This window comes from Leptopilina heterotoma, unplaced genomic scaffold, assembly GCF_015476425.1.
Source record: "Leptopilina heterotoma isolate Lh14 unplaced genomic scaffold, ASM1547642v1 Lhet_61, whole genome shotgun sequence".
Classification (NCBI taxonomy): Eukaryota; Metazoa; Arthropoda; class Insecta; order Hymenoptera; family Figitidae; genus Leptopilina; species Leptopilina heterotoma.
The window spans coordinates 1-121,038 of record NW_025111142.1 but is presented as its reverse complement, the minus strand read 5'-3'; the positions used below and the strand labels follow the sequence as shown (position 1 = coordinate 121,038).

Below are 121,038 nucleotides of genomic sequence, written 5' to 3'. Positions count from 1 at the left end.
AGCCGCTTTTTTTTTGCAGGAACGACTAAAGTGGGTGGCTTGGTGACAGGGGTGGAGTGAAAAGGGAAGTAACGGAGGCACGTGACTGCTCGTGCCACTGCGGGAGGCAACCCTCTATAAAGGAACTTACGGACGACTGAACCTACATGAACATACACGAAGAGACAGACGGTTTGACGAACGATCGGCAACACGAAACACATTATCATTCTTCACTTGGGCCCAGAGAGTTAAACTTGATAGTCAGTTTCCGCATCTTATGAACGATGAAAAGGGGATGTTTAGAATATTTTGTTCCAGTTGCGTTTTTTTAGTTTTAGTTCAATATAATTCGATTTGATATTGTGTTTAGGCCTTAAGTGACGATTTTCGAATGCATAGCATGAGTTAGTTAGTTAGTCCTTTTCTATTTCATACACCTCAAGTAGTCTTTGATTCACGTTCTACTATTTTGATTTTCCGTTGGAGTGGATCTATTGTAAATAGACCTTAACTAATATACATACAAAGAGCATTAGCAGCCCAACCCTGACATTGGATATTTTTCTAACTGAAATTGCAAAGAAAGTTTTAGCATCCCATCCCTGATATTATAGTTCTGACGTTCTGTCATTGCCAGAGGAGTAGTTTTATATTAAAAAATTAATTGTTCAATAATTCCATTCTTTTCTCGACAGCGAAAATAAAAACAATCAAAGTGTAAGTGTTAAAGAAGTAAGTATTTAAATATTTTGTCATTAAATATCGTCAAATAATGCGAAATATTTGTTTTCGTATAAATCTAACCTTACTTTCTTAATGCACATATGTAAACGCATTTTCTCAAAAGTAGATTAACAAATTGATACGTAATACCAAAAGATTGTGTAATTTTACTTTGAAATGGTTATAGTTATTAAATTTTTATTTAAAAGTAATTATTTTTGGTTTTAAAAAAAGTAGAATTAAATACAAAATAACGGCGACCAACATTGTGATTGTAATTTGCTGATAACAATTCAGCACACCAAAACAAACATCGAGTGAAAATTTACTATTGTCCGTGAATTCTATTAAAATTTCTATAAATCCGATCAAACCTTTCGACCGAAAAGTGTATCGAATCAAATCAAAGTTTTAATGAACTATAAAAACTGATAATCAAAAATCGTTAAAACCAAAACTCTAGCAACAAAAGCTATTACTTTTATAATAGAGTTTGTAACACGGTTACCTTTATTCTTAAATAATAAAATTTTTTAATTTGTTGAATTTTTATACCGAAATTTACAAATTTACGGAAAAATTTAAAAATTAGTAAGGTATTTTAAAATATTTAAATTTTAATAAATTGTACGTTAATCGTTCATTCATTATTTTACAGAAAAAATGAAAATGGGACAACCTAATTTCACTATCCAATATTGAGGAATAATTGAGAGAGACAGAAAAAAATTGAAAAATCCGAGTGACGGAATTAATTAATAAACATTGGTGTTTTCTGTGAAGCAGAAATTTCATGCAGGAGCATCTGTCATTTATTTTGGCGTTTGGAGAATGACAGTTTCGGAGCATTTTGGTAGCATGAACGGTTCACCGATACGCCTGGAATCACTCGGCCGTTTTCAATGTTGTCACTACAACGCACAGGTCATTACTAGATGCAAATTCGGATCTGGAGGATCGATTGGTTTGCATGGTGTCCCACGCACACACACACATGCAAAATGAAAGCCATGGTTGGTGGTATAGTGCGTAACGTCGAGCCGTTTAACAGCTAGCATTGAAAGGGTGTCGAGAGGCTGAGAATCGAGTACAATATGCACTCTGGCACGCGCCTCATTATTAAACCATCAATTTTTTTTTCTTTCCTTTCCACGAATCTTAATGACCTAGTTAAGAGTTCAATTATAATATGCAAGTCATATTATGACCATATACGGAGTTGACGAAAACTATCATTAATATCTGATGGAAATCATTTTATCTACATTTCGATTCACTCGAAACTCATTTCCTTTTGGGCGGAACGTAACATTTATTCTGGTCTGCAATGAGAGAGAAATATTCAATAAAAGGGATATGGACAATTTATTTTCAAATGGTGAGTTAATGACTGTTTTACGAATTATCAAGGTGAATTGAGTAAAAAGACTTTAGTCTTTTTACTCAATTCACCTTGATAATTCGTAAAACAATTTTTCAAAGGGTAAATTTTTTTTATTATAATTAGTTTCATTTTTTCCAGATGTAAGCTGCACTGTCCGAATCTTGGGTTTGTGATTGCTGTCCGACTTTCACTTTTCTTCGTCTAGAGAAATGGTATAAAAATGTAAAATGGTTTCATTATTATTGACTAAAAGTCATCAACTCCACGTTTCCTGCGTTTTGCTGCTTTCATGGTTGACCCGTGGGTAAGTTTTTTTTCTTTTTATAGTGTAATTGTATTAAAATGCAAATTGGTTTCATTATTAACAAGAATATTGAGGATATTCGCGACGTTCAATATTTTTAAAATTCAAATTGAAAACTAAATTTCCATTCGGTTAATTTTTAAACTTTAAACTAACATAGTTGCCAAAGGAATATTTTTAAGTCTCCTTTGAAAATTTAAGGGAAGTTTCCACTGAAATTCCAAAGCCGATCGAAAAAACTCAATATATATATATATATATAGTTTTTAAATTAATCATTCAAACCGTACGTACACAATAAAATGAAAACAATATATTAATCAAAATAAAGTAATGAAATAATTAATAACATTAAAATAAATATTAAATAACAAAAGGTAAATAAAGTAGAAATAAAATATTTATTTCATATATGTATATCTCTATCGATTACAAATATACATAAATTAAAACAAATACACCAAATAAATTGAACAGTTGGCACATGATGACCATATAATTCGATTTGATATCAAGAGGCAATCGGGAGAGTTTTTGAGGGGTTATGATTTCTAGTAATAATAAACGAGCAGGTCTTACTGACGATGGACGCCCGCCACGTGGCCTTAGTTTCACCAATTATAATGCGCGATTTAATATGAGACCGGCTATAATCGTACGACGTCGATGACTTAATTCAACAATGTCATTTTCTTTTGTCATAAAAAGTCAATCGAGATAAAGGGAGGTTAAAAAAGGCTACAGTTTAGCTCCAATGGAAATCATCCCCATACAAAACATACCCTCTTTTATTTCGTCAAATCAAAATTTTTTAAAATTAAAAACAAAATATTTTTTATGTTTACAAAAGGAGAAAAATATTTGTATTATTTGGTTGTAAGAAACATCAGTGTCACTAAGTGGAAAGCGTTAAAATATTTGTGTATGCAGGTAAAAAAAAGGAGACAATCGCCATGAACTGTAATATTAAAAAAATTGTAATCTGTGAAGCGTGATACGTGAAGCGTTAACTGGCACCCAATTTATAAAAATAACGACGGAATTATTGTTGCGTGAAGAGTTGTAGCGTCACATACACATGCGACGATCGATGTTGTCAATTCATATATCTCACACTCTCTCTCTCCCTCCCGCCCCCCCCCCCCTTCATATCTCTTTTTCAAGCTATTTCTGTGAAAACGGACTGAAAAAGGGACAGTTGTGATGCGAGTTTCGTCCATCATCGGCCAGCGGACCATTTCTCCTCGTTGACATTTTTTTTTCTACTCCCGAATTTAACACGTTTGAAAAAATATGTGCATCGGCACGTAAGATAATCGACGTTAATAACGACCGAAATAACGCACATCCGATTAATTAAAACGCGGGGCAAAACACGCCTTGATACATTCTATTCCGGCATTTCTTCATTGTCACCCAATAATGATTCTATAACTGTAAAAGCTTATTCTCGTCTCTGAACATCAGTTTTGCTCTTATGGATTATACAAACAATGCGCGATATTTCAAGTTATTTTTAGAACAACAAATAAAATCTGGTAGATTACATTCGTGTTTTTCAACCATTTAGGATAGGAAATAAGCATTTTTTTTGTTTATAGGAGAAACCGAAATTTTGATAGTTGGAAGTCTGTTACGAAAGTGATGGACGTTCGTCACACTTTTAAGATGTGTAGAATGACCAACCTTGTCCTGGTGAATTTTATAAAAACTGTATTCTTGTTTTAATCAATTTTTTTTCCTTAGGAGCCTGCTATCAAGTTTTGAACTTCTTAACTTAGAGAATGACCTAAGGACTGATAAAAAATGGTATTAATATTTAATGATGAATAAAAAAAATTGAAAGGTTTCTCTTAAACCTGAGGTAACCATAACAGGTTTTGTTATAAGTAAATCATGAATAAATTATCTTTTTTTCCTTAGGAGCCTGCTATCAGTTTTTTAACTTCTTAACTTAGAGAATGACCTAAGGACTGACCAAAAATGGTATTAATATTTAATGATGAATAAAAAAATGAAAGGCTTCTCTTAAAAAATTCTTAATTTTATACAAGAATTGCTAAGAAATTGAAATTCTTGGCAATATTGTAATTGAAGAAAATTGAGGAAGAGAGTTTGTCTGAAATCAGTGATTGTCAAAAAGGACAATTTCGATTTTCGTCGAAGAACACGAATGCGGTTTATTGAATCTCGGATATGAATCAGAGGACTCAAGCGAGACCGCGTTGCCGAGTCCATTCCACGTCGACCCCCTTTCCTCGGCAATTCTCATCGAGCCGATGCTAACAATGTTTGCAGATATATTGTATCTCACGCATCACTTACTCCACAAATTGTTTTATAAACAGATTATAGCGACAGCCGCTTGCTCGCGCGTGTTCCAGTTGCTGGGTCGTGTAGCGTAGTTGGTAATATACCCGATGCGATGTCGACGATGCCATCAAATCACGAAAGTAATAAAAACGAAATGCATCCTGTGATCTTACCTAATTTCTTTTAATGTCCAGACGAGAAATTATGGATACAACTTTCGAAATATAGAATTTGTTTATTACAATTGATTTAAACGAAATTGAAATTCAAGATCAAAATTGTATAACTGAAAACTTTGATCTTGGATCAATTAGGGGTTATTTCAAATTTTGTTAGTTTTTGGGGACCGATTTGCGGATGATTAGAGTTTGAGAAGTTTTCGTAAAGTAGATGGTGGGGAAAGGCGCTAGTATTAGCATTTCCAGTGCATCTTGCAAGTAATGTTTTCCGGTATGGTATCTGCAAAAGCGGGAATCGTATGAATTAGTATAGTGAGTGCGCGGCTCATTGGCCTCGGTAATAGCGGTTACCCGCTGATCGGAGGCCGATGTGCCCTTATTGCGGTGGGCCCCGAGACTTAATGGTCTGTGACCTTAGAGTGTGCATGCTGTTAACCCATAACAGAAAAAGGATGCATACAACGATCCTGGAAACTTAGTTATTCGTAGGAAAACGGAAGAACCTAACGTCCCGACGTTGCGACGCGTCTGCCAGGCGTCTCCGGTCGCGTGGCTTTATGGACCCGCATTACCACCCTTAAAGTCACAATACCAAGCGACCCCCTTGGTTTCACTTCCGTTCCGCTGTTTCTCCAAAGCTTCTCAAGAGTTCTCCACCACTGAAAACTTTCGTCAAGATTCTCCAGTTCTGGCAAAATTTCAATAGCGCACTTTTGCCAGATTTTCTTTAAAGAGACCATAAAGCGACGTTCTCCTCAAGTAACACTTTTTAATTTATTACTTTCTCTCTTTCTTCTCTATTGCCATTAAAAATTCCCATCGCGGTTTTCTTCACTCTCCTATATGAGAGAGAAAAAAAAATATATTTCCTCAAAGGTTGGTCTTTTATATTCAGAATAATTGGGAAGACGGGAAAGAGTGGAAAACAAAAGGGGTTCGACTTTCCAACACCTTTGTGTTGTATATAAGTGGTGGAGGAGGTGGTAGGAGAAGAAAGCGCAGCACGACTCGTGGGACATTGCAGACGCACACAGAATCGCATTAAACATAAGCCGCAAAATAAAGTGAGAAAGGGCGGCAGTCGGTTAATTCGATTCCACCCTTTCCAACGTTGAACGAACCTTTTTCCCAAGTCTTCGGTCGCTTTTCTACCCCGCCTGAAATTCTTAACGGGGGACTGCTTTCATCGTCGCTTGGTTAAACTCCATGTCGCCTGTATTGGTAAAACCCGCACTGATTGGATTTTACAGCTAACAAGAAAATTATATTCGAGATTGGGTAGGTAATCGCGCGGGACGTCATAGGTCACGGATCTAATACTCATTCTCGATTTTCATCCTATCATCATTTTCTCTCATATTTCTTCATTAGTTCTAGATATTCAGAAGTGTCACACTTTCTATACTTTTTTTTCGAGCAAAAATTTGTTATCAGTCCCTAACCTCAAAATAAGTCAAGTATGGGTCATATAACACCTAGAAGATAATATTTCTTAAAAAATTATACAATAGTTTGAATACTATAAAGTATAATAAGCAAAAAAATAAACTTCAAGCATACCGAAGAATTGAAAAAGCAAATGTAAAAAGTTGATATTTTAGCTTCGGAAAAGAGCGTGGAATGGAATAAGCGAGCGAATGGGCAAGACTCTTCGTCACGCCTCGCTGACTTCAGGCCACGGAGTTGAATCAATTAAACTTTAATCCGGAACTAGAATCGAGGGAAGAGCGAGAACAACCCCCTTCTTTTTCATCATTTTGTTCGCATAGTATGACCCAAGTCCTCAAGGGATGTAAATATATATATATGTATATAGCCATTTGAACAAAGGAGCTGAGATTGGTTGAAGGCCGACAATAAAAAGTGCACTCAACTTTTTTCTTCTTAATTTAAACGACTTTTGCAAAAATTCTTTTTCCGTCATCGTAAAAATTGCAAATTACAATATGGCAATATTTTTTAATCAAATTTCCATTAGTTGTCGTTTGTATAAAAATAAGTTTCACCCTTAGACGATTGGTTTATAAATTTTTTCAATATTTTAAAATTATTTACTTTCGGTTGAGATAATTTACCTATATCCTGTAAGGGTCCTGTTGGCTTGTGGACTAACTAGAGTTCATTGGTAAGAAAAGGATATAGGCATACCTTCGTCCTTCTCTTACTAATCTGATTTTTAATCTAGTCCACATGCCATAACCTCTTTTCTGTAGTGACAAAAAATTTTTTCATTTTTTTTTATTTTGAGCGATTATTTAGAGTTAGGGTTATTATAGGTTAGAGTTACGGCAATAATAGAAAAATATCAAGTAAATGGTATAATTTGGAAATAAAGTACTTATAATAATAATGTTTATGAAAAGATATTAAATGAGAAGTGGAATTAAAGAGGAAGCTAGGAACAAGTGTACCATAAATAATGGAGATACAATTTGAAAAAAAAACCTTTGATAAAGTGAAGGGTCATTATTTAAAAAGGAATATAAGGGGATTGAAATTGGAAATATAAGCATAAAGGGACGTCGTTGAGTATCGCTTTCAGAACCGGGATTTTCGACAATAGAGATTCGCTACAAGCGGAAAGTATAGTTATTCCTAATGCGGGGCGACGCGTGTTGATGAGCCAAACCGGAAGTTGACGATCGTTCGCCTCCCTCTACACAGCCTCTTTTTTACCCACACCCCAATGGTGATTCCACGCTCGGTTAATGTCCAAAATACTCGTGGTTGCTTCTTCTTTTAATCCATCATTGAATACTTTAATCATCATTAATCTTCAATTTTTTGATTTTCATGAATTTTTCTATAGAAAAAGAAGTTTATTTAAATATACTATTAATTACAGTATTATTAATAGTAATGGTTATTATAATTAGGCTATGTCAACAATAGGTACTTTTTGTGTCCGTAAGGACACAAAAGGAGCCTATTATTGACATAGCCTTATAAAAATAGTAAATGTCCACAATAGGTTCTTATGGAAATAAAAAGAGCCTATTGTGGACATAGCCTAATAAAGCAGTAATAATAATAATGAAACAAAAATTAAAAAAGGAGTTTATCTCTTTTAGAAAAGCATAAATTTTTCTAAAATGTAAAAATAAACATTACTTTGTATACAATAATTGATTTTGAGGGAAAAAAAATGCGAGAACGCAACCGAATTAAAAAGCACTTCTCAAAGGATTTCGGTCCGGTAAACCAAGAATCGCGTCATTTCACGAGAAATGTTCTTTGAAGTCGTTGACCCGTTTGATAATTTCTCATTTTTGCTCGAGACAAAAGAGCGCTAAATCTTACTGTTCTTTTGCCGGTAATTAAGCGACCTGAATTAGTTCGCGATTGTTCTTCGTTCGTGAGATAATAAATAAGATTCCTGAGAAAATTCCATCGTGTCCCTACTCCTTTTAGAATTTTCCGAGACTTCCACCACTCTCTCTCTCTCACTCTTCTACCCTCTTTTTCACAAACCGTCTTTTCGAACTAACCCCTTGCCTTGTAGTCGCGGCATTTCCACAATCCAGTTCCACTTAACTGCTCGCGGAGAATTAACAAGCGCTCTCTGCCTTTCGCCCGCAAGCGCCTTTTTTTTGCCCTCCTCCTCTCCCATTATGCGATTTCCCTCTCCCCGCCTTCTTTTCTTTTCCACTATTCCTCTTTTAGTTATTATTGTAATTATGTATTATGTGAGGGGGATTTTATTTTTCGAGAATTTCTTTGCATTTATTTTAATGGGAATTATTTTCCCAAACTGTGTTCAAAGTAGAATTTTTAGGTTATGTCGACGTTGTGGCTTTAAGGCTACGTCTACAATAGGATCTTTTTATGTCTATTGTGAACATATATTTTGACTAGTGGGGTATTCCCCTTCTTTAATTAAGGTCCTTCTGCACTTCCCAACCCTGTTATAGACGAAATTGACGAATGTATATCAAGGTTGGGTAGTTACGAAAAAATTGTAAATTCAACCAGTGGAAAAAAACAAAAATTGTGACTTTAGAAAGAAATGATAAAAAAGTTTTCGAAAAAGAATATTGTTTACGTAAGTCAATGTTTGAGAAGAAAACTAAGGGCATTTTGCAGTGGCAGGAGGAGAAAAAAAAACTTCCAACTCCACATAATCCCTCCAAATTCAGTGTATTCATCCATCGAACTGCTTATCGCATTGGTATATAGTACGATAAAATGAAAAGCGAACGATAAATCGACGCCCTAGAATTTTTCGCCGCTCCACGCTCGGATATTCTCCATGATTCATGCCGTTTTTCTCTCTCTCTCTCTCTCTCTCTCTCTCTCTCTCCTTCTTTCTCTTTCTCTCACTCAGCTATCTGCATAATGCAAAAAACCCATCTGCGATTCCTGTAATGGAACTCGGAAAAACATTTCCTCCCAGTATATTGAATTTAGTAAAAAGGACAAGAAATGGATATATTCTATGAATTTCTATCCCTTCATAATACGATAAACGAAATAGGAAAATCATTCTTGAATTATTTAAAATACCTTTTTATTGTAAAATCTTTATATATACCGGGATGGAAAAATGCATATTTTTAGATTGTAAGTATTCTTCTTTTTTATTTCTGTATTGAGTCGAAAAGCTTATTTTCCAAGAAATTAAAATTTTAGAAGGTTAAGCACACTGTTGAATATTAATTTAATAAACTTTTTGAATTATTCGTAAAGAAAAAATTTTTTTTAATTAGCTTGAAAGAAGTACTTATTTTAATAAAATTTCCTTTTTTGAGGTTATGTAACTTACCATAACTTACCATACTATTAGTAAATATAGAATTTTCATAAATTTATATTGTATTTATTGTTATAATAACAACGGAAACCCCATTGTGACTACAATCTTAAATTTTTTAAAAATTAAAAAAAAATTTTTCAATAAATTTATTCAGTTAAAATAGGTAACTTTTTCCACCAGATTATAAAATAATTATCTTACTTATTAATTAATGTATTTAAGAAATGGATTTTTTTAATATGTTAACTAGGCAAATGTGCTTCTGGTTAAGTTTTCAATTTTCCGGGAACTCCCCAAACTTGATAGATGGGATTTTCAACTTTTTTGTCAACTACCCAACCTTGCAAATAAAAAAAAATATCTAGCAAGGTTGGGCAGTTGCCGAAAACATTAGAAAATTGACCAGTGGCGCATTTTACCGATTTTACCAGAAGATCCTGAAATTATTGTATGACTTGCAGTAGAAGATATCAATAAGTAGTGAAAATCAGTTTTAGTCAGACGCGATACTGAGTGTTCCCCTCAGTAGGCACTATAAAACTCTCATACCTGCAGCAAATTCTTTACTTCTTAGCCTAAAAAATTTATATAATTGTTTTATTGTAATTTTTTTAATGATAAAAATTAATGAATTGAGGTTAGTAATAATTATTTTGTTAATTTCATTTACTTGAGTTTATAGTGACTATTCATATGCGCCACAGGTCAGACTTAAAATTTTTTCGTGACTACCCATCCTTGTAGCATGCGCCATTTTTTTATTTTTATTTTTTTGTCAATTCCCCAACCCTACTGAATGAAATTATTGATTTTTTGGTCGACTATCCAAACTTGGATGAAATTTTAGAAACTTTTCGACTAATTTCAATTCGCAAGGTTAGAAAGTTGACAGAAAAATGACGCTTTTCTGAGAATTTCTTCGCGAAAGGTTGGGTAGTTGACAAAACAAATAATTTTAACCAGCAAGGTTGGGTAGTTACCAAAAAAGTTGAATACTTTATATAGCAAGGTTGGGGAGTTAAAAATTACGAATTATACAAGTAAAGGTGCTTCTACAATAGTTGACAGATTAGTAAATAAATTTTTTTGTCTGATTCATAGCAAATTCATATTTTGTATGAAAATTTACGATAATTTATATTTAATTTACCTATTTCACGTACATTTATAAGAATATGAAGTAATTTTTAATCTGTTGATCTCAACATCTTGAAATATTTTTTCGAAACTAAATTTGTTATTTATTAGTCAAACATGGATCTACTAATTAGCTATATGTAAAAATGCTACCAAATTAAAATTTAAAGCAGGTGGGATCATTAACAAAAAGTGATTAATATTCCAATAAAATAAGTTGAGTAACTTTCCTGACACATTGAAAAGTGATTTTCGTCAGCACTTATTATAAACATGCAATATGAAACACAACGTATGGAAAAATTGTTCCTCCTGCAAAAGACCGTTTGTCAAATAGTTGCAGTTAATCCTGTTATAGGCAATCCGAACGAATGCACGGGGTAGAGTTGCGAGCTAGGTGGAGTGTAAGAATACAGACAAGGTGGTGAAGGGACGTGTAAGTACGCGCGTGTAGAATATAGTCGGCGCTGATTGCAGCGGGTAATGACAGCAGGGGTGAGCAGTAGCCTGGAAGTAAGTAAAAATTTTAAATTTAGTTATAGCTTAGCCGCGTGGCTACGACACCAATGAATTCCCTCTCTCTCTCTCTTTCTCTCTCATTTTTTTTTCTTCTCTTCTATGAGAGTTACATGCGCGTGAGTTCTTATCCATGGGTGTTTGCAGTTGTGGCTAGGGCACACTAAAGGATGAGTCAGCAATGGGGCCCGACAGAAACAGCTCGAAATAAGGGTGTAAGCTTTAATAAGGGCTACCGAATTTCACACTGACTTGGTCCACATCGACACGCCAGATTCAACTGATCCCACGTGTAAGGCGTGCTCGAAATCGATACAAAACATTTCTCATTTTAGTCAAAGAGAGAGAGAGAGCCCCTCTTTTTCTATATAGAAGGAATTTTTTTTCCTACTTTCTTTAGAGTTGAAAGAAAATTTCTTTGAATCAAAATATTTCTACTTATCCTTTGAGGTTAGTTTAGGGTACTTTTACAATAATTTACGCTTTTTCTACTATTAGCGGTCGTTCGAATAAAAAAACGCTTTTTTAAAAATTGTATCCCCCCTCCAACCCTTTGAGGTTAGTTTAAGGTACTTTTACAATAATTTACGCTTTTTCTACTATTAGCGGTCGTTTTGAATACAAAAGACGCTTTTTTAAAATTTATCCCCCCTCCAATCCTATGTAACGCGGTATTTTTTCTACTGACTGTAACAAATAGTGTGACGCTCCCCCTGTCACAAAATTTCATACAATTTCACATGTAAAAATACATTGTGTCACGTTTAGTAGAGACCCCCTCCCAAAATGTGACATCATTTGTGAACGCTCCCTAATAAATAAAATTACAATAAAATTTATAAAAACTTTACGATAAACAAAAGAATGCACAGAATACTTACTTCAAATGTGGACAGAAAGAAAGAATATCACAATTATTATAGTTAATTAATAATAATTTTTCGATTTAATTAATTAATATTCTTAATTAAAAGTAAATAATTCGTAATCGGAAAGGCAAACGGCATTGCAATCGAAAGCATGAGTAAGAGAAGGATAAAGATGTAATTCTATTCCTTTTTAGTTTATTCTTACGATTTTGATTGCGTTTCCAAATTATTGTGGAAGCACCTTTTTTAAATGAGTGTGAAAGACACGATTTCGACTGATTTCGACACTATTTATTATTTTCTATCGATAGAGGTGTAAAATCACCTTTACTTGTGTAATTACAAAAAAAAGAAGAACTTCCCAACCTTGCTAGAGGGAATTTTCAACTGACCAACCTTGCTGGTTAGAATTATTTGTTTCGTCAACTACCCAACCTTGCACAAAGAAATTCTGAAAGACGCGTCTTCTTGGCGTTATTATTGTGTCGAAAATCGCTAGAATTACTAGCAAAGTTGAAAAGTATGGAAATAAAGTGACATTCTGTAATAATAATTGAAGAAGAGAGTAAAGTAGGTAGTTATAATTGTAAAAGAAATGAACGCACATGTTTTACGCTGAACTGTGAGTCGGAGAGAAGCATGAAAAAAGTGCAACTTTTTTTCAGCTGTTGCTGTAAAAAAGACATACTTTAGAAAAGTATTGAGTATATCGAGGTATAAATTTAAAAAAAACTTTGTTACATTCATGGTAGGTAGTAGTTTGTAAAAAGTATTTTCGCCCAAGATGTTTTGTGTGAAAGCGGAATGTCAAGATTGTTAACGAAAAGGTTATGTCGTTTACAAGTAAACTGTTAAAAAAAATTTCTGTAGATTTACAGTTTTCATACAGTTTTTTACTGAATTTTATAGAAACTTGTAAGGTATTATCTTTAAAAGTAAAGAATTTAAGATTCCTTTTGTAAAATTAACGCCTTTAATGTGTCAATTTACAGAAAATTATAAAATTGTAAAATTGACACATTGAAAGTTTTAATTTTACAAAAGGGATATTTTTTTAAAAAAAGGGAATTTCTATAAAATTCAGTAAACGCAACTATAAATCTACAGAAAATTTTTTTAGTGTCTATACTAAAAATCAGTTCTATAATTTTATTCCATTTATTTATACATTTTTTTCCATTTTGTTTTTCGTTCGCATATTTAAATATATTCTAAATAACTTTGTAATGAAAAATAAAACATTTTCATATTTATTTTTATTATTCGTGTTTAAATAAATTTTTTATTTATTAGTAACGAAACTTGAGAAATAAATTGTCATTAAAAACAAAATATTTTGGCATTAGAGACAATAATACTTGCAAATTTTTATTGTATCTTAAAAAAATATTTGACATTTCTCTCGTGTTTTCTTTTTCGATTAATTTTTACGATTAAATATAAAATATACTAAATTTTTTTATATTTTCTTGTGTATTGAAATGGAATTTTTTTTATAGAATCACGTGGATTAAAAAAGGAACGTCAAATTCAAAGGTCGAATACTGTTCTGCTTTTGGATAGTAATTAAAATTCAGAGGACGAACAATCGAAATAAAATACTGAGCCAACAAAATTTCAAATGAAGATGAATTCGGTGAGTAGATTTTAATATTCTATGAAGTGAAAATCTTTCTATTTACAGGTAATAATTTTTTTGTGAAAAAAAATTAATTAATATACGTTTCCCTTTTTGGTAAAACAGGCTTTAGGTGGCAAAAAATTGTAGGTTATGTTTAGTGAAGTTTTTGCTTGAATTAAAATTCAATTTTAATTATTCAAAGTCGAAGACAATTTTTATTGACTATTTTATATACTGTGTAATTAATAAACATTGTTTTAACTTTAGGTAATTAAAAATTAATCTTAAATCAAGGAAAAGCTTTCCTTAAACATAACCCACTTTTTTTTGTTATTTTCATCAGAAATAGTGTCACACATTTAAAAATTATTTTCAAATCTGTTTCAAACTTTTGAAAAATTGAATAATTAATCTTTACAGAGTTATTTAATGAATAATTTTACTTAAATATTTCAAAATTAATTTAATTATTTTCAAAAATTTTAATAATAGGTATACTTGGCAAAATTTCAATTATTTTTCAAAATTTTTCTCAAGTCAATAACTTTCAGTATCTGCTATTTTAATAAAAATGTCCAAAAGAATTTAAGTATTTAAAAAAATTTTTTAATAAAATTCTACGCAAATATTTAATTACTTTCATCATAAATAATAAAACTCATCACAGAATTTCAACTTTTTTTAATGCAATTTTAATCAAATTCCTGGAAAAATGTAATTATTAACAAAAATTTTTGAAAAAATAAAATTCTTTCATGGGATTTTATTAAAATTTTATTAAAAATAATTAAATTTTGGCAAAGAATTTTACTAATTATAGAAATAATTGAATTCTTTTGCAGGATTTATTAAAATCTTAGAAAATAATTCCATTTTTTTGAAGAATTTATTAAAATTTTTTAAATAATTGAATTCCTAGAAAGAATTTATTATTTATTAAAAATTAATTGAATTTATTATTTATTAAAAAATAATTGAATTCATGCAAAGAATTTTATTAAAACTTTTGAAATTAATTGCGAATTGCTTCGATGAATTTTATTAAAATTTCTGAAAATAATTTAATTATTTTGAAAAATTTTATAATGAAATTAAGAAAAAATTTGAATTCTTTCGTAAAATTTTTTTTTTGAAAATAATTGAATTTTTGCAAAGATTTTACTATTTTATAATAAAATAATTGAATTATTTTCAAGGATTTATTAAAATTTTAGAAAAAAATTGAATTGTTTTGAAGAGTTCATTAAAACTTTTGAAAATAATTGAATTTCTTGAAAGAATTTATTATTTATTAAAAAATAATTTAATTCATGCAAAGAATTTTATTCAAACTTTTGAAATTAATTGCGAATTGCTTTAATGAATTTTATTAAAATTTTTGAAAATAATTCAATTCTTTTGAAAATTTTTTAAAAAATTAAGAAAAAATTAAATTTTTTTGGAAAAATTTTTTTGAAAATAGTTACATTTTTGCAAAGATTTGAGTACTCAAAGATTTTACAATTTAAAAAAATAATTGAATTATTTTCAAGGATTTATTAAATTTTTAGAAAATAATTATATTCGTACGTGAAATTTTACTAAAATTTTGTTTAAAAATAATTGAATTTTTGCAAAAAATGTTACTACATATTTATAAAAATAATTGAAATCTTCCGAAGAATGTTTATTATTCATGAAGATGTTTTAATTTTTGCGAAGAATTTTATTTTAAAAAATAAAAAATAAAATAAAATAAAATAAAAAAAAATAACATTTAAAAAAAAATTTTTTTTTTTAATTTTTGAAATTAATGAACAAGAATAATTAATTAGTGAATTAGTTTATAATTAAATTTTTCTAAAGTTTGAATATGAAATTGTTCAAAAATTCATATTTTAAATTAAAAAATTTTGTTTATTTGCATATTAATAATAAATTATTATTATAAACCTTGAAGATAGTGATTACTCAGAGTCGAAGACTCGGAGTGATCGATTTCTTCATGGTTTATAATAATAGTTTAAAAGTTATTAAATTTTAAAAGGTTTAAATTTGAAATTTTTTCACTAAAAGACTATAAGTAATTTTTGTAAACATTAAAAATACTGCATAATGTTTATAAATATTAAATTTACCTCGTAATATTTATTTCTTATTATTATTATTATTATAATTAATTTATATTTTATTTTCTTGTTTACATTTTCCTTTTATATTTTAATTTAACGAACAAATATTATTACATCATTATAATAATAACTCGTAATTAAATTAGTTTATAAATTATAATTAAAAGGTAGAAAATAAATTGTATCGTTGAAATGTTGGGTTCATAAAGTTCACGAGAGTGAGCAAACATAAATGTGTAACGCACAATGGCCGCATGTTTCTTCTGAAACTCATTTCTTTGCTTTATGTCCACGATATTTTCTCTCTCTCTCTCTCTCTCTCTCTCTCTCTCTCTCTCTCTCTCTCTCTCGCAACGTGTGCATGTAATTTCGTTGAAAACGTTGCGAAAATGAGAAAAAGAAATATAAGAAAAAGAAAAATATGGTTTGTAAAACAACCACCAATGATTAGAGTAAAAATATTTTACAGAACAAAAAAATAATGCTTACAATTTATTCTTTATATACTATCCACAGTTTATTTGTTACCATTATTATTTTTTCTCGACATTCTTTTATACAATTAGGATTGAATTTATTTTTGTATTTATAGAAAAATTCCCCTTTTTTGATGTAAAGTAAATTATTTTTTTTTGCTTTTAAATAAGTAAATTTTACTAATAAATAGTAATTTCTACTAATTTATTAGTAAATTGGTAAATTTTACTAATAAATAGTAATTTCTACTAATTTATTAGTAAATTAGTAAATTGTACTAATAAATTAGTAGAAATTACTATTTATGAGTAAAATTTAATAATTTGAAAGCAAAAAGTCAGTTACTAATTCAAATTAGTAAAAATTTTTACTAATTCAATTTTAGAGCGAATAAATTTAAATTGAAAAAAGTTAAATTTAATAAGAGTTAAAAAAAAATTTTTTTTTATATTTTTAATTTTGTAGTAATTTGTCAAAAAGAATTAGATTCTCGACCTATTTTGACCTAAAATTAAAAATTTGTTTGCTTTGAACAAATATTTGAAGTTTAGCAAAATAAAAATGTTAACTTTGGATTATGTTGAAAATTTTCTGGACTTTGAGTGGTTGTTGCAAAATTATAGTTATGATGCATATTATTATTATTATTATTATTATTATTATTATTATTATTATTATTATTATTAGTATAATTGATAATATTTAGTGATATCGCAGACTAAACAGAAATGCAAAACTCATATTCTCATTAATTCAAGTCCATTTATATTATAAAGTTACGCGAGCAATATGAGAATTGCATCACGTGAAATTTTACTTCAATGGAAATTGTACTTTATATATTATTAATTAGGTCAAATGAAAATTCAGTTAAATGGGAACATTAACGAGTGATTATAATCTATCAAATATTGATTTAGTCGAAGAATAATTAAATTTAATAATTATTATCATAGTTGAAGTGTAATTTTCTTCTATTAAAATTTACAACAAACAAGTTTGAATTTTATTAAATCATTTGGATAAATTAATTTTTTTATTATATGTAAATGCACTTTGAATAATAATTCGGTTCTTTTTAACAAAAATTATTTACTTTGTAAACTGAAAAAACGTTTTTTCACTTTTTGTTCCAACGAAATTATGTCCAAGTATCAAATGTTGAGGTTTATGTCACTTTGTTTAAAAAAATGTGATTTTGTCAAAAAAGTGCCATTTTTGGAAGAAAAAAAAAGTTATTTCAAATCGATTTAGGCTTCAAGACCATCTTCTTTTTTCAAAGCAAATGGATTTTACAATTCAGAGATAAATTTTAATTAATTTACGACTATCGCGCCTTTGTTTCTAAAAAGTGCCATTTTTGGAACAAAAAAAAAATTATTTTAATTCGAATTAGGCTTCAAGACCATTTTCTTTTTAAAGAAAAATTTATTTTATAATTGGAAGGTATTATAAACACTTTTTGAGTATTTTACCTTTTAGGAAACAGCCCCTTCTTTCAAATGATTCCATTTTTTCAAAAAAGTGCCATTTTTGGAACAAAAAAAATTATTTCAAATCGTTTTAGGCGTCAAGACCATTTTCTTTTCTCAAGGAAAATTGATTTTATAGTTCAGAGATGAATTTTAAATAGTTTATGAATATAGCGCCTTTTTCGAAATAGACTTGTTTTCAAAAATGTTGTTTTTTCAAAAAAGTGCCATTTTTTGAACAAAAAAAAATTCCTTCAAATCGATTTAGGCTGCAAGACCATTTTATTTTTTCAAGGAAAATTTATTTTATAATTCAGAGATAAATTACAAATACTTTTTGAGTATTTTACTTTTTCGGATAGAGCCCTTCGTCTAAAAATGTGATATTTTTAAAAAAGTGACATTTTTGGAACAAAAAAAATTACTTCAAATCGATTTAGGTTGCAAGACCATTTTCTTTTTCAAAGAAAATTTATTTTATAATTAAAAAATAAATTACAAACACTTTTTAAGTATTTTGCTTTTTCGAAAGCAGCCCTTTGTTTAATAAGATTCCATTTTTTTAAGAAAGTGACATTTTTGGAACAAAAAAAATTATTTCAAATCGTTTTAAGCTTCAAGACCATTTTCGTTTTTTAAGAAAAATTTATTTCATAATTCCGAGATGAATTTTAAATAGTTTATGATTGTCGCGCCTTTTCGGAAATAGTTTTGTTTTCAAAAATGTTATTTTTTCAAAAAAGTGCCATTTTTGCCAAACTGATTTTTTTTCAAGACCAATTTCTTTCTTCAAGAAAATTTATTTTATAATTCAGAGATAAATTATCAAACACTTTTTGAGTATTTTACTTTTTCGGAAAGAGACCTTTGTCTAAAAAATGTTATTTTTTCAAAAAAAGTGCCATTTTTGTAACATAAAAAATTATTTGAAATCGATTTAGGTTTCAAGACCATTTTCTTTTTGTAAAGAAAATTTATTTCATAATTGAGAGATAAATTATAAATACTTTCGGAGTATCGTGCCTTGTTGAAAAGGCCCTTTGTTTAAAAAAATGGCATTTTTTTTAAAAAAGTACCTTTTTTGAGAAAAAAAAAATGATTTTAACTCGATTAGGCTTCAATATTATTTTTTTTAAGGAAAAATTTTTTTATATAAATCGGAGATTAATTACAAAGTGAATTTCTATCAAAAAGTCCAAAACTATGATATTTAAGTATTAATACATTGTTAATATAACTTTTAACAGATTTTAATTTGTTGTTTGGTATCATTTTCGTTCTCTTAGAAAAAAAATTACCCTTTTTACCTTTTTTCATGATAAAAGCCATACTGTGATGCATGAAAAATTCATGATTTTTAAAAGCTCGCTGTAATTAACATAATGAATATTGCCAGTTTTTTATTTTCTAAGTTAGTAAAATAAATTTAGAATTAGGTGCGTAAAAAACTGTTATTGAAATTTTTTCAAAAAAAATTTTAACCTCCATTGACGATAAAAAGAAGATAGACATTAAAATACTATTAGGGGAATTTGTATTTTACAACCAGGGCTAAACAAAAAACAGAAGGAACTAAAAGGCGACCAAAAGGTCTCCAAGAAAGAAAGTATTAGAAACTTGACTGAATAAATCAAAACAAATATATATTCAACGAAAATTACTTTAAAAACCGACTTGTGTCTGAGCATCATCAGCGTAGAGTACTTTTCAGTAATTAAAAAAAGGCAGTAGTAAAAAAAAATTGTTCACCAAAGAGCAAAAGCATTCTCTCATGAAAAAAACTTTCAAGAACGCGGATATTGTAAAAAGCTTGCTCTCAAAATGTAACGTTCTGTCCCTCCTCTCACCACCCTGCTGATCCTGGCTTTTGCCTCCTTTTTTTTGGGAAGGGGGAGAAGGGAGGAGAAACGTTAGCGACGGGAACTTACGTGATTTTGAGTTTGATGGTATGAGAAAGTATGAAATAGAAGAGAGAGAGAGGGAGGACCACAAAGAGAGGGGGGGGGGGATTTTTTTATATAAAAAAAGAAGGGAAGCCAAAAGGAAGGGGAATGTAGATTGGGAAAGGCGCGCGGATGGACGAAGGGTTGAATCGACGGCTGAAAAAAGGATGCCTCCACGCACGTCAATTGTACATGCAGACGATGGGGTGATATTGTATCAGTGTGAGTGTGTGTGTATGTTTGTGCGCGCATATCTAGAACGCGGACAAGTTCCAACAGTTCCGCGGGATGAATGAGAGTGGTGGAATGGGGCGGAGCATTACAGATAGGAGGGTTGAAACGGACGCTTGGGGGTGTTTGTCAGGGGGTGGGTCGACGCACCATTTCATGCGCACTGGCAACCATCCATATAACTTTCTTGCTTATTACACATCACGAATTTTAGATGCATGACATCTGCCTGCCCCTGGTCTATGCCTTTTTAGTTAGGGAAATAAACACCTATGAAATGTATTTTTTAGTGAAGATTGAATATAAGCATGCGGGAAGATCATTGGTAATAATTTTTAACCCGAATTAATAAATTGCTTGTTTATTAGTTACCGTTGCAACTGTATTTCACTTTTTGGTCATTTGCTCTAATGAATAAGGTTGTAATAATCATATAGGAACAAGAAAGTACTTTACTTTGTAAATTTAGTTAACTTCCAGATGTAATTAATATTATAAATTTGTTCCTTTTAAGAAATTAAGTTTTTGAAAGGTTCATATCACTAATTTCTATTGTAGCTTCCAAAGTATTTCTTTATTTAATCTAATCTAATTAACCGAATTCGAATTGGATTTCCCATACAGAAAGTAGGCACTTAGGTTAATACCCTCATTGTACCAAACTCCAGTTCGCCAATAGGTATATTTATTTAAACCAAAAGTTATTTTCCAATGTCATGACATTCCCTGGAAGAAGCTTTTGGGAAAATTACTAAGTAATGAAGTTCTTTCAGTCACAATTTTTATCCTTAAGGGGTATCAAGAGCAAATCGTAAGTTTATTGAATATCCTTAGGAGCCATGTTCATATAGTAATGTAGTTTATATCGTGTAACGATTCAAATCGCTTTCTTACTTTTCTTTAAATATGCCATTTTCTGATTGTTTCCCCAATTCACAATTCATCGTGCTAGGTGTTAGCCTAATAGCTACTGTGACCACTGGTTGTTAAAAGAATTATAAATTCGGGTGTCATCGGACCAAAGACGAATGGCCTTATGGTTACGATGACGATTACGTGAAAATTCTTATCAGAGTGAAGCGTACCTTCGTACACCGAAGAGATCTGCGAGATCTCTTTCTGTAAATGTAAAATAACGCGTGTATGTGTGTGTGCCTATTGCGCTTCGATGCATCCTTTTGCATCGTTGTAACGCGCTTTACAGTTAATTAAATATTTACTTTTTAATTATTTTTGTTTTATTGTGTTTGTTCCCATCATTAGTAATATCATTTATAGGAGAACATTTGCGCTGCTATTCAATGATCATCATTTGGTAAGTTCGCTCAATCTTCTCCATCTCATCTATTGGTCTCGTCTATCAATAATATTGTAATTACTCATTTAATTAATACTATAGGGAAAATCAACTTTTGATATGTGGAGATTTCGTTCATTAACCCTTGTGTCCACTGTCGTGAGCCGAACGCTTATCCTCATTCATTTAATTTTCAAAAATATTCAAGTCTCGCGAAATTCGCCACAATCGACATAACAGAAAGATTCAATAAAAACTGCTCGTAATATTTCCTTAAAATTATTTTATTAGGAGGTAATCTTGAATTAATTATTTAGTTAATTTTTCAGAAAAAAAAATTGGAATTGTAGTTAAACAGATGAATTTTCTATCTGAGGATTCATTTATTAAACAAACACTAATTGTTCGAAGTTGAGCCCTGGAGAAATTTTTTGGGGTACTCACTAAGAAATTTAGTTCTTTACCTCAGATTTTTTAACCATAAGAGGTATCAGAAGCAAATGGTAAGTTTATTGAATATTCTTATGAGCCATGTTCATATAATTGTTTATATCAACATAAAAGAAAGGTTTAACAAATATTGTACCTTCCATTCCCTAATTATGAATCGTGATTTTTGTTAAATAAATTAATTTTCAATCCTCTCCATGAAGATTGAATTATTTAACAAAAACCAGTGCCTCAAAGTTAGGCCCTTAGTGCATTCAAATTAGTCGAAAAACAAGGCAAATTTCATTTTAACTCAGGACCGCAATTTTTTTATACCTTAAACCCTTTATTTTGGGGTAAAAATAAAGAATATCTAAGTTTGGTACTTCGAAGTCCTAACGAAACCTAAACATTTTTTATAAAAAAGGTGCAAGTTTTTTAAAAGTTTTTTAAAAACTGATACCTTCCATAATATTTTAGAGTAAAAATTTGTTACTATCATAAAGAAAGTGTTTAAAATTACGAGTAATTAAAAAAAATGAACCCTGTAGCTATTAAGCTTATTAAGTGAATTACCATTAAGAAAAGGGGTACTTCAATTCCAGATTTTAGCGAAACTTTTCAGTTTTTGAGATTAAAAAAATTTCATCTTTAATCTGAACAGCTTTATAACTAATATTTCTGAAAATATGGAAAAAATTAACGGTGAGCCAAAATTAATGCATTTTGTGCGGGGTCCTTTCAGAGGCATAAATTTGAGAATGAAGAACTTTAAAAATAAAAAATATCGCTGTTAAGATACGTCTTTTTGAAATTGAGCGAAAGGCAAAACGTTCACATAAGCAATTATACCTAATAATCGGAACCTTGAGGGGATAGCAACCATCTTTTTTAAAAGTTAAGTATTTTAGAAATGTCGTTTGAATTCTCTTCAGATAGGTTCAGTGGATTCTAAGATAGTCTTTCAAATTTAACCCTATGGACGTTGAATTACAAATGTCTCGTTGTTTTGCAATTAATTTTAAGTTGTCAAACAAGCATTGCTAATTTGTATATTAAATAGAGAAAGATAGAGAAATTACCAATCACGGTTACCCATTTATGATGTCGATGGACAGTGGGGAAATTGTAATAAACAAATAAATCAAGTGTTCAAAATTATCTAATTCTTGAAGTACCAAATATAGTTTCAAGGGTTTCATTAGGTGTCCTGAAGATCCGCAACTGCATTAATGAAATTTTTGTATATTTGAAAGAAGAAGACAGGGAACAGCTGCGATTCGGTTTATTACTATGAAGAAGAAGAAGTATCTTGACAATGTTGGTAGCCTGCGTTAGAAGCATTATTTGGAACAGGATTGTTTTAATGCCATTTACACTAATCGAATTAGAGAATGAACTGATGTGACGATACGGAGAATGGTGTGGAGGGTGTCATGTAGGGTGGGTGGTGGGGCACGCAAAAGGGGTGCGTGGATAGAAACAATCCACAACTCACCCCCCTCCTAGCAAACCCCTCTTTGTACCAACTCCCGCACGCCTCATGCCCCTGCCTCTTTTCCAGCAAACTCCGCAGCTGCCAAGCGCAGCGATCACTCGACCGGAAGTAACACGACTACTGCCTACTACATGTCTCCCTCTCTCTATAGTTCCCCCTCACTTCATCCCTCGCCGAGCATTATCTATACTTCTTTCTCTTCCGTTAAACCACCCTCCTCCCCCCTAACTCTTCTTCATCGTCCCAATCCTTCTGTCTCTCATCCTATAAACTGCACCCACCTATATCGTTTTTTCCTTTGCCAATTTGCACGTTAGATTCTTTGTTGCATTTTCTTCTCTAGGAACTAACTGAAGGGGAAAATTACCAATAGTCTAAATACATATATATATATATATATATATATATATTTTGAAACGTCAATGACAAAAATATTTTTCCGAAGAGTTAGACAAACTAAAATTTTTTATATTATCTATAACCTTAGGACTCTAGGGTTATAAATTCTAGGAAGACGTGTTCAAATTCAGAATTCTTGGGTGCTTCAATTTCATTGTTTCGCGAAAACAGCTTTTGGAATCTCGGTTGGAGATTTCCTTGCGTAGCATGATGCGATTACCGAAAATCATGAGGGTGGAAAGTCTTTCCATTTGAGAAGGCAAGTCGCGCGCGGGGTCGCTGGGGCAGTTGTACCAACATACATTTTGCCCCTTGCGTCAAACGCAATACAGAGTTGTTCACCGACTACGTCCACTTAGACCATTAAGCTTCTGAGTTATGAGACAAGTTCTAATACTCTAATAATCTAACTGTTGATCGCTCCCCCCAAGCAATACACGTATATATACATTCGAGAAAAAGACGAAAACTTCATAGGTTTCGATCAGTGGCACGCCTTCCTTCGTTTGCCACCATCTCTCATTTTTATTTTTTTTTGGTTACGTGGATATTTGTACTGTTCTGAGCAATGAGACAGAACTAGTTTCGTAATGTTTTCACATCATCGTTTTCGCCCTCATGATTTTTTTGTTATATCAACAATAGTCGTTTGTTTTTGATAATAGTTACCGTTTGTTGGTTACATAAATGAAATCGAACATTGGAATGACTTTTGTGGTAATGTTTTAACGATTATTAAAATTCAAAGTGGTGGTAAATTTAAAAATAATTATAATTGGTAATCAATTTTTGAAATTGGTGGGAAAGAAAGATATAGATACAGGTTATTTAACCGCAAACTGTCAAAAAAAATACACAAGAAATGAAGAGAGTTTTTCATTTCTAAAACGGACTATAAAGAAGAATATAATGGTTATTTAATATCAAACTGTCAAAAAATTATGCAAGAAATAAAATAGTTATGATTTAAAAATATATCATTTAACCTCATTGTCAAATTTTAATGAAGAGGATTAAAATATTCTAAAATAAAAAATAAACCGAAGGGATGGAAAATCGATAGAGTTAATTACACATTACAAAACACATTACAATTCATTATCTAATTATAGATAATTAATATAAAAATGTATCATATAACTTCATTGTCAAATTTTAATGAACGGGATGAAAATATTCTAAAATAAAAAATAAACTGAACAGATGAAAAATCGATATAGTTAATTACACATTAAAAAACATATTACAATTACGAAAAGAAATTCGTTTCCAAATTCTAGTTTTCAAAAATATCTTGCACTGAATTTGTTAGTTTTTTTGTGAGATTTTGCAATTTCCTTTTATTTTTTATTTTTTGGGTGAAATAAGAAAAGGTTCTTTAAATCATCTCGCAAATTTTGTATCACAAAGCTTGTCTCATTCCGGCTTAGCTCTTCATTAAATTTTTTAAATTGGTGACAGAAAAAATAACAGCTTATTTAATATCAAACTGTCAAAAAATTACACAAAAAAATTAAATAGTTTTTCATTTCTAAAACTAATAATAAACAAGAATATAGCAGTTATTTAATATCAAACTGTCAAAAAATTAAAAATGTATTTAAAAAAGTATTTAAATTTTAACGTTATTAATAAGAAAAGAAAGTAGTTGGTAAGAAAATTATAGATCGTCAAGAACATAAATAAATTATCTACATTGGCAAAGAATAAAGAAAAATAAAGTCTAATTTCTAATAATGATAAAAAGAAGGAAACCAACTACTGATTACGAAACCTTTTTTGTGAAAAAATTATTTAAAATATTAAAGGAAAGAGAATTATGTAAAATATTTAAGGTTTTAAAATGTTTTATTAATAGTATGTAATTTATTTGAATTTTTTCTTTTACATTAAAAAGTTATAATTTTTTTGAATTGAAACCATCTTTTTTATTATTTTTTGACTGTTTGGGGTTTAATAACAAATTATTTTTTCTTTCTGTTGTAAAAACTTATAATGCATTGGAATTATTTTATTTTTTGATTAATCAGATCTTTCATTAACTTATTTCCCTAGGGTCTTAAAAGTAAAACCTCAATTTTAAGTAAGGTGTACATTAAATTTTTTAACTATCATCTTTATTAGCGTGAAAAAATTGCAAGAAGTACAATGCACATTTACAATTATCTCAGTGCACACCCTTTTTTTTGATAATTCAAAGTATTATTTCCATTTCCATTCACATGAATGCTGATGAACCAAAAAAAAGAGAACAAACAGAGAATGTTTGCTGGTTTGTAAAAAAAAATATCAATATTTATAAGTTTGAAGAAGCTTAACAAACATAACTTTGTCTTTTGAAAATCCACTTGTACCCGCAACTACAGTGAAACGACATATTGGATCCTAATACAATAAAGATGGTGGTTGTTCGGGGAAACAAAGCACTCCAGCCTCGCGAGAAGTGGCTTCGCAATTGAAAACGTTGCACGCGCGATGAAACGAACCGTGGGGGCGAGAGAATCGTCAAGGGAAGGAGCAACAAAACGAAATCCGGATAAGTCGTTAACAGTTGACTCATTCTCAATTTCCCCAGCTATTTTCGAATATAGCGCCACTTTCAATGTGTGGATTTAATTCGTTTACGATTTATTTTGCAAAAAATTATACTTTTCAAGGAGTAGAAAATTAATTTGACAATTTACAATGAATTTAAAACAATTTTTAAGGATCATTTAGATAAAAAATTTGTTCCTAATACCCGTTAAGGATTAACCCTTAACGGGTGTTCCTAACATCCGTTAAGGATTAATCCTTAACGGGTATTAGAAAAACAAATTTTTGAAGATCATGAGGTAGATGATATAAACTGTTACTGTATGAACATGGCTCCTAAGAATATTTAATAAACTTACGATTTCCACTTGGTATCCCTTAAGGAAAAAGATTTTAGGGCCAGGAATTTTTACTGATCCCTCCTCAGATCTAAAGACGTCATATAATTTGTTAACTACCCCTCAGGACTTTTGTACCTCTATCAATTTTTTGAAGGTAATTTTTGAAATTTTCTAGAAGTAATTAAATTGGTGGACTTTTTCCTGATGTAACTGAATTAGAAGCTTTGGGTTTATGACACTCACCCTCTGTATAATTTTTTTTCAACATAGATTATAGACCCGGGAAAATCCGGCACGGCTGGCGCAACGGAATAAAGGGGTAGGGAACTCGTTGATTTCCTGTTTTCATATTCAATATGATCTGCTCCTCTCGCCATTGTATTCATTGAAAACGAGTGAACCGCACGCAAGATGAGGAGCCGCGCGCCAGAACGAGAGTGGAAAGAGAGAGAGAGAGAAAGAGATGGGTTGGCTCGCAATGGAGATGGGTGGTTAGCTATGGTAGGTCGGATGACTGGTTCGTTGGTTGGTTCTGCCCTGGTTCCTACCTACTTCAACTAATGAAAGGAAACTCAGACTGAGGTTGCCTGCCTGGTTTAAAGTCGATGCTTTCCTTCTCTTTAAAACTCATCTCCCTTATATACCTCATCATCATCATTCCCCCTACCTCTAGTTTTTTAGGGTGCACTTTCCAGTCGCAAATCTTTCCAAGACCTCATCCTTCAATGGGGGCTCTATCTACATCTCAGAATCTCACAAACTGCAAAATGCCCTTTGCCGAGGAAAGTTGTTTTCATTTTCTCTTTGATCGCGAGGACCGATGCGTCCTTATGGTACCATGTCAAAAGTCCCCGCAAGAGATCGCCTTTTCAACTGGCACGCGGCGCATTTCGAAGGACTTTCTAATTGTAAGTCGGCATGTCATTTAATTAACAGATGAAAACTTTATTATTGAATTGCCGCATTTCAAAAGCTCGAAAGGACATTCAGTTTCTTTGCATACGCCTGTGATAAAGTCATTGCTTCCTTTTGGTGTGCGTTTATTCATTAACAACCCATCAACGTCGGGATTTACATGCTATCGAAAGTTCATCTCCAAACGGTAATTACTGGGTCACCTAATCACAATTTACCAACATTTTTTAGATTAATTCAAAATTCTAAAAATTTTAAATAGAAACAATAACAAGTTATGTAAGCTCAAACTGTCAAAAAGTAAAATATTAAATAAAACTAGAATTTATAACTGTAAGGAGAAAGTCTGCTTATAAAAAGAAGTTGCTTTTGAAGCCAAAATAGTTAAGAACTTTAAAAAATGAATAAAATTCTAAGTGTCAACAATTTAAACAGTTTTTGAAATGCAAGAATATGAAAATAGAGACATGACATTTATGAAGATAAATATTGTATCATAGTAGCAAGTTTATTGCAATCTTTTAAACGGACTGAATCAACTAAAAGATTCTTTTGATTCAATTTCAAAGCGAGGAATTGAAACAATTTCAATACTAATAGAACTCAAAAAAAAGAACGGATTTGAAAAGGAATTCATTAAAACACGAAAGGTATTCACTTCTAACCTTTAAAGTTCGTTCATCTCACACTTAAAAAAGAAATGTCGCGCCTAACTCTAGAGAGGGCTTTTTTCAATTTCTTGTCAAAGAGACCAACCGTTTCATAGGAAAAGTACGAGGTAATCATTCTACGAGAGCGGAAGACACTAGAGGTCTCTCTCTCTTCCTCTCTCTTGTTCTCTCTTTCTCTTGAATCTCGTTCTTTTTTTCCTCTCACTCCTTGTTTTTTCTTTCATTTCTTTCTCCTTTTTTTGCGAAGAAAAAAAAATGGGGAGCATACTTTTTGCCAGGGGCCGTCAAGCAGGAGCGTACCATCGTTGATGTGAAAGGGTTTTTTGCTCAAAGCAAATCCGCAAACTCGACAAAATAAGATTTAAAAGATGTGCCTTCGCGCAAAGATTCAAGGACTTTACGTAATTAGCTTCTGATTTACTTGAAAACTAAAGAAAAAAATGGCTATTGTACGTGACTAACGAAAAGTTGTTTGTTTTATACAATTACAAAATATAGTTTGCTTACGGGTACTTGGTGGAATGAGAATTTTATTTTTTTTTATGTTTTCTTACGAGTCATGTAATTATTTTGACAAAAGGTAAAAGGAATTGTTATACACTATCAAGGGGATTAAAATTTTCTTTTTTGAAATTCATGGAGAAACCTGGTGACGTATAAGTTGATTCGGGAAAACAATTATCGGCGAGAGATAAAAAGTTTTGGTGTCATGAAATATTCAGTGGACTCCAAAGCCGTATAAAAAAGTACGAGAACGGAAATGATAAATTATTGCGATTCTCGCGCTCGCAGTGGTAGCCTGTAGCAAGATTAACGCCGCGTAGTCATCGGACTGATTTTAATGTCCCCGGTGTCGGGAGGTTTTTTTTCCTCCTCTCTGCGTGGTCGTTTCGCCCACGATATATCAGCCTTCTGGAATTTAAATTAGTCCAGGAATTTTCTTTTGGATTCAGTCGCGAAAAGTTATATTGAATTTTATAGTAGCGTTTCCATTTAAAGAGGGCTATCGAATTATTTCTTTCGTTTCCAAACTTCTCAATTCTAATGCGAATCAACAATGGAAGTTTTGAACATCCTAACGATATTGTCAAATTCGGAGTTTGATTTCATTATCAATTAGATAATTAATATAAAAATTTATCATTTAACCTCATTGTCAAATTTTAATGAAGAGGATGAAAATATTCTAAAATAAAAAGAAGCAGAAGAGATGGGAAATCAATATAGTTAATTACACATTACAATTTATTGTCTAATTATAGATAATTAATATAAAAATTTATCATTTAACCTCATTGTCAAATTTTAATGAAGAAGATGAAAATATTTTAAAATAAAAAATAAACAGAAGAGATGGGAAATCAATATAGTTAATTACACATTATAAAAGATTATAATTATAAAAACAAATTGGTTTCCAAGTTATAGTTTTCAAAAATATCTTGCACTGAATTTGTAAGTTCTTTTTGTGAGATTTTGCAGTTTCCTTTTATTTTTTGGGTGAAAAAAAATGAGAAAAGGTTCTTTAAATCATCTCGCAAAATCTTGTATCACAAAGCTCGGCTCATTCCGGCTTGGCTCTTCACTCGATTTGTACCCAAGTTCCGCTCTTGCTCCGCGGAACATGTTAAGTCGATGATACTCAACGAACATCCTTCCTACCCGTGTCCTCGAAAGAGAGGTCGCATCTTCCTTCCTGCCTTTCCACTATTCTTGCTTCCTTCCTCTTCGTGGTTCATTCTACCGAGTCATCCTTCAAACTTGAACCTCCATCCACCTGATTCTAAAGTACTTGGCATGGTACGAAGGCCGCTTCATGCCTACAAGAAGATCGTGTATTCCATTTTCAACAAGTCCTTCTTTACGTCTGCCTTGCAATTTGAAATTCGGCAACAGATAACAAGCCCTTAAACAATTCAAATTTTTTTTATTCTCTTCTCACAACTCGAAATCTTTACCAAACTTATTTTCTCTGTATTTCTTTAACAAATACTCATACACGATTTTTATAATTATATTGTAATGTGTATTTACTTATAAAGTATGTTCAGAAACATTTCATTTATTTTTGATATTTACAATTTTTCCGCTTACGTTTCGACTACTAGATCGTAGCAACAAAGCGAGTCAAGTTAGGGAACATCAAGTTCAATTAAACTGACTAAAGTATTCTTCAATCTAAATTAGAATTTCTGCCTCTCGGGTACTTTTCATAGTTCAACTAAGTAATAGTTTTACAAATCAATAATTCATGACTATGTATGCCAAACACGATGGATGGACTTAGGAACACAAATATTTTTGTATACATGTTAGTGCTTTTTGTATGTGTTCGGCTTTCGGGAATTTTGTGAGTCTTGCTTCAAGTAAATTGACGTCATGAATTTCATAAGGAACTTTGGTAGTAATATCAACTAATTAAACTCTCGATGTGAATTTGGCATCGATGAGTGTGGATTTTCATTAAATTGCAGCAGAATAACATCGTTTCATAAGATCAGCTCAAATGAATATCAAGCTACGCGAGTATTTACATTTGGAAACGTATTTCCCTTCAAAATAGATTGCTGGCTTTACAGTGATATCGAAATGGCTTGTAAAATGGCAATCATTTCACCTTTGACTTTCGTCGCTAGAGGATGCTGAGAGTTGAATTTAATTTGTGTTTATATACCAAGGATCAAATAACCAATCTCGTTGACGCTAAATTCTATTCTCGACTTAAATCAAAATAACATTGTTGACATTTTTGGAAAGATGACTTGTAATTCCAATTGGTGTGAAGTAAAGGAGAATTTAGTACCCTAACAAACTATTTTTGAAAAAACAAGTTATGTAACCACAAACTGTCAAATAAATTTTTACAAATAAAATTGTTTTTGAAATAAAAAAAACAGTTATAAAACCACAAACTGTCAACATCCTTTTCAAATATTGAAAAGTACATTTTTTTTAAAAACAAAAGAAACTTTTCTTTAAATGATAATTATCAGAAACATGAATAGTTGTTTATGAAAAAAAATAAAACAGACTTGACAGCTAGAATTATATATAAATATGACGAGAGTATAAAATGCTTGCGCTGAAACTTTAGTCATGGAATGGGAGATTTTCGTTTCGCAGTTTTGAAAACAAAAGGAGAACGAGAAAAGCAGTAAGAGCAATAAGGCGGATGAGAAAACGGGAAACAGAAACAGATGCCAGTATTCGCTCTACTTCATCCCCTGGCATCAACCCTCGCGCTTCCTCTTACACGAGATTGCAATTTTTGGTTAGTCGTCGACTGCCTTTTCTCCTCTTTAAATAACAAAAAAAGAAGACAAAAAAATGACGCTCCAGGTTTTTTCAATAATTGCACTTTCAAATACGTATTCTCTAATCGCAAAATGCCATTCACATACTTGGAAATTCATAGTCGTTTGGGGTCTTCAATTTTCTCTATATAACCGTGTGACCTGATTGTGAAAAATATTTTTTAAATGCAGGTAGAAGTGGTTCAAACATTTAGAATGTCGATTTCAAGATTCAAAGTTGAGAATTACGAACTAGATTTGATTTTCCAGAAGAAAATTTGATTTGATTAAAGAAAATTTTTGTAAATTATAGAGCGGCGAGTTCGAATTTTCCGCAATCCCCCTTTTTGGTTATTAATGGCAATAGAAATTTCGAGAGTCATCGAGCGCTCTTCAATCTGAATGCCTTCTGCTCGTGACGTCACATTGCAAGCTTGTATACAGGACTCATATATGCACTTGAAGGCGGTTTGTTGTGTTTTTATTCCAGTGAATGACTCAATCGTTTCGTCTCCAGCAATTCCAATGGGAACACTTGAGACTCACACGCTGGGGTGAATTTACTTGCCTTGGGGACCTTCAATTAACTTCGCAGATTACATTGAGGCCGCTCACTGTCGTTGTCAAATGTCCCTTTTACCTCTTGGAAACCTCGTTATCCAACCAGCGCTAAAGTATTTAATCGACGCATTATTTTCCTACACTTTGACTTTTTGTGCGTCAACAATCAACATTCGCCCCCGCACGTAAACAAAGACATTGGGCGTTCGAGTGGTTTATTTCTTTTTTTCGAATTCAACATTCATACATCGACCAATATGATACACCTCTTGACAGGTGCATTATTCGTTACACGATAAAAAAAACCACCAATTGCTTAGAATTTCTTTTTTCTTTGTTTGGGGGGTTTTTGACTCTTGCTTAATGTTCTGGTTGAATGTTGCGCTGAACTTTGGCTTCTGTCGTCATTTGAAGGGTACAAACTGTAAAATATTTTATAAATTAAAAAGAAAAATAACGGTTACTGTACCACAATCTGTCCAAAAGGAATTTGTTTTTGACAAAAAAAATAAGTTATAAAACCACAAACTGTCAAGAAATAAATTTTTTTAAATGAAAAGAGAAATGTAACGGTCATTGTACCACAAATTAATTGTAAAATTAGAAACACAACGGTTTGGTATGGTGTCATAAATGTCGTAACTACTGCCATATAGGAAAAGTTGCTCCATGCTTTAGGTGCTAATTACAATCCGACAAAAAGTCCTCTTTGACCTTAGAAAATCGATAGAAAGTCAATTTGAGAATCGATATGTTTTCTAAACGGTAATCTACAAAAAGACTAGCTTCTAAATTCTGTATTGTAGTATTTGATATTTTACGATCGCAAATTGTCAGGTATGATACGTGAGGAACAAATTAGACGGGGAAATTGATTTTTGAAACTAAGTGTAAAACTAAAAGTAGGACAGATAGAATTTAACCACCATCTCAGCAAGACAACATAATGTCCCCAATTGTGAAATTTGTTTGCTACTTTTGGTTATTACGACTTATTGTTAATGGTTGTCCAAAAGAAGAGGATTCGAAAAAGGACAAGTTTGGAGGAATCCTGGAAAGTCTTGTTGGATACATTGGTAAAGAGGCAGCTAAGCATCAGGTCCTGATACTCCTAGACCTAGAAAACAGTAATAATTCCTACAAACCAAATGAGCTTGTTCGGAAAATTAACTGCAATTTCCCCACTCTCTTGATGAATGTCGAAGCTGAGAATTCTAATCTTCTGAAACACGTCACCAAAAATCCTAGGGATACGACACTGTTCGTGATTATAACTTCCATGAACGTGGACAATCTGACCGATGATTCTAAATTGAAAACTGCCATAAATTTACTAACAAAACTGTCCCATCAGTACACGCGACCAAAAACTCTCATTGTCAACCTCCTCCATAAAGAACATGCAAATTACAAACCAGTTTTAATAAAGCTTTGGCAAAACCAATTCCTAGATGTCAGTGTTTTGGAAATTGTCGACCATTTCCCTAGTGATGAACATACAAATAGTTGTGTCTACAGTCTTCATCTTTACAATCCTTACAGTCGAGTTTACAAAACATTTGCTAAAAAGACCCGAAGGCAGATTACGTGTCTGGACTGGTTTCCAGATAAGGGTCAAAATCTCTTTGGGTATAAAATGAGAATCCCGAATGTGCCTTTCAGAAAAAGGGTATTTGACAAATTCCACAAAACTATGTCAATGGGACTAAATTACACCATAGAGTTCGTAGAATACAGGAACCAAAGTCTGCTGAATTTTCAAAAAGAAAATATACAAATATTTTCAAATCAACTTCAGTATAATCACGATCCAAGGGATCAAGCATTTTGGCACATTAGCAAAATGCTAGCAATTCGTGAAGTTAATATAGCCGTGCCTAAAATACCATTTCCTAATTTAATGACTATGACGATTTGGAAGCTGCTCGGTGTGATAATAAGCAACATTATTCTGGTTTGTGTCCTACGGGAAATTTTTATATTTCTGAAATTTGACCCACACGTTTGGATACGTCTAAGCATTGGTAGAATTCTAATGGGAATGGGATTTTTAAGATGTCCGACTAGTTTTAAAGAGAGGATAATTTTATGTTGCTTATTGATATCCTGCATGGTTTATTCAGGTTTGTTTCATTCAGTTTTAACTGATGTGGAAATGCAGACCGTTGGATACCGAGAAATAAATACGCTTAAAGAACTAGCTGATACTAATTTAACTCTTTGGTGGAATGTTAATAATTTCCTGACCACTGATCAAATGTTGAAGATCAAATTTGGTGGATTTAGGAAATTTCTCAAGAAGTATAATGCACAGTTTACGCAAAGGCAGTGTATGAATCATCTTTTGCTGCACAAGAATGTCTCCTGTGCCGGCTATTTGATTACATTTATTAAAATGTATAATGACATTGGTCGAATGCGTCCTATTGTGGAATTTAAATTACTGAAGCAAAATCTGTTTCAAGTGGGAACGGTTTTTACCCTTGAGCCTGGAAGCTGTATTATGGATAATTTCAATAAGAAATTGACTCAGTTTGTAGAAGTTGGTCTGACTTCAAAGTGGGAAATTTACGATTCTGTTCGTCCTGTAGTTTCCAAAAAGCTGATGGAGACAGTTCCTTCTAACGAATTACTGGAGAGAGTTCTAACATTCTTGGTTTTTGGTTACGTACTGGGATTAGTGATATTCGTTGGTGAAGTTTATCGCGAATACCTAAATTATAGACTGAATGTAAGAAAGAACTGCAGAAAGATTTTATTAAGATGTGGGGCTAAATTTCTAAAAGGATGGCAGGTTTTTTGGAAGTCGCAATTCATGACAGTTCTTGGAGGAATTTTCAAAAGACGCAATTGAGGTTTCATCAAAAACTCTACCAAGAGAATGCCTACATTACTTTTAAATTACTTTATTTATTAGATAATAAAGTAACCAAACATTTCGATTATCTTGCGATAAAGGAACTTGACGATAATGACTTTGGGCCTTTCGTCCTCAATAACCCCATGGATTCTTTGTCTGATTCAAACTCTCACAAACCATCTCCACGCTTTTTCACCCTCATACTTCATTGAACCATCCACCCAACACTCACCCGCAAATATAATTACTGCCGTTTAAGCCGCTTCCATTGTATGACGAACGCTTGACTTGTTCGACATCGCGTGTATAGTACCTCTCGCGTATATATCCAGAATGGCGGCGACCAGACTTGTTCCGTATTGTTCCCGTTTGAAATCGATGCCCACCGTCGAGTCGAGTGCTCCAGTGAATGAGAGTGAGAGAGAGGGAGAAAGAGCGAGAGCCCCATTCGCACGTCGAAATTCCCGCTTTATCATTCACCACAAAAACCACTGATGCGACATATTTCAGTCAGGAAAATCCAATTCACAAATTTCTAAAAACCACTTTTTCATCATGCAAAGAGCAAATATTTTTATAATTATGATAGATACTGAAAACTATAATAGGGCACGTAGCGGAGCTTATATTATATTATTTCTCTATTACTGCTCTGTTATTATATGTCAAACGCAATTTTTCTAATCTCGCGATTCTTTGTACGCGGTTTCTTCAATTATTCATCGCTAATGTCTTGTATTTCAAAGAGAGAATTTTGTTATTGGGGTGTAACACTAAATTTAAAGTAAAGTGAATGTTTCTATATGACATAATAAATTTGCATAAATTATCAAATGTTTCTTTTATTATCTCTACCGGTGTACTCGAATTGCGTGCAAAAATCCAGGTATGATCCCTTCTTGGATTAAAAAAAATAATAAATCACGCAACTGACAAAATCTCAGAACAGAGTCGTAGAAAAAAATGTCCCCCCATATTTTCCTTTTTCCGAAGTGTAAGCATCGAAAGAAATTATTCGTTTCAAAATCAGTTGGCAATTAACAGCAGATTCTAGGATTTATATAAAATCCCGGTTTAGATTGAAACCCATTTTCTAAACTTTCTAGATATCGATAATTTAATAACGTCATCTTTTTATTTGAATATTAATGTATTAGACAATTTTCCGCGCATATATAATGGAAGAGAAAGGGAGGAAAATACATAAAATATCTTTAGCAAAAGTTGACTATCTTGTAAAGAATGTAAAACAAGATCACAAAAGACTTAATTTTAGCATAACTGTCATCATGATATACGTAAGCTGTGCTACCCTTTGGCGTTGCTTTGAGCGAGGCTCTCTATTAACTTGAATCAAATGATAATGAGGTTGTTCAACGTAGCATCCACATTGTCGATGGATGTCCAGAAGACCGTATACACACTATGCGCTACATCATGTGCGAATATGTACTGGGTGTTTCTGAAACAAAAGAATCAATAATGAGATTTTTCAAAAAAAAAGATTGAATAAAATTCATATTCCAACTAAATTGATTATTTATGCTTGAAATATTCCGGTTCTTTTTTGTAAAATTTTTAAATTAATGATGAATTTAACTTCTGGTTTGGTAGTATGATGATTTGTATTGTTTCTATTGGGACGTTTTATCTTGTTTGATAATCTGGATAATTTCGATGTTTCCGAAAGCTTTGCGATTGAAGATTTTAGTTAAAAATTAAGAACTTATGTTAATTTTATAGAAACTGGATAGACTCTACCCGTTGATGAAATTATAGGCAACTGTTTAAAAAGATTTAAAGATATTATTTATTTGAACCGGGATTCATCCGATTGATACAGAATTCTTAGATGTTACCTAAGGGACCAAGCTTATTTGCTTAGAATAGTAAAGCGTAATAAGTAAAGTTAGATAGTAAAGCGTTACTTCAACCAAGTTAGTCATGTAGTGAATTTAAAATTCGAATGTACGGATATAAAGAGAAGATTTTGGAATTCGATGACAATTTTGGATTAATAGCAAACAAATTGTTCGATTTGAATTAAAAATTGTTCGGTTCCCAAGGGGAGAGAAATTTCCTTGGTAAGAAAGTCACCCTATAGATCCGAGACGAAAGGAATACCTGACAATGTGGTGAAGGTAACGATAGTCACTTCCATAGTGGTAGAGAGAGAGAGAGAGCTAGGCAAAGCAGTGCAGTGCACAGGGCGTCGGTAACGAGATGCAGGAAGTGCGGGTGGATGCTAAAGGGAGCAAATGTTGAGTTGAGCAGAGGAATGATGCGAAGCTAGAATGGGAGTGAGGCGAAGGGGAGTTGCTAAGGCCGAGGGTGCTGATATCCGCTTCAATGACTACTATGTAATCGTCGGCTAATTATCCGATAGATACCCCGGAGCCTTCAGTGCAATGGCTAGCGTCAGCTAGCCTCATACCTTCCTGCATCCCGTCAAATGAAGAACCACAAGCAGAAGACAAACAAAATCATAATGGAACATCGAATTCAATTGTCCACTTCTAATCTACTTCATCTCCTTCATAAACTTATTTCCATCCATCTGCAACTTTAGCCAAAGTTGAAGGAAATGCTACAAAAAAATATTGAACAAAGTAAAATTTTTTAATGGTGTTACGTCGAACTAACCCAAATATTATATTCTCTAGTGTTTTCCAGATTTAATTTTAATTACTAACAATCAAAATTGGGTTTGGTAAATAAGGAAATAGTTCTATATGAACGCAATTTTGAAAAGATGGAAAGGATGCACGAACTTTCTAATATCTGAGTCTAGTGGTCTCTTATTACCTTTTTTCGGCTGTCTAAATGTAACCCCTTAAGGAAAGCCATTTGAATCTAAAAAAAAGTAATGAACAAGTGTCCAATGGACAAAACCAATGAAAACATAATTATCCTTATACCCTCTCCTATGGAATGCCGCGGGGTTTATTTACAAAGTTCGACAATGTCGCTTTGGAGCGTGACAAATGCGCATACAAACGGCGTGTAAACTCACTGCGGCTCTATTACGATGGCCGATGATTCTTTGCTTTGTTGAAAAGAGAATCGTGGCCACGTGGCACACGAGACGGAGAATATCGTCGTTTCTTGTCTGCTATATAGTCGACCCCAAGGGGGCGACGATCCAAAAATCGTCGAGGCGTAAGTATTCGCTATACATATAGGCTAAGGGTAGAGGGAAGAGGGGGGAGGGTGTCTCGACAACAAAACGCCCCCTTCGCCTCTATACTCTGGTTTTTTTCTTTTTTTTTTTTGACGCAAGCGATCGCCGCAAGTCTCGATGACAAGAGCACACCCATGAACGCCTGCATGAAAGTGTCACTCAGGCTCACGACCCAACTATCCAAGGATCAAGATGCTATCTCCACCTTTTAAAAATAGAACCCGATGCACTTTCTACCGTTACCTAATTATTCTCTGACACTTGAGGGTCATGGATATAGTGAATATCTATCTGCTATTGACAATGTCCCACTGTAGATTATAAGTAAAATCATTTTTATGTACGGAGAGTTTATTTGGATGTCTAGATTACATGAAAACTCTCTTGCTGTATTTATATTTTTCCTGTGTGGAAATAAAATCCTTTTTTTAATATTTTCAAAACTTTGATGGAGCCTTAAAATAAAAAACTATTAGTTTAATATAATTTTAGCTTAACACCTAAAATGGGAGTCTTATGGGAGTTTAGTTTTTAGAGTCCCATTTGACAGTCATGGATCGTAATAATGATTAATTCATCCTAAATGAAAATAAAATACGAGATATTTGAGGTTATGTTACGGAAAAATTGTGTCTAACAAAAAAATAGTCTCTAGAAACTTGTCGAATGCATGTCATATATATACATTGAGGGAGGTTGATATGATTGATGTCATTTGGGGGGCGGCTTGGGAATCGATGACGGGTCTCGAAAACAAATTGGATCTGAGAATTGCTGAAAAAGGGAATTGAAAAAAAGAGGAGGAAGAAGAAAAAAGAAGGCGCGATTTGTCTGAAGAATGGTTCTCTCGTGACGACAGATAGAAATACGATGGGTTTGAGCGCAGCTTTCGAGTCAAAAATTCGTTTTCAAGACGCGTATCGCCCGTCTGCGAATTTAGTGAAGGAAAAGCTTTGTGCAAAGTCCATTGGACGTATCCACATTTTTTTCATATATATATACAGTGACTGTCGCTCTCTTGTTTGCGCGCACTTATATAACAACGTCACGCACATTCCGCACCCTCGTTTATTTCTTTTGTTGTCCCACCCTCTCAGTTATAGAAGCGTCGCTCTGACTAAATCTTGTGAATTTTGCGGATTTCTTCGTCACCATATACTTGTTTTCCATAGGTTAGGTTACTGACAAATGGTGATTCTGCAATAACTTTCCGTTACTGATAAATGGTTGTTCTACAATAACTTTCCATTTAGGGTCCTTCTGCAATAAACTTTTTTTTTGGTAATTGGCTCAATGTATTTAGAAAGTTACTATAGAGTTTCCTCTCTAGATTCACTATTTATTCTATACTCATGGATCCAAATTTTTTGTTTCAGCACGTGCACACCAGAGAATACTGCCTTTCAAGAAGAAGAATTTTTATTACGAATGAACTATTTTGTGGAAAATATTCTATCCAATTGGAAACTGGACCCGATCACCGACAACTGAACAAGGATCACAAGTAAGTGTAAAAATAATTATCTAAAAATAACCTGGCGCAATGGTTAATAAAAATTATATGATTCAAGTGGAAACTGGAAAATTTTCCTCACTTGAAATATAATTATCATTTTGAAAGAAATGAAAATTTTTCCTAAAAGGGTAAAAAATGGAATGTTAAAAAATGTTAATGATGTGAAAATTTCTTTAACTACCAAGTGATTTAGTGAAGCGTACAATTCACAATGTATAACAATGTCTTTGCTAATCGAAAAACTTTCACCAAGTCGGAAACTTCATTAATTAGCATCTTCACCGAATCTCCCTCCGTCTTTTCAAGCTTGTGCGTTTGGTTTCTGCGCTTTATAGCGTAAGTCATATACACAAACCAACGAGAAATGCGGCATAATTCAAAATATATATATCTATATACATATACAAACATTAGTCTAGCTTTTGTTCCAGTAAATTAACAACGAATAATTAAATTTTCTACGCCTGAATTTTCAAGTAAGGTTGAATTTCAACAACTTTTCCCCGTGTTCAAATATTTTCTATAAACTTAATATTACCTCTTAAGATACAATTTTTGTTTTTATAATAATAGCTTTATTTACATAAAATTTCAAGATATTTTAATATCATTTTTAGAAAAAATTATTTTATTCAAGACCATTTTCTTTCTTTAAGAAAATTTATTTTATAATTCAGAGATAAATTACAAACACATTTTGAGTATCGTGTCTTTTCGGAAAAGACCTTTTTGTTTAAAAAAATGTGATTTTTTTCAAAAAAGTGCCATTTTTGAACATGAAAAAAAAATTTCAAATCGATTGAGGTTTCACAGGACCATTTTCTTTTTGGAAGTAAAATTTATTTTTTAAAGCAGCGATGCATTAAAACCAGTTTCTGACTTCCGCACATTTTCAAAAAGAGCCCTTTGTTTAAAAAATGGCATTTTTTAAAAAGTACCATTTTGGAACATAAAAAAATAATTTTATTTCGATTGAGGCTTCAAGACCATTTTCTTTCTTCAAGAAAATTTATTTTATAAATCAGAGATGAATTACAAACACTTTCTGAGTATCGTGCCTTTTCGAAAAAGACCTCTATGTTTAAAAAATTGCTTTTTTTAATAAGTGCCATTTTGGGACATAAAAAAATAATTTCAAATCGATTGAGGTTACAAGACCATTTTCTTTTTGCAAGGAAAATTAAATAATTAATTCAGATATAAATTTCAAATACCTACTGAGTATCGTGCCTTTTCGGAAAATGCCTCTTTGTTTAAAAAATGTCATTTTTTAAAAGTGCCATTTTTGGAACAAAAAAAAATTATTTCTAATCGATTTTGATTTCAAGACCATTTTTTCTTTTTTCAAAGAAATTTTATTTTATAAATCAGAGATAAAGTACGAATATTTTTTGAGTACCGCGCCTTTTCGGAAAAAAGACCTTTGTTTAAAAAATGTCATTTTTGTAAAAAGTACCTTTTTTGGGAAAGAAAATTATTTTGAATCGACTAGGCTTCAATATCATTTTCTTTATTCAAGGAAAATTTATTTTTTAAATCAGAAATGAATGACAAACAATTTTTGAGTATGGCGCCTATTCGAAAAGAACCCTTTTTTCATAATGTCATAATTTTTAAAAAGTTCCCTTTTTGATTCAATTTATTAATTTTGATTTAATTAGAAGGGTCATGATCATATTACTTTTTCTAGAAAAATTTGTATTACAATTTAGAGATACATTAAGAACCCTTTCTGAAGTCGCGCCTTTGCGGAAAGATCCTTTTATTAAATATTTCCTTTTTAGTAAAAAGTGCCCTTTTGGACCAAAAAAAAAAATTATATAATCAATTTAGGCTTTAAATTTTTAAAAGAAAATAATCTTTATTTTGTTTTTGCATTTATTATAATTGAACGAAAAACAATAGAATGGAAAATGATGGTTGCAATTAAAGACAATTTAATTTTATTTATTTCATTTTATTACATAAGACGTAGACATTATAATTATCCAGGGAATAATCTCTGATATATATATATTATTTATATATATTTTTTTATAATTCTAATAAACATGAACAATAATAAATATAATGTTTACAAGAAACGTAGGAAATCTGCGTCTAATGAGGCTGCGTCGTTTAAAATAGCGCATCTAATATATATGTTTATATGGCATCACCCAATTACAAGCAATAATAATTCTCGACAATATTATTTTTTCTTCTTTTGTTTACTCTTTTAATAATCCATTATGATTTCACTCACTATTATTCTCTCTGCACTTTATTATTTTTTCTCTCTTTTTTTTGATTTCTCTTGATATTGACCAGTGATATTGTTTTCTGTACTTTATATTCGCTTAAACTCCATCTTCGTAGGCTGCGATATGAGAGAAACGATTTTTTTTTATATTTTTTCCTTCTGCCCCCGATAATTGGCAATGCCAATCAATTTTTATGCAACTTTTCATCAAGGATTTTTTTTTGAAATTGAAAATCTCAATGCACCTCGAAATATCACAATTATCGAAAATGTAATCGCTCTCTCTCGTTTCGCCGTCTACCAATTTTTTTTTCATTTTTCATTTCAACCATTCTTTCTTTCTTTCATTCTCTTTCATTCTTTCTGCACCTATGCTCTTTTTTTATAATAATAATAATACCGAGACTCATCTCTTTCTTTATCTTTCATTTTTTTACTTTGAATATTCAAATTATTACTTTTATTTCGATATATATAAAGTATCGAATCTTGATTTTTTTTTTGTATTCAATTTATGATTTTTTTATATCGAAAATATCGATTTTCCTACAAACGGTATAACGATGATTCATGAACGATATATCGATACATTTCTTGTTCATCGATTCTTTTATACAATTCGATAAATGAAATATTTTTTTCAATATTTGCATCTCTCACTCTCTTTTTTTGTCTTTTTGTCGCCTTTTCGAAAATATCGCAAAATATCGAAATAACGGTTTATAATCGAGTTATTCAATGCCCGACATTTCGATATGACATAAATCGATATTTTTTTCTTGATATTCAATAAATATTTTCCCTTTATTTCTTACAAGCCTGGATAGGAAGTGTAACATTAGAAGTGATATCAATATGTCGATAGTTAATAACGATATATCGATAGTTAGTATCAATAAATCGATATTTAATATCAATAATTGGTAACAATATATTGATATTACCAATATTTAAATCGATATATCAACTGTTAATATCGATATATCGATTGTTAGTATTGATTTATCGATTGTTAGTATCGATATATCGATAAATATTATAAATATTTAGTATAGATATATCGATATTTTGTATTAATATATCGATAGTCAATATCAATAGTTAGTATCGATATATCGACCGTTGATATCGATAGATAGTATCGATATATCAATTGTTAATATCAATAGTTAGTTTTAATATATCGATAATTGCTATCGATATATCGATAGTTAATATTGATAGTATCTATATATTGATATTATTGATGTTAACGATATATCAATATTTATTATCGAGATATCGAAGGTTTATCGACACATTGATGGTATCGATCTATCGATAGAATTGATATGTTGATAGTATCAATATATCGAAAGTTGAAAGGTTTTATATCAAGAAATGGAATATTATTTGATTTTACTATTTTACATTGTTTTCTATTTTTTTAAATAAATAAACATATAAATGTGAAATAATTAATTTCTATTTTGCATTTATGTTAATTAATATTACACTTGTTATCCATTTCGATATCCATCTTTCTCTTTCTTTTTTTTATTTTTGATAAATATTAATAATTACAAACGCCATGATTCGACGCTTTATTTTTACAAACATGTTCCAGCTATTTACACTGTGCTTTTCTTTCTTTTGCTCATCACTTCTGCTTTTGAAATATGCATACACGTGCCATCTACAATATTGCATGAACGTGTGATATATATATAATATATATGTTCGACGTTCATTTTTCTTTTTATCATCCCCTATACGCAGTCCATACGACGCCATATTTTACAAGCGAGAATAATTTTGCATTACACTGGCCTACTAGCAAACATAGGGAGCAAAAAAAAGCTGGTTTTTTTGGTATATTTGCGAGAATTTTTTTTTTTTTGAGAACAAAAAAATGTTTGTTACTTTTTGTTTAGTATTTTTTGTTGTTGTCAAATTTGACAAGAAATTTTGTTTTTAAATTGTAAATTTAAAAAAAAAAAATTTTAATTTACATTAATAATTAAATTTTTCAAATATCAATATTTGAAATTTTAATTTTTGAATTTTGTGGAAAAAATGCTTGTAAATTTCATATTCCCTGAAATTTTCTTTATAACATGACGATGGTTTAACGATAAGTGATGAGATATCAAAATATTATATCGATATCGACACAGCTCAGAGAAGTTTATTAAATATTTAAACAAAATTTGTAATAAAACTTTTTTTTTCCTAAGTCGGACTTTTTATTAATTACACAACCTTTAATTATGTTTCAAACTTCAATATTGTAAAGAAAACTATCAAAATTTTGTTCAATTAAAATTTTTTAAATAACAAACTAAATAATTTTTAACGTCTTTTTATATATTAAAACCTTAATATTGTCAGGAATTTCTGCGAATTATTTTTTTCAATTTTTACACAAGTTTCGGAGTAAATTTTACTAAAATTTATTAAATTTTAATAAGAGTTAGTAAGTTTTGGTAAAACATAGAAAGTATCGAAAAGAATTAATTAATGTTATTAAAAATTAATTAAATTTTCTTATAAATTAATAAACATTACATTTACATTCGTAAATTTAGTAAAATTTTAATTATACTCAGTAAATTTTAGAATAAATAAAAAAAAAATTTGTAAAAAGTAATAAGTTTTAATAAAAGAAAATTTATGAAAAAGTTAACAAATAGTAAAAACTTTATTTTAACAAAAATTAGTCATTTTTAGTATCACTTTGAAAATTAATTTATTTTAATCAACATTAATAAATTTTATTGAAATTTAATAAATTTTAGTTCAAATTAATCAATTTTAGTGAAATTTATTTAGTATCAGTAAAAATTAGTATTAATACCTAGTAAATTTTAAAAAAATAGAAAAAAAATTTGATAAAATATAATAAATTAGAGTAAATTTGAATAAAAATTTATAAAGTGGAGAAAAAATTAATAAATTTGTCCAATAATTTATAAATTTTAATAAAAGTTAAAAAATTTGAATCAAAAACTATAAATTTGTGTGAAAATTAGTAAAAATTTATTTCAAACACAATAAATTATTTATCTAAAAGTAGTAAAAGTTAAAAAAGCATAAAAATGCGCAGAAATTTCAAAAATTTTAGGTCTTTTATAATTTTTTAGTCTAAATTTTACTTCGTAAATAGTAAAATTTACTCATAATTTTTTTTCTGTCTCGATATCAAAATTGATATCTCATCATGATTTGCAAAAATTATTTTCTTAAATAATTTATCACACTCTACTATGATGCGTTATACATTAAAACGTATAAGAAATTGTAGAAGTGTTGAGAGAAAGGTTTTGTTTTTGTTTCGCTTTTTTTGGGAGGGGGGGAGATTTAAAAAAGATTAGGAATTATATTATATATAATAATAATAGTCCCTCACATTGCACTTGTTTGCGTGCGAGGAGGGAAGAAAAATTGCACCCTTGTAAATCAGTCCGTAGAATTAGTTCGTTGGAGTCGTCGGATTATCACCTCAGACTTAAAATCCATCGCATTCTTTTTTTTATTTATATATATATATTTATATATATGTATATAGTAAACCTTAAGGAAAAAATCGGAACTTTAATGTCCAGAATTCATTGAAAGACCATGAATTTGCAGCAATTTTTACATTCTTTCTTTTTTTTATTTCTGTTTAATGAAAAAAAATCGCTTCTTTTAAGTATTTTTTATCTATATGATATTTTTTGTCTATTTTATTTTCGTAAATTTGTTATTTGTGCTGATTTTAATGCAAAATTTTAAATAATAAAGTTTGTTATTTAAAAAAATTTTAGAATCGTTACTATTGAAATAGTTTTTAACAAGAAAAAAACTTGTTGAAACAATTTATTATTTAACAGAAATTGTTTCTTTCATTTTTTAAATTATTTGTTAATAAATTATTATTTTACTTGTTTCATTATTTGTTTTTGCTATTTTTCTGTTCTATTTCTTACTTTTTATTATTTTTATTATCTTTTTTTTTAATTTTTAAATTAATTTTTTATTATTTTTATTATTTAACAATAATAAAAATAATTTTATCTACTATTAACACTATTTAATTAATAAATTATTATTTACTTTTTGAACTATTATTTTTCCTGTAAAGTAAAAGGTAAAATAAAATAAAAGTGAAAATAAAATAAAAAATAAAATAAGACATTAAAAAAATTGAATTAATTAAATTAAAACTAAATAAAATAATTAAAAAGAAAATTGTTTGTGAAACTAAAGAAAAATGTCACAACCTGAGAATATTTTTTTTTGTTTATGATGCAAATCATGGCCTTTCATATTGTCACGATTAAAATCGTCTAGTGTGTTCTATTATTTATTGCTAACGAGAATAACATTAAATTTTTCGAATTCTACAAGTTACACATTGTTTTTTTTGTCATTTATTATTCGCTATTTGAGAGAATAATCATTCTAATTGTACATTTATTATTAATTATATTATATTTTTTTTTATAAGTAAATACACTGACTGAGTGCTTACAGAATGTTGCGGGTAATAGTATTTTTCTTATTTTTCAAAGCAAATCAAAAAACAAAAAAAAACAAAAACAAAAAAAATGAAAAATAAAAAGGTCGAGTGGGTGTGTATTATTTTATCACTGTCATCAATTGTTAAATTTAGATGATCACAACTTTTTTTTCTTCATTTAATTATTTTATACTCGAGAAAAAAAAAGAAATTCACCAACCTTCACACCCCTGAGCTGTTACGATATTTTTTTCAGCAAGTCCAATATTATTATATACTACATAGTGATGAAATATCAATACAAAAAAAAATTCTTTAAAAAATATCGATTTTGCGATATATTTAAAATTTATTAATATTTCCATTTATCGAAAATAATCAATATAGTAATATTTTAAAAATAATTAAAATATAATCGATAAATCGATTATATCGAAATTATTTTGTATATCGTAAATAATCGCTTTATCTATATCTCGAAAATAATCGATTCACGTATAAATGGATAATAATCGATGCATTGATATCTCTGAAATAATCGATAGTTATAAGAAATAAAATAGAAATAATTTTATAGAATATCTATAAAAAAAATAATAGAAAAAATTTTAAAAAATTTTCTATTAATAATAATATTAATTTTTTTTTTAAATAATATTAATTAATAATCCATTATTGAATTTAATCGTTTTCTAGAAAAGAGTCGATGTTTCATCACTAGTTTAGAACATTATATTGTACACTTTACAACACATTTTTTTTGAGTATTGAATTTTTTTTTGTTTGGAATAATTCTTCTTTTTGTTTCTATTATGAATTATTTTTAATTCTTTAAGCACTAGTTTAATATTCATTTTTTTGTATATTGATTATTTTTATTAATAATAATTTATAATCTTTTTCTGTACCAATTTTTTTTTCTTATTTTTTTTCTGTGAAAGTAGTTTATATTATATTATGATTTTCTTTTTTTAGAAGAGTATACATTTTTGCTTATCTATATTGTATACAAGTCAACCATCGTATCATTGGAGTCAGTTCGATTTTTTTTTTAAGGATTATATTATTTCGTATGTAACAATAGTTAACAGTTTATTAATAAGTTAAATTGGATATATTTCGATTTGCAAAAATAGACTTTGGAAAAGGCAAATAATAAATCTTTGAAATTTTTATTTAAAGTGAAAGTATTTTTTTTTAAAAGGTCAATAAATTTAAAATAATTAAAAAATTAAAAAAAAAATTTATTTTGAATTTGCGCAGAAGAATTTTATTTTTATTTCAGTTTCATTAAAGAAAGTTTCCATTTTTGGATTATTTTGACTAAAATTACTATTAAAAATAAAAGAGAAATTATTGCAAATATTACGATATTGTGTAATTAATTTTCGGAAAGAGGTCAAAAGAAATGAAAAATTTGAGAGTAAATCTTAATAGGTGGAGATCTCAAGGTATTTCGAAGTCAAGTAATCAAGATAACATGGACAAACTTAATGAATCTTGATGTCAAAGGTAACGGAAATCTCGATTGAAACCCGATTACTCGAACTGTAAATAATTAAACTTCAAAGCGATATTTGGGAATATGTAATTACCATCTCGTTAATTAACGAAATTCTCAATCATGAAATTGACAAAATAAATCATTTCAATTGTTTTAATGTTTTTTCAATCAACAAAAATCTTATTCGAGAAAAAAAAAAGAAAAAAAAAGATTGATAATAGTAATTTAATTCAATATTTCAAACTAAATTTTCGTATTTAATAATTCATTTTATTTATTATTTATTAATTTATAACTATTAATTATTTATCGTTTTTAGTTATTAATTACTAAATTATTATTCGGATATTATTTGGAATAATTAATTATTGAATTTTTAATAATTTATATATAATAGCTACAAAGTTGTTAAATTTTTGCTAATAAAAATTTAGAAAGTTTATTATTAATAAGTATTAAATTATTATTTCGTAATTATAATTATCTAAAAGTAAATGAATAAATTAATTATATTTAATAAATATTTTCCAAAATCAAAAACTGTTCCTGGAATTAATTTGATAAAATGATGTTAATTAATTCAAAACTGAAATACACATTTTGTATTTATATCAATTATTTCGTAATTTACAGAAAAATTATAAATTAATTAATTTGTTTATATTTTTTAATTTCTAAGTTTCAAGGGAAATGTTTGATTACATAAATTCGGATTTGATTTGATTCGATAAAAGATACAATTTACATTTTCTTTAATTTACAATTATTTATATTAATTTTTCTATCTGTAAAATATTTTTTTTTCAATTTCAATTATATGTCGAATATTATTAGTATAGCAGCTCAAAGAATTGAAGCGAATTTAAAATATATTTATATATGTATATGTGTCTAGTAAGAGACTAATTATATTTCTTAAAATTAATTAAAAGTCATCTTCTTAAAATCTAATAGCATCGAAAATAATCTTATTCATATTGAAAATAATTTAATATCACAAATGTGGAAATAATTTTTTTTACCTTTATATATTTTATTTAATGAACTGACTCCTGATGGTGATTCATTTTATTTAAATAAAGAAAAAGAAAAACCAAAAAATCCACTCCTTCTGATACACTAAATTTTTTTTTAATTTCTTGTTTTTTCTGTTTATAATATTACAATTATCTAGCCACCTAAGCATGACATTGGTATCCACGAACCTGATTCGTATTTGCAGGTTGCATTTTTGGTCCAATTTGATGACTTTTTTGTGCGAGTACTAATTTTCTCATTTTATCCCACATATTTTAAAAAGAGTAAGAGAAAAGAAGGTGTTAATTTCTTAAGATTCAAGTAAATTGAAATTATTATTTATCTATCACAGTTTTTACATAGTAAGATTGAAGATGGTTATTTTCTTGAAGAGAATTATTGTTTAAAAAATTGATCGTAATTAATTAAAAATTGGGGTATTTACTAAGAAATCGGTATTGTTAATAGAATTGAAAAATAGAATTGCAAATAGAATTGTAAATAGAATTGTAAATAGAATTGTAAATAGAATAATTTAGTTAAATTAAATAATGAAAAAATAAAATCGTACGTCGTTAGAGTCGAGGGCGAATCGTTGCGCTTCGCTCCCCACTTCGCGCGAGCGAGAACGAATCGCTGCGCGTCGCCCCCACTACGCGCGAGTGGCGTCGAATCGCTGCGCGTCACCCTCCACTACTCGCGTGCGGCAACGAATCACTGCGCTTCGTCTCCCATTACTCGTTCGCCGAAACTAAAATAAATAAAATAAATAGAAACTAAGTTAAAAAATAAAATAAATTTCAAACTAATCACAATATTACAACAATTAAATAAAAATTAACAACTAAATAAAAATACTATCTAAAATTATTTTGGGATTCTCCATAGTAGCTTTGGATTGTAAAGTCTCAATTATCGCTAAGTTTTCTCCCTCTTTCCTCTCATCAAACATTTTAAAGTATTTTATCAGTAAAATTCATAGTTCATCTACCACCTAAAAAATTTTATTATCTAAGGAATACGAGATGACTATTTTTCAGTTGGATTTTCGATCCGAGTGTTAGATTTTTGGGACCTTATATCAATTATCGACAAGTGTCGGTAACTGTCGGTAACAGAAATCTGTAACCTTTTTTTCTTCTTCATTCAATAAACACTTTCGATTTATTTACGTATTATGTAACTTTCTCCTACGTGTCTTAAATTAATAATGATCGCTAAAGTCCATTATTCGCAAAAAAATTTTTTTTTGCGACTAGGCATATTCAACAGTACAAAGTGTGTGCGTTTGTGGCCTCATAAGATTGGTGTTTACAATTTGGCAGTTTTTTTTGTCATCGAAAATTGTCGATGGAAAAATTTTAACAAATGTGTGTTTCTATTTGAATATATATATATATATATTTTTTAGTTTCTTTTTTATTTTCACGAAAAATACTAGCAAATTATTTACATTCTTTGGCTCAATTATTTTTCTCTTGATATTTAAAGAAAAAAAGAAAAGGTTTTTTTAAAAATGAAATTTAAAAATTATTTTCAACTGCTATTCGCGTGTTAATTATTAAGTGAAAAATAAATTTAAAACTGAAAAAATAAATAAAATTAATAAAATTTTTATTAAAAACCTTATTTATGGTTCGAACGAAATTAAAAAAACCAAATTTATTTTCCTCTGCAAAAATTATTTTTTAGTTTAATATTTTAGGTTAATTTTTTAATTTTTCACTAACACGAATTTCATACTTTACTTTTAATTATTTAGTAAATCTTATATTAATTTTTTCGACTTCAATATTTTTATTATTATCACTATATTTTTTTTATTTTAGTTTCTAAGTCTCGTCTCATGATGCTAATGATTGTTAATTATAATCAAAAATTTTTTCTAATTAAAATGTTTGAAAAAATAAAAAATTTTTTTTAAAACTTACAATTTTTTTGCAATTAAAAAAATTATAAATTTTCTAAGGTAGTAAATAGAGGTTAAAATTCAAAAATTTGTTTGGTAAACGGAGGTTTATGAATTATTCTAAAATGCATAAAAATCATTATAAAAAACTTAACAAACAAGGAATTTATTAAATAATATTTATTAAAATAAGAATAATCAACAAAAAAAAACGATTTTTTTTCTCTTCGAAAATAACATAATATTAAAAAACGTGAAAATTCAAACAATTCGAATTTTAAAATGCGATGATTTTTTTTTCATTGTTATTTTGGCTTTCAATTATAATAAATTCTAAATGAAGAAAAGGACTAAAGTCACTTTCCCTGTTGAGTAGATAATAATTACAAAGTAGTTTGTTAAAAAAAAAATCTCGTTTCCGCCTTTAAAAAAAATTTTATCAAAAAAGAGAATTTTGCACTTTTTCTTAATCTACGTAAAAAATTGTATCAAGCGCGTAATATTTTTTTAATAAATTATTTTTTTATCAAAAGCTCAAAAAGTTATTGGTGTATCTGTTATAGTTTTGCAAGAAATTTTTTTTAGGACGAAAAGAAAAAAGGGGTTTTTGATATAAAAAACGGTTTTTTTAAGATAAAAAAACCCCTTTTTACTTAAAAAAACATTTTTTTTACATAACAAAAATTCAAGACGGAAACGTGATTGTAAAATATTTTTCAGTCTTTACAATTAAAAAAATGTGGAAAGAAAAATTGAGAATTCAAAAAACGATCGATTTAAAAACCGATCGAGGAAGCTCAAGTGGTATTGAAATTCTGATTAATATTTTTTTTTTTGGTACATAATGATTGTTTATATTGAGCATGAATGATTTTTTTTCATTAATTCTTTGGCCTGTGGAACCATAAGAAATATTTCACACTGTTTTTTTCTTTTCTCATCAAAAATCACATTAAAAATTCGTTAATAAATGTCGGAAAATTGTTTTTCTTTATCGAACACTAAAATTACGTCCTTAATATAATTATATAATTATCCGTTAAATAATCAGATTTACAATTCTCATAGAAAGTCGTTGGAAAAAATTTGAGGAGAGACTTGCCATTGTTGTCGGTAATTTTTCCAATGAATTAAAATACTTTTTTTCGTTTAATTTATAGTAAATTTTGTCACTTTATAATTTTTACAATCTTCAAACTTTTTTTCTAAAAAGTTTTTTTTAAATTTTAAAAAAAATCTTTATTGAATTATATAAGTGAATTAAATCTTTTTAAAGTAAATTTTTCATATTTTTTTATATTTACAAAAAAAACAAGTAAAAAAAATAAATAAAAGAAATAAAATAAAATATTTTTTAATTAATTTCAATGAAATTTGAAAAGAATTTTATTCATTGGAAAAATTAATTTTTTTTTATAGAGATTGGTACTTACCTTTGTACCATCGAACTTTGAAAACAGCCAAAATTAAATATCTTATAATACTTTCGATTTACTATAACTGCAAAACTTACTAAATTAATTAAAAATTGAAAAGAAAAAAAATTTATTTGCTAAAAAACAAAATATCTCGGGACTCGAATATCTCAAAATAATCACTGAACATTTATAAACGACGCTAAATTATCACTCCGATATTTATCGGATAAAACCACAAAAGAGAATGTGGTTAAAAAAATTTCCAGTCTCGCTGGAAAAAATTAAAATAGATTTTTAGTTTTCATCATCTATTTTGTAATGGATTTATCGATAATCATGTAAATCGATTTTCATATAAATATCAATAAGAAAATCAATTTTTATCAATCTATTTATCGATAATAATTAAAGATATTAAAAGTAATTTTAAAAGTAATTAAATATTTAATTAAAAATATTCTTTAATCTTAATATAAAATAGTTCAGAATTTAATGTAAAATATTAAAAAATTTAATATAAGAGATTTTAAACTTTAATTTAAAACTTCTTAAAATTTTGTAAATCAATTTAAATTTTTTGATAATGATAATAATGAATGAATTTAAAAATTTGATTCAAAAATTCATTTTAAAAAAAAAAAATTGATAAATCTTTAAAATATCAATGAATAGATTTTAAAAACATTACCAGATGAGAAAACCGTTACATAATTTTAAAAAAATTTTCTCTACTATTATAAATTATATTTTTAATAGAAAGAAAAACTGTTTTTTTTCCTAAAATTTGCTTCTTAATCGACTGTTGAATATTTAAAAATCACAAGCAAGTCATAGTTCCTCGGACAGGGCAATTGGTGCTCTAGAGCCGGGTTTCATGTCCTTAACGCCAATTCCAATATCATCAACAGGCATTGGCGCTAATTTCAATTGATTGCCATTTATTTTAATATCGTTGACTGAATGCGAACGACCGTGGGACGCGAGAAGTTTCGTTGCATTTGAATTCGTTTTTGAAGACGATGTTGTACTCGAGGTAGAATTTGAATTTGGACTACGCTCGCGATGATTATTACTATTTATTGTTGTTGTTATTGCTGTTCCTGTTGTTGTTGTTGTTGTTGAATTTAAATTTGACGATGATACGGGTATTAATGATGTGACCAAAATTGGATTTGTTATCGATTTTGATCGTGGCTTTGGTTTAAGACTATTATTAATCGTCGAACTACTATTATTTGTCGAATTATTGTAATTAATCACGTTATGATTTGAATTTGTCTCCAACTCATTATTAATCGCGTTATGAGTTGATAAATTTGTTGTATTATTTGTTGAATTATTGGTGATAGTGATATTCATTAGTTGATTGGCCGATTGTGAACGGGGTGCATGATTGCCCAATTTTTCGCGTAGGGCTATTTGATAGGCCACTTCAAATGCTTGGCCAAGTGTTAAAATCACTTCAGTCGCTTGATCCTGAAACAAAAATTACATAACTTTCTTTATTAAGATTAATTAGTGGTGGATTTATCGCAGTTGGCAATTTAGAGTTCTACTTTATCTTTGTAGATAGGATAGGATTTTACTTTATCATGCGTAGACAATGTAGAAACCTCTTTTTCTCAATGAGCGGTAATGTAAAATCCTTCTTTACCGACGGTCGGTAATGTCTGGTCTTGTTTTACCACCAGTTGGTAATACAGATCCTTCCTTTAGAATATAATAAAATAATAAACAATACAATAAATGTAAAATAATAATTTTCTATAATATAATAAATTAACTTCCCTTAGATCTTTAAGTATTAAATAAGTATATTTTTAAGGTTTTCAAATTTTATCACGGATCGGAAATAAAGGTGTCTTCTTTACCAACAGTCGGTAAATTAGGTAACTTTATTATTCTGAATATTGTTTATGGTTAAACAATATTAAAATCGTTTCTGGGGCCTTTTGAATAAAAAAAACGTACTTTAATTATTTGTTGTTTTAATTGTCTACACTACAAAATGATAAGTATTAATTTAGAGCCTCTTTTGGATATTAAATCGTCATTAAATTCTATTTTAATAGTTGAAATCAGATCTAATTTTCCACTTTTTTTTGCAATGGAGTTAAGCAAACGTTAAATAAACGATTTTTTTTACGTTATCAAAATGTTATGAATAACGATAACAAATATATCAATATTGTCCATTTCTATTTTACCATTTAATCGATAAAAATGATATCTGTCTAATTATCAGTCGATAATAGAGGTTCCAAATTTGCCAACCGTCGGTAATTTAGGAAATTACATTATCGACTCCGGGTTTCACTGTTAGATTATTTCGAAATTAGATCAAGGAATAAAATTAATGGAAATAAATTAACTAATTTTGAGAATGATTTTTTTTCTTTAATTTTAACCGACATAGAGTAGAAAATAAGTATTTTTTTAATAATGGGATTATTTTTTATATATTTTATATTTATTTGAAATTAATTTGTTGTTTAAATGACGCCACTAAATTGGTTGTAATTATTTTTTTTTAATTTAATTTTTAGTTTTTATAATACTTACCATTGTTGGCACACAGAATACGTGACAAAAATGGGTACGGCTCGCGTGGTCTTTGGTAATGTATGCAAAATGCGTGAGATCATCCGCGTCCTGGCATGCGCAGTGAATATTGCGAATTTCGTGTTCACAAATTGGTTCCTATTTGAAAAGAGAGAGAAAAAAATTCTTTTTATTCCATTTGATAAATAATTATTTACTTACTATTTAATGCGAAAATACAATTTGATTATTTTTTTTTAAATCTGGTGTTAGTAAAATGTTAAATTTATCATGAATTGTCGAATTTGTAGTGAATTAAAAATAAAATTTGATGTTTTTTATAAAAAGTTTTGTATCATAAGTAAAAATATTAATTACTAATATCAAATGTAAAATATTTTTATAATTTCTATTTTAATTTTGCACTGGTCTTTTAATTATTTTTATTTTAATTTTTTAAATTTTTTAAAATTTTTACCAAAATTTGTTTCTTGGGAAAAATTTTTAATTTACTATAAAGAATGTTTCAAATTTTCTTGAATAAAGTATCCACTTTTTGTTTTGCTTACATTCGTTAAGGTGTTGAGAAATCGAACACCACGATATGTAATTGCCAAAGTGATGTCCGGAGTTACACGAGGATCGCGACAGGTCTTTTTTAATTTTTGTATCGATTTCTTTGTCGATTCCGTCCCCCTCAATTCCTTAACCATAGTCGAGCCCAAATACTGTTAACAATCAATCAGAAAATTGTTTCTAACATTAAAAACAAATTTTTAAAATTTTTTAATTAGTTACAAGTAACTGGCATTTAGTTAAAAGTAAAAATTGAATGTGTTCATAAAAATTGAAAGTTAATTATTATTATTATTTTTATTATTATTGTAAAGAATTACTAATATTGTTTATTAACGTTTAATTTATTTGTTGCAAAATATTTATAATGAAGTAATGATTTTAATAATTTCTATTTTGATTAAATTAAAGTAGAATAACGAGTACTGCCTCTCACTTTAAAAGTTAGTACTATTGACATGCGCCTCCTAGCGATGGCGTCGGTGTACTAACAGTTAAAAAGTGACACAATCTATTCGTAAAAATAAAATTTAAAATTGTATTACTAATTTTATATTCTTATATTGACAGTAAAATAATAATAATAATAATTAACTTATTAATTAATAACTAATTAAATTATTATTATTATTCCCTTCAGTGTCATGGTAAAGAATCGATGGTTAAAATCTTTGCCATCGGCATACTTAAGGGGCTAATTTATAATTTAAATAGTTCACCTTATAATTGAAAACAAAAGTCCTTTGAATGGAAAATTATTTCTTAATATTTATTTATTATAATTGTTTATAATTAATAATTAAATAAATAATAATATAAATAATTACATAAATAATTATTTATAATTAAAAAAGATTCTCACGTTGGCGATGTATGTAACACAGCCAGTGACTAAATCCCTTGGATGATGCCTCCATTGTGTTTTGAGTGTTGACGGAACGCCGAATAAAAGTTCAGATGGCGCTCGAATCTCAAGTTGCTCGGGCGCTGAGACAGCGCCGTTATGCGAACTTGGCCTTTGTGGTGGTTGAGGTGCTGGTCTATTTTTCCTATGCCTCAATGTTCCTGTTCCCGTCGTCACCGTTGCTGCTGTTGTTGTTGACGTTCCGCCACTAATAGTCACATTTCCCTCATTCTGCGGAGTCTCCGGTAATTTTTCCCTAATTTCCTCCTTCAATTGCTGAATATTCGTTTTCTGTAACAAAAAGAAAATGACAATATTAATTCAACAAATTTTCTATCAGTATTATTCTTATTTTTAACAGTGGTGAGAAAAACAATGTTTTCAATACTTGTAAGAAAAATCATCAAACTTTCTATTAAAAAGTTTTTAGGGTTACTTATTCTGAATCTGGCGTTGATTATCAAAAATTCAAAATGGCGGATTCAATATGGCGGTTATATACTTAATTTTTTATTTTAATTACAGTTACAATTAATAAAACCGATCTTGTGGGTAATGAAACATTTTTTTAACAAAAGTAACTAAATTTATAATTGCAAAGATGAAATGAATATTGAATTATCAATGCGTTATTATTTTCTCGCACTCTCTGTATGTCTCTGTCATATTTATAAGGGAACGATTTTGTGCTAATAATAAGCAGTAATTAAGCCAGTTGAACGTCCCAATTACACGTCTCGTAAATGTGCTTGCCTGGAAAGTGATACGAGTGACAAAATAAAAAAAAGAAGAAATTATCATTTACCGCACGAATGGCGTTTGTGAAAAGAGTGAAAAGCCCCGTGAAGTGTTGCATTTGGACAATGACGGGAACTCCAATTAGCCGAGATATTTACATTATAACGTACTGAGTGCGCGATCAAATGGGTAACATTTGAAACGATTGGCTGGCATCAAGAGAAAGCTGGAGAGTGAGAGAGAGAGAGAAATATAAGGGGGTAGGAACGACGTGTGAGTTTCACTTCTACCGCCCTCGAAACTGTATTGTTGTCGGTGAAACACCTCTTGTCAGGCAACAACTAACAGAATCACCCTTCGACTTTACGCCCCCCCCCTCTCCTCCCACCATCACCACTACTTACAAATCCCCTTCAAATGCTATACTTTTCGAAACAATTGATTTGCTCTGAAATTACGATGCTGATAGTAATTGCCATCCAGATTTCATCTCTTCCAACACGCGACAAAAACAATTTCCCTAGGTAATTTATTTCTACTCTCCGGTAATTGTTTCACATTTTGTTGTTGTATAGCATTATTGTTTTACAATAGCCATTTTTTTTTTTTTTTTTTTTTTAAACAAACGCTCTCATTATACGACAATTTAAAAATGACTTTTACATTCAGCGAACAATAGTTTGAAAAATTATGTTTTAACATTATTTAATGTTAAACACACTTCTAAGTAGGAAGAAAAATACGTTTTTAAAAACAGTGTCAAAAATAACAATTTTAACACTTAGTGAGAAAAAGCATATTTTTCATACCAGTGGAAAAAACCATTTTTACACTTATATAAGAATCAAAAAACAACTTGGAATAAAGTTTTAAATTTGTTTTTTAAATTATACGTTTATTTTTCTCTTTAAAAATCACCGTTAGTTTAAATTACAACCGGCGATGAAGATTATATTGTTATAGCTTTTTATAAATTCTCTCACCAAAGTATTTAGATCCTTGTTGAGGTCCTCGAGATTGGCACCGTTTCCATTTCGCATTTGCATCCTTGTACTTGGTCCGCTCACCGAAGCGAGAATCCTTTTCCTGTGTGCGGGTTTTTGTATCTCTAATACCGCGGCTAATTCCACCTCCCAAACCCGTTGAACACGATCCATGTCTGTATAGAGATGTTTCTTAAATGTATCGGCATAACTCTCAAGATGAATACCCTTCAGCCAATCGTCAACCGATTGACCGTAAAGCGTAACACGTTTCTCAACGCGATTCTGCAACAGGCCCACTGAATTTAATATCGCTGCCCGTTCCTGATCACTCGTTATTCCCATGTCACGTAAATCGGATTCGTCCAAAACTCCATTCTGCAAAAATAGTGCGAAACAAAGAAAAAGGATTAAACAGTATTTCAAAAAATCAAAATGGAGGACGAAGAAATTGAAAAAGTAGTGGGAAACCTTGCAAAAATACATTAGTTAGTACTGTACACCCACTTTTCTCGAAATCCTGACGTGATAAGCAAATTTGGAACCTGGGTTCGTATTCAGAGGGTAAAAATACATTAAAAAGGACTCCCATATCGAAAATAAGGGGAAAAAAAATTTTTTGGGTGTCTACCCCCACTTTTTTCAAAATCCTTTCGTGTTAGCCAATTTTTGAACCCGGAAACGTATTCAGAGAACAATAATGTATTGAAAAGGAGTACAATGTCAAAAATAACGAAAAGAAACCTTTTGTGGGTCTTTACCCACACTTTTTTCAAAATCCTACGTTTTTTGGTCTTGCGTATATAAGATTATATTTAATTTCCAGACTTTATTTGAATACCTAATGGAAGTCTCTAACAGGGTCAAGTTAAAGAGAAAAAATATACAAAAACTCTCAAAATAAAATTTTTAGAATCTGTACCCCCAAATTTTTCAAAATCTGGCCATTTTAGCCAATTTTTGAACCTGGAAACGTATTCAGAGAACAAAAGTATATCGAAAAGGACTACAATGTCAAAAATAACGAAAAAAAATTTTTGTTGAGTCTTTACCCCCACTTTTTTCAAAATCCTGTCGTATTCGCTAGTTTTAGAACCCAGAAACATATTTAGAGAACAAACATACATTAAAAAAAACTTCAATATAAAAAATAACGAAAAAAAATTTTTTTAGTCTTTACCCCAACTTTTTTCAAAATCCTTTATTTTTTGTCTTTCTGGCTTTTTACCCTCACTTTTTGAAAAACCTGTCGTGTTAACCAACTTTGGAAACCAGTCTAATATTGAAAATTAAAAAAGTCATATTTTGCAGATTTTTGTTACAAATCTGATAAAAAATCTTAAAAATCCAAAATGGGGAATCCAAGATGGCGGTCGAAATAAATTTAAAATCGTTCTAATCGGCTTAAAAACCATTTTTGAAATCAGAGATTATGAATTTAATGTCAGTAATTAAAAATTCAAAATAATTTTTTTCATACGATCACATTTTTATATTTTGCGCTTATAAATTTAAAAGTTTAACGTCACTTTAGAAACTCACAATAAATTCCAGATCATCGAATCCGTAATTCACAAAGAGTGATTCATAATCAGCAAGACCCAAATTGGACAGCCACTGACCGACGGTAGTCGAAACAACTGGACTATTAGTGCTCTCGGAAGTCAAGCCTGAAACAAGAGAAAAATGTTTACTTCTTTAATTAAATTGAAAGTACTATTTCAAGTCCTAAAATTGACTTTCGATGGATTATTTTAATTCTTGATGAATAAAAGCTTTGCGGATTATTTTAATCCATTTTGGTGTTAATAAAACAATACCCTACAATTTTCTGTGGCTGAATGGAATTTTGGTTAAGTTATCCAGCAAGTATTACTAACAACTAACAAACTAACTAATTAACTTAGATACTAACTAACTTAGTTACTAATTAACTTACTAACTAACTAACTTACTAACTAACTTACTATCTTACTAACTAACTTTCTGACTAACTTACTAACTTACTAACTAACTTACTAACTTACTAACTTACTAACTAACTTACTTCACTTAGTTACTAACTACCTTACTAATTAACTTACTAACTAACTTACAAACTTAGTTAGTAATTAACTTATTAACTAACTTACTAACTAATTTAACTTATTAACTAACTTACTAACTTAACTGATTAACTTTCTAACTAACTTAAAAACCTAATTATTAATTAACTTACTAACTTTACTTAGTTACTAACTTATTAATTAACTTATTAACTAACTTACTAACTAATTAACTTAATAGCTAAGTTACCAATTGACTAATCACTTACTTAACTTAGTTACTAATTGACTAATTACTTACTAACTTACTTAATTTTGTTATTAACTAACTAGTTAATTTTGTTACTAACTAACTAGTTAACTTAGTTCCAAACTAACTTACTAACTTAGTTACTTATTACTTTACTAAGTTAGTAATTTAATAAGTTAGTAAGTTAATCAGTAGCTAAGTTAAGTATATTAGTAAGTTAATTAGTAATTAAGTTTGCATGTTAGTTAGCTAGTTGATTAGTAAATTAATTAGTAAGTAAGTTACTTAGTAAGGTAGTTAGTAAATTAGTAAGTTAGTTAGTAAGTTAATTAGTTAATAAGTTATTAAGTTAATAAGTTAGTTAGTAAGTTAATTAATAATTAAGTTTTTAAGTTAGCTAGAAAGTTGGTAGGTTATGTTAGTAAGTTAGTTATTATGTTAGGTAGTAAGTTAGTAAGTTAATAAGTTAATTAGAATACTAGTAAGCTACTTAATTAGTTATTAAAGTAAAATTCCATTCATAGTAAAAAATAACACCAAAATGGATTATTTTGATCCACATTTTTGGCATCAATTCGTTGCAGTTTGATACTTTTAAGCTCCCTTTTAAATTAAAGAAAGAAAAAAAGTGTAAAAAAAATTGGAAAAGATGTTAATAAAGTTAAGTGACTTTTTTTAGGGGCTATAAGTAAATATAGTATTTGATAAGTAAAACAAGATGGTAATTCGATATTCATTAGATATATATTTATAGGGTGAATGCTTAAATCTATAGGACTGACCCAATCTTGTTTGAAACTCCTTTTCCAGTTCGCTAACGAATACAGATTCACGAACGAGGCCAGTGCCGAACGAAGCCATAATTTCGGAAATTTTAGCCCACTCTTCTTGCTCGTCAAAAGGGCTCATAATACTGAGTGACTTATCGTCTCTCTCACGATCGCGATCAGTCAACCGGAATGGGATCTCGCCGTCGTCGAGGCGCTCGCTACCACTGTCGGCACCAGTTCCCATTCCGCAAGCCAACGGCGCATAGACGTTCCGCAATCGTCTCAATGTTCGTGGTCGTTCCGCCGACACGGAGCCCTTCAATAATCCTGCAACAAAAAAAAACAGATTTTTTTTCCTTTAGAAAATCAATCAAAGCGAGACCTTCTCTTTTTTTTTAATATGAGAATGTAAAAACCACAGAAATTACAAAATCAGTTATTTTCACTTTCAATTTTCGTAATTACTATTATTATGAACTATAATAATAATCGTCCCCTTCAAAAATTAGTCATTTTGACCTAGAGGGTAGAAATTTGGTAGATTTTTTTTAGGAAAAAAACGAAGAGAATTTTTAAAAAGCATTTCGCCTTTTAACCTGCGATTTAATATTTAATTTTGAGGTTATGTTCGTCTTTTGAATTTTTTTTAACTCAACGACGACTGCGGCGAAATGCTATTTTATAAAAATAGAAATACCTAATAATTAATATTAATCGACAGTGTTAATATAGAAAATAGTAAAAAATAATGTGATACCATTTGTTTTTTCACTGACAATTAAAATTCTACACGTAGCAAATAATATAATGATAAATTATATATACGAGGATATATATTACGGAAATGAATTTTAACCAGGAAACAATGGCTTTGTCGCTGTTATAACCGCAGATAACGATTAGAGTGGCGCATAATTTTGGTACAAGGTTACCTTGTCCACTAAAAGGATTGCATTGCACATACACACAGGCATTGATACATGTGTGTGTGTTTGAATGGTACCAGCTATCCAGTATACCGGATATCAATAATGGATACGTCATGCATACGAAGGGGCATCGTAGATATGTTGCATATTCAATACCAAGTCGTTACTATTCGGCTCTCTGCGAGTTTACAACCATGTAACAGAATGGCAATCAGAATTTTGAGAGATACGTCCTTTAATCATCAAGCGGCATCAATATAAAATCATATCTTTTCCATGCGTGTCTATATATACACTATTCTTTCAATGCCCTTGAAAATTTCAATCAACTTTTTTTTTATATTCTCTTCAATAAATAATAATAATAATAATAAAAGTGACGTTCAATTAATTACAAATTTGTACTAATACTACTCGTATTTTTATTATTACTAATATTTTTTTTAATTGTATTTCTATTTTTTAGTATTATTTTTTATTACTAGAACTTCTTTTAATAGTATTTTTTCGTTACTATTATTTTTCTTTTACTACAATTTTTTGTTAGTACTATTTTTATTCTAACAGTTTTTTGTTACTATTTTTACTGATATTATAGTAATATTAGTATAATTTTTAGTAAATCTGAAGTAGATGTTTATTATTTTTATCAACTGTAAATTAAGTAAAAAAATAACATAACTTAAAAAATTATATAAACAATACAAAAATGAGGATAAATAAAAGTTTCAGAATATTCAACTCAAATAATACTTTTACAAGAAAAAAATATAATTTAGCATATTTTATAATATTTTATGTAATTGTAATTTTCTATATATAATTTTTTAGTAAACTTCATCTCTAAATCAACAATTTTCTAAAAATTCTTTGAGAATTCAATTATTAAAATAGGAAAAATAAATTTTTTTTTAATAATTGTAAATGTCCATGTTTTTTTCTAAATATATTAAGAAATTTACAAAATATTATATATAATAATCCAAAAAATATTTATCAAGCTAAAATTTTTTAAAGAGCCAAATAATAATGAAGCTAAATGCCATAAAAGAGAAGAATGATGAATTTTTAAAATTTCGATTTTTCGTTGTATTTTTTTTTAACAAAATGGTTGAGACAAAAAAAAAGTAAAGTGTTTTTGAAGAGCCCAAAAATAAAACATAAAAACGAAGAAAAAATAATGAATTTTAAGAAATTCGGTTTTTCGAATTTTTGATAATTTTTAACAATTTTGAATTTTTTACCAAAGAGTCGAGACTATTAAATAAGTAAAGTATTTTTAAAGAGCACAAAAATAATGAAGCTAAATGACATAAAAAAGAAGAAAAAATGTTGAATTTTAAGAAATTCGGTTTTTCGAATTTTTGAATATTTTTGAAAATTTTAGATTTTTTACCAAAGGGTGGAGATTTTTAAATAAGTAAAGTATTTTCCAGGAGCACAAAAATAATGAAGCTAAATGACATAAAAAAGAAGAAAAAATGTTGAATTTTAAGAAATTCTGTTTTTTGAAATTCTGATAGTTTCTAATAATTTTGAATTTTTTACCAAAGAGTCGAGACTATTAAATAAGTAAAGTATTTTTGAAGAGCTCAAAAATAATGAAGCTACTGACATAAAAACGAAGAAAAAATGATGAATTTTAAGAAATTCGGTTTTTCGAATTATTGATAATTTTTAACAATTTTGAATTTTTTACCAAAGAGTCGAGACTATTGAATAAGTAAAGTATTTTTGAAGAGCCCCAAAATAATGAAGCTAAATGACATAAAAAGAAGAAAAAATGTTGAATTTTAAAAATTTCTATTTTTTTAAATTTTGCAATTTTTTTAACCAAAGGGTTGAGGAAAAAAAATGTGTAAAGTGTTTTTGAAGCGCACCGAAACCAAGAACTGCTGTTAATAAATAAATTCAAATTTAAAGAATAATATTATCATTTATTATATAATAATAATATTATAGTAAATAGTAATAAATAATGAATAAAATAATAATAAAAATGAATCTCAATTAGAAAATTGCAAATCTAGAAATAAAAATCAAATTCTGAACTAGAGAAGTGTACAAAGTAAAAAAATAATTATGTGATTTTGTCATTACAAGTCTTTCTCTCTCGCGACTAAAAATTTTTTTATCACCTCAGTTTTTGTTCCTTTTTTTTATTTTATTTTCTTTGGGATTTAACGCTTGACGTGATACAGTAACGACAAGATAACCTTCGTCATGAGCTTGGCGGTTTTATGGAATTATCAAGCTAAATCCTCGCGACTACGACGTACCTCTCTCGGACATCATCTTTCTCTCTCTTTCTTTACAAAAGTGGTCGTATATATATATACTATACGACTGTGTGTTGTTAAATGAAAAGAAAGTCAGCCAGACGTTCTTCGGCATTTCGCTCTGTTGATTTTCACCAGCAGATGAAAATTATATTTGTTCCTTTTTTCTTTTCTTTACATTCTTTTTTTTTCTTGTGTCCGTTGTGCAATTCCTTTTTAAATTGAATACTGATTCAGATTTTTCTTTTTTTTAAATTAAATCCCAGGAGACATACATATATATACACATGCCACTGTAATTAATTAGTGTACACGCTGCTTTTAATTAAAAAACTGTGTAGCAGAGCTACAGAAAAAGACACTTCTGTATATAAAGTAAAAGAAAAGTGAGCAGCTCTCCTTTTTTATTTTATTATGTCACATATTGTGAAAAATATGTTTACCTCTTGTGTCAGTCTCAAGCTATTTTATATTATACATTTCACTTATTTATTTATTCTTTTGTTTTTAATTTACTCACATTGTTGGTGCATTTCTTTATTATTATTTTTGTTGGTATTTTAACTTTATAATTAGTTCGGCGAAATGTTTTTGTTTGCGAAATAATATCATGAGACGTTAACAAAATTATTATTAAATAATATTAATAATAATTCCAGGTATCTAGATTTTTCACTTTCGACTAAAAAAAAAAAAAAAAAAAAAAAATGGTAATAATAATATTTTACGTAATTAAATATTTGCTTTTCGTCAAAACCGTTATTTACAATTCTTTTGTAATAAGTGTCATAAAAATTTAAATAATAATATTAATATAATAGTAAATAGACGTTAAATACAAAAGAAATAAAAATAAAAATTTTACTACAATTTTTTAGTATCATGACTTCTGAGTATTGTGATTCAGAAACAAGAAATGAATAATATAAATATTATTGCACTTCTGAACATTTATTAATAAAATAAATAATAAAAAAAAGGTGGTAATAATAATTATTATTATTTATAAGTGGACCAAACAAATTGCTTTTCGTAACGGTATTAAAATAATTGTTTAACAATCATGACTCAGTTTCATTCTTTTGTTGTAAAATGCAAGTAGAATAGTTTATGATTCATTTGAAAAATGTTTCTTGGCGTTAAGGCGTAATTTGTAAAAATACAACAAAATAATTTTTTTTTTAAATCTGCTTATTTATTTCAATGTTTTCTTTAATTATTTATTTTTAGTTAGAAATTGAAAACAGTATTTAAAATTAAAAAAAAAAGAAAAATTGGACAATTTTTTTGAAATTAATAAATGAAAATAGATTTATAATAAAAGTATCAGTAAGTGTATGAGAAATGGTAAAATACTCGAATGGAGAGTTGAAGGGTTAAAGTAGATGGTAAGTAGTGGCCGCAGATTTTTCAAGATGGTCCCAGTGCGGAAATACATTCGCGCGTAATGAAAAGCTCATAAAAAATACTAAATAAAGAGACTCGTGTTATATGTGCAAACGTACGTAATTTTAATTAAAGCTTCATGATGGAGGGCGTCGCGTCGCTTACTAGAACCCTCACAACCTCAATTCCTCAACCATCCTTCTCTGCAGCTACCATATTATATTATATTTTCCCTCTGCTAACTCAACTCTCACTTATACCTCGCACTCTTTCCCCGCATCCCTTTTCATGTTCTTCCATCATCGTTGAATATATTATGTAGAAAGTTATTCAAGTCATATATATATATATATATATACATACATAGTGTATGCAAATTACATAAATCCTCCAACGCATTTGTGACTCCGCACTTCAGCAGGTGAAAAACAGTGGGAATTTCTCTCTCCTTCTCTCTCTCTCTTCTAATGGTGAACAATGGGGACAGGAAATGGTCATTTTTTAAACATTTTCAAATTTTTTTTTTTTTTTTTTCAAAGGAACATTGAAACAAAAAGGGGGAATTAAAAATGCAATTTGAGGAATTTTAAAAAATACTAATTAGAAAAATTGTACAGGGGAAGAACGAATAAAGTAACTTTTACTATTTTCAACAGGGCTGTTATGTTTTAAACCAATTTGATTTAAATCATGACTTAAATTTTCCACTTTTATTATTTAAAAAAAAAAATTTTTTATTATTATTATTTATTATATTAAAAAACCAAGCTCTAGATAAAAATCGTTTTATTGTTTATTATATTAAAAAACCAAGCTCTAGACAAAAATTGATTTAAATAAAAAAATCGGATTAAAAAAAAAAAAAAAAAAAAAAAAAAAAAAAATCGGACTTAATTTAAAAAAATAATTTTAACAAATCGCCTTTTTTCTAGAAAATGATTAAAATATCGATACATTTATAATAATATTCATTGAACAATAAAATGTTGATTAAAAAATACGAACATCAAATATAAAAAAGAAAATTTTGTTATTTATTGAGTAAAGACAGTTTTATCTGAAAATTATTCTTTGTATTTTTTTCTGAATGAATTATTTTGAATATTAATTACAATAGAGAAAGTGACAGCGAGTAGAGAAAATATTTCGAAAAATTTTTTATTTGTCTTCTCCATTATAATATTTTATAAAATAGAAGACATGTATGTTTGTATGCATAATGTTTTCTGACTAAGTAGGCCAAAAATAAATTGATCGTGAAGATGTGAATCTTATTTTTAGGTTAATGTGCGAGTCTATATGATTTGAAAATAAATTCTACGTGACAATTCTAAAGTGAAATATTTTGACATTACCTATGCCAATAATTTTAAAATGTATCTGTTGTTTTTTTAATAGTATTTTTAATATATTAACTTTTTAATATAAACTTTGTTAATAGTAACTTTTTTAATATTAATTTTTTTTTTTTTTTCCATAAGGACTTATCTATTAAAAATAAAAAATTTATAAATTCAATCACATAACCTCAAAAAAATATTTTTAAGGTTATGTGTTTGAAACTTTTAAAGCATTATTTTTATTTTCGCATTTTCGCAAAAAAAAAAAAATTTTTTTTTTTAAATGAATAATTAATAATTTATAATTCATAATTAGATAATTGTATAATAAAGTGATTATTTAGTTGTAATCATATAAAAGTGATATTCGTATACAATTATCTGATTAGAGTGTGGAAAAGAAAAAAGAATAAAAAAGAAAAAAACGACTTTATAATTTGAATTTATGTTGTTTTGTTTTGAAAATGATAGTGTATAGAGAAACTTCCGCATAACTTTCTGTCGAGTCGGCATGTCGGACGTTTCCCAAAATATGCGCGAGAGGTCGAAAATAAAGTTGGATCAAAACCGGTTGACGAGAGCGGTCGATCTTTATATGCATCATAATGATAGTGGTTAAAATAATTCTAGCGTGAATTAGTGTACCATATTTGCATAAATGAATATATACATATATACGCATATACATATACACAATTTTACAACTATACTATCAAGATATATTCAAACGTACCTATAAAATTAAAAAAAAAAAAAAAAAAAAAATTCCTGAGACGCTCGTAAAACAGTCGTTATACAGGAATTTGAAATCTGCAATGTCGTTCCATCGTTCACAAAAATTCATTTCTTTTCTTATTCTTTTATTTCCCTGCGCGAATATATTATAATCTCATAATAGAAATATGATTAATAACCTTTTTTTATTTTCTTTATTTCGGGGGAGGGGGTTAAAATTTTCAATGTCTTATACGTAATTGATGTACGTACCCAGTAAATATTTATATAAAATAGTAATTTTTTAAAAATATTTATGTAAATGTAATTATTTATATAAAAAATTTATAAAAAAAGTTAATTTTTAATAATAAAATATTTACATAAATATATAATATATAAAATATTTTTTTTTATACCCGTGTGGAAAAATTTTAGGGCGCTGACCAAGCGCTTAATAGACTGTCTAACGTCTTTCTAGACCCAGGTCAGACGGTCTTGTCGAGCGGCTGTTCAGAATTGAAACGAAACTTCCACGCTATCGTCTAGAATAGACCAGCGTTTCTGGTCTGATCAGCAGTGCTAGTAAATTCTAATCTACGTCTATTCAAAATTTCTCATTATATGTTATGACAACTATTCTTAGAATAATAAAACTTAATTATATTTGAAATAATTTTAATGACTTTTTTTTATATAAAAAGTATTAAAAAATATTTTAACTTTCTGTATTTTTCACTTCAACTTTCTTTAAGCGTAAGGCTTTGTGTCCCTCCCAATCTTTGGCATTGGAGATAGTAGTCTTTTTGGAAAATAAAATTTACTGCAAATCAAAACAGCCGGATGAAACTATCAGTCGTACTCAGCACCAATCTTTAGGCGTCAACCACTAATTAATGAAATTAATAAATAAAAACTTACTAAATTTGCTATTTAGTGGATATTGATTCTCAAATAACAATACTCGATGGTTTTTTAAATCATTAAGTATTACAAAATTTGAAGGAGAGGCATATTGGTAGATGACGCCTAAACATTGATGCTGAGTACGACTGCTAGCTTCAGCCGACTAATCAAAACACATAGATACACATCAAAATCTATTTTTTTCAGTGCACATTTAAAATTAAATTATACAGAAAACAACAACAACATAGCACATTATTATTCACGTAAAACAGAAACCACAACAAATACTATAATTCACAAACAAAATGCATCACACACTGACTGATCTAACGACGCCAAACGACGCGACGCCATTAGGCGCCATGTTACTTAACAGCTGGGCATTCATCGACGCATGCGCATATAACATCCTAGACCAAATCTAGACGGTCTTAATAACACCGTACTAGACGGACATATTTGACTTAGATTTTTTCTAATAAGCCAATCTGTTAAGTCACTGATTCGGGACTTGATGGACCGTCTAGAATTAGACGGACTTGATGATTGCTAATCGGGAAATCATTGGACTCTAGACTGCCACAATATTTTTCCACACGGGTAAATATTTATAGAAACATTAATATACAATGATACTTGTATAAAATAATTTTCTATAAATATTTACACATATAAAAAGTATATATTTTAAAATTCTTTTTTGATTATATATATAAGGGGTTAAAAATTAACAAGTAAAAAAAAAAAAAAAAATTAAAAAAAAAAATTTTATTTTTAAAAATTAAAATTAACTCCAAGTTGTGGATATATATATATATATATATAGTTATAATATAATGGAACAAAGCAGCAATTGTTGAACGGGGGCAAGAAATAATTAAGCCAGTTGAACTATAAGTTAGTGACACGACGCTTTTCCCATGGCCATTATATATATTATTATTATACTGTTACTGTATTGCATTACGCGTATCACTATATCATTTCCAAGATGATCAATGAATGCCAACTTGCAATTGACACTATCATTGTTAATTATCAATTTCTATGTATAAATATTAATTTATCGAGAAATTTTTTTTTTTTTTTTTTTTTTTTTTTTAATTTGATACTTGAATATATGCTTAAAGGCATTTCCGATGTCTCGCTATGATATATATACGCACACGAGTAAAAAGTAATTTCTAGAATATAATAACGATCGGAATCGTGTGGCAATAATTACCAACGACTGGATATGTATAATTGTGTGCATCTCTTTTTTGTGATCTTTTTTTCGATATTATTATTTTGTAATAAGAAAAGTATAAAGACAACCGTCTTTTTGCTTTTCTTATTACAAAATAATAATAATAATAATAATAATAATAATAATATTAAAAAAAAGTTCGCAAAAAAATATTGTTGTCACAACTTTTCTAAGGACATCAAATTGAGACAAAAAACGTATCAAAAATGTTGCTTCGCAACATAACCTTAAAATAATTTACTTCTTTGGTACCTTTCTTCAGCCCTAGCTTTATTAGTAATATGATAAATTTCGGGAAATCACCTGAAAAACTGTTATTAGCGCCTGGCGGCAAGTTTGGAACTAATTATAATTTGGCGCGAATTTCAAATATATTTAAATGATTAAAAAGTTTTAAAGAGAGGAATTTGAGATAAATAAATTACTAATAAAACTGATTTATTATTTTGAGTAATACAAATAATTACAAAAATAATGAATAATAGTAAAAATATTATTAATTATAACATAGAAATATAATAATAAAGATAGAAACAATATTAACGAAAAAAAAAAAAAAAAATGCTAATAATAATTATTAAAAATATATATTATTATAATTATATTATTATTGTTATTATTGTTGTTATTAATATAGTAAAATAATAAAAATAGTAAATACGTTGATAATAATAAAAATATTAGAAAACAGTAGGTAATGATAACAATAATTATATACAATAGCGGAAAATAAAATAAGTTTTTCAAGTTTAAAAATTATAGTTTAGGAAGAGAGAACATTAGAGATTTCATCTTTTCATGTAACTTTGATTTCAAGGACATACTATTATTATTTGCCGCAACAGTAATCATTGCGTAATGACCAATTCCTGTTTTTTTTATATTATGATATATAGATATATAGAATGTTTTACAGGAAAGAGCGAGCACCATAACTTGAACTGCCTCTTTAGAAAAACACTCCACTGTCGGGAACTTATGTGCACGCAAGGTGCACGTGGCATAACTATTAGTTTCTTCATTTTATCTCACTTCATATCCTCTTTTCTCTCTTTACTCGTTTCCCTCTCATTTTCACGAATCCTTTATTATAGGCATGGCTATGAAATAAGCCAGGTAACAAATTTTTAAATGACTTTCAATTTTTCCTTTCTTCTTTTTTTCCTCTCTTTTTTTTTTGGTAAAGTATTTCTATTTTATCGAGTATAGCGGTTAGGAATTTTCTTCAGTATAAATACTATTCGTTTTTTAATGATAGGAATATTTTTTTTAATAAATTAAATTTTTTGATAAAAATTATAATTATAATTTTATAATTATAATTATATTTATAATTATAAATTATATTTATATTTATAAATTATTTATTTATAATTTATAATTATAAAAATTATAATAAAAAAATGGTGGCGAATTATAATTATAAAAATTAAAAAGAAATGTTGACGGATTAATTCTTTTGATAAATTGAATTTTTTTTTGTCGTTCGTCTTTCATTCCTCGCGGCTAATATTCGCGACAGTGTCGCTGATCGCAATTATTATATAGTTTGCGGTTCACATTCATGCGACGACTACTCTTGTGGTGCCCTAACCTTTCTCTTGTCATTTATTTATTTTTGCTCGTTTTTTCGCCCCGCAGGCAGACTAGACACATCGAATGTTGTTGAGATCGTCACGGCACGATGCCACCACACGAGCGGTATTGGCACTCCCTATAGCACACATTGGAATTGTATTATAAAATTCCAGCAGCTTGCATTCGCTTAAGACTTTGAGGAGAAACCACCTGCTTTTCAGGTCTCTAAATATATATGTATGTATTGTATTAGTAACCATTCCCTTATGTTAGGCTTCAGCTTGAGCTGACTTGAGCGATTAAAACGACTTATAGTTTTCGGTGTGTATGCGCACTTCAATAGAAATAGTATATTGCATTCCTCTTGGTTTTAACGTATTTTTTATGTGCACGTAATATGCGGGTAACGTTTTTCCAAACGTTTTTCATAAAAATAGTTATTACGTTTAGTCGATTTTATTGTTCATAAGAAATTATTATTATTAAAATTATTATTATTAATATTATTATTTTAATGTCGCTTTCATTGTTCGTAAGAAATTCTACAAAGTGCCACAAATATTTGATGAAAATAAATTTTTCTTCTATTTTTTAAAAGCTTTACAGGAAAATAAAGCGGAATCTAAGCGCTGGAGTGTGGCGCGAGCGAAGGAGTGGGGTCAATGAGTGTGAGAGAGACATTTAAGTTTCTCTCTCTCGTTCCCATTGCCCCCACTCCTTCGCTCCCCACTTTTTCTCAATTAAGCCCCGCCTTACTTTGCAGTTAACTTTTCGCCTCGCTTTTCGCTACAAATACTGTCACAACTTTAATAATAATAATATTATAAGTATTATAATATTATTATACTAATATTATAAGTATTATAATAATATAAAAAAAAATTAAATTTTTTAATTAAATTTTGTATTATAATATTATTATACTAATATTATAAGTATTATAATAATATTATTAAAATAATAATGTTATAAGTTAATAATATAATTATAAGTAGTAGAAATAAAGTAAAAAATAAAAAAAAATAAAAAAAAAAAACCATTTTTTAAATAAGTTTTTCGTATTTAAAGAAAGAAAATTTCTTTGTTGTAAACCTATTGAGATTATTATTATTATTATTATTATTATTATTATTATTATTATTCTACGTAATTGGATTATGAAAAAGAGAAAAGAAGAGAAAAAAAATCACATGAATAACGCATCGAAAGTATTCTCAAAATAATGGCATTATTTCATTTTTAGATTCGAAGAAGGGGTTCAAGTAAAATACAATAGTAGAAATTAACCGATTGAGGGTGAATACGAACGATTACCTTTTTTGAAAAGACTTCATATATTTATGTGGGTACGGATATAAGGATATTGACGTCGGTAAAGTTCCAGGAGCTTTCTCTCTTTCTCTCTTAGAATTTTTATTAACTCTATTAAAAAAATCTACTTTTTTATGATATTTAAAAAAAAAGTGTAAAATAGAGAAATTTATTTATAATTATATACAGAAAATTATTTAAACAACTATATTGTTTAAGCATTATTTAATAATATTGTTTAAATAATTTAAATACAGAAAATTATTTAAACAACTATATTGTTTAAACATTATTTAATAATTCTTTAAATAATTTAAATACAGAGAATTATTTAAACAACTTTATTGTTTAAACATTATTTAATAATTCTTTAAATAATTTTTAAAATAATTTTCTGTAGGTATAATTTATAAATATAACAACATTTATAATGTTTAAAAACTGTTTATCGTAATATTTGGAAAAGAATCTAAATTTAAAATAAAAAAAAATAATTTTTTGAAAAATTTGATATCAATAAATATAGTGTACATCAAAATACACTGCATTGTATATATAGATTATTATTATTATTATTATTATTATTGAAATGGCGGCAAAATTATATAATTCCTATACAGACGCAGATATAGAGAAATCTGAAAAAATATTTGTATCCACAATCTATATTCAAAGTCCGCGATAAGAAATATATTCTCAAACATTTGGAGTTTGGAAAAAAGCAAACATAAAATAATATATCCCCACAAGTTACATAGTCAAGATTCCCCCAAAAAAACTGAAGAAGTCATTATATTTATTTTTCTTAAAGTGCGCGCGGCATCCGTGTATATCGCCCATGATATTTTTTCAGTTTGGTAAATATTATTGGTTTCTTTCTTTTTTCTTTATTTGAGAGGAGGGAAGTATTTAACCAGTGAATAAAACGTGACTAAAGTAAAATGTTTTTTTTCTTTTTTTTTTGGAAATTAATAAAGAAAAAAAAATATTAACTATTAAGTTTATATTTATATATAATATGTTTGGGAACTATCTTCCTGGAGCAAAGTTATGTATGTGTACAGGGAGATGAAGTTGTCGAAAAGGAAGGGGTGGGATGATTCACAACATAACCTCCCATGATTTTCATATATAACTTGGAAACAACTTTCAAAGTTGTGTTAATAAGTTTTAATTACATTCGTAACGTGTAATTTTCAAATTATAAGAAAACGCGTGATTTTCTTTTTATTTTATTAATTTTATTGTGTTTGGTGGTAAATTTTTTTCTTTTTTCTTAAACAGATAAAAAACGAATAATAAAAGAAAAAATAATAATAACAATAATAATAATAATAATAATAATAATAATAATAATAATAATAATAATAGGGATTTTTAAACCACACTAACTGTAGTTATAGTCCCCCTTTTTAACCTAGTTCCCTTTCGTATCCCCTTAAATTAATAAAATTTTGTATTTTCATCCAAAATATAACAAATTTTTGACAAAACGAAAAATCCCCTAAAACAACTGAAATCATAAATTCTTTCCCCTTTTCCCCTTATTTTTAAGAAAAACATGTCAAAATTATGATTTTTTGTAAGTTAGCAAATTATTTACTAATAGTTGAAAAAAAATTTTACTTTTCGCAAACGAAAAATTTTAGTATTTTGAAACTTAAAAATCTTTTTATATTAATTCTCAGCCTTTAAACTTAGAATTTTTTTTAATAAAAGGTAACAAAAATATAAAATAACATTTTACTTCTAAGAAAACTCCAAATTATTTGGAATTTTTGACAAATTGTATTCATTTTAAAATAAATTTTACTAATTTCAAAAAATATTTTACTATTTTTTAATAAAATTACTTCTATTGTGAAATTTACTCTGCAAATAACGATTTTTAATATAAAAAATTTACTATTTTCAATGTCAATTTTTTTATAAAAATTATTAAAACTTTCCTCTAATATTACAATTAGCTATTAAATATTCTTATTTTTATAGTAAATTTTACTATTTTTGAAATAAATTTTTCTAATTTTTATTTAAAAAAATTGTCTTTGAAAATATAGTAAAAGTGATTATGGAAATAACAATTTTTAATAATAAATTTTAAAATTTCTAAAGGATATTCTTCCAAGTCCAAAGTTAATTTTACTGATTTTCTTCTCAAATTTACTTGGAATATAGTCAAATTCATAAAATTCTAAAACAAAAGTAGCGTTGTAATAAAAATTTTGATTAAAAATTTAAAAAAAAAAGTTACAAACTACGAAAAAATAATTAAAAAATATAAATAATAATTAACAGAGAAAAAGTTTAACGAGAAAAAAATAATTTGATATAAAAAAGCTAAAGTTAAAAGAAAAAGCAGAAAAAATCTTTAAAATAAATTTCATGCTCTATTAATACAATAATTTTTACTTAATTAATTTAAAAATTCACCTTTTTTTGAAAATATATTATTTGAAAAAATCACTCTCATTTCTGTAATAACAAAAAAAAGAAAATAATAATAGTAACATGTGATTTTTGTTTTTTTGATTTTTCAAAATAAGAAATATTAAAAATAATAATAATAATAACACTAACAATAATAATAGTAATAGCGACAATAATAATAATACGAATAATAATAATATTAGGAAATAAATTTAAAGTATATCAATTTTGGTTAACATTTAATAACAAAAAAAAGTAGTAATAACGCCTCAACTTTAGCAGAAAGGGTTTTCCCGGTTTTTTTTATTTTAACCGATATATGTCTATCTACCATTTGAATTTGCGCGCGAAATTTAAAAAAAATTAACTAAAAACTAAATTTAATTAGAATTTTTTAAGTTATTTTCTAGAATAGTTATTCTTTGTAATTAAGTTAATATAATTATGTTATTTTGCGTTAGTTTTTTAAAATTTTAATAACATTGATCGTTATTATTATTAAAATTATTATTATTGTTGTATTATTAAAATTACTTCTTGGAAATATTAAATTTTTTTTTAGAAAATTAAATACGAAATCTTATTTTCTCGATTAAAATAAGAAAATTTTTTAGTGCATTAATAATTTTCAATTGCAAAGAAAAAATTTTTTTTCTGTTAATTTATTCAGTTTTAAATTAAAATATTAAATTTGTTTCTTTTGTTTTAAATTAAAATCTTAAGGTTGTGATAAACGAATGTTCGAGAAGGGTTATTTAGTATTAAAATTTTTTTAATTTAAAAAAAAGCTATGATATTCGAAAAAAAAAGAAAATATGCCACTGTTATAAGAATAAACACAAGGTCCGAGTAATAATTAATATTGCAACTCACTCATTGCATCGTGCCGGTCATTCATCTCTTGTGTCGATTATCTGTTATAATCTTCCTTATCAATTCCATCATTAGCGATCATTTGCTTACGAAATTTCAATTTAAATAAAAAAAATATTGGTACTAAAAAAAATAAGAAATACCAAAATAAAGGATTTGAAATTAACCGAAAAAGTAGATATTAGGAAAATTAAAATAGAAAAAAATTGAAATTAGGAAAATGAAAAATTAAAATAGAAAAAAATTGAAAATAGGAAAAAGGAAAAATTAAAAAAGAAAAAGGAAAAATTAAGAAGGTCAGTAAATTGATAGTTACAAAAAATCGAAATTATGAAAACAATGGGAATTGAAAAAAGCTTATTGAAAAATAGTGGAAAAAAATTTAGAAAATAGAAATTAAAGAAACAGAAATTAAAAAGAATTAAAAAAAGTTAAAAGGATTTAACAAAGGGAAATTTGAAATATTAAAACAAATTTGAAATAAAGAATGTCTCACTCGAAATAAACAGAAATTGCACTTGTTAAACAATCACTTGATTCAAATCACTTGAATACCACTTTTTTCACACCTAAACATACACAGAGTATTTTTCACCACTTGAATATTTTCCATTTTCTTTTTTCTTATTCGAAAATAATAATTCCATTTGGTGTGTGTGTGTGTGTGTGATCACTTAATCTCGCATTCTCGCCACGTGCACATGAAGTAGACGATATCTCGTGTTATGCAAAGCAAGTACGACACACTCTACTCGCGTTATGAGCCGACTAATTTCAACTTATGGTTACAACGATGAAGAGTAAAGAGAATGAGGAGGAACGTGTGTGTGTCAAAGAGGGGACCGTTGAGTGGGAAGGGGGGGGGGGGGGGGGAGAGCGAAATCAAGTGCGAGAAACTAAAGAACGAAGAGAACTATATACGAAGTCTGAGGCAAACACCAGTCTGCTTCTAACTGACAATAAGAAAGACTGACGATTGTGTTTTGTTGGCAACTCTCTCTCTCTCTCTTAGTTTGCGTTAACAGCACGGAAAGATGACCCCGCATTAGTGGAGATGGGCCTCAAGAGTGAATAGGGGCCCCGCGCCATTTTCCCCCACTCCAAACGTCAGTAGACTGGTCGCGCTTCAATGGTAGGGGTAAACTCGACTTCTTCTCACTCCCCCCCCCTCCTCCCTCGCTCTCACACTCTTTGAATAGCACTTGAGGCCCAATATTGTGTTTTACGTTTAACTGCAATTTTCTTGCGTTTATGAAAATTACAGACGGTTGGATAATTATAATTTTCCGCTTGTTATACACTTATTTCATTATTTTACAGCGTTTTCAGTTTTTTTTATTTTTAGACTATTTTCTATAATTTTTTACTATCTTTTATTATTTTTTTTTTACTATTTTCACTCTTTTGCTATTTTTTTTTCCTATTTCATTGTTATTTTATTTTAATAAAATAAAAATAAAATAGTAAAAAGTATCAAAATATATTTTGCTATTTAAAATAAAAATAAAATAATAAAAAAATAGCAAGAGAGTGAAAATAGTAATAAAAATAATAAAAAATATTAAACAATAAAATAAAATAACAATGAAATAGTAAAAAAATAGCAAGAGAGTGAAAATAGCAATAAAAATAATAAACAATAGTAAATAATACAATAAAAATAAAATAACAATGAAATAATAAAAAATAGCAAAATATTATTTTAGAAAGATTTTAATAATTCAAATACTTCTGAAATTAGTTAATTTTGATAATTAATTTATATTATTTTATTTATTAGTTAATTTTATTTAATTATTAAAAATAATGGATTTATATAAAAATTTTAGTTAAAATTACACTTAAAAAAATTGAATTTTTGAGAAGTTGCAAATTATTGCAGAAATTCAATTATTTTCAAAAGTAATAAAATTCTTCGCAGAAATTTAATTATGTTCAAAAATTTTTTTGAATTCTCGTCAACATTTAAATTATCTTTATAAATAATAAAATTCTTCTTCAAAATTCAGTTATTTTTATAAATTTTATTAAAATTCTTGTCAAGAATTCAATTATTTTATAATAAATAACAAATTTCTTCACTAGATTTCAATTATTTTTCAAAATTTCCATAATATTTTTTACCACAATTCAATTTTATCTTCAAAAATAACAAAAATTCTTCGCAGAAATTCAATTATTTACAAATGTTTTATAAATTTCTTAGCAATAATAATTCAATTATTTTCATTAATAATAAAATTTTTTTACAATGGTACAATTATTTTCAAAAAGTTTTAATAAAATTCTTAGCAAAAATGCATTTATTTAAAAAAAAATGTTTATAAAATTCTCCACATGAATTCAATTAGTTTAATAAATAATAAAATATTTTTAGGAATTCAATCATTTAAATTTTTTTTTTAAATTGTCAAAATTTCAATTATTTTGAAAAATGATAAAATTATTCTTAGAAATTCAATTATTTGAATAAATTTTAATAAAATTTTTGTCAAGAATCCAATTGTTTTAATAAATAACAAATTTCTTCGCAAGAATTCAATTATTTTTTTTAATAATAATTTTCTTATAGAATTCAATTATTTTTAAAAACTTCTATAAAATTCTTCGTAGAAATTCAATTATTTTCATCAATTTTATTAAAATTCTTGTCAAGAATTCAATTATTTTATAATAAATAACAAATTTTTTTACTAGATTTCAATTATTTTTCAAAATTTTTATAATATTCTTGACCACAATTTAATTTTATCTTCAAAAGTAACAAAATTCTTCGCAGAAATTCAATTATTTACAAATGTTTTATAAATTTCTTAGCAATAATAATTCAATTATTTTCATTAATAATAAAATTTTTTTACAATGGTACAATTATTTTCAAAAAGTTTTAATAAAATTCTTAGCAAAAATGCATTTATTTAAAAAAAAATGTTTATAAAATTCTCCACATGAATTCAATTAGTTTAATAAATAATAAAATATTTTTAGGAATTCAATCATTTAAATTTTTTTTTTAAATTGTCAAAATTTCAATTATTTTGAAAAATGATAAAATTATTCTTAGAAATTCAATTATTTGAATAAATTTTAATAAAATTTTTGTCAAGAATCCAATTGTTTTAATAAATAACAAATTTCTTCGCAAGAATTCAATTATTTTTTTTAATAATAATTTTCTTATAGAATTCAATTATTTTTAAAAACTTCTATAAAATTCTTCGTAGAAATTCAATTATTTTCATCAATTTTATTAAAATTCTTGTCAAGAATTCAATTATTTTATAATAAATAACAAATTTTTTTACTAGATTTCAATTATTTTTCAAAATTTTTATAATATTCTTGACCACAATTTAATTTTATCTTCAAAAGTAACAAAATTCTTCGCAGAAATTCAATTATCTACAAATGTTTTATAAATTTTTTCGCAATAATTCAATTATTTTCATTAATAATAAAATTTTTTACTAGTGTTCAATTTTAAAAATTTTTTAAAAATTTAAATAAAATTCTTAGCAAAAATGCACTTATTTAAAACAATGTTTATAAAATTCTCCACAAGAATTCAATTATTTTTATAAATAATAAAATATTTTTATGAATTCAATTATTTTCAAAATTTTTTTTTAAATTCTGGTTAAAATTTCAATTATTTTTAAAAATGATAAAATTCTTCTCCGAAATTCAATTATTTTTCAATGTTTTAATAAACTTTTTGTCAAGAATTCAATTATTTTATAATAAATAACAAATTTTTTCACTATTATTAATTATTTTTAAAAATTTTTATAATATTCTTGGCCACAATTCAATTTTATCTTCAAAAATAACAAAATTCTCCCCAAGAATTCAATTATTTTTATAAATAATAAAATATTTTTAGGAATTCAATTATTTTCAAAAACTTTTATCAAATTCTTTGTAGAAATTCAATTATATTCAAAAAATTTTTAAATTCTGGACAAAATTTCAATTATTTTTATAAATAATAATATTCTTCTTTAAAATTCAATTATTTTCAAAAATTTTCCTCAATAACATGATTTTTTCAATGTCTAATATTTTAATAAAATTTTTCAAAAGAATTAAATTTTTTTAAAAAAGTTTTAATAAAATCGTACGCAAACATTTAATTATTTTCATAAAATATTAAAAATTTCACAAGAATTCAATTTATTTACAAATACGTTTATAAAGTACTTCACAATAATTCCATTATTTGCAAGAAGTTCTTAAAGAACTTTCAGAAAAATTATTACTTAAAAAAATTATTTAATGAATAATTTTACTTAAATATTTTAAAATTAATTAAATTTCAAGAATTGCGTTTGCAATTTTCATAAGTAAATAAATTTGAAAAGCTTTTAATTCGAAATTTTTTTTTTTTTAGAAAAATAATTTCTATTGTTAAAAATATAGGTAGAAGGTGTGCGTTGGAGTTGAAATCGATTCAAATTCCGCAGACGTAGGTCCCTACGGATTCTTTTTCCTAAATAGTTTCTGTTGTTTGCTAACGAATTTTATATTGATCACGCGTCGTCAGCTAAAATGGATCACGTCTCCTTTTTTCAAAATGGTGTTTCTTTCACTAAAAATTCACTGCTTAGATTTATTTAAACAAATTTAAACTTGAAAAACTAGAAAGACTTTATTTATGAAAATATCTGAATTCTTGCGAGTATTTTTATTAAAATTTTTGAAAATAATTGAATTCGTGCGAAGAATTTTATTAAAATTTTTGAAATTAATTGAATTCGTGAGAAGAATTTTATTAAAATTTTTGAAATTTATTGAATTCGTGCGAAGAAATTTTTAAATTTTTTTTAAAGTAATGCAGTTTTGTTAATGATTTTATTTAAAAATTTTGAAAGTGATTGTATTTTATTAAGGATTTTCTTTTGACTTTTTAAATTACGAATTCCTTCGAGAAATATTTCAAAAATTCTATATTCAAAATAATTGAATTTCAAAAAAAAAATTTTAAATTGTTTTTAATATATTCGATATTAAAAAATAAATAATTATTTTTTAAAAAACAAATAACATCTTTTACTATATTAGAACAATCCAAAAAAGTTAAACATCTTTAAAAATTAAGTAATAATAATAATAACAACAAAATAGTAAAAGAAATAATAATCGTAGTAAAAAAAAAGAAAAAAAATTATAATAATAATAATAATAATAAAATAGTAAAAGAAACAGTAATTAACAAAAAATGATAATTTAAAGAAAAAACTAGCATTGTAATTAAAAAATAGAAAGAAAGACCGAAATTAGTTTGAAAGCAATTTCCAAATGACTCAGAATTCCATCTGAAATAATTCTCGATGATAATTTAGTGTTTGTGGTTTTTGAATACAGAATGCGTAGTTAGGTCGATTATATATATATAAATGTGTGCGTGTGAGTCACATCCTCGGGTTCACACATTCCATCGTGATGTCATATCAGCTGGTATGCACACACAATCAGAAAAACAAAAATGAGACGTACACACGGAAATGGTCATTATATTTTATATATATACACATACAGTTTTCTTTTGGATCGCCCGAGTCACACACAGTGTTGTATACAGTGGAAAGAGTCAAAACAAGCAAGACGATTAGGGCTTGCTTTACTGAGGGATCATTTATTTTCTTCACATTCAGAGATTACCACTACTGTATATAAACTGTGCGGCAACTTTTGCTATAGAAGATCATCATCGTTCAAAAAAAAAAAAAAAAAAAAAAAAAAAAAAAAAAAAAAAAAAAAATGATGAGCAGCAATTAGAGCCTTGAGCGAGCGGGAGATAAATCTTTCTCACTTGTACCACTAACTACTGAACCGACATTATCAGCAATGGAATAGCTGAATGCAGATAAACGATAACGTCAACTGTCTATTTTTCCAAATTTCTAACTCCCTCATTATCATTGTAAACATTTTGCGTGGCGATTATATAGTTTTTTTAAATTGTATTGAAAACTATAAATATTCTATCTAAAAAACTGTAATAAAAATTCTGTTTCAAAATTTTTTTTTTAAATTTAAAATAAAAAAATTTTTTTTTTTAAATTATAATTTTTTTTTTGAGAATTATGACAAAAGTGTAATTTAAACTCCACACTGTAAAAACAAAGTCTTAAAGTACTTAGAGGACAAAAAATCCAATCCAAAAAATCAAACGAGTTTTTTCCTAAATTCAACTCATTTTTGGGCTTAAATTAAAAATAAGACAATTTGAGGTCTTAAAATCAGTTTTATTAAGAAAATCAGTAATAAGAAATTTAGTAAATATTGAGAAAAAAAACCATAAGTAAACCATAACCATAAAAAACCATAACCATTTTTTTTTTTTTTTTTTACTTTTAAATATTTTAGTCAAAATCAGGCTTAAAACATATATAATACAAAAGAAATGTTTTCAAATTTGTAACTTTTTTAAAATAAATTTTTAATTAAATAATTTTTATTTCAACAATTTTAATTAAGAAGAATTAATCATTTTAATTAATATTCTAATATTTTATGTAATTTATAATAAATTTGTATACTTTTTAGTAAATATATAGTAAACTCAACTTCAAGTCTTTTTTTTTTAATAACAAAAAAATCTAAAATGTCAAATGTCACTGAATTTTGCAAACTTGAGCGAGAAAATTGCAATGTGTTTGAGATTAAGAAATTTCATATCGGATATTTAACAAAAAAAAGACGAAAGAAAAAATCAATAATCTCGTTATTTATTCCATTTGACTGATTTATTATATTCTCGCGGTAACGAAGGTATAGGAAGCAAAAAAAAAAGGATAAAATTGCAAATTGTGCATAATTTAATAAACTTTCTAAAAGGAAATGAATAAAACATTGCTGTGTGTGATAATTTTATGAAAATTTATATATAATATAAAAAAAATTTACGACCCAATTGTTAACGTCTTGTTTTTTTTCTAAATTTTTTTTTATTTGATAAACGTTCTTTTTTTTGTGAGTACAGATTTTATTATTGCAATAAAGCGATGATTATTATTCTCTCTTATAATTTGTTTTTATATTTTTAGAAAATAATATAATTACATATAATTGTGCTATATTTAAATTATTTAATCAGTTTGAAATTCGCGCGCAATTTTTATTAGTTTCGAATTTGCCGCTAGGTGCTAAAAATTTTTTTTTATTAATTTTAAATTGATTACTTAAATTTATTAATTTATTTTATTATCAATAATTACATATTATTAACTGACTTAAAAATTAATTATAATAATTAAATTTTTATTCATATAAAGTATAATATATTCTTGAGAAGGAACAAATTGTATGTAATTTTTTTGTTTTCAATTTGTGTAAAGTAAGAATGTTGAATACGAGGAAAAGGAATATAACTTGAAGTTTTATGCTGATTTTATTAACTTGATTCAAACTTATTTATTTCGTGTATTTTTTCATTGAAAAAGAAAAGTTTTCCTCAACGGAACGAGAGTTTACAACATTGTTATGGTTGAGGGTACTCATGAAATTGAGAAAGTAAATTAAACAAACTTTTGCAATATTGATGCAATAACTTTGTTTCTCATACGATTTTATAATTTTCCGACAATTATATTTAAAATAAAATCATAACAATTGTAATAGCAAAAAAAAAAAAAAAAAAAAATAGTAATATTAAACAACTCTTTTTTAAATTAAAAACAATTTTTTGGACAACAATTAATTAAGGTCCTGAAAACATTCTAAGTTAAATAATTTAATAAAATTAATATTTAATTGATAAATAATTAAATTTTTTCTAAATTGGACATTTAGGAATTTTTTCTTTACTTAATATTATAAATTTCTTTAGCTTTTTTATTGTATTTATTTTGAGTCACGTATACCTACGTGATAATAAAAGGAATGAATCAAAATTCCCGCTTTTTGGTGATATTGAGAAAATAAAAATAAATATATGACAAGAGCAAAATTCCGCCTTTAGTGATATTAAAAAAAAAAAAAAAAAAAAAAAAAAATTGACAAGAGCACAGTTAGTGAGTTTACAGAGCGATTAGCTTGTCGCCAATAGTAATTGCTGGTCCGCCGGATGTCGTAACGCGGTTAGTCTTATTGTCAGCTTTGTATTAATATTCACGACGTACCACCGAACTTTGCAAAACGATTCGACGAAAATTATAATCAGATTTAATTGAAAAAAAAATTCCTTTCCTTACTTTAATTCACGACTATTTTTAGAATTTTATGTGCAATTGTCTCCAAATTTAGCTTTATAAAATTATAAATAAAAAAAACAGTAAAAATAACAAAATAACTAAAATAAAAAAACTATAAAATAAGAAATAGTAAGAAGATTAAATGAAATAAAAAGAAGCATCGAAACAAAAAATAGTAAAATAAAAAGTGGTAAAAAAATAAAATAGAAAAAAGTAGCGAAAATTTTATCTAACTCTGTTTGGAGAAATTTTAATTACAATATCAAAATGTCAAGATTATTGGCTCTCTACTATCGCATTTATATATAAATTCATTGAATGATTTAAAGATCGAATAAATATTTATAACCGTCTAAATAAACAAATGAAACGAAAGATAAATTAATATTATACACTGCGAGTATAATATATCGATATTATATCAAGTTCTCTCGATAATTAAAGAACATTACAAAAAAAAGAGTTGAATAAATTTAATTTCACCAGTATTAAAAAAGTCAATTATATCTATATATACGTTGTAAAATAGAGCTGATAGTAATTTTCAATAGTCATTAATCATAATTCGCCGATATTGCTAAAGTAGTATTACATGCACTCTATATTCAATTCGAGGATGTGATAATTTTGAACAGGTTATTTTACTTTATTATTATTATTATTATTTTTTTTTTGTTAAAGTACGCGGCGTTCATTTCAAAGAGTAGTGTTGTATTATTATATTAACGTGACAATGACGAGGAAACGAAGACACGATGTTATTCATTCTCCCTCACCTTGATCCAGTTTCTGACTACCCACAAGTTGCTATCGTGTCATTTTTTTCCCATTGTTAAAAGAAATTATAAATGCTACGAATAGACGTGCAAAAGTTTAATATTTCGATATAATTATAAATTCAGGTGAATTTTTCCTATGACATTTTAAAATCGGTTAAACATACATATTTTTTTTTCGTTCTTTATAGAAAAATATCAAATACGTATTTTTTTATTTTTCTATAATTGCCCAAATTTTCAAGTTATGAATTTTGGAAAATTTATTTATTTATTTATTTAAAATATCAAAAATTTTTTTTTAAATTTTTAATTAAAAAAAAAATACTTAAAAGTTGGAGAAAAACCAAAACTTTCTTTCTTTGACAACTTTTTTCTAAACTGAATACTTCAAAAAATTATAAGCTATTGAAAATAGGTCTACTTTTAAAAATCTAAAAATTTCAAAAATTCATAACTCGCAAATTTGGGCACTTGTGTAGAACAATAAAAAAAACGTATTTAATATTTTTCTATAAAGAACGAGAAAAAAATATGTTTAACCGATTTTGAAATGTCATAGGAAAAATTCACGTGGAATTACCCATAAATATATAATAGTTTTATATATTTATAGCAATTCCACGTGAAATGATCAAGTAAAAATTTGAAAATTAAAAAAAAAAATACTAAATATATTAAAAAATATCCAGAAATTTTATTCTTAAAATGTTTGTCTGCGTGTAAAAGGAATAAAAATCTAAAATATTAACTTTTTTAAAAACTAATTCTGTGAATTATGGGAATTGCAGTTATTAATTCAGTGAAATTGTTAATTTCGACAAATCTTGACAAATTAAATTTTTTTTAAATTTTTACAAAAACTACCCCTTTTTAAATTTGTTTATCATTTTCCTTGCAATGCTGAGATTTTTTCCAATAAATTATTATGTAATTTTTAAAAATAAAACAACAATGGATTTTCAAGAAAAGAAAAAAAAACTTTTAAAACAATTTTTGTTTATTTTATTGAAAATCCATTGTTCTTCAAATTTTTAACTTTATCATCATTTTGTGAAAAAAAATCTCAGCTTTCCATAATAGAAATAGTACAACAATAAAAAAGAGGTACAGTTTCTATAAAAATTTTACTAATTCAATTTTAGAGAGTAATTTTTATATAAAACAACTATAAATATTGATATTATTAATATTAATTATCTACATATTATTCTTAATGTATATAAAATGTAGTGTTAATATTTAAAAAATCACACAAATGTAAAAGAATATCGAAAAAAATATTTTAAAGAAAAAATTAATTACTTACCTTTTTGTATGGGGCTCGTTCAGGTTTGTCAGTCATTGTTTAATTAATTTTTCTGGTTCTTCACTTTTTAATTTAAAAAATACTCAATTTTTTTAATAACTTAGTAGAAATTACTATATTTATTAGTAAAATTTACTAATTCAAATGCAAAAAATCAGTAACTTGTTCAAATAAGTAAACATTTTTATGAATTAAAAAATTTAGAGAGTTATTATACCTCACATTTTTTAAACAAAAAATTTAAAAAATTGGAAGATAGAAAAAAAAATATTTATACTTTTTGAAGACTAGTTCTAAATTTGGGTACATACAAAAATTAAAGTAGAAACGTATAATTTAGAACTTTTTGTAAAAAATGTCATGATAGAATTAATTTTAAAAAAACGTAATTTATTCAATTTTGCAATATTATAATTAAGGACTGACTGCTTTGAAGTATTTTCACGGTTGGTGTTAACTTTGTATTCACACTATTCTCAATTACCCGTTATTTAATCAGATTAACAAGGGTTAAATTATTCTGCAAGATAAAGTATTAATCTTTCTCACTTGAGTCATATAATGTTAGTCACATATTGCACTTTTTTAACCCAAGATTATTCAACTTTTAACTCTAGTTATGACTTTTTTATTATTATATTAATACTATTAATGTAAATTATTAATTTTATTATTAGTATTTTTATTTTTCTTATTATTCTTATTTTTATTATTATTATTATTATTATTATTATTATTATTATTCTTATTCTTATTATTATTATTATTATTATTATTATTATTATTATTATTATTATTTTATTCTTTTTATTTTTATTTTTTATATTTTTATTCTTCCACTAATTATTATTAATATTGTCGTTATTATTGTTATATTTGTTAATTATTATTATTATTAATAATTAATTTTGCTTCATATTTTTGAATTTTGAACGTTTGAATATTTTAAACTTTTTAAAATTCGCGCCTAAATTGCATTAGTTTCAAAATATGCCGCTAGTTGTTATTTAAAGTTCTCTGCTTTTGTGCTTACCCCGAAAATATGTTACAGTAGTTAAAAATATTAATAATTAATTCGAATAAAAGTAACAAAAACTGAATAATTTTATTTAACGAAATATACTGGATATTAATTATTATTTTATAACATTCACATTATATGATACAAAAAACATAATGAGAAGTATATTTGTCAAAGAAATAAATTTTTTTTAACAAAAAAAAATGTGAATAATATTTTTCTTTCGTGAAACATTTATCAATCAAAATTGCATTATCATTATAACTATTATTATAATTATTAATTTAATTATTAATACGAAAGTATTAATTTAAATTAATTATTTAATTTTTAAAATTTAAATTAAGTATTTAAAATTTAAATTTTAGTCAATGACTTTCTTATAAATAATTTTAGTTAAATTCCTAGTGACTCACCACTTTTTAAGTCCTTAGTAAATTTTGCAAGCTTATCGTGTCTAGTCATTGGATTAGTCGACACTAAAAAAAATAAAATTAAACAAATCGAGCATGCGAAAAAAAGAATTTTGCACAATTTTTCGTGTTTCATATTATTATTATCATTTTTTATAATTATAATTATTGCTTAAGCAAAAGACGAGCCCTGATAAAAAGTGCGCCAAATTCCATTGCATAAAAACTTGTCAAAAAAAAAAAAATACAAGAAGAAGAAAAATCCGAAAAATAAGTGCGAACACATTTATATTAAGAATAATTATTTAAAAAAAAAAATATTAATTAAGTATAAAAAAAATGTGAAAACAGTGCTGTAAAAAGTACAATATCAATAAAAAGTAAAACACATTCTCAAAACTTTAAAAAAGACGTTTCATTTATTACATTTTTAAAAAATGATGGTTAATTTCGAAATTTTTGTATAAATGTATTTTAAAATGTTTTTTAAAATTATGTAAATTTTCAAAAAATTTATTGTCTTGAACAATAAAAAAATTCAGTATATGTTATATTCTCATCAGATGAGAAATTATAATTTTTCTACACTTATTGATTTTTTATAATTTTTTAAATATTAATTATATAGATTAATTTTGTTTTTAATTTTTGTTATTTTTTGAACTATTTTTGTATTATTTTTGTATTATGTTTGTACTATTTTTGTACTATTTTTGTACTATTTTTGTACTATTTTTGTAAAATGTTTGTAAAATTTTATTTAAATCGAGATTTAAATGCTAAATTACATATTAAATTAAAATAGCACTTCTACTTATTAAAAAAAAAAATTTAACTTCTTTATAAGTAGAACTTTTTTCTCTATTTCTACTATAAGCGCAAATTAAAGAAAAATTGATTTTTCTGAAATTATTAAAAAAGGGAAAAAAAACCATTCTAGTATAATTATAGCGTCGAAGGGCAATTAAAGCAACAAAATAAATCAAGACATTGCATATACACAGCACAATATTTATTGGCCAATTAATGACATAATACGCCATTCGTATATTATTCTTAAATATTAAGATAAATACATTTTTCTATTTTGTTAATCTACCTACATATATATAGGTATATATATCCTTTGAATAAATATATATTTGTATATATTATATATATTGGTATATATTATTATTTTTTATATTAATATAAATTAGGCGATATTACATAACAGCTAATCGAAGCAAAAACACAATAACAAAATATAATCTAATACAATGTTTTTTTAAAATATATTTCCTCTATTTTTGAAAACAAAATATTGTAAAATAATGAAATATTATATAAAAGTTTAATCCATTGAACAAAAAAAAAGAAACCACAATGTGAAATATAATTAGAAAATAGGCTTTTGAAAATGTATTTTGAAAAAAAATTTTGCTAGTATTTTTATAGTCCTAAGTATTTAGTTTTTACTATTTATTTTATTAGGCAATTGCATAGAAAATATTTTATATTGAATTATTGAATTATTTGTATCGGAATTATTTTATATTTGAAAAGGTAAAAAAAAATTGTATTGTATTTCTAACCCCCACTCCGGCGCTGACGCTAACGCTCCGCCTCTTCGGAGTGGGGGCAATGGGAAAGAGAGAGAAGTACTGGAACTTCTCTCTCATTCTCATTGCCCCCACTACGTCACTTACTCAATTCATTACTTCAAATTTTTATATAAAAGATTAAATAGAATTTTTCCTCAACCAATTTTTCTTTATTTTTAACTCAATCGAAATTAATTAAAGTTTGGTAATTAGAAAAAAACACTTTTTTTCTTTTTTTGTGAGAAAAAAATTTCCTAATGTCAATGGATTAAACAATTTCAAATTTACAATAGCAAAATAATCTTTTCTTTCTATTCAGAAAAAAGAATATTTAAATAAATTTTATTTATTATTACAAAAGCGTGAAAAATAAGGAAATATAAATTATTTGTATCACATAAAAAAATACTATAAAGTTAACAAAAACAATATTTTTCTCTATTTGCAAAATAAATTCTCATAACTTATAAATAAATTTGTTGATCTCACAAATTTTCGTTCTATCTCATTCGCATAATGATCCTGATTCCAATAAGAGAGTTTTCTTTTTTAATTAATTAATTCTTCTTTTATTAAAAATTAATTAATTATATTTATTAATAATTATTCATTATTTAATTTTAGTCAATGAAAATAATAAATAAAATAATAATTTAACATTAATTTTAATTTCAAATTAAATTAAATTAAATTTCAAATTAATTCATTAATAAAAATTAAATAATAATTGCACTTAATAAAATTAACAACATTGAAAATAATAAATAAAGAAATGTTAATTAAATAAAAAAATAGCAAAGAAATAAAAAAATTGTAAATAAATTAACAAAACGATAAAGAATATAAATAATAAAAAAAAATAGTCTTGTAATGTATAAAATTAATTACTGCACTCAGTTATTGAAATTTATTTTTGTAATTAATAATTAGAAGTTAATAATTAATAATTATTAATTAATATTAAATGCAAAATTTAAAAAACGTAAAATAAATTAATAATTTGTAAAACTTGTAACATTAATTAAAAAATAAATTTAATAATTTTTTTTAACAAAAAATTTTTTTTTTTACCACAAACTATTTATAATTTGTAAACTATTTGTAAGAATTAAAAATTAATTTTTATAAAACAAAAAATGAACTCTATTTTCCAGTGATTAGTTTGTGAAAGTTTAAAAATCTCGAAGAACATAAATAAAGTTATTAAAATGTTTTACTAAGTCAATTAAATTATCATAATTATTTGTTCTCTCTCTTAAATGGATAATGTTTGTGGGAATCTGGATCATTGTAAAATCTCAATACTGAGAAAACAGTTTTTTTTTATATATTATTTATATATTTATATATATATTACGTCGATTTGAAAGTCTTTGTAAATGGCATTATTAAATTCTTTCTCGAAAAAACAGCAACTTTCGAGAAAGTTTTTCCATAGCCGGAAGTCTCTACATTCTATTATAATAGGCCTAAAAATCTAATTTCAGCCGGAAAGGAGAATTTTGCCTTAATTTTATTAATTTCAACATTTTGCTCTGAACATAAAAATCCAAATCAAAGAATTGTGATGAAATTGTTAAATAACTGTAATTAGTTACGAATTTATATAATTTTTTTTATAACTTTATATTATAATTTGTATAATTATAAATTATATAATTAATAAATGTTAAGATCATAGAATTCGTAAATTCTAATTTTACAGAAAGAATATCGACGGAATTGTTTTTTTTTGCATGGTTGCCACAATTTGGAATACAGTACTTATGATTAATTAATTAATTAATTAATTAACTAAATAGTAAAGTGTAATAATAAATTAAAAAAATGTATTATATTTATTTTTTTTTATGGAAGTAAATTTTTGATTTCAGTCTTTTTTTTTGGAGCAACCGAGCAAATTAATCACTTCTTAAAATAATAGGCGCCCATACAGATGTATTTTTTTAAAAATCTTGTTTTCATTTTTAATTACAATGCGGCAAATTATTTTTCATCCTTGAAATTGTTATACAACAACAAAATGAAAAATGATGCCTACGATTAGTACAAGAATGAAAGTGATTGATTTATGCAAACAAATAGAAGTATCGCAGAGAAATTTTTTTTTTAAATTTAATTTCAAAAAAGAATTTTTAAGTTCATTAAAATTTTAATAAAAATTTAATAAAATTTTAATAAAATTTAATAAAATTAAAAATTTTTATTAAAGTCCAGATTTTTTCTGTGACACGCGATTTATTACAACACGGGGTTCAAATTTTAAATTTAAATTCACCTCGAAATATTCTAAACCCATTATGATTGTCATTTTAGAATTCTATTTTCATCTACTGAAAATTTGTAAATATAGTTCATCAAGAATATTTTCTCCCAAAAATATGTTTCCCTTTTTTTTATAAAAAAAAAAATTGATTGTTATCTCTAGCGATAATTTTTATTAAATATTACATTTGGTCAAGCTGATAAATTAAAACAAAGAGATCTCAATTTTTGATAAAACATTTCACTTTAAATTATCGGAAACTTAATTATTTATCGAACATGTCAAAAATCGGATTTTTTAATTCAATATTTTTCGCTGAAAGAAAATTACCATCGAGAGAAAATTTTATATTTATTTAATTTTAATTCCAGCATAAAGATAATAAATTTTACACCAGATTTAAAAAAATAAAAATGGCGGATTCAAGATGGCGGACGAAATTTTTATCTAAACTTGATAATCAGAGTTCTTTGACATTAATGATTTAAAAAAAAAATTGATTATTTCTATCGATGAAAGAATTTAAAATAAAAAGGATATTTCTATTTTTTTCTTTTTTCTGTGTGTTCGATTTAAGACATTTGAAAATAATGTTGATTGATTTTCGAAAATGATTGAAAAATTGGAATTTTCTAATCGAGAGGCAAAGAGAAGTGGGAGACGAGTGGCGAATAATGAACTCGCAAAAGACCGTTAGGGTGGAAATAAGTTTGTGCTTGCGCGGCACGTTTCGCGCTTCACTTCCGAAGAAGTAAGCTGAAATGTTCGGATCTCTGCGGCTTTTGCCTCATTGGCCAGATTTTCCGCGCCTTTCTCGATGGTAAATAAACGAGCCACCGAAACCCCCCCCACCCACCCCTCCTCCCTTCCCCTTTTTCAACACGCGATTAAAGTCCTATAACCCCAAAGCAACTTAATTTTCTTCAACCTCAAATTCATTCTCATGTTCAATTTTTATTTTTCATTTTCACCTTGACAATTTTTCCCCCAATTTTTTTCTGAATTGTAATTTGCTCATTAAAATTTTAGTCATCGATAATAATTTGAAATTCATAATTGAAAATGAGGCAGTGTTTTTTTTCTGTAAATTATTATCAATGATGATGATAATAATAAAGTGAAGAATAATAATTTTGAAGAAATGATAAAAATTGTAATTGAAAAAAAAAATTACAAAAAATATGTTTAAATAAATTTATGCTATGAAAATATATAATTTTATTAATAATTTAATTATTAAATATAATTTAAATATAATTTTCATATTTTGAAAAATTTTCTTTTTTTTATCACATTGCTTTAGTTTAAATTGTGTGACTTTTTTCGGTAAAAGGGACCTTACTTGACAAAAAATTATAGGTTATGTTTAGGAGAATTTTTTTTAAGCTTCACTTTGAAATTTTCTACAATTAACATTAATTTTTATTAAATATTCTACATTCTAAATATTTAAGAAAAATTGCTTTCGACTTAAATTAAAAAATTAATGTTCAATTAAGCAAAAACTTTTCTAAACATAACCTCTAATTTTTTTGTCACGTAAGATCCTTGTCATTGGAAAAGCATATTCACATATTCGCTATTCGATCATTTTTTCCGTCTTGTTTAAAGTTGAACGTCTTATTTTAAACTGAAAAGCAAAAGTGAAGAAAAATTCTAAAAAAAATTATTAAACGTATATTAAAAAAAAAAAAAAAAAAAAAAAAAAAAAAAAAAAAAAAAAAAAAAAAAAAAAAAAAAAAAAATCAAGTTTTCCAATAAATTGCGTTAATTAATACGCAACGGAACTTTAAATATTATGCTCAAATATTTTTTATTCAAACTGATCAAAATGCTGAGTATGACTTAATGAAGATTGATTGATTGTTTCATTGATTGATTGACTAATTGATTGATTGATTGATTGATTGATTGATTGACTGATTAATTAATTGATTGAGTGTTTAAGTGACAGATTAATTAATTAATTGACAAAAACATTGTTAAGAAAAAAAATTCTTAAATTCTTTAAATATTCAAAAAAAACCCAGTGGGTGGGGGCAGTGAGAGAGAGAAAAAAAACTGAAAATATGAAATTATGCGAATGGTCGACAACAAAAACGAAAAACAACGAAAATGCACAAACACGAGGGCAGAAAGCGTCATGCGGTGCAGCCAAGCGTTTGTTGTTGTTTACCTGCGAATGGTACGTCGCCAAAGAATTCTTCGACATTGTCAGTTGACATACTTTTGTCCGAGAGGGAGACACTCGATAGAGAACCACTTGAAGCGTCCAGTGAAACACCCGCCGGAAATTGTAATAGATCTTCGTCCGTTTCCGTTTCCATGTCTCGCGACCGTCGCTTATAAACCTTCAACAATAATTAAAGCATTATTTAAAAAAAATTTTTTTTCTTCTCATTTCAAACGATATCTGTTTCATATTAGCTCGCATTTTATATGTAAAACAGTCATTGCAAAATATTAAATTTAAATAATAAAAATTCTAAACTATATAAACATTGTGAATTAATTTTTTTTTTTTTTTTTTTTTTAATAAAAATGAAGAGTACACATTATTTTAAACTCAGAGAATTACACAGAGAGTAATTTAAATTGTCCCCTGATCCGGAGAGTTAAAAATATTACAATTTTAATAAATGTCATTTCGTGAAAAGCAATTTTGTGTAACGTAAAATGCGTTTTTGGAAGAATGTCAACATCGATGTTTCGTTACGGAAAATGTTGTAAATTGACAGAAGATACCGCGCGCGCTGAATTTCTGCTCGACCTTCCTTCAAAGGGAATTCATCAAAATGAAAATCCAAACTAACGCAGTTCCGCCTGGCAAAATATTACGAAATGAAAAAAATAAAAAAAGAAAAAAAAAATTGCCGAGTTCTACCAAGTGACCCAGGAGTGGATGATGCCGCGTTTCTGTTTAATACAACCATATCGATATTCGATAAAAACAAAAAAAAAAATGTAAACTTGTCACATGACAAAAAAATGAGAAATATATATTTTTCAATTTTTCCCAACAGGAATATACTCTTTTTTTTTAATGGTAAAAATATGTCTATTTATATTTATTTTATACAAATAAATAAAATAAATAAAATAAAGCATTAAAAAATATAAAATCGAACTATAAATTGAAAATTTTGGAATTTTTATATATTTGTCAATTTTTTATTTTATTCAATTTGTTTTGACTCTTGAGTATTATATTTTTGAATTGTACCGTTAAATCTTCGGATAGAAAAGTTTTTTCGAATGAATTTCGGGGAATCACGGCAAACTACTAAAGCGACCCTATCGAAAAATTTTGAAACAACTTTTGGCGCGAAATTTAAAAAACCCCGTTAAATGTTATAGCTTATAAATTGTATTATAAATTATAATTTATATTTTTATAATTTATAAATTAAATTATAGCAGTAATTTTTCCATACCATTATTTATTTTGAAAATAATTTGGACTTTGTACTAAAAAAATTTTTTTTTTTTAATGAACTATTTTTCTCCATTATTTTTTGAAAAAAGCGTTAGGTTTCACAGAATTCTAAACACGATGAAAGGAATTAGTGAAAATGGTGTATGTTGATTGGTGCAAAGACGGGAAAATGAAAACGGGATCTTCTTGACGAAATCGTGAGTTGCTCGCTGAGGATGGTAGAGAAGTCAGACAAGCGTAGAAGCTAAGGGCTTCATTATTCAAAGGTTGTCGGCGTCTTGGATTCTGCCGCTCTGTTGATTTCGCGGAAGTTGACGGTTTAGACGTTACTGCCATTGCTATCCATCTTGTTCTACCAGCCGCATATAGATATATATTCTAAATTTATATACGTTTCTCTCTCGATATATGTGTATTATTATATATTATAATAAATATATTATAAATAAACATGTAGTAAAAAAATAGTTGGGTTTTTTTTTAAATCACCAGTTGAGGGTTTTTGGGGACGCTGATTCAAAATTTGAAGTTAGATTCTCGAATTTTAAAATGGCGGATCCAATATGGTCATCAACGTTTTGTCACCCTTCGATAGGATCACTTACATCTTGAGTTTTTATGTCTTAGGTTCTATGTGTTAGGTAATTTTGAAGACGACAGAACAGTTTATTTATTCATTTAGAAAGGGGATGAGTTTTAATAATCTAAAATTGTTTTATATGATGCGTATTTTTAGCTTATACCTCTTCCTAAATAATTTATATTTTAGTCTGGAAGATTTTATGAGATTTACAAAATTGTTTACGTGAAGTAATTGAATTAAGGGGGGGAAGGTTTGACAACTTTTTTTTCCATTTTTTTTTTATTTTTTTTACTGAAAGTACAATATCTGAAGAATATTGTATTAAATTTTTAGACCATTCAGAGCAAAACTAACAAAGTTACAGTAGGTTATGACAGTACCTCTAACTTAGTTTGGCGCGCCTTTTTTAACCAAAGAAGGCAGAATTTTACGTAGAAAGGAGCAAAAAGCTGCCTTAGATGACGTTCTGTATGGACCCGGCATCGATGATGACACTTACGTATTTTATAAGAAAGTCCAGCTTTTTGAAGATATTTTCATTTTTTTAGTGTACAAAACTTTAAATCTATTTTCCCAAAAGTGTTATTTTTAAAGTCGGTGACCAACCTACCGGAAAAACTACTGAACCGATCGTTTTGAAATTTTGTACACTTATTCTACATATAAATAGCTCTCAAGTGACGTCAAGTTTTTAAATTTTTTAAAATTATTAACAATTTTACAATAACAAATAGGTCGATTTTTTCGTCATTAGTGACTTGAGCTTTAGAATGGTCATTACGAATAGGTACAATAATTCCCTTTTTCCATTCATCTGGAAGAACACCAGGATAAAGATTTATTAAATAAGATATTAAGGATATATCATAATTCACAGATGTCCTAATTTCGGAAATAGTGAAAATATCAGAACTGAATAGAATCAAAGGGAAGACGTTAATCCGACATCTAACTCTCATTCGTTTCTAAAATATTTGCGGAGCAGTTTATAAAGTTGCCTTGATCTTTGCAAGTGTTGCTCGAATCAGAAGCAGGTCGGATGGTTTCTTTCATCATCAGTTCGACAGTATATCCGGAGCATTCATAAAGCTAGACGGCTTCTGCACCAGCGGATGACTTTGAACCAAAGGATGTGAGCGTTGCGGTGAATCTTCGGGATGTAAATACAAACGATGATCCTTTCCCAGGCTATAAAGACTTGATTCGTCGCTCATATGACACGCGTTTGCCATATATATATATAATGCCTCGTGAAGCGTGTATGAGGTAAGGCGAAAGACGCGGATTTGAGGGTGCAGAAGGGCGGCAGTGACACGACGAATGTCAGTTGGAAGAGAAATGCACGAGGAGAGATGTGTTATGGATATATTCGCCGGAGGGAGATAGTAGATGTACGAACTGAACGTAGTCGTTCTCACAGCAGAATGATCACAGGAGGACGCGCGCGGCAAACGGGCGAAGACTCCTTATAAATCGCATCAGAGATCAAACATCGCTTGTATATTAAACGCAACCTCCCCTCTTCTCCTGCCCCCCTTCAGGACTTTCTCGACTGCTTATCTTCTATCCAGTCGATTGCATTCTTGGAATCTCTTCGAAATTTCACGTTCTCATTCGCTAGAATCTTCCCACTGAAGACGCGATATATTTCGAGAGCGATTCATTATACATGGAATGAGGGGAACCGCAATCATGGAAATTGTTACTTGAAAGTTGTGTCATTTTCACCAAACTCCTGGAGCTATGCTTTCCAAAAATTTCATTACTGCAAATTCTTGATTTGCTATCACTATTTGCAGATTCGGTGCGACATTAAGGCTTATATGCCAGGAAGCAAATTTGATCAATGGGAAGGTGTCGGAGAGGATAAAATAAGTTTGTATTTTTAAAGTTGCGACGCTTCGATGGTGTTTAGTTAATGAACTGAAAGGTTATCAAAACATGAAGCCTTGTGGAATTTACTATGAATTTAATCTCCTAATAAGCAAAAAATAACTTCGGTTCGGAAACCAAAAATTTTATTTCCCATTAATCGTGGGATCGCATCGTTACTTAAACAATTATTATATGATTCACTCTAAAAATGATTAGATACTAAAAAAAATGTTCTATTGCATTTATTTACGAATTTCTTTAATTACAAAATTATTCGAAAACATCAATAACTTCATTTTTAAACGAATATTCAATCATTATTATTTTTCTATAAGAATTAAGATTAAAATTTAGAACCTTTAAAATTCAATATAACTTATAAGAATATTAATTATAGGACTTCTTCCACCTTTGATTATAGAAATATTGTTACTGTAACTTCTTTAAAATTATTTTCACGATTTCAACTCAATTATTATTTTCTAGAATTTTTTACTAAAATTCGTCTTTAAATCAATTATTTTTAAAAATTTTTCCGGAAACTATCCAATTAAATATACATTAGAAAATAAAAACTTTAAAATATTTTTAAAAAAAATTCAATTAAATTTGTTCAAAAAAATTAATTCTACAGAATTGTTAGTTAAAAGTATGAAAAATTTTAATTTTTAAAGATTTTAATTTGAAACCCTCTCAAAATTTCATTACTTCTACAAATAAAATAAAATAAAATTTTTAAGATTTTTTAAGAATTAAAAATTAATAAAATTAAAATATTAATAAAATTTTTTAAAAATTTTCAAGGAATTCAATTAAAATTGTATTAAAATTAATTGAAATCCTGCGATGAGAGTTATTATTTATAAAAATAATTGAATTCCTAAAAAGAATTTTAATATTTTTGAAAATAATTAAATGATTGCAAAGAATTATATAAAAAAATTTTAAATAATTGGTTTTGTTCAAAAAAAATTTATGCAAATTCTATTTTTAATAATTAAATTTCTATGAAATTTCTATCATTCATGAAAAGAATTGAATTTCAGACTTTCAGAGAAGAATTTTATTATTTATAACGATAATTGAAATTTTTACGAGAATATTTTTAAATTTTTAAATAAAATTTCATTTTTGCGAAAAATTTTATTAAAAATTTTTGAAAGTAATTGAAATTTTTCCTTATATTTTTTATTAAATTTTTTGAAAATAATTGAAGTTTGGAGAAGATTTTTACTATTTAGAATAATAATTGAAATTTTTACGAGAGTTTTTTTTTAAGTTTTTCAACATAATTAGAAAATTCTTCGAAAATTCAATTATTATTTAAATACAAACATAGATACAATTTATTAAATAATTAAATATTTCTTAAAAAATTGAATTTTTATACATCATTTATCAAAATATTTTTAGATAATTTATTTCTTTCGATGATTTTTAATAAAATTTTTAAGAATAATTACATTTTTCAAGAAATTCGATTAAAATTGTATTAAAATAATTCAATTTCTGTAAAAAAAATTTTTATTGAATTGAGAAAAGTGTTTGAAAATAACTGAAATTTTGTCAAGAATTTTATTAAAATTTTTGAAAATAATTGAATTTTGAATAAGAATTTTATTATTTATAAAGATAATTTTTTGTAAAATTCCTGTCAAATTTTCTTTACTTTAGAAAATAATTGAAAATTGGTGTAGAATTTTGTCAAAATTGTTTTTAAATAATTGAATTCTCTTGGAACATTTTTTAATATTAAAGATATACAAATTATTGAATTAGGAAAAATTTTTGATAATAATTGAAATTTTGATATGAATTTTATTAAAATTTTTTTAAAATAATTGAATTTTATTGCTTTTGAAAATAATTGAATTTCATTATTTTTGAAAATAATTGGATTTTATTATTTTTTCAAAATAATTGAATTTTTGTGATGAATTCTATTATTCTTGAAAATAATTGAATTTTCCAATGAATTTCATTATAATTCCTAAAAATAATTGAATTCACGTGAAATTTTAATTTTCTTTTAGAAAATAATATTGAAATTTCGTGTAGAATTTTATCGAAATTGTTATTTAATAATTAAATTCTATTGGGAAATTTTATTAAAGTATTTAAAATCATTGAATTAGGAATATTTTTTGAAAATAATTGAAATTTTGCTATGAATTCTATTAAAATTTTTGAAAATAATTGAATTTTATTAAATTTTTTTTAAATAATTGAATTTTATTATAATTCCTAACAATAATTGAATTTCGGCGAAGAATTTTGCTATTTATAAATGCGAAGAATTTTATTAATTTTGAAAATAATTGAATTCTGGTGAAATTTCTCTTTTTTGAAAAGTAATTAAAAGTATGTGTAGAATTTTATTTTTTTTATTTTATTTAGAGAATATAATCTTATAACCCAGCGGTCAATAAAGTGATCATTGTTACCCTAGGTCCTTGATTGACCGCTGCTCACAGGTCAATAAAGTACTGATTATTAACCTAGGGCAATAATGGACAATTTATTGACCGCTGCTCACAGGTCAATAAAGTACTGATTATTAACCTAGGACAATAATAGCCACTTTATTGACCGCTGCTCACAGGTTAATAAAGTACTCATTATTAACCAAGGGCAATAATGACCGCTTTATTGACCAGCTTTGTTGCATAATGTATTATAAAATACCAAAAATATGTGGTAAGCGACAAATTTTTGTATGAACTGCGATGGGAATAAAAAACAGTAAAGAATAAAGAAAGACTCACCTGACTCAAAGGACGAATTCTCTCGTGAATGGACTTTTCAGCTTGGAGAGCGGACGGTGGCGGATGATCGGGAGTGGGCGGTTGGACGTAGTGAGTCGGGCTGGTCGGTAACATCATTTGTACGCGTTTCAGTCTCTTATCAGTTGCCTCACGATTATCCAGTGACTGTGCATCGTTTCCGTCGCGCTTATAGTCAAGCAAACTCTCCTGGGAAGACTTGAGCGTGAGGAAGGCATTCGAGACAAAGGTTCGATCCTGTGGCGTTCCACTCTCACTGCACGGCGATTTATCCGTATTCGTTGGACTACTATCTAAATCATAATTCTCATAAGCACGCTCGCAATGTCGACGTAGCTTTCGTCTTGGATTTTGCGTTTTCATTGGTCGATTCTCAACAATCGATGTTATTGCAACAGGTTCAATTCCAGACTCAAGTATTTGAAGATCGTAACGTGCTTTCATGTCGACATACTGATCGACACTTCGCGTCACGTGTCGCAATTGTTCGCGGCGCGCTTGCAATTGTTCAAGATCAATGTGACTGCGGGCACCGCTTCGGGCCAGAAACAAGTACTCATAATTGCTTGGTCCCAGGGTGCAGTCTGCCGAAAGTGACATCTGCGTTTGTAGATGAGTTGGCGACACTGACAGATTTCTTCGCGGCGGCTTCTTCGGCGGCGTTGGCTGCAAACAAATTTTTTAATTTTAATAACTTCTAAGAATATTTATTATAAAACATAAAAAAATCAATTCTACTTTCCCTGAATTCAACCCTTCCCTAGGAACTCTTAATTCTTTCCTTTTGTAATCAGAGCAAAAGAGAAAAATTATCAAATAGCAAAGATGAAGAAAAAGATATTGACCTAAAGATGAAATTGATCTGAAAACCATCGGAAAGATTACACTCGAAATAGAATGTCAGTGTAAACAAAACCGAAGAGTGGTTTTCTTGTTTCATCATTGGAATTCTTTTCTTTTTTTTTCCCTTTCTTTCTTCTTTCATTTGACATTTGTACTTGGTACAAAACCTTCGGTTTGTTTTCATTTGAGAGAGGAAATTCTTGGTTGAATTGAACTTACCGAGACTTTACTGTTGGAGGCGGGAGTGTGCGATGAACTGGACAGGGGTGCCATCGGCAAGTAAATCCCTGAAGCATTGGAATCGTTGGGCAAACATCGTCGATCTCGCGGGCTCGGTCCACCGACGCTTGATGATGAGGAGACGCTCAATTGATCCGACTCCCGTCCACCCCCATAGCCTGGTGGCAATGTCAAGGACAAATCCTCCGACGCGAAGCTACCCTCCAACATTCCACGTGGGATGGGTGGCGTTTGATAGAGACCACTGTCGGAGCCCCTGTGCAAACAGAATTATCCATATTCAAGTGACAAGATTCAAGTAATTAGAACACCTTGTCGCTTCTTCTCCTTTGTCATCTCTCTCTCTACATTGTACAATTAGACTAAAGCGAGCACACATATTGCTTTTTCTCTCTTTTGATATTGATATTTATACTCAAGAATTTTTGAACACAATTGAATTTAGTAAATATGTTACTAAGTTAGTTAGTTAGTAACTAAGTTAGTAACTAACTTACTAATTTACTATTCTCCCTGGAGAAGCTAAATTTGTCGAATTTTTACAAATCGTTGACTTTGGTGTTTTATTTAAAGTAAAATTTCATTCATAGTTAAAAATAACGCCAAAATAGATTATTCTAATCCTTTCTGTTGTTAATTTAATCTTAGAGGGATTAAACTGTTGCAAATTATTTTAATTCATTCTGGTGTTATTTTAACACCTCACGTTTTACTGTGAATTGTTAAATTTTAGCCATGGTAAAAAATATAGAAATTTTGTTGTCATTGCCCATGGTTCGCTAGTTTTTGACCATTCTAATCTGCCCAAGCGTATGGAAAATGAAAATTGGTCCTAAAAAACAATTTAACCCTCTGCCCATCCTCTTCTGTAATTATTATCATCATCATCATATTGTCACAAGGATCGTTATTTATCAACTCACACAGGATTTCAGTGCAGGCAGAGGGTTAATCAAATTCAAGCTATATAAACTGATGCAGAATTATTTAGCTATGGATTAATAGCGGGAAGTGTTTTACTGTGTCATACCGTGCGTCACATGATGGTGTTGTTATAGTGCAAATGTTTAGTGGTATGTCTTCAGGTGTTTGGTCTGAACTTGGAAGGGTGTTAATAGAGTTGAGAGTGTCGGACATGGACATAAAGACACTATCGATTATGGAGCTCGGATCAGAGTACTCCGTCATGTGGTAGTACCTTCTTGCACTCGGAAGTAGAAGGTCCTTCAAATCCCAAATTTCCTCACTGAAATCCCCCCCACAAATGACATCTTTTCATCACTAAAAATTCTTTACATTTTACATAGTACATTAAAGCATTGCATTAGCTTCGCAATTTTTGGCAAAATATATGTCTAGATTAAAAATTTCAAAAAGTACAATTTCTTAGAAAAACCAAAAATATTAAAATTTAAAAACATTGGGTAAATGAAAATTTAGTGTCATTGCAATTGGAGTTAGTTGAACTACTAGGGACAGGGCGGATCCAGCATTTACAATAGGGGGTTGTCAGTTTATATAAATATTTCAGAATAGGGAGTGGTCAGCTAATGTATATAAATATAAAACAACGTTAAATTAACTTGGAAGGGGGTGGTCCTAGATCTGCACCTGTCCTGACCTGTGGCAACCCTGAGGGATGAAAAAAGGAAATAGAGAAAAAAAAGACGAGGGAAAAATTAAAGTTCTGCGGCAGAAGGAGATTTAAGGGAAGAAAAAGAAAGACGCGGAGAAGTGTGGTGGAAGTTGGTAAAGCGAGTATACCGGTGGTCGATGGATTCGAGGTGGGTTTTAGGAGTGCGATAGTTATTAGTTTTATGTCGAGACGGGCTAACATTTACATTGTTTAACGTGATGGATTCATCTCGCGGAGGGGGCACAACCAACGTCAAACATCAGCACTCGGGTTCGGAAGTCTGAAACAGCACCCCCGCTATGCCAGCAGCAGTAGCAGTGCTTCAAGTAGTAATGGAGCTGCGGAGAGGGTCGGTCGGAACCCACCACCATCGCCTGCCTACATCAGGAAAATTAAACCAAGCCAAGCGGTGCTTAACGCGCTAGAGCTACATTCGCGGCCTCTCCGCACCACCTCCGCCCTTCTTGCAGTCTGCCGCAGTCCGAACCACCCCTCTCCCGTTCATTCACTCGGCTAGTCCACATCTACGCTTTTGTTTGCCCACATCTCCTATATTAAACCCCTACCAACATTTATACATGCCCTGCTGTCTATAGCTATTCATACTGGACATACCTCTTTTCGACCTTAGAATTTCAGCTCTGAATTCCCATTCGAAAAAAAACACTTTTCGCAATAAAGTATTCCATTAAATTAAATAAAGCCTATTTTTAATTTAACCGAATCATCAATAGCGAAATCCGTTTTAGGACTGAAGTATCCGAATATTCATTTTGTCGCAATGTTGAGGCCGAATTTCGTAACTTTTAATATTCTCTACTTCTCTAAGGGTCAATTTCACCAATTCTGATTAAAAGTTAATGAAATATTAAAGCCGCTATAACTGTTTACTATTAGCCAGTTAAGGATTTAAACATTGACTAAATTTTAATGAGAGTTGGTGAGATTGTCCCCAAGTTCATCAGCTACTTCAAGATACTTCTTTAAATCCATTCGACAACAATATGGATCTGAGACTATGTCTTTATTAAAACATTGGACTTATTATAAACATCAGTTAGCAGAATCATTTTAATATTCTGTTATACAAATTTTTATAGGATCTAATTCAAAATGATGAACTTCGTTTGATGTAAAATAGACACAAACGCGACTATCCAGACATTTTATAGTCATTTACACAAATTTTTTAAACTCACATGTTCTTATTTTTGGTGCTTGCAATTAATATGCTAAAGACATGAAATAAAGATACAAAACCCTAAAAAAAGGAACATTCTAAATTAATAAATTAACATTTTTGTGGGTTTCACAATTCGAGCGACTTAGAATATAATTAAAATTAAGACTTATCGAACAGTTCATTGACTTTTTGAGAAATGGCTAAGCCACATTAAAGTAGGTCTAAAACTGCAAGGTTGCAAAATTGTCTTGGTAACAACCAAGTGCAATGAAAATTTGGGACACAATATACTTTTATAAATTATATCATCAAATTGTTTCTTTTAGTTTAAAAACCTATAATTATACTCTCATTCCAAATATTAAAGAGTAAGGTTCTCTATCTATTGAATAAATAATAACCAAGTAGAGAGAGAATCCACTACCTTTATAAATTATTGTTCGAAGTACGCGTTAATTAAAGTAAATATAATTAGTTTTTTTGAAGCCAATTTATAGAAGTATTTTATTTATTTATTTATTTATTTATTTATTTATTTACCATTATAAACGGGACATGCCCTTTCCTACAAAAGTACTTAAAAGAATAAAATTACAATAGTAATTACAAAAGTTTTTTTTTAACTAACATCTAGGCTGGCTCAACATTATCGAAATTTAAAACTATTCTACGCAATGCTAAGGTGAACCTCTGTAAATTATTATCAAAAAAAGTAATTCGATCTGAGATTGTTATTAGCTTCTCTAATAATCCTATTAATAAGTTAATTATTTCCATAATTTGTTCTGTGAAAGTTTACTCGGAAAGGTACAAAATTTCTAGTAAATCTAGAGGGAACAGCTAAATTGATCATTGACAAAAGAGCAGGACATAGAATAAACCCATTTAAAATTTTGATAATTTATTACAGTCAAATTCGATTTTAACAGTCAAAACTTTTGACTGTTGGTTTTAACTCAAAAGTATGCGAATGTGAATTAATAACTAGAAAGAAGGTAAGGGATGGTGTATTTTGTATTAAATATAATAGCAAAAATGAAAATTATGAATAGAGGCTGGCAAAAGGCGGCGGAAAATGAAGGGGACAATATGAAAGGTTACTTACAATGAGGCGGCGGAAGTGCCGGAAACTCGACGATCATCGTCTCGAGGCTTGTGATAAAACTGCCATTGAGTGGGCGATGTCCCTTCCGCTGGGGAGAGATCGTCTCCCGGTCTAACGTTCTCGTAAGGGCTGCCCAACGAATCGCCACACTGCACCGGAATTGGCGGCAAGTTCTCACTGTCGGCATCACTTTCCACCCCCGATGAAGATCGGTGTCCTTTACACAACACAAACAAGAAAATTCTATTCACTTTTCCACCCTCAATGCAATAATCTTTTCTTATACGAAATCTATCGTTTGTTAGAGGAAAAATTTTTTTCATCTTACTAGTTATCTCTAATTAGATAACTAGTAGTAACAAGTAGTAGTTAGTAGGTAATTAGTAGTAGTTAATAGGTAACTAGTAGTAGTTAATAGGTAACTAGTAGTTAGTAGGCAACTAACAGGTAACTACTAGTATCTAGTAGGTGGTAAGTAGGTAACTACTAGTATCTAGTAGGTAGTTAGTAGGTAACTACTAGTATCTAGTAGGTAGTTAGTAGGTAACTACTAGTATCTAGTAGGTAGTTAGTAGGTGACTACCAGTATCTAGTAGGTAGTTAGTAGGTAACTACTAGTATCTAGCAGGTAGTTAGTGGGTAACTACTAGTATCTAGTAGGTAGTTAGTAGGTAACTACTAGTATCTAGTAGGTAGTTAGTAGGTAACTACCAGTATCTAGTAGGTAGTTAGTAGGTAACTACCAGTATCTAGTGGGTAGTTAGTGGGTACTAGCATCTAGTAGGTAGTTAGTAGGTAACTATCAGTATCTAGTGGGTAGTTAGTGGGTAAATAGTAGTATCTAGTAGGTAGTTAGTAGGTAACTACTAGTATCTAGTAGGTAGTTAGTAATAAATAATAGTAGTTAGTAGGTAGTTAGTAGGTAACTAATAGTATCTAGTAGTTAGTTAGTAGTAACTAATAGTAGTTAGTAGGTAGTTAGTAGTAACTAATAGTAGTTAGTAGGCTACTAGTAGTAACTAATAGTATTTTGTAGTAACCTATTAATAGATAAATAGTAGTTATCACTTAATAGATAACTAGTAAGATGGAAGGAAAGTTCTCGACCATCAGTGAAATTAATAAAATGAAGAACTATATTGAAAAAAGAAGAAAACAGCATTTATTGTCTTACTTTTTATCACAGCAGTGATATCCTGCGTAACATGTGGAGGAAATTGACCGAGAAGGTCGAGCACCGTATTTTGTCGTGAGTCACGAATTCCAAGGTCGACACCTCTGTCCAAAAGTGTTCGCACAACTTCCATCTTGCCACAAAGTGCCGCCTCATGCATCGCAGTGCCTGCTGAAGTTCTGGTATTGACATCGACGCCCGCCGCAAGCAGCACCTCAACAACGGCCCTTAAAAAAATGTCATTAACACTGCTTTAAAAAAAAAGTTCTTTTCCCATCCATTTCAGAGTTGCAACAAAAATATAATTTTCTTTTTCCCCGATTCAGATTATCAAATATTTTTATTTTGTTTTTCCCTGATTCAGATTATCAAAGATTTTAATTTGAAAGTTTTACAAAAATTCAATTATTTCTGAAAATTGAAATTAATTAGTAACTTTATTAATTGAATTATTGCCAAGAATTTTATTACAATTTTTGAAAATAATTAAAATTCATAAAAATAATTGAATTTCGAAGAAGAAATTTATTATTTATAACGATAATTGAAATTTTGCAAACGAATTTTATTAAAATTTTTGAAAATAATTGAAATTTGGCGGAGAATTTCATTAAAATTTTTGAAAATAATTAAAATTCATGAAAATAATTGAATTTCGAAGAAGAATATTATTATTTATAACGATAATTGAAATTTTGCAACGAATTTTATTAAAATTTTTGAAAATAATTGAATTTCGGAGAAGAATTTTATTAATTATGAAGATAATTGAAATTTTTGCGAGAATATTTTAAAATTTTAGAATAAAATTGAATTTTTTTAAATAATATTATTTAAATTTTTTAAAATAATTGAAATTTTGCTAAGAATTTTATTAAAATTTTTGAAAATAATTGAATTTCGGAGAAGAATTTTATTAATTATGAAGATAATTGAAATTTTTGCGAGAATATTTTAAAATTTTAGAATAAAATTGAATTTTTTTAAATAATATTATTTAAATTTTTTAAAATAATTGAAATTTTGCTAAGAATTTTATTAAAATTTTTTGTAAATAATTGAATTTTCGCTTAGAATTTTATTATTTTTGAAAATAATTGTATTTCTGCAATCATTTGTAACTTCTTCCAAATTCAATTTTATTATCTAAAATTTTATCTGAAATTAATTTTTTTTTTTAATCAATTGTTATGAGAAAATTCTTCGAAAATTCAATATTATTCAAATACAGACATAGATAATAATTTATTAAATAATTGAATGTTTCTTAAAATTTTAAAAACAATTATTTAAATAATTGAATTTTTTCGACGAATTTTAATAAAATTTTTCAGAATAATTAAATTTTTTGAGAATTTGAATAAAATTGTTTTAAAATAATTGAAATTCTTTGATAAAATAATTGAATTTATTACTTTTGAAAATAATTGAAATTTTGCTATAAATTTTATTACTTATGGAAGTAATTGAATTCTTGTGATGAATAATATTATTTATGAAAATAATTGAATTTTGCATTGAAGTTTATTAAAATTCCTAAAAATAATTGAATTTTGTCTAAGAATTTTGCTATTCATTTACAAAGATAATTAAAATGTTGCCAATTTTTTTTAGATTTTTCGAAAATAATTGAATTTCTTTTAAGAATTTTATTAATTTTGAATATAATTGCATTCTTCTGATGAATATTGCTTTTTATCAAAATAATTGAATTTTGCAATGAATTTTTTTAAAATTCCTGAAAATAATTGAATTTTGGCGAAGAAATTTTTGCGATAATTTTTGTTTTCAAATCTTTGAAAATAATTGAATTTCTGGAATGAATTTTGATATTAAAGAATTGATATTAAATAATTGCGTTAAAATTTTAAAAATTGAAACTAATTTCAACAGAATTGAAATTAAAATTTTTGAAAAAATACTTTATTAAATGATTTATAGGTAATTAAAAAGTTATTATACTTTATGACAGTTCTTCAATGGAATTAAATTATTCAAAAGAAATATTATTGTCAGAAATAGAAAAAATTGAAAGTTTTTTTAGAACTCGTGGTAATTTTAGTTTATGAATGAAACAAAACTTTTTTTTTGTTTTTGAACGGGTTTTTAAAACCATCTATTAATTTTGTCCTTAAAAATCCAGATGCACTTTAAAATTTCGATTGAAACAGCAAATTTACTCTTTTACCCCAGCGGCTAATAATTTTACAGAATTTAAATATACATGTGGATAAGAAATTAATTGCCGGGATTTATTTACATAACGATTCAAACAGGTGGATGATGATAATACAAAAGCTGTAAAAAAATACTTCTCAATGTTACTCCATATATATTTAACACACACGCGAGAGGGATAAACAAACAAGAACAAAAAATCATCGAAAATTGCTTTTCGATTTTAATGCGGTTGTCTCTCTGTAAATGTTGAATTGCGCAAAAGAGAGGGAAAAAGTTACATCGCGAATTTTGACACGTTACTGAAACAAGCAGGTGTTTGTTTATTGTAAATGTTTAATTTGGCACAGAGTATTGGCGCGTCAGCACGAGAGATAGACCGTGAACGGTACAAATTGAGGCTAATTTAGCAGCTACCTCGGCATTTGTAACACAATATAAAATGGAATTGGCGGTCGGTGCCAGGTGAACGTGTGGACCGAAAACACGAACACGAGCGGTCAATGTGTCTTTCCTGATCATTTCATCAGCTTAACCAAATAAAGTCTACGTGGACTATATTTGTCACTTTTTTTTATTTTTCCAACTCAATGTTTCGAATTCTTTCAGTTTAATCTACTTTTCTGTTTGTCGAAAAATTTCCATCGTTTACGAAACAAAAAGAAATTTTCTCTCTCACCTTGAAAATAGGGGGAAAAACTTTAGTTTGATATTCGTAATCAAATATTTATATCCACAGTGAATTTACGTAAAGAAATTAATTGAAATTTCGGATCGTAAATCTTATTTTTACGAAATGTCAGTTTTGCGAATCGTCATTTTTACGAATTGTCACTTTTGCGAAATATCATTTTTACGAATTGTCATTTTTATGAATAGTTATTGTTCTGAAATGTCATTTTTCGAATTGTCATATTTACAAATTGTCATTTTTGCGAATTGTCATTTATGCGAACTGCCATTTTTACAAAATGTCATTTTTTCGAATTGTCATTTATGCGAATTGCCATTTTTTCGAATTTTCACTTTTGCGAATCGACATTTTTACGAATTGTCACTTTTGCGAACTGCCATTTTTACGAATTGTCACTTTTGCAAATCGACATTTTTACGAATTGTCACTTTTGCGAATCGCTATTTTTACGAATTGTCACTTTTGAGAAAAGTCATTTTTGCGAAACAGTGACATTTCGTAAAAATGACAATTCGAAAAAATGCCAGATCGCGTAAATGAAAATTCGCAAAAGTGACAATTCGCAATAATGTCGATTCGCAAAAATTACAATTCGTAAAAATGTCGATTCGCAAAGATGACATTTTGTAAAAATGACAATTCGAAAAAATGACATTTCCGAACAATAACAATTCGTAAAAATAATATTTCGAAAAAGTGACAATTCGTAAAAATGGCCTAAGTTTTTTTTAAGGATTTCGAAATTGAGACAAAAAACGAATCAAAAATGTTGCTTCGCAACACTTTTGATTCGTTTTTTTTGTCTCAATTTAATTAATTCTATTAAAGATCGTAAAATAAATTTTTCTTTATGGATTAAGAAAAAAATTAATTATCTCTCACCTGTGACCATTTCGCGAGGCCAAGTGCAGTGGAGTATGAGGAAATATCAATGACGAAGACGAGCATCTCAGAGAAGAAATTAATTCCGGATGCGTTCGTACCAACAACTCAACTGTCTCTAATCTGAAAAACAATAATAAAGTCATTTTACTTTTTTTGGAAATTATTTTTTTCAATGAATTTAATTGAAAATTTTGAAAATAATTGAATTTTATACAAAAAGATTTCTTTCCATTGAATTTCATTTAAATAAAAATAGAATTCAATTATTTCCAAACAATTTTAATAAAATCCAATATCAAATTTTTAATTACAATGAAAACACGATTATTTTAAAAAATTTAAAGAAATCATTTTGTATAAAATTAAATTATTTTTAAAATTTTCAATTAAATTCTTAAAAAAAAAATTATGTGTTTGGAAATAATTGAATTCATAATTTTATTACAAATTTTCAAAATAACTGAATTCTTTAAAGAAATTTTTTAAAGATGATATTATAAATAATAAATTATTTTTAAAAATAATTGGATTCTAGCAAATTAATTAAATTGTTTTGAAGATTTTTTTTAATTTATTGAGAATAATGGCGTTTTTCAAATAATTTTAATTACAAATTTTGATAATAATTGAATTTTATAAAGAATTTCTTTTTAGTTTTTAAAATGCAAATTCTTTTAAAAAATAATTTTAAAATTATACTGGAAATAATTGAATTTCTAAGAAATAATTTGAAATTTTTTTTTTAATAAAATAGATTTTGTCAACAAATTCAATTAATAATTTTTTTATTGAATTTTATTACAATTATAGATAGAAAATTAAATTCTTTGGAAAAATTTCTTGTTGAGAATATTTTTTTTTAATTGAACTTAATTGAAAATTTTGAAAATATTCGAATTTTACAAGGGATTTCTTTCAATTTTTTAAAATATTCGTATTTGTTAATTATTGTAATTAAAAAATTGAATTTTGAATTTTATTAAAATTGTTTGGAAATAATTGAATTCTTCTCATAATTTTATTACAATTTTTGAAAATAATTGAATTTTTTAAAGAAATTCTTTAAAAATTGTATTAAAAATAAATGAATTCCTTAGAAAAATTTTATTATTTATGAAAATAATTGAATTCTATTGAAAATTTGTTTTATTTTTTGAAACAAGCGTTTTTTAAATAATTTTAATTGAAAATTTTAAAAGTAATTGAATTTTATAAAGAATTTCTTTTAAAGTTTCCAAATTCGAATTCCGTCCAGAAATTATTTTAAAAATTGTTCTGAAAATAATTCAATTCCATAAGAAGTATTCTTCGATTTTTTTTATATATTCAATTTTGTTAATAAATTTAAATAATTTTTTATTTTATTTCATTACAATTATAGATAGAGAATTATACTTTTTTTCAGTAATTTAATTAATTTTTTTTTGAAAGTATTTTTTTTTAATGAATTTAATTAAAAATTTCGAAAATAATTGAATTTAACAATTAAGGATTTCTTTCAATTTTTTAAAATATTCGTGCTCGTTAATTATTGTAATTAAAACTTTGATTATTGCGAATTTTACAAAAAAAATTTGAAAATAATTGAATTCTCAGAATTTTATTACAATTATTGAAAATAATTGAATTCTCAGAATTTCATTAAAATTATTGAAAATAATTGAATTCTCAGAATTTCATTACAAATTTTGAATATAATTGATTTCTTTAGAGAAATTTCTTTAAAAAGTGCATTAAAAATAATTGAATTCCTTGGAAAACTTTGATTATTTATAAAAATAATTTGATTCTTAAGAAAAAATTTATTATTAAAAAAAATTAATTTATGAAGAATTTCGAAGTTTCGAAGAATTTTCTTATTTACAAAAATATTTTAATTCTTGCTGAAAAATTTACTATTTTTAAAAATAATTTTATAAAGAATTTCGAAGAAGAAATTTTTAAGTTACGAAGAATTGTATTATTTATAAAATTAATTGAATTCGAGAAGATGAATTTTTTTTTAATTTGTGAAATGAATATAATTCTAGCGATGGATTTTTTATTAAAATTTTTAAAAATAATAAGCAATAATATATAATAATTAGTTTTGTACTTAATAAACGAATTTCTTAAATTTTTAATCTGAAATGATTTAAAAATAAATAAATAAATAAAAAAATTGAATCTGATATTTAAAAATAAAAAATTTTGTAATTTGCATAATAATAATTTTTTTAAAAATAATAATAATAATAATAATAATAAATGGAATACCGCGTGTCACGCACAATATTTTTTTATTTTGTAACAATTTTTAAATAACATTTTTCACTTTAATATGTTTGTAAAATTGAAATTATTTTATTTTCTCCATTTTTGCAAATATTTGTAAAATTCATTTTAAAAATGAAATGCCGTGAAAAAGAATGTGGATGTGAAATTTATTATTTTACCTTCCATATTGTGCGGCGAGATCGAGAGCGGACTCTCCGCGGCTGTTGCGGATGCAGGGGTCGCATCCGTACTGCAACAGCTGTGACACCACTTCCGTGTGGCCATACTGTGCAGCGCAATGCAGAGCTGTCTCATTGTCCTTCGTCTGCAAACAATCGCGAACCTCAAATTAATTGCTTATTATTTACATTAATCCAAAAATAGTAATTTCACCATTTTTACACTACATTATAATTTAAATAACTAAAACTAAATACTAAACTGATTCTAAACTAACCCCCGTTTTCACTGGTTTCCTAACCTCAAATTTCTCATCACCTCAATTTTTCCTCACTTTATTACTTCTAAACTATACTCAGTCTACAATTTTCAAAATATAATTCCAATTTTCTCATTTTGAACAAATTTTATTCAATGATTAACAAAATTTATTCATTAAAACTCTAAAAAGTAGGAAATAGCAAAAGCTCGAGGTGGATAAATAATTTGGTAATTATTTAGGTCCAAATTAAGTGTAGGGTCTTTGAAAAATTGCAAAAACGTGTCAGGAGAGTAAAAAAGGAAATAAAAAGTATAAATTCCTAGCAAGAGGGTAGGTACTCGGTCGAAATTCGTGACAAGTGGTTGTTTGGTGGGAAAATAAAACACAGAAGCGACAGAAGCAGAACGGGTTTCAAGAGAGCGTTTTAATTTTCACGTAAGAACGCCTCAAAATGGTTTCGACAAAAACTTTCGAGTAGATAAAGTTTTGCACCAAGCCCCAACGACAAGTGTTCCAAACGGGGAATTACTTACCGCAAGGTTGACTTTGGGATTGGAAGGACCCTGACTCAGAATTAGTCTCACGATTTCAGCGTCGCCTGCCCATGCCGCCAAGTGAAGTGGCGACGAGCCTTTCGAATCGACAACATTCGGCGACGCCTCGTGCTGAAGCAACAGTTTCACCACGTCCCTGTTTAACAATAAATTATTTGTACATATAAATACAATAATAAATAAATAAATATTTCATAAATATATAATAATAAGAAAATATTTTATAAATATATTAGGAAATAAATATTTATAATTATATTAAGAAATTAATATTTTTAAATATATTAATAAATAAATACTTATATTATTATTATTATTAACAACAAATTGAAGAGTTAACAGAGAGTTTAAAAACTTTCGTCAAAATTTCAATTATCTCTGTAAATAATAAAATTCTTCTCCAAAATTCAATTATTTTCAAAATTTTTTTAAAAAGTCTCGTAAAAATTTCAATTATTATATTTATAAATAATACATTTTTTCTGCAAAATTCAATTATTATCAAAAATTTTAATAAAATTCTTCGCAAAATTTCAATTATTTTTAGAAATAATAAAAATCTTCTCCAAAATTCAATTATTCTCAAAAATTTTAATAAAATTCTTGTCAAAATTTCAATTTTTTTCAAAAATTTTAATAAAATTCAATTACGTTTAAAAATTTAAAAACATTTTCGTCAAAATTTCAATTACATTTAAAAGAAATTCAATTATTTTCAAAAATTTTAACAAAATTCTTCTTCGAAATTCAATCAATTCAATTTTTTTCTAAATTTCAATTATTTTCATAAATAACAATATTCATCACAAGAATTCAATTATTTTTAAAATTAATAAAAATCTTCACAGAAATTCAATTATTTTCAAAAATTTTAATAAAATTCTTGTCAAAATTTCAATTATTAAAAAAAATTTTAATAAAATTCTTCGCACAAATTCAATTATGTTTAAAGATTTTTAAATATTCTCATCAAAATTTCAATTATCTTTAAAAATAATAAAATTCTTCTCCAAAATTCAATTATTTTCAAAAATTATAATAAAATTCTCGTCAAAATTTCAATTATCTTTGTAAATAATAAAATTCTTCTCCAAAATTCAATTATTTTCAAAAATTTTTTAAAAAGTCTCGTCAAAATTTCAATTATCTTTGTAAATAATAAAATTTTTTTGCGAAATTCAATTATTATCAAAAATTTTTTTAAAATTCTTCGCAAAATTTCAATTATTTTTAGAAATAATAAAAATCTTCTCCAAAATTCAATTATTTTCAAGAATTTTTATAAAAATCTTGTCAAAATTTCAATTTTTTTCAAAAATTTTAATAATATTCAATTACGTTTAAAAATTTAAAAATATTTTCGTCAAAATTTCAATTACATTTAACAGAAATTCAATTATTTTCAAAAATTTTAATAAAATTCTTCTTCGAAATTCAATCATTTCAATACTCATCACAAGAATTCAATTATTTTCTAAAATTTTAATAAAATTTATAACAAAATTTCAATTATTTTCCAAATTTTTCTTTATTCAATAATTTTAAATATTCTACTATTTTGATAAAATTGCCAAAAAGAATTCAATTATTAACAAATTTTTTTATTAAATTCTACTCGAACTTTCAATTATTTTCCTCAAAAAAAAAAAAAAAAATTTCCCAGGAATTCGATTATTTAAAGTAGGTGTAAATTTGCATAAATTTTTTCGAAAAAATGAAATGTATTAAAATTTGGTATTAAATTCTTGGCAGTAATTCAATTATTTTCATAAATTTTTTAAATTTCTTTCAGGAATTTAATTGTTATTCAATATTCATCAAAAGAATTCAATTATTTAATAAATTTTATATGTTTGTATTTAAAAATAATTGAATTGTCGTAGAATTTTCTAATAAATATTGATTTAAAAATAAATTTCAGTTAAAATTTTAGATTATAATTGAATATTAAAAGCATTAGAGCGTGAATTTTCAGAAATAATTGAATTTTGAAAAAGTTTCAAATTAAAGTCCTTAAAAATCTGAATTTTTCACACTTTTAACCTTTAGAGGGCCGGCAAATTTGCACAAATTTCAGTAGTTTGTTTTTATTAAAAAAAATTAAATAAAAAGTTAATTTGATAAAAAGATTTGTCAAAATAAATGGTGGACACTATAGTGGCCACCCCGGACCTCTCGAGGTTAATTAACAATTCTGTAGAAATTTAATTTTTTTCAAAAAGATTAATTGAATTTTGAAATTATTTGATGTTTTTATTTTCCAATATTTTTTTAAATTAAAGAATTTCCGAATAATTTAAATTTCGCAAGTAAAATTGAATTATAAACTTTTTAAGTCTCTTTTATTTGGAGCGTACAAAAAAATAATTATTTAAAATTGAAAAAATATTTACCTGTGACCATTGAGGGCCGCATGATGAAGTGCAGTATAACCACTCGCGTCTTGCACGTTAGCTCCCGGACCTCTCCTTAAACTGAAAGAAAATCAAGAACCAATGAGAATTAACAAAAAAAACACGGGGTCAAAATTTGTTATTTTAATTCTAATCCATATTAATTATTTTGAGGTTAGAACAAACACAATTAATAAAGTAATTCAAGTGACATTTTTTTCTACTAATATCTCCTCGAATCAGGTTTTAAAAGATACAGAATGGCGGATCCAATATGGCGTCGAGTTTTCAAAATTGAATGAATTTACGGAATATTGTATTCTAATTATAAAATTATTATAATTGTTATTATAATTATTATAACTTGTTATAATTATTAATATAATTATTGTGATTATTATTATAATTATTACAATTATTATTATTATTATTATTATTATTATTATTATTATTATTATTATTATATTTTATAAAACTTATATTATAAATTAATAGGAGCCAAGATTATAATCTTAAATTTAGAATATCGTTTTTACGTTGTAGAGGTCGCTGCTAACAACTTTAAGTTTAGTTTTAATAAATTCAAAATGGAGGATCCAAAATGGCGGACACAACTTTTAAAAATTTGCTAATTTTTGACTGAAATTTTTTTTTGGTTCGCTGATTACGAATCTGAACCTAGTTTTCGAAATTAAATTAGGTAATTAATTTAAAAACGAGAATTTCAAAATTTTTTTAAAAAACAATACTTTTAAAAAATTTGAAAATTTTTTAATTGAAAAACAGAAATAGAACATTTGAGTAAAATATTTATGATCACTATAAATTTTATTCTCGTAGGAAATTATATAATTCAATTGCGATAAGTTTGGATGGCAAGAGGCATTCCCTAATATTTATATATATTATAATCATGGTAATAAAATAATAATTTAATCCTCTCTAGTGTCAGTTTTCTTTCAAAATGAATAAGAGGCGAGAAGTGAGATGATGAGAGGTTCATTTCCGCAATTAAGAATTTGCGTTGACTCACTCTCTTATGTCAGCTATATATGATGACTGAGCGCCGTGAGAGATCGCGAGGCAGTTTCTCAAATCTCCTTGCACTTAATTACATCACTAATCTTTTTCGAAATTTATATTTAATGTTCATTTGCATTCATCATTTATATACGAATGTATATAATAATAATGAGATTATTAAAGATTATTATTATAGTATTAAAAAATTCTTTGCAATTTCTTTTCTTTCAATGAATCCTTAAAATGAATGAATCTCTTCTTGTCCTTAAAAAGGAATATAGTAAGAAAAGAAAAAAAAAATTTACACTACTTTTTTAATTTTCTTTTTCCCTGACTTTTTTCTTTTATTTTTTCGACGAATTTTAATAAAATTTTCAAAAATAATTAAATCCTTGTAAAAAATTCATTATTTATGAAAATAATTGAATTATTGCAAAGAAATTTATAAAAAAAATTGTAAAGAATTGAATTCGTAAGAATTTTGTATTGTTTTAGAAAATAATTGAATCAACGTGTAAATGTGGATTAAACCTTTTTTTAAAATAATTCAATTCTTTTGGAAAATTTTATTAAAATAGTAAATATTGAAAATAATTAAATTGAGGAAAATTTTTGCAAGTAATTGAAATTTTGTCCAGTATTGTTGCCTATTGTTCATTAGATGTTTATTTACAAGGAAATACTTTTGTAAAGTAATTTTGGCAAAATTCCTAGTCAAAATACTCCATCCGCCAATTAGCAGACAATCGAATTTTTGAGTTTTCGAATTTAATAGCCTTTAAAAATTAAATTGTTAATAAACAATTGATTTTTTGTTGCCTATTGTTCATTAGATGTTTATTTACAAGAAATTACTTTGTAAAGTAATTTTGGGCAAAATTCCTAGTCAAAATACTCCATCCGCCAATTAGCAGACAATCGAATTTTTGAGTTTTTCGAATTATAATAGCTTTTAAAAATTAAATTGTTAATAAACAATTGATTTTTTTTGTTGCCTATTGTTCATTAGATATTATTTACAAGAAATTACTTTTGTAAAGTAATTTTGGCAAATTCCTAGTCAAAATACTCCATCCGCCCAATTAGCAGACAATCGAATTTTGAGTTTTTCGAATTTAATAGCTTTAAAAATTAAATTGTTAATAAACAATTGATTTTTTGTTGCCTATTGTTCATTAGATGTTTATTTACAAGAAATTACTTTTGTAAAGTAATTTTGGCAAAATTCCTAGTCAATACTCCATCCCAATTAGCAGACAATCGAATTTTTGAGTTTTTCGAATTTAATAGCTTTAAAAATTAAATTGTTAATAAACAATTGATTTTTTTTGTTGCCTATTGTTCATTAGATGTTTATTTACAAGAAATTACTTTTGTAAAGTAATTTTGGCAAAATTCCTAGTCAAAATACTCCATCCGCCAATTAGCAGACAATCGAATTTTTGAGTTTTTCGAATTTAATAGCTTTAAAAATTAAATTGATAATAAACAATTGATTTTTTTGTTGCCTATTGTTCATTAGATGTTTATTTACAAGAAATTACTTTTGTAAAGTAATTTTGGCAAAATTCCTAGTCAAATACTCCATCCGCCAATTAGCAGACAATCGAATTTTTGAGTTTTTCGAATTTAATAGCTTTAAAAATTAAATTGTTAATAAACAATTGATTTTTTTTGTGCCTATTGTTCATTAGATGTTTATTACAAGAAATTACTTTTGTAAAGTAATTTTGGCAAAATTCCTAGTCAAAATACTCCATCCGCCAATTAGCAGACAATCGAATTTTTGAGTTTTTCGAATTTAATAGCTTTAAAAATTAAATTGTTAATAAACAATTGATTTTTTTGTTGCCTATTGTTCATTAGATGTTTATTTACAAGAAATTACTTTTGTAAAGTAATTTTGGCAAAATTCCTAGTCAAAATACTCCATCCGCCAATTAGCAGACAATCGAATTTTTGAGTTTTTCGAATTAATAGCTTTAAAAATTAAATTGTTAATAAACAATTGATTTTTTTGTTGCCTATTGTTCATTAGATGTTTATTTACAAGAAATTACTTTTGTAAAGTAATTTTGGCAAAATTCCTAGTCAAAATACTCCATCCGCCAATTAGCAGACAATCGAATTTTTGAGTTTTTCGAATTTAATAGCTTTAAAAAATTAAATTGTTAATAAACAATTGATTTTTTTGTTGCCTATTGTTCATTAGATGTTTATTTACAAGAAATTACTTTTGTAAAGTAATTTTGGCAAAATTCCTAGTCAAAATACTCCATCCGCCAATTAGCAGACAATCGAATTTTTGAGTTTTTCGAATTTAATAGCTTTAAAAATTAAATTGTTAATAAACAATTGATTTTTTTGTTGCCTATTGTTCATTAGATGTTTATTTACAAGAAATTACTTTTGTAAAGTAATTTTGGCAAAATTCCTAGTCAAAATACTCCATCCGCCAATTAGCAGACAATCGAATTTTTGAGTTTTTCGAATTTAATAGCTTAAAAATTAAATTGTTAATAAACAATTGATTTTTTGTTGCCTATTGTTCATTAGATGTTTATTTACAAGAAATTACTTTTGTAAAGTAATTTTGGCAAAATTCCTAGTCAAAATACTCCATCCGCCAATTAGCAGACAATCGAATTTTTGAGTTTTTCGAATTTAATAGCTTTAAAAATTAAATTGTTAATAAACAATTGATTTTTTTTGTTGCCTATTGTTCATTAGATGTTTATTTACAAGAAATTACTTTTGTAAAGTAATTTTGGCAAAATTCCTAGTCAAAATACTCCATCCGCCAATTAGCAGACAATCGAATTTTTGAGTTTTTCGAATTTAATAGCTTTAAAAATTAAATTGTTAATAAACAATTGATTTTTTTGTTGCCTATTGTTCATTAGATGTTTATTTACAAGAAATTACTTTTGTAAAGTAATTTTGGCAAAATTCCTAGTCAAAATACTCCATCCGCCAATTAGCAGACAATCGAATTTTTGAGTTTTTCGAATTTAATAGCTTTAAAAATTAAATTGTTAATAAACAATTGATTTTTTTGTTGCCTATTGTTCATTAGATGTTTATTTACAAGAAATTACTTTTGTAAAGTAATTTTGGCAAAATTCCTAGTCAAAATACTCCATCCGCCAATTAGCAGACAATCGAATTTTTGAGTTTTTCGAATTTAATAGCTTTAAAAATTAAATTGTTAATAAACAATTGATTTTTTTGTTGCCTATTGTTCATTAGATGTTTATTTACAAGAAATTACTTTTGTAAAGTAATTTTGGCAAAATTCCTAGTCAAAATACTCCATCCGCCAATTAGCAGACAATCGAATTTTTGAGTTTTTCGAATTTAATAGCTTTAAAAATTAAATTGTTAATAAACAATTGATTTTTTTGTTGCCTATTGTTCATTAGATGTTTATTTACAAGAAATTACTTTTGTAAAGTAATTTTGGCAAAATTCCTAGTCAAAATACTCCATCCGCCAATTAGCAGACAATCGAATTTTTGAGTTTTTCGAATTTAATAGCTTTAAAAATTAAATTGTTAATAAACAATTGATTTTTTTGTTGCCTATTGTTCATTAGATGTTTATTTACAAGAAATTACTTTTGTAAAGTAATTTTGGCAAATTCCTAGTCAAAATACTCCATCCGCCAATTAGCAGACAATCGAATTTTTGAGTTTTTCGAATTTAATAGCTTTAAAAATTAAATTGTTAATAAACAATTGATTTTTTTGTTGCCTATTGTTCATTAGATGTTTATTTACAAGAAATTACTTTTGTAAAGTAATTTTGGCAAAATTCCTAGTCAAAATACTCCATCCGCCAATTAGCAGACAATCGAATTTTTGAGTTTTTCGAATTTAATAGCTTTAAAAATTAAATTGTTAATAAACAATTGATTTTTTTGTTGCCTATTGTTCATTAGATGTTATTTACAAGAAATTACTTTTGTAAAGTAATTTTGGCAAAATTCCTAGTCAAAATACTCCATCCGCCAATTAGGCAGACAATCGAATTTTGAGTTTTTTCGAATTTAATAGCTTTAAAATTAATTGTAATAAACAATTGATTTTTTTTGTTGCCTATTGTTCATTAGATGTTAGTTACAAGAAATTAACTTTTGTAAAGTAATTTGGCAAAATTCCTAGTCAAAATACTCCATCCGCCAATTAGCAGACAATCGAATTTTGAGTTTTTCGAATTTAATAGCTTAAAAATTAAATTGTTAATAACAATTGATTTTTTGTTGCCTATTGTTCATTAAATGTTATTTACAAGAAAATTACTT

General features: G+C 27.3%; 1 protein-coding gene across 2 annotated transcripts; it reads right to left on the bottom strand.

The window, feature by feature from the left end:
• Positions 1-52,783: 52,783 nt before the first annotated feature.
• On the bottom strand, positions 52,784-115,793 carry LOC122509573 (ankyrin repeat and sterile alpha motif domain-containing protein 1B-like; the record flags this gene model as incomplete). 2 transcript variants are annotated; one of them, XM_043623740.1, is given in 17 exon segments in its annotated part: positions 52,784-53,560; positions 54,647-54,784; positions 55,195-55,353; positions 56,064-56,396; positions 57,827-58,204; positions 59,369-59,496; positions 60,904-61,218; positions 87,607-87,669; positions 93,629-93,803; positions 100,112-100,795; positions 101,192-101,468; positions 105,137-105,353; positions 106,311-106,537; positions 110,065-110,187; positions 112,503-112,648; positions 113,299-113,455; positions 115,713-115,793. In XM_043623740.1, coding segments are annotated over 17 exon segments (4,249 nt in total), but the record flags the coding sequence as incomplete, so codon positions are not given.
• Between the last annotated feature and the right edge of the window lie 5,245 nt (positions 115,794-121,038).